General features: G+C 44.2%; 3 long non-coding RNA genes across 5 annotated transcripts; 2 read left to right on the top strand and 1 right to left on the bottom strand.

Moving 5' to 3' along the window:
• The first annotated feature begins 39524 nt into the window (after window positions 1-39524).
• On the top strand, window positions 39525-40510 carry LOC115089497. 2 transcript variants are annotated; one of them, XR_003856117.1, is made up of 3 exons: window positions 39525-39579; window positions 39693-39868; window positions 40327-40510. It is a non-coding gene; the product is annotated as an uncharacterized LOC115089497 (long non-coding RNA). The 2 variants fall into 2 exon arrangements; XR_003856118.1 differs by having other exon boundaries at window positions 39529-39579; window positions 39689-39868.
• A 28632-nt stretch (window positions 40511-69142) lies between these two features.
• LOC115090660 lies at window positions 69143-75398 on the bottom strand. The gene is made up of 3 exons (XR_003856460.1): window positions 75198-75398; window positions 74652-74820; window positions 69143-74465 (listed from the first exon to the last, which is right to left on the bottom strand). It is a non-coding gene; the product is annotated as an uncharacterized LOC115090660 (long non-coding RNA).
• On the top strand, window positions 75366-134324 carry LOC115090659. 2 transcript variants are annotated; one of them, XR_003856458.1, is made up of 5 exons: window positions 75366-75740; window positions 76270-76377; window positions 76710-76844; window positions 112731-112960; window positions 134266-134324. It is a non-coding gene; the product is annotated as an uncharacterized LOC115090659 (long non-coding RNA). The 2 variants fall into 2 exon arrangements; XR_003856459.1 differs by lacking the exon at window positions 134266-134324 and adding an exon at window positions 131202-131602.
• The last annotated feature ends 9855 nt before the right edge of the window (window positions 134325-144179 follow it).

The raw sequence follows: 144179 nt of genomic DNA, 5'->3' as shown, positions 1-144179 counted from the left end.
GCGCACAATTTATTTATAAGTCTTCTGTGCAGAACCATGTCAAAGGCCTTGCTGAAATCCAAGTACTAGCGCTCTTCCTTGATCCAACTTTCTGGTCACCCAATCAAAGAACTTGATCAGATTTATCTGAAAAGATTTACCTCTGGTAAAAGTAAAACCATGTTGCCTTGGATCTTGCAATCCCTTGGATTCCAAAATTGCATTATCATCTGGTTTTAATGATGCATGTTCCTTGAACCTTGTCCGGAGGAAAGCAAACAAGAGAACTAGGGGTCACAATATGAAACTTCAGGGGGACGACTCAGAACCAACGTCAGGAAAAATTTCTTCACAGAGAGGGTGTGGATGCCTGGAATACCCTTCCAGAAGAAGTGGTGAAGACAAAACCAGTAAGTGAAATAAAAAAGGCATGGGATAAACAAAATACTGTGGATCCCTACAGGCTAGAGTTGAAATTAAGAATAGAGTGCATGGGAGGTAACCAGAATGGAGTGGCAGCTACTACCCCTAACAGAAGGCATGGGGATTACCACCCTTACGCAATTAGCTTACATGATTTTGTCACAACTGCAGCAGCATCACTCTCTGTATCGACAGCAGGAGGGGAAAAAAGGGAAATTGGATTCAGATGACAACCAACACTAGGCCCCAACTTTTATGGTCCAGGGTACAGAGATATGCAGTCATTAGGGAAACAGTATAGGACTGCTTCTACTGCCAAGTCCAAAAGCAAAACTCATTCAGGCAGCTGCATTGTATGTGTTATCAGGAAGGTTGCTCACCCTATAAAATATTGCTAGCAATAATTTTGTTATGGGTTTGACAGTTTCTTGGTTTTGATTTTTAATATCACTACCTTAAGAAGCTTGCTAGGCAGACTGGATGGACTGTTTGGTCTTTTTTAGAGATGTGAATCGGTTTGGATTCCGGTTCCGATTCACATGTGGGTTTTTTTTCATCGAGCCCGATCGCAGTTTTGTTTATCGGCTGCGCCCGAGCCGATAAACAAAAAACCCACCCCGAGCCTTTAAAACTACTACCTTAGCTTCCCCCACCCTCCCGACCCCCCCCCCCCAAACTCTTTTTACAGTGGGGGTCCCTGGAGCGATCTCCCGCTCCCGGGCCGTCGGCTGCCACTAATCAAAATGGCGACAGGGTATCTGTGCCATTGGCCGGACCCTGTCACATGGTAGGAGCACTGGATGTCCCGCGCCATCTTGTGCTCCTACCATGTGACAGGGGCTGACCAATGGCACCGGTAGCCCCTGTGACATAGTAAGGGCAAAGGCTATCGGCACCATTTTGATTACTGGCAGCCGATGGCCCGAGTGCAGGAGATCACTCCCGGACCCCCACTGGACCACCAGGGGCTTTTGGCAAGTCTTGGGGGACCCTCCTGACCCCCACAAGACTTGCCAAAAGTCCAGCGGGGGTCCAGGAGAGACCTCCTGCACTCGGACCGTCGGCTGCCAGTATTCAAAATGGCGCCGATAGCCTTTGCCCTTACTATGTCACAGGGGCTACCTGTGCCATTGGTCAGCCCCTGTCACATGGTAGGAGCACAAGATGGCGCCAGCCATCCAGTGCTCCTTCCATGTGACAGGATCCGGCCAATGGCACAGATACCCTGTCACATGGTAAGGGCAAAGGGCCATCGGCGCCATTTTGATTAGTGGCAGCCGACGGCCCGGGAGCGGGAGATTGCTCCAGGGACCCCCCACTGGACCACCAGGTACCTGTAAAAAGTTTTTGGGGGGGGTCGGGAGGGTGGGGGAAGCTAAGGGATTAGTTTTAAAGGGTCAGGGTGGGTTTAGGGGTTATTTTTGTGTGCCTTTTTTCCCGCCCTCCCCCAAAACGATAAAAGAACCCCCATGATCAATATCGTGGGGTTTTCCTATCGTTTTGGGGGAGCCCTCGATTTCTGACGATTTTGAAAATATCGTCCGATATTTTCAATCGTCTGAATCCCGATTCACGTCCCTAGTCTTTTTATGCCATTATTACTATGCTATTATATGTTACTATATTCCTTAGGTCATGGTGCATTGTACTGCTTTGCATGTGGGTGTCTTCTTGCAACCTGGCCATACTCACATCTGGTTGATGTGTGCTATCTTGTGGAATGGGGAAGGACTTTCTGAAGCCAGTGGAGGCCCTGGTGGCATGCTGTATGCAGCATCAGCTGTTGCTGCATGTTCTCTTGATCCTCCTGTCCCTTACCCTGCCTGTGGTGGCTCTTGCTATGCACTGCATAGTGTGCTTATGGCTGAGGAATATCTGAATCCCATGTCATATCAGTTAGCAATGTTGTGAAGGTCAGGTCCTCAGCATCTGTCTCTTCAAGGATACTCTCCAGCTCTGCATCCTCTGCTTTCTGCTATTCATTTCCCTGTTACTCTTCCTGTGGCTCCCACTGCACTGTCTCCTTTGTGTCCTGGCAGATGCTAGATCCTGTGAAAGGAAGCAGAAGAGCTTGTAAGTCAAGTGGTCTACACAATTAGACTTCACATGTCATAAGATTCTCAGTTTTCTTTAACAAATAGTGAAAATCTTATTAGTAGTAATAAATGTCTGATCCCCTCCCCACCAGACCTCTCCCAAAGGCTTATCTGCCACTTCATCATCAGTCATTCTCTCAAAGATATCTGGTTCAAGTCTTTCTCTTAAACGCAGCTCCATCAGCATAAGGGTTATATAAGCAAGGTGTGTATCCTCTCTCCTTCTGATATTTGGAAAGATTGCACATCTTGTTCTTCAGGCCATCTGCTCACAGCTGTGTCTGGCTTCTCCCTGGCTGGCTATCTTCATCACTATTTATTGAATTGTTTGGCCTGCCAAGGGACAGTCCTGCGACCAGCAGCATTCAACCCGAATGCTGCCATCGCAACCACTACACCACCATGCTGCCTCTCTCTAGGCCCTTCTTTAGGCACATGCATGCACTGCATGCCAATTTTTGAGGACTCCTTTACGGGAAGCAGATGACAGATACCCAGCAATAATGTCATGTGGCTGGGGTATTTAAACCCCCAGCTACATTCCATACCTTGCCTCAGCAATAGATTTTCCTGTCGTGTTTTTCAGTGCGTATTGCTAGTTCCATATACCTTGCCTCTTTGTCCTATGGCCTGCCTTGCCCTGTTTCTGCCCTTGCTCTGTCTCTGTTGCCTTCTCTTGCCCTGATCACTAGAGTCCTGTCTTGCCTTATCTTGTCTGTTGTGTCCTGTCTTTTCCTCAGTATCTTATCTCTGCCTGTCTGTTTTGGCCTGATTCTCCGGTACTGACATCTGCTATGGACCCTGACCATTCTCTTGCCTGCCACCTAGTATTGATATCTGCTATGGACACTGACTTCTCCTTGAACGCTGCCTGCCCTGACCTTGGCTTGTACCTGGATCCTGTCTTCTTACTACCAGCACTGACTACTGCCCATACCTGGATTCTCTTTGACCACTCCATGAAGTTAGCAAGTAGCACATTTAAAACTAATTGGAGAAAATTATTTTTTACTCAATGCACAATCAAGCTCTGGAATTTGTTGCCAGAGAATGTAGTTGTGTAGCTGGGTTTAAAAAAGGTTTGGATAAGTTCTTGGAGGTCCATTAACTGCTATTAATCAAGCTGACTTAGGGAAAAGCCTCTGCTATTACTGGCATCAGTAGCATGAGTTCTACTTAGTGTTTGGGTACTTGCCAGGTACTTGTAGCCTGGTTTGGCCTCTGTTGAAAACAGGGCTTGATGGACCCTTGGTCTGACCTAGTATGGCATGTTCCTATGTAAGCCCTGCTAGTCTCTGGAACCCAAGGGTTCAAGCTGCAGGGAATGGGACTGGCATAGGTGAAGTTCCAGCTCCAGTCCCAGTAAGGGAATGTCCCCCAGCTGTCTGTGTAGGCTTAGTAGGTTCACCTACTAGGCTGATTCGACCAAACCACAGCCCAATACATTTGGCTATAGATCAGGATTTTCATGGTCTTTGAAGATGTGATTGCCTTCCACCCAAATTGTTGCTCATGAGTGCACAGAAAACGGGCACTCATGATTAAGCACCCACTCTCCTAACGCGCGCCGATGCACCTCTCCGGTAGGGATGTGCAGACAAAAAGTTTGCGTTGATGCATTGATAAGTTGAAGTTGAGGGTCGATTTCATTCAATATGGACATATGGAGAATTCCATAAGTTGAGGGTCTGTCCATACATTCACTGGTTCCCTAAATAAAAATTTAAACCCCTCACCCTCCTTAATCTCCCCCCAAGACTTACCAAAACTCCCTGGTGGTCCAGCGGGGAGTCAGGAAGCCATCCCAGTATTCCTTTGTGAGGAGCACGTGACGTCGGCATTCTCCCCTCCACGTCGGAGTGACGCCGACGTCACGTGCTCCTCGCAAAGGAATACAGGGATGGCTTCCTGACTCCCCGCTGGACCACCAGGGAGTTTTGGTAAGTCTTGGGGGGGTCAGGAGGGTGGGGGGTTTAAGTGTTTATTTAGGTTCAACGTATTCAACATAGCTATGTTGAATAAGTTGAAAATTGCGATGCGTTGCGCATCATCACTTTTTTAAGTTTAAAAAAAAAATAAGTTGCGTTTTACATATGCGTTCAAAACGAATGCACACCCCTACTCTCCTGGGGCACCCGATGTAATATTTAAATGGGCTGCCGCAGTAAAAAGGAGGCGCTAGGGGAAACTGTGTGCCCAATTTTACAAGCTCCATTTTCCTAACCTGTGCACAGCCACGGGTTAGGAAAATGGACACTCGATAATTGAGCATCCATTTTCATAACCTGACGACAGGCGACTTTGTTTTTTAATATATTTTTATTCCTTTCCCTTTTTTCTGTTCTTCCAATTTAATATTGCCATGATATTAAGTCAGAGGAACCGAAAAAAGGAACAGAAAAGCAATATTTTCTGCTTTTCTGTTAACTTTAGGGGCTCCTCAAGAATTAACACCTGCTCTGGGGCAGGAAATAATTTTCGAGCGTATAAATGTGCGCATCAGGAGCACATTTTTTTTTGCATTGGGGGTAATAGCTAATAGCCTCATCAATGTGATTTTACATATGATGAGTGCTATTAGCTATGCGCTGGTTAGTACGTGCATTTTGAACTGGTTAATCCCCTTATTATATAAGGGATTTTGGACGCGCGTTCAAAACGTGCGTCCAAGTGCTTCTTAAACAGTTCGCTCAGCCAAATGCACTATATTTTTCATCGGCCTGATAGTTAGCAAGGACTCCCTCAATGAGAAGTTTGTTTTCCTCATGGGAGAACTTGCGAGCAAGTAGCCACTGCTGCCTTCGATGCATCTGCCACCTGGTTGCATTACCACTTCCACGGTGGACAGTTCCCTTCTTTTTTCACTCTCATCCTCATTCTCATCATCACCACTCCTATCTCCCATCCTTTCCTCCCTCCCTTCTATTCCTCCTCTGAGCATTCTCCCCTCCATTTTCTCAGCTCTTTTGCCCTCTCCTGTCTTCCCTTCAACTCTTCCTTCCTCCCGCTAATACTCCCATGCTCTCTCACTCTACTCCTTTCCTGCTGCTCCCTGCTACTTCTGGGCCCACTATCACTCTGGCCCTCCTCCTCGCCAGGCCACTCCCAGCCACCCTCCTCTCCTCTCCTCCCTCTCCTTACTGATCCCATGCACATGCCTATCATACCTACTCACACCCCTGCCACTCGCCATCCTCACCTCCAGCATGCACACACAAACACACACACACACACATGCACGCACGCACACACTGCCCTTTCACACTCTAAACAAAAAAGACAAACAGACCAACAAGACAGATCAACAAAAGCACACACAGTTCTTCTTAAACAGATATAGACAACAAACAATGGGAAAGGTAAGCATAGATAGAAAACAGTTAAACACAAGACAAATCACTCAGGTAATTGATTCAAAACTCCCTCCTCTATCCTAGATCTCTTCACTCTCTCTTCTCTCACCTCCACCTGACCAATGAGCAGTTGCAGGAAGCAGGCTTTATGCTCTAAGAAAATACTCCAAGAAGCAAGAAAACATCACTTTGTAGAGATGTGCATTTGTTTTTTCCGAATTGGACAATTTCAAAGAAATTGTCCAATTCGGCATGCTTCGGGGGGGCCCGAAAAACGATCGGGATTTTCCCATTTTTCCACGAAAATTCATTTTTTGGATTAGTGCGCATTAACGGGGAGTTAGCGCGCACTAACTAAAAAAACAATTTTTCGTGAAAAAAAAACCCCGAACCGCAAAAAAAACATTTCCTGCGGCGGCCGAAAAACGAAGAACAACACGAACACAAAAATACAATTCACATCTCTAAACTTTGTGCGGTATTTTTTTGCTTCACGTGGAAGCAATAAAAATTACCATTCAAAGCAATATTTTTATAAACATGCTTCATATATTTAAGGAATGCCATGGTAAAGCACTTCTATTATCCTTTTTTTTTTTTTTTTTAGTCTCTCATCATAATAGCTCTCTTTTACCATGGCTTGGAAAATGAGCCCCCTAGCTGGATAGTACTAACCAGATAATTTTAAAAAAGGGCTGAACCCCAGGGGGTGGGGGAATTCAGAGCACCACATTTATTTATTTATTTTTTGTATGCAGTCAGGGATCGGGAGGAGGATTGGGAGGGGTGCACCTCAACCTTTTATGTGGTTTTTTGTTGTTTTTTACTTAACCAGCACTGATTTTCTGCACTAATCAGCTAAGTCTGCAGATATAACCAGTTAGCCAGATATTCAGTAGAACTCTTAAATGGATTAAGTGTTAAGGAATATCTGAATAAAGAAACATAGAAACATAGAAATGACGGCAGAAGAAGACCAAATGGCCCATCCAGTCTGCCCAGCAAGCTTCACACATTTTTTTCTCTCATACTTATCTGTTTCTCTTAGCTCTTGGTTCTATTTCCCTTCCACCCCCACCTTTAATGTAGAGAGCAGTGATGGAGCTGCATCCAAGTGAAATATCTAGCTTGATTAGTTAGGGTTAGTAGCCGCCGCAATAAGCAAAGTTATCCGGTTATCTTTAGCCACATAGCAGCTGCTGAATATTGACTTCAATGTACGCAGTTACCTTATGTTTGAAAATCAACTTCTTTTATGCAAGCTCTAAAGAACATATGTACCTGTGCACTTAGGCACCTGAATATTGAAGCACTGTTTAGGAAAATATTCTGCTTAACAGCAGAGGGTGCTGTTAGCTTTGAATACTATCTCTCCATGCAGCCTGAGAATGCTTGACTATACTGTATTCTGTATATCTTCTGTCTGTGAATACATCACATCCAGTTATTTATTTCTGCCTAGAGAAATTTAGCGATCTCATTTATTCAAATGTTGTAAAGGCAAATGCATAGTATTTACTGTGAGCATTCTAATGTGCTAGGATATTTACAAAATTGCTAACCTGATGTGCCGATACACTTATACAGGTAATGCTTGTTCGCATGTAAATTTACCCGGACTGAGCTGAGCGGAGGCATTCTAGAGGCAGAGGTTTAGACTTACGTGCACATTTGTACATTGTCAAAAGTATTCATGTAATTTTTCATGAAAATTTTCTATTCATATAATTGTAGGTGTAAATGTGTGTAACTAAATTTGGGGTGATAATTTCCAAGGCTGACATATGCATATAAGTCTGTTTTGAAAACTGGCGTAACTTACACGTGTTCAGGTGGGCTGTCATAAAATTAATTCCCCCTTAAAGGAAATTAATTCAAAGGCTATTATTGAAATACACATGCAAAGGAGGTCCAATAAACTGGATCAGGATTGACATTAGCAAACATACAACCCTGGACAATTTCCCACTATACCATAGTTTTATCTTAAGGTGCAATGTCACTAATGACTGAAATTTTTATTCCTCTCCCCTCTCAAACCTGCATGTTCCTCCTCTATCTCTTCATCCTTCTATTGATATTTCTTCCCTCCCAAAATTATTTCTCAGTGTTTATATCTCATCCTTCCACTGCCTTTGCTTCTCTTTCCCCACTATCCTTCCTAGTCTCCAATTTCTCATCCCTTAATTTCCCTTTCTGTCATTTTCTCATCTTAGCCTCTTTTTCTTTTACCACACCACCTCCATTGCCCCATCACTCCCATCCTTCAATTTCTCCCTCCTTGTGTCCCCTCTCATCACTCACTTTCTTCCCCCATGCATCTTGTTCTTTGCAGCTGGTGTAGCCCATTCTACTGGCTGCAGTAGAGTCACTCCTAAAAAAAAAAAAAAAAAAGAGCGATCAGGTAAGAAGGGTGAAAGGGAATAAAACATTACACTAAGCAATTCCTCCTACCATCAAAAACTAGAATACAATTTGCATTCAGTGAATTTTAGGAAGCCTACCAAAAGTAGAGCAGTTGCTAATTATTATATATATAAATTTAAATTATATAAAATTAGATATATAATATGAAGGCAATAATGAACCTCCCCACGGAGTTTGCAGTCCCATGGATACAAAGTTCTCCTTTCTAGAAATTCCACATGGAGATCTGAGTGTAATTTCATTCCCTCCAACCTATGTCCATGTTTTTTGTGTGCATAAAAGTACATGCTATGGGGAAAATTTTCAAAGAATTACATCTGTAAAAATTAGCATATACACGCATAAGTAGCCTGCACTGCATGCACTCTATTTAATAAATGTCATACATACACATGTATTTTTGCTTTCACATGCCGATCTACATGCTTTCTGGGGCAGGGCCATGAATTAGGCATGTAAGTTGCTATTTTATAAAAGATGTTCGAGAGTACATGTGGTGACTTAAGTGTGCAATTTTACACATGCTAATTATCTCAAACAATTAATATCATACAGGTCTATTTCAATTATTGGTTAGATGGGAGGACTGAGTGAACTGGGGGGAGCAGAGGCTGGAGAACTAGGAGGGTCTCAATGACCTGGAGAAAGATTGGGTAAACTGATGGAGGACTTGGGGAAAACTGGTAATTTAAAATAACTGGTTTTAATATAAGACATGCCATACAGGGTCAGACCAAAGGTCCATCAAGCCCAGTATCCATTTCCAACAGTGGCCGATCCAGGTCACAAGTACATGACAGGATCCCAAGGGGTAGATAGATTCTATGTTGCTTATCCATGCTGCAATTGATTTCTGCAACTCTACCTTAATAATGGTTAATGGACTTTTCCTCTAGGAACTTGTCCAAACCTTTTTTGAACACAGCTACACTAATAGCTTTCACCAAATCCTTATGTGCAACTTATGCATGTAAATCAGGGTTTTAGGCAAGTCGTATTTTTGTTTGCTCATAAAATATATTTGCACGTTTCTAAAATAGGTAGGAAAAGTATGCATGTTCAATATGTTGAAATACACGCTTTGGGGCAGATTTTAAAACCTACGCTTGTGGCCTACATTTGTACTGCTACCCAGCGCGCACAAATGTACGCCCGATTTTATAACATGCGCGCGCAGCCGCCTCTCTTTTCTAAACACGAAGACTACAGGGGGAGAAAGAAGAGCGACCATGAAAACTTTGAGCCTATACTCCAGGTCTTGAGTATGCCAGTACTATTCTTCAGCTCATCCCATCAAATGTGCTAGTTCCATCCCCTCTTCAGAAGTCAGTGGGGTGGTTTCTGCTGAGCTACAGTTATTCCTCCTCCTCCCTTTCTTCATGGCTCCCTACAAGTTGTACAACATAAGGCCCTTGAAGGTCTATAGGTGGCACATGCTCAAAGATATTTTTGGATTCGTTCATTAAGCAAATAGAGGAACTTAAAAGACAATTGCATTTGGTCATTACACATTAGAGACGGTTGTGTAAATGTTTAAATTCCTGTGAAGAGGTAGCCAGGCACACATGCCTGTATTGCCAGCAGTTAGAATCTCTCCCCATACTTGCTCCTTCCTACAACCTGGGCCCTGTTTCTCAAGCCTGTGTTTGTGTAATCCCACTTCATATGGGCATGCCTCTAAGAATGGTAAAGAGATGACTGCCCAGTCTCCTGGGTAAGATATGGAATTTGGAGTCTCTGTATCTTGGTAGAATGCACGGTGTCACTTAAATTCCGCCAGTAATTTGAAGTTGCTGGTGTCAAGTGATGCCTTTTCTCTATTGGTTCCTCCTCCACTAAAGTACATAGGTATGCTACCTGTGAAAAAAAAAATTAAATATACAATACATACCACTTTCTGGCATAAACATGAAGGTAAGAATTCCATATAAGCTGATGTAATAAGACTTGTGCTGAAATCTGTGCTATTTTTCTGCATGTATTTTTTAAGGCGCACAAGGCAAAAACTAGCAGTCCCATGGGATTTAATAAAAGAAGGGTATACAAATGAGATATGCGCAGAAACTCCTCACTGACCAAATACCTGCGCAAATACACGTGCATAAGGCCCTAGGTAGAAACCCATGCAGAAACCATCGGAAACTGATTCTCAGGGCAAAAGCCTTCCTCTTTCATACAGTAAAGAAGTTAGTCATCCAGGAAGGAGAATGAAGGTGGAATGAAGTGTCTATCCTTTTTATAATCTGACTCCGACTGTGTGGGAGCTTTAATAGTGGTGTAAGGATAGTGGACCCTTGTGCTGTGACGTGGTTGACCCAACTTAGTAGGTGACCCTTCTAGGCCCATGCCGGCAGCTGGCGAACACGCTCTAGGCTGGGACTACACTGGAGCTTCATCTATACTAGTCCTGTACCCCATGGGTTGAGCCTTTGGGTCCCAGAGGCCAGCAGGATTAGGCGAGGATCCCACAGAGTGTATAAAGAGAAAGAGTCCAGGGCAAGTCCAAGGTCTGGACAGGTTGCAGTGAGACAATTACCAGAAGCTCACTGGAACTCAAAGCAGGGTGGTAAGTGGGGTGTAGACAGAGTTTGTAGCGGATGTCAGAGGCAGGGTACAGACAAAATAGAGATCTGGGTCTAAAGCAGAAGTCAGTGCCGAATAGACTGAAGAAGGATTGGGATGATGGGACACCAAGGACAGAGCAGACTGGACTGGGCAAGTTAGGCTGAGCAAGGTGGTTCAGGCTGGGCAAGGAAAGGCAGGCTGGGCAAGGCAGACGGGAACCAAAGCAAGATCAGGAATCAAAGCAGAATCAGAAACCAAAGCAAGAGCAATACACACTGCATCCAAGCAGGGAGACCTATTGCTGAGACAATACCGTGATGCAGACAGGTTTCCTGCCATGGGGACTTTCTAAGGCACTGCAGAGCTCAAGCAGCGGTGTTGCAGACAGCATCATGGAGGTGTGCCTGCCTCTTTGGAAGTTTTCGGCATCCTGGGGCAAGTGCTGCTAGTTGTAGGATGACCCCGCAACCGGCAAACATAACACATACAACCACACTAAAGCCAGCAATGGAGTGAAATGGCCTCCAGACAGGCACTTTAACTTAACTCCTGCCCTGATCCAGGTGCTAAAAAACCCACTTAAAAAAAACAGCACTAAACATTGTCCCTGCTAGTGTGGCTCCCTGCATTGCCCGTTAATAGATAATTGCCTCCTTTACATGCGATTTGCATGCGCTTGTGCTAAACTTGTCGTGGGTTTTTGAGCAGCTTTGTGCACTTGTTTTTTTCTGTACCAAATGTGTCATTACATACACACATAAGATTAGAATGGAAATCCATGCATAATTATGCGCACAAAAACCCGTGGCAGGTTTAGCATGGCTTATTACATTGACCCCATTGTGAGGTTAGATGAGTGGTCCCAAAGAGTCCTCTGGCTGTTGCTGGCTCTTGGGCTCATTTTTCTCTTATCTGGAGCAAGACAAACCTATACATTTTAGACCAACAACTCAATTTAAAAAAACAGATCAACTCCATCCTCAAAGAAGGTTTTTTCAAGCTCAATGTTATAAAGAAACTTAGACCCCTCCTCCACTATCATGACTTCCGCACTGTTATCCAAGCTACTCTCTCCTTTAAGCTAGACTACTGCAATGCCCTTCTCCTCGGACTACCCGCTTCCACCACGAAACCCCTACAAATGTTCCAAAATGCTATCGCCAGGATTATTGCTAACTCACGGAAATCAGACCACATCACTCCCATACTCAAAGACCTCCACTGGCTCCCCATAACATCCCGCATCCTCTTTAAAACCTTAACCATAATACACAAATCCATCTACTCCTACAACTCTAAATGGCTAGATGAACCCTTTTGCCCCGCACACTCTGACCGACCCAGGCGGTCTATCAACAAAGGTACCCTAACAGTACCTCCTATCAAAAAAGCCCACCTCTCCACTACAAGGGATCGCGCTCTCTCCATTGCAGGCCCTAAACAATGGAACTCCCTCCCAACTACACTCAGACTTGAGCCATGCTACTCCAAATTCAGGAAAAAACTAAAGACATGGCTCTTCCGACAGGCCTTCCCAGAATAAATGTCTCCATTTACCTTTCTCTTCTCAACCTTCTCGAACATTCTTCTCACAAGCGTCTCTCAAATTATACACTGTTAATAGCCTCTTGTAAATACTGTATATAGTCTTTTGTAATTAATTGTCTGTTTACCTCTCAAAGTTGATGTTCCCTTTCCTTCTTACTTACTGCACTTTGTTTTTACTCCCTCCCATTCCCCTCCCTGTTATTTGTATTTTCAATCTTTCAGTTACAATGTAAACCGGTATGATGTTTGCATACTAATACCGGTATATAAAAGTTTTAAATAAATAAATAAATACATACCATGATGTTTATATATCTTTATCAACAAGATTTCACTAGGAGACAATATGGTTGGTCTCTCTCCCAGCAAGATACAGTTCCACCTTTTCTCTGCAAATAGTTATCTTTGCATCTTAGGTTCCCTTCTTATTTATCAATCAATCAGATATAAATAATGTGGCACTTTCCGTGAATTAATCACCAGTAAAATGACAGTATACAGACAATTAGGAATAAGTATTTGTTTTCATACTCAGGGCTATGAGATTGGATATTTTGATCACCTCAGGGCAAAAGGTCTTTTAGATCATTATGTTAGGTTTTCTTTTATAACAGGTTTGGTTTTGTAACTTGTTCTTATAACAGACGCTCACATGTGGATCTTGTTACAGACGCTCATATGTGCATCCCAAAAAAGCATGGGATAAATACAGGGGATTTCTAAGGAAGTAATGAGAATTATAATGCCAAATTAATTGGATGGATGGGCAGACTGGATGGGACATGTGGTGTTTTTCTGCCATCATGTTTCTAAGCTTCTATGACAATTTAGCAGCAGAGTACTGTTTCTGAGAACTGATTTGTAAAGCATTTGTAGCCTGTGGTATCCTGACATTATCCATATTTCCTTTTGTTTTTTGTGTAATGTGACAGGGACACTATGAAGATACATGTACACAGTTCAGTTATCTGAGGTAGAAAGGATGCATGAAATATGGCAGGCTGAAGAAAAGTAAAAATACCTCCAATGAAACATGATGATGCGTGCTACTGAAAGCATAATCCCTGTTCCTACAGAATGCACACTCTAGGATCATGGAAATAACAAAAGCCAGCCCATGGGTCCAACACTTATGCCGAAGTACTAGTGGGTAAGGCAATCAATAATCTTTTTTTCAATAAACTCATCAGAAAGAATTGAACAGTACATAAGGGATCTAGGAGAAAATAAAAAGAAGGATGGTTAAGATTATCAAAGTCTATAAAATCTATGCAGGAGGGAACAGTGATGTACAGGATATTTTCTAGTTACAATTTTGAAAAAAAGCGAGTTTCTTAGTGAAAAATTGGAAGAAAACCAATAGTGATAAATGTAGTAAATGTTTGTCAATGAAGGTGAAAAAAAAAAACTGAGCGGGTGGCAAGGGGAAACTAAAACTCTAGGGGTAATTGAAATGAAGGTGAATAAAATTAAAGATAATTGAATTAAAAGGTCTTTGTTAAAGGTCTTATGTGAGATAAAGACTATAGTATACAAACAGAGTAGGTGTGAAGGGGATTTGATTATCAATAGCAGGCAGGGATGATAGTGCAGTGAATCATGTTATCATATATATTGTTATGCTCCTGCCCACAAGAAGCATGGGCAGACTCTTACCTTGTTACAGCCACAGCCAGCCGGGCTGCTTCTTTCTCCCTGAATCAGCTGGGGCCGTTCCTACAGCTCTTGCCATGCGGTCTGCTCCTTGGCTGCTGTCTCTGCCTTTCCCCGACGTGCTGCTGCGATCCCGGGACCTTCAGCGAGCAGGCCGTCTCTCCCAGTGCCTGTTTCAGCCCAGGTCCTTGCCTGGCTGGGAAGCCGTCCCTGCCAGTGCCTGCACTCTTACCTCTGCTTCTGGGGCTGTCTTCACGGCATGGAGCCGTTCCTGCAGTCAGCCCTTCCCCCGCTTCCTCTGCAGCCTGCTACAGCTCCCTGCTCGTCATGCAGCCAGCACTTCTCTCTCTCTGCTTCAGTCCTGGTGGCTGGGAGCCGCTCCAGCGACCTGCATTCACCCAGCTCCAGTCCAGGGCTGCTCCGCGGCTTCCTTGGGCCCTCCACGTGGCTGAGGACGCCACCAGCTTCCAGCTCTTCTCTCCAGCCTCCTAGGGTGCGAGCGCGCGCCTCTTTGCTCCTCTTCAAGGGCCAGCCAGGTGTGGCCCCCTGCTGACCCCTCCCTGGGCGTTGTCCACCTCAGCTGTACTAAAGGGCTCAGCTTTCATTGTGTCTTTGCCTTTGCAAGGAGTTGGTCACTCCTGAGATCCTCGTTCCAGGAGATGCTTTGTATTCCAGCCTTCTGCAAGGTCCAGTGTTCCATGTTTCCTGTTGAAGCTTCTTGTCAAGTTGTTCCAGTCCTGATGTCTGCCTGCCATTCCAGTCCTGATGTCTTAAGTGGTCCAGTCCTGATGTTTGCCTGCCGTTCCAGTCTCAAGGTCTGTCTCTTGTTCCAGTCCTGATGTTCCTGATGTCCATGTTCCAGCCCAGAGGTGTGTCTCCTATTCCAGTATATGTGTTCCAGTCCTGATGTTCCTGCTGTTCCTGATGTCCATGCTCCAGCCCTGAGGTGTGTCTCCTATTCCAGTATATGTGTTCCAGTCCTGATGTTCCTGATATCCTTGTTCCTGATCCTGATGCCTAACCTGCCTTGTGCTGCCAGGAGTGCAGCGTATTCTCGCCTTGTGCTGCCAGGAGTGCAGCGAACCTGCTTCCTCTTTCCTGTGCTCTCCCGCTCTCTGCGTGGTCCGCGACCAGCCTTCCAGGGCTGAGTAGGGCGCGCATGGGACAGGGTGGTCCGCGACTCAGTCCCGCGGATGGCCTGAGTAGGGCGCCCTGAGGGTCAGTGCCCATGTCTACCTTCAGCCTTCGTTCCTGCATCCACGTCTATGCATCCTGCACCTCGTTCCTGAGTCCACGTATTTGCCTGAGTCCACGTCTAAGGATCCTGCATCTATGCCTGAGTCCACGTCTATGGATCCTGCACCTCGTCCTGAGTCCACGTCTATGCCTGAGTCTACGTCGTTCCTGAGTCTCGTCTGAATCCATGTTCCAGTCTTCACTGTCCTGGCCTCCATCTGGCCTGCCGCTTCGTGCCGTACCCTACGGCAGGTCCGAAAGGGCTGGGAACGGTCGGAGGACTGTTCACAAGACCAACATTGCGTTGTTGGGTCTTCCGAAGCGCGCAGGTCCAGAGGAGGGCCTGTCAGCCAGTCTTCACTCCAGCCCTGCTCCAGTCCAGCCCATGCTCGGGCATGCCACGCCTCCCGCGGCACCTCTCCAGACCCCTCTGGCGTCGAGCCGCGGCCCAAGGGCACACACATCTCCCAGGAGTGGGATCGCTCTCCTAGCGCTCCACAACATATATAGCATGAAAATAAAACAGCATATATGTAGAATAATAAAAAAAATAAATAGAGCAAAGAAAAAAGAAAAATATAGTAGACAGAGTAAAAACATAAAATGGTTGAGAAGAAAAGACAAGGTTCTGAAGATAGTTTGAGGCCAATGATATCCTGACACATTTATAGGAGAAAAATCTTCAGTCAGTGAAAAGGGTTAGCCTCAGTAACAGGGAGGACAATATTTAGTGCTACTTAGCCAGATAAATAGGGACTTACATAAATATAAATAAATAAATATATGAATATATAAATATCTAGCTATGTTCAACAGCTCCCACTTAACCAAATAAGTATTTACCTGGCTAAGAAGATAGCCAGATATCGGGGGGGGGGGGGGGCAGCCGAAATGGGTGGATTGAAGTAGGATAACTTATCCGGAAAAGTTAACCAGATAGGTTAGATGTGCCATAGAGCAGGTCTAACTTAGCCAGATTTAACTTATCTGGCTAAGTAGCAATTTGTACCCAGATATTCAGTGGCATAACTGGATAAGATATATCCAGATAACTTAGATAACCATATATCTTTTAATAATGGGTACCATCAAGTCTTTGTAGGTTGTGATCACTTTTAAAGGACCAATAAAAAAAAGATATTGCAATATATAAGCTTTCAAGACTTCACATTTCTGTTCATCAGAAGGTACTGTAAAGGTTGATAAGGAAACGTTTATATCTACAGTTGATATATTTACATAGAGGCCATTAAATGGTGTCTGCAAGAAACAGGATAAATAATTAGAGGAAATTAGCTGAATCTTAGTAACTGGAAGAGTTAGAATTCGAACAGATGACTTCAAAAATAATTATAAAATCATTAACTTTTAATCTTGCAAAAACACCAAGACCTCACTGCAGTCCTGAAGACCTCAAATCCCTAAAAGAACACAATTCATGTTCTCATGGAAAGAACACCACCAGTCAGTTCTGAAAATTCTCCGGAACAAGAAGGATAAAAGTGATATAATGACTTCATATGAACTCATAAAAGAGGTATCTGACCAGAAGAATAACTTCTTCAACAATTCCTTAATAACTGTTAAATCAGAGACCATCCCTATTAAACTGGCTGGTGCTTCATCCTGTTAAGGAGGCCCAGTCAATTGAGGCAGGCATACTACAGCTAGCCTGTGTGGAGGAGGGGGATCAGGTGGCCAACAGGGCTTCCAGCTGGTTTAAACTAAGCTTGAAGCCAATGAGAAGGGGCGAAGCTGTGAGGGCTCAGAGAAGGATTAAGGGTTAGGGGAAGGAGGTACAGCACATTCGCTGATGGAGGACAAAAGAGCAATACTCACCTTCCATGATTGGTGCAGCTTCTAAGAGCACTTTGGCAGAGGAGGCGGGTCAGCAGTAGAGCATCCGGTAAATGGCTGATGGTTGGAGAAACAGCGGTGCAACTCCATTTTCCTCCTGCCGGTTGCAGTTCCCCTGGAGCCTTTTCCCAGTCTTCCATCCAGGTAAACCCTCTCCTCTTTCTTTCCATCTCTCCAGCAGTTGAGCATGCTCCCCCTGGATTCATCTTGCTCATGCTTTCTTTTCCTTTACTTTCCCCGTCCTGATCCCCACCCCCCCCCCCCAAAGCATTTCAAGATTGGCTTGTTTCACCTTGTTCTCATTTTTCCCTTGAAAGAGAATCCATATTGCAAGTTTGTTTTAATCTATGATTATTGAAGATAGCTTTTTTTTCCCTTTTCCTCTTTGTTCACATTTAGTCTGCATCTTTCCTCCCTCCCCCCCGGGAACTCTTTCTCATTTACCCCTCCTCTCTCACCTCCCATGTGTTTTCTGTTGTGTCTTTGGATCATTGAGCCTAGGCAGGATTGGCATAACCTGTAGTGAGGATCCCTACAGGTTCCCACCATCAGCAGGTGGACCCAGGCAAACCAGAGACCCAGTGGGACCTTCACCTATACCAGCCCTTATTCCCCTTGAGTTCAGCCTCTGGGTGCTGGGTCAGGCAGATCTTAGGTGGTATCTCTGCTGATGGCAGATAGGTGGTCCTTGGATATTTTGGGTCATAGGCAAGTGGAGGTCAAACGGGTCCAATATCTGAGCGATGGTCAAAGGTAGGCAGCAGCCAGGCATATCTAAGAACAGGCATTGGTCAGAGGCAGGCAGTGGTCAGGCATATCCAAGATGAGGCCAATGTCAAGCCAGGAGTCCGTCTGAGAGGAGAAGTGGGACAGATAGACAGGGCAGGCTGCCTAGAAGAAGAATGACCGGGCAACATAGAAGGAGACGAAGACTGAAGACAAGACGAAGACCGAAGACAAGGCTGAAACTGAAGAATTGAAGACAAGGATGCTAGAAGCAGCACACTCTACTACTGGAGTAGGTGGACCTGTTGCTAAGGCATTGAAGGAGTGTCAGCAAGGGCCTTTTATAGGCCAGAGCAATTGAGGTCATGAGGAGGTGTCTTGAGGCTTTTTCTGCTGTGGGCCCTTTAAATAGGGTAACTTCAGGTGCACACATTCCTTTGAAGGAGTGGGGCCAGCTGGAGTTGGTGGCATCTTACTGCATGGAGCATTGGCGTTTCATCACATTGGAGCGCGACGATCTGTCTCATTGGGAGCCAGCAGGGAAGGCCCAGCGGGAGGGTGAGTGCGGCAGTTTCTGGGAACAGCCCATTGACTGCCAAAAGTAAAAGTACCCCCTCTTAAGCCTCTTCCCTGAGGCTTTGGGTTTCTTAGGGTATCGACAATGGAGGTTTCTCAAGAGGTTGAGATCCAAGAATTTGGAGTCTGGCTCCCAAGAATTTTCTTCCTGTCCAAAGTCTTTCCAAGAAATTAGATATTCAATTTTCTTGCCTTTATGACAGGAATCCAAAACCTCTTCAACTTTGTATACAGCATATCACATCCTGCAGTTCAAGTGGCACTCTAGAGGTCCACGAGAGCACAAGTGCCTTGAGTAGCGATACAATAAATACATTGTGAATCTTCAGTTTAGGTGGTAACTGTACTGAGAACGGGGTCAAACTCTGGGACTGGCAATAGAGTGGAAGGGGTTGAGCCTAGAGGTAGAGGGGAGAGATACTGACAGGTGGAGGAGTTGGGGCCTGAGAGGGAAAAGTGGCCAGGGGAGTAGGGAGAGCGAGTGGAAGGGACACTGTTACAGTGAATTTCTAGGGAAATTCTGCTCAAAATATTTAAAATTCTGCATCTTTAAGTAATAACTTTTTTCAGTATTAATTTAAAATGTAATTACTTAAAGACTGTCATGTAAATTGTGTTATTTTGACCAATATAAAGTTTGCAGAATTTTGCAGTTAAGTTTTTATGCACAGAACTTTTAATTTTTTTGTGCAGAATTCCCCCAGGAGTAATACTACTACATAATTGACTGTTTTGCAGAGTGAGTTTCATTGACATATTTTCCCCTGTTCCCTGATACTGTTACTTGTGGGTGTCCATTTCACAGAGTTAATTCAGTTTTCTATTTTGATTTGCTTCCTGTAAAAGTTAAAACTCTTTAGCCTATTGTCAAAATATTTAGGTCTTCTGAATTCAGAAGAAATATTACTACTAAGGCAATCTGTGTGGGGAGAACAAGGGTGTGATATTTGTGGGCTTTTGGGACACTGTCTTACCCCATTCCAGGCGAATGAACTGCCATAATTTATAATATTGGTTCTTATATGATAACTACCCCCTTCCTTGGCACTGGGTAAGCTAAAGTACCTTGGGGGAGGGGGACTATATATTATTGGCATCTCAGATACCTGGTGGAAGGTGGATAACCAATGGGACACTGACAGTGATACCAGGGCACAAATTATTAGAGATGTGAATCGTGTCCTCGATCGTCTTAACGATCGATTTCGGCTGGGAGGGGGAGGGAATCGTATTGTTGCCGTTTGTGTGTGTAAAGTATCGTCATAATCATTAAAATCGTGAGCCGGCACACTAAAACCCCCTAAAACCCACCCCCGACCCTTTAAATTAAACCCCCCCCCTCCCGAACCCCCCCCCCCCAAATGCCTTAAATTACCTGGTGGTCCAGCGGCACACTAAAACCCCCTAAAACCCACCCCCGACCCTTTAAATTAAATCCCCCACCCTCCCGAACCCCCCTCCCAAATGCATTAAATTACCTGGGAGTCCTCCGTAGCGGCGGTCCGTGGCTAAATCGGGGGAAGGGGGAGAGCACGAAAACCTGGCACACTAGATCGTGAGGTCTTCAGCCGGCGCCATTTTTCAAAATGGCCGCCGCAAAATGGCGGCGGCCATAGACGAAAACGATTCGACGCAAGAGGTCGTTCCGGACCCCCGCTGGACTTTTGGCAAGTCTTGTGGGGGTCAGGAGGCCCCCCCAAGCTGGCCAAAAGTTCCTGGGGGTCCAGCGGGGGTCAAGGAGCGATTTCCTGCCGCGAATCGTTTTCCGTACGGAAAATGGCGCCGGCAGGAGATCGACTGCAGGAGGTCGTTCAGTGAGGTCCGGAACCCTCGCGAGATTTCCGGACCTCGCTGAACGACCTCCTGCAGTCGATCTCCTGCCGGCGCCATTTTCCGTATGGACAATGGCGCCGGCCATACGCGTATGGCCGGCGCCATTGTCCGTACCCTCGCGAGATTTCCGGACCTCGCTGAACGACCTCCTGCAGTCGATCTCCTGCCGGCGCCATTTTCCGTACGGAAAACGATTCGCGGCAGGAAATCGCTCCTTGACCCCCGCTGGACCCCCAGGAACTTTTGGCCAGCTTGGGGGGGCCTCCTGACCCCCACAAGACTTGCCAAAAGTCCAGCGGGGGTCCAGAACGACCTCTTGCGTCGAATCGTTTTCATCTATGGCCGCCGCCATTTTGCGGCGGCCATTTTGAAAAATGGCACCGGCTGAAGACCTCGCGATCTAGTGTGCCGGTTTTTGTGCTCTCTCCCTTCCCCCAATTTAGCCACGGACCGCCGCTACGGAGGACTCCCAGGTAATTTAATGGATTTGGGGGGGGTGCGGGAGGGTGGGGGATTTAATTTAAAGGGTCGGGGGTGGGTTTTAGGGGGTTTTAGTGTGCCGGTTTTCCTGCCCTCCCCCTTCCCCCGATTTACGATTTTTTGACGATAAATCGGGGGAATTGGTATTGTATCGTGGCCCTAACGATTTTTGACGATTTAAAATATATCGGACGATATTTTAAATCGTCAAAAAACGATTCACATCCCTACAAATTATATCTCAGTAATATGATAGATCAAATTGGTGGAGGTGTGCTGCTAAATGTTAAAGAGGGCATAGAATTAAACCGGATGAAAGTTCTACACTAACAAAATGCACTGTAGAATCATTATGGATGGAAATTCAGTGTGACAAGAGGAATAGATACTGCCACCCACCTGGTCAGAATAAATAGACAGATGATGAAATGCTAACAGAAATTAGGAAAGCTAACAAAGGTCCTGATTTAATAAGTATTTTTCCCACAGACAGAATGGGAAAAAAAAGCCTTAGTAAATCAGGCCCAAAATTAGCAACACAGTAATAATGGGTGATTTCAATTAACCCAGTATTGACTGGATAAATGTCACATCACAACAAGCTAAGGAGGTAAAATTTCTAGATGAAATAAATGACTGATTCATGGAGCAGCTGGTACAAGAACCAACAAGAAGGGGGAACTATTTTAGACCTAAGACTTAGGTCTAAAATACAATCAAAGGAATGGATGCCGGCAATTCCTATCTCATCGCTATGCTTGATATTTCTGCCGCTTTCGACACCATCAATCACAACATCCTTTTCAACACTCTCATCAGTATTGGGATCTCCGGAACAGCCCTATCATGGATAAAATCATACCTCCAAAATCGATGTTACACAGTCATCACTGATAATAAAGAATCCCTCCCTGTAAACCTCGACTGTGGTGTCCCCCAAGGCTCTTCTCTTTCTTCTACCCTGTTTAACATTTATATGCTCCCTCTTACCAACCTTCTTTCTAATCTTGGTTTCACGCATTTCATCTATGCAGATGATGTGCAAATCCTCGTCCCTTTCACAAATTCCCTTCTCACCGCTCTCCAAAACTGGGAAACCTGTCTTGCCTCCATTAATCAGCTTCTCACTGACATGCATTTGTCTGTCAACCCCCAAAAAACTGAACTCCTTTTCATCTCCTCCAAACACTCATCAATACCTATACCTCCCACCCTCTCCTCCTCCACTTTCCCAACCTACACACGAAACCTGGGTGTCATACTTGATAACCAACTCACCTTCAAACCCTACATCAAATCCATCCTCAGCAACTGCTACTTCAACTGCAAACCCTTAAAAAACTCAAACCTCTACTATATTTCTCTGATTTCCGTACTGTACTCCAGTCCATCATCTTTTCTAAAATTGATTACTGCAACGCTCTCCTCCTTGGCCTCCCTGCTACCCACATCAAACCTTTGCAACTCCTTCAGAATGCTACTGCACGTATCCTCACAAACGCCAATAAGAAGGACCACATCACTCCCACTCTGATTGATCTTCACTGGCTTCCTATACAATCACGTATCCTCTACAAAACTCTTACCCTCATTCACAAAAGCATTGCCAATGAGCATTACCACTGGATAAACCCCCCCCCCCCCCGTTCCTTCCTCGCACTTCCACAAGACCAATTCGCTCCTCTCTCCGTGGAACCCTCTGCGCTCCCTCTATAAAATCAACTAGACTCATCTCTACAACAAACAGAGCCCTCTCACTTGCCGGCCCAATCCTCTGGAACTCCATGCCCCCAGACCTACGCACTGAAACCTCCACACCCAAATTAAAAAAAAAACTCAAAACGTGGCTCTTCCTACAAGCCTACCCCTCCTTATCCTCCCATGCTAACTCTTCTCCTTCTGTGACCTACCGCTAAAAAAAAAAAAAATCTCTTTACTTCATGTCAGGCCTTCCAAATTCCCCTGCTTTTCCCCCTAAAAAGAATCAGCAATTTCAATGAATGTATTTTTTGAACCCTGTACATAGCCTCTCTTCTTGTTATTTTGTTTATCCCCCTCTCCTAACTTATGCTACCCCCTGTTGAATTTATCAACTAAATTATTTGGTTTATTGTTGTATACTTGTTGATTGTTCTTTGTTCTTTGTAAAGGCCATGCCTATTTTATACTTATTGTTCTAAGGTACCTGTAAACCGATACGATGTGCAAACGGTTGTCGGTATATAAAATCTTTAAAATAAATAAATAAATAGATTTGGTGCAGGAGCCAATGGTGTTGGGGCCACTATTCAATAGTGATCATAACATGATCAAATGTGACTTGATTCTCCGAAGACAAGCAGGATGGAGGTCCTCACACATGGGTGACATCATCAGATAGAACCCTGACACAGAAAACTTATGTCAAAGTTTCTGGAATGCCCAGCATGCCCTATACCACGCATACATGCAGGGTTCCTCTTCAGTCTCTCTTTTTCCTCGGAGCTTCAGCATCGCAGTTTGTTAGCTCACTTTTGGCCTTTTTAGCCTCTTTTGAAAAACTTTCCATTGTTTTGCTTTAACGTGATTTTTTTCACCTGTATTCAACGCTTTGTCCTTCTCGGTCCTCTCCATAGTGTTCCTATGTACTTGCAGGACATCTGGAAGCAGCTGCAGGAGATAGCCAAGCAGTTGCCTCAGTAGTAGCAGGATACCCTCATGTTGCTGATGCATAAGGGCTTGGAGTGTGTAAAACATGAGGTCCAAGTGACCTATGATGATTTTGAGACAGCATCGAGGGTCTCTGCGGCAGGAATTGGCACTCGCAGAATGGTATGGCTGTGGTCCTCGGATCTCCGACCAGAGGTACAGGAAAGACTTGCTGTCATGCTGTATACTGGGAAGAATCTCTTCGAGATTTGATGAGGTCTGCAGGCTCTGGGACCACTTTGAAACCTTCCAATAACTCTCTGCCAGCACTGCGGACCCATCCTCCTCTGCTAGAAGATCAGCAAGATTGGAGCAGAAGTCTTTCTTTTATCAGAGAAAGTACTATCCTCCGCCCTCTCAATCCCATCAGCAGCAACAGGGCTCTCACAGCTGTTCCAGGCAGCAGAGAGCCCCCAAGGTCCAGCTGGTGCCTCAGTCAACTCCATTGCGTACCCTGCCAAATTGTCCTCTGAGCCCATTTTGGGCACCAGTAGCACATCAGGAGGTACTACTAATGGAGCTCTCCTCCCTCTTAATGGCCAGAGCGGTCGATATTGTTCTACCAGGAAAAGAGGGTGGGGATTTTACTCCAGGTACTTACTGATTCAAAAGAAAACAGGAGAACTCAATACCATCCTAGACCTAAGGGCCTTGAACAGATTTATGAAACAAGAAAAGTTCAAGAAGGTTTCCCTGGGCACCTTGATCCCCCCTTATGCAAAAAGGGGACTGGCTGTGCACCATAACATGCAAATTTTCTCTTATGCATATTCATTGTGGATATCCTGAAAACCTGACTGGCTAGGAGGTCCCCAGGACAGGGTTGGAAACCACTGTGCTATGGGCTTTCAGAGATCAGATGTCCAATAAAGTTGTCCTGATTCAAACCGTCAACCAGGTGGCAATGTGGTATGTCAACAAGCAGGGAGGTACAGGCTCTTCCTGTGTAAGGAAACGGTTCAGATCTGGTCATGCTCTCTGTCCCACGGGATGGTGCTCAGGGCCATGTACCTGGCTGGAATGAAGAATATGTTAGCGGAGAGACTGAGTCATGCCTTCAGATCCGAGTGGTACCTGGAACATGGGGATTCAAATTGGATATTCCACCTCTGGGGGAGCCCAGATGTGGATCTCTTTGTGTCCCCTTGTAGCAGAAAGGTGCCTCGATTGTGTTCCCTGTACAGGACAGATGGCAAACCAGCTTCAGACACCCTTGCCTGACATTTGGGCAAAGGTCTTCTGAACGCGAAGATTCTCTTGATGCTTCACGAGGACAAGGGGCTTATGATCCCCATAGCCCCTTGTTGGCTGAGACAGGTTTGGTTTCCACTTCTACAGGAGCTGTCCATCTGGAGATTGATCAGTCTGGGGACTTCCCCATATCTCATCAAGCAAAATCAAGGCAGGTTGAGACATCCCAACCTCCAGGCCCTGTTGGTCACAGCCTGGATGTTGAGAGGTTAGTTTTGCAACCACTCGATCCTGATGGCTTCTAGAATGCCTTGAAAGCCCTATGGACTAAAGTGGAGGAGGTTTTCCATGTGGTATGAGCAGATGGCCCTAGATCCATTCTCCTGCTCCACAAAAAAACTGCTTGTTTACCTTCTACATTTTATTATTATATTTTTATTTAGTGTTTTTTTATACCAGCATTCATGATAGGCATCACAAATTTGCCGGTTTACATTAAACAAGGGGTGAGTAAAATGAATGAATACAATAGAACTTTGACAAGTGCGAAACTGGAAATGTTGCAGTTACAATAAAACAGGGATGTACACAACTGGGAGCCGAAGAAGAAACAAAAAAAAGAAAAGAAAAAAGGCGATAGGAATTTTAACAGAAAGCAATTATTTACAATGGTATGTATTACAGTGTAATGTTAAGGTCTGATAGAGAATTGATGGTGAGTTAGGGTTCAGTTGGGGTCTGGAGAGGCTTTCTTAAATAACCATGTTTTGAGCCTTTTCCTGAAAGTTAGTAGGCAGGGTTCCTGTCGCAGGTCCAATGGGATGGAGTTCCAAAGAGGTGGTCCTGCTGTGGAGAAGGCTCGGTCTCTGAGGGATTTGAGTAGAAAGGTTTTAGAGTGTGGTACACGAAGTGATTCTCTGTAGGACTCTCTGATGGGTCTGGAGGAGGTATGTTTTTTAAAAGGGAATTGTAGGTTAAGTGGAGCGTGGTGATGGATGGTTTTGTAAATGGTAGTAATGGACTTGTAAATGATTTGGTAGTGGATTGGCAGCCAATGTAGGTCTTTGAGGATTGGAGAGATGTGGTCTCTTCTCCTGGAGTTAGTCAGGATTCTGGCTGCAGTGTTCTGCACCATCTGCAGAGGTTTGGTATGAGATGCAGGTTGACCTAATAAGATAGAGTTACAATAATCTATCTTAGAGAAGATTATGGCTTGTAGAACTGTTCTGAAATCATGAAAGTGGAAGAGTGGTTTTATTCTTTTGAGGACATGTAATTTGTGAAAGCAATCCTTAGTTGTATGGTTGATAAATGATTTTAGGTTTAGACGATTATCAATGATTACTCCTAAGTCTCTTACTTGGGAAATTTGCAGGTTGGTTGGTGGATTCATGGTGATGTTATTGTTTTCCAGAGATATGAGAGAGAGTTCGCTTTTTGAAGAATTAAGAATTAAGTTTAGACTGGTGAGGAGGCTATTGATTTCTAGTAGGCAGTTTTCCCAAGATTCTAGAGTTTTTTTTAATGGATTCTTTAATAGGGATCACGATCTGTACATCGTCAGCATATAAGAAGTGTTTCAGGTTCAGTTTGGTTAGCAGCTGACAGAGTGGGAGAAGGTAGATGTTAAAGGGTGAGAGGGAGGAGCCCTGAGGAACCCCTAGTAAGGAAGGATAACAGTGAGATTCTTTATTGTGTATTTTGACTTTGTAGCCTCTGTTCCCCAGAAATGTTTTGAACCAAGCCAGTGCTGTTCCTGTTATGCCGATATTCATCAGCTGATTTAGTAGGATGGAGTGGTTAACAGTATCGAATGCAGCCGAGAGGTCCAGTAGGATCAGTAAGTAGGCATTACCTTTATCGAGGCCGGTGAGGAGGTAGTCTGTAAGGGAGATGAGTAGAGATTCGGTACTTAATGCTTTACGGAATCCATATTGGTTAGGGAACAGAATTTGATGATCTTCAATGTAGTCCGATAATTGTGTGTTAACTAGTTTTTCCATGACTTTGGCTATGAATGGGAGGTTGAAGATTGGATGGAAACTGTTTGGATCGTTGGGATTCAAGTTCGGTTTCCTTAGGAGAGGTTTGATGGAGGCCATTTTAAGGTCATCTGGGTAGATTCCCTAGGATAAGGAACAATTTATAATGTCCGCCAGTGCTTTGGAGATTGTATCAGGGATTTGCAGAAGCAGTTTGGTCGGGATTTGGTCAAATGGATTGTTGCATCTACGTCAAGGGTCCCGTTCCCTAACAGACTTTGTCATTGAATTTTGCACCCTGGCATCTGAACTTTACTGGGATGAGGATTGTTTACACTCCATCTTTTTGATGGCTTGGCTGGCCGGATCAAGGACGAGTTGGCAGCCCGAGAGCTGCCCCCCTCATTGGATGGCCTCATAGACCTGGCCAGACGGATAAATCGCCGACTTCAGGAGCGATCCCGGGAGTTACATACTCCCAAGAGACTTCCTCTGTCTACCTGAGTTCCTCAGTGCTCATTCTCTCTCAAACAGACTACAAGTCCAGCCAAGGTTGCCTCCGAAGAACCCATGCAACTGGCCCATGGCCGATTGACTACCAAGGAGCGCCTCCGACGTCATTGTTCAGGACTATGCTTATACTGCGGTGAAGCAGTGCACCTCCTGGCTCAATGCCCAGTCCACCCGGAAAGTGCATGGGCCTAGGTCATGTTGGGGGACTACTCATGGGCCTGACATCTCCCAATCCCCCCTCACACTCCTAGTCTCACTCAAGGTGGACAGTCAAGAATTCCACACTCTGGCCTTGGTGGACTCCGGGTCAGGATGGCAATTTCATACTCAAACAGCTGGTACAACACATCCGGATTCCCACTCGCCTCGCCCCAGTGCCTCTCGTACTCTCCTCCATCTCCCGGGAGCCTCTACTGGGCAAAGTTTCCCATACCACCGTCCTGCTTGTTCTCTGCACGGGTACTCTGCACGAAGAGACCATAACCTTCCATGTCATCGAGTGCTCCATCCATCTGGTGGTACTCAGCCTGCCCTCATTAAGGAAACATTCTCCACAATTTGAATGGGCATCCTTGCAACTCTCGCAGTGGGGTTCCGCCTGTTTGGACTCGTGTCTAAAGTCATCTACCACCCATCGTTATCTCTCCACGGCGCTCCTCCCTGCTGGACTACCACCCTGCTATGCCCCCTAAGCGGAGGTCTTTTCCAAGCAAGGCGCAGATACCTTGCCTCCGCATCGCTCATTTGACTGTGCCATTAACCTCCTGCCTAATGCCGATCCGCCCCGGAATTGGGCCTACCTGCTATCCCTTGCTGAGATCAGAGCCATGTCTGACTAAGTACAGGAAAATTTAGCCAAGGGATTCATCCGCAAATCCACGTTTCCTGCCGGGGCGACCTTCTTTTGTGGCCAAAAAGGACAGTTCACTCCGTCCCTGTATTGACTACAGGGATCTCAATGCCATCACTGAAAGACCGGTATCCCCTGCCTCTCATTGCTGAGTTATTTGATCACCTGCAAGGAGCCCGGATCTTCTCCAAACTTGACCTGTGGGGAGCTTATGACCTTATTTGCATTCGGGAGGGCGATGAGTAGAAAACGGCCTTTAATACTCTTTATGGGCACTATTATTTAGTTATGCCATTCGGACTCTGCAATGTCCCAGCCATTTTTCCGAATATGATGAATGAGATCTTCCGCGACCTGTTGTACAAGTGTGTCTTCATCTATTTGGATGACATTTTAGTCTTCTCCAGGGATATCCGAACCCATTGCCAGAACGTTGCCCGAGTGCTTCATGTCTTCGAGACCACCAGCTCTTCACCAAACTCGAAAAGTGCTCTTTCGAGAAGGAAAGCCTACCCTTTCTAGGATACATTGTCTCCTGGCACGGATTTTGCATGGATCCGGAAAAGCTTAAGAGCATCTAGGAGTGGCCACAACCAACAGGTTTACAGGCTATTCAGCGATGTTTTGGGTTCGTTAATTATTATCGGGCATTTATCCACAATTACTCCAAACCTGTAGCCCTGATTACTGCCCTGACCTGCAAAGGCATGATGCCTAAATTGTGGCCTCCGGAAGCCGTAACTGCCTTTCTTCGGCTAAAGACCACTTTCCTACAAGAACCTTGCCTCCAGCATTCCAATCTGCTGTGCCTCTTTGTACTCGAGGTTGACGCCTCTTCCGAGGGAGTAGGGGCAGTATTAAGCCAACATTATCCTACCGGCATGCTCCATCCATGCTCCTTCTTTTCTAGACAATTCACGCCAGCGGAATGGAACTATGGGATCGGCAACAAAGAGCTTCTGGCGATCAAGCTCGCCTTAGAGGAATGGCATCCCTGGTTGGAAGGATCCCAACACCCCATCATGGTATACACAGACCATAAGAATTTACAGTACCTCCATCATGCCCAGCAGGTGAACCCTCGCCAGGCCCAGTGGGCACTCTTTTTTACCCACTTCAATTTCACCCTGCATTACCGCCCAGTGTCTAAGAATGACAAAGTGGACGCTCTCTCCCACACTTTCTCTCCTGAAGACGTCACCGAACCTCCTCGCCATATCACAGACCCAGCGCGAGTCCTTCTGTCTGCTACCAACTCCGTGCCTCTAGGAAAAACTGTGGTTCCTCCCAGACTTTGCAGCAAAATCCTGCACTGGACCATGACTCCTGCACCGCGGGCACCCTGGACGAGCCCGCACCCTTGCCACAGTTCTACGATTCTACTAGTGGCCCACAATCAGGATGGATGTTCGTGACTACGTAGACTCCTGTCAAGTTTGCACTCAGCAAAAACTCTTGTCGGGTCCAACATGGGGTCTGTTACAACCCTTACCAGCTCCAGCGGAAACGTGATCGCATAATGCCACGGACTTCATCATAGACTTACCACCGTCCAAAGGCAAGACAGTCATCTGGATTATGGTGGACTGCCTATCTAAAATGGCGCACTTCGTCACTTTGCCTGGTCTAACCTCCGCTCCACAACTGGCGCAGCTCTTTGTACAACATGTCTTTCGGCTTCACGGCTTCCCTAAACATATAATCTCCGACCGAGGAACCCAATTTACAGGCTGCTACTGGAAGGCTCTCTGCAAGAAATTCGATATCTCCTTGGATTTTACGACTGCATACCACCCACAAGCCAACAGTCAAGCAGAGAGGACTAACAAGACCCTGAAGCAGTTCCTCCGCAGTTATATCAACCTACAACATAATGACTGGCCCTCCCTGCTCCCTTGAGCGGAATTCGCTTTGAACTCCCATTTTTCCTCCGCCACCAAATCCTCGCCTTTCCTGCTAGCCTAAGGGCGGCAACCTCTCCCGCCACTGTCTTTACCTTTAACAGTGCCCTCTCCTGCTGCCCAGTTAATGGCACGTGAATTACACCAACTTTGGGAATCCACTCAGCTTCTTCTACAGAAGGCCAGTCAAAGAGCCAAGAAAACTGCTGATGCCCACCGAAGACCTGCTCCACACTTCAGAACCAGTGAAAGGGTCTGGCTTAGCACCAAATATATCCACTTGAAACTTCTGTCCATGCGCCTAGCACCTTGCTATATCAGCCCCTTTCCCGTACTCCATTAGCTGGGACCCCGGGGAGAGGTCCTCCCAGCTGCTCGGCCCCCATATCTCCTGCACCGGGCTTCCCTCAGCACGCAGGATGCCGCCAACTTCCTAGCCTACCTGGCCCTTCCCCTATGTGCACGCGGCTATGGCCACAAATTAAAGGGCCAACGGTGGGAAATTCCCTGGCTCCGCTGGATGTCCCCAATTTGGCAACGAGTCTCCTGCCTCTCAAAGTGGTAGTGCCAGCATTCCTTCAGCACAGTTCCTGCCTTTGGTTCCACTTCCTGCTCCCGTTCTCGTTCCTGCCTTCTGTTTCAATCCTCGCCTTCCGCACCTGCTCCTGCTCCTGGCTTCCCGCTTCTTGTTCCTTCTCCCTTCAGATGGACCTCCCTGGATTTTGACTTCGGATCGAACTTCACGCTGCTTGAATGCCGCCTGCCCAGGACTTTGGATCGGACTTCATGCTGCTTGTACGTCGCCTGCCCAGGACTTCAGATTGGACTTCTTCCTGCCAGGCCATAGCTGTCCTTTGGATCTCGCTCCCAATACCTCGTCAGAGCTGCTACACAGGGGCCCACCTAAATCCAGCCAGCACCCAAGGGCTCAACCTGTGGGGTACGGGGTTGGTGGTGGTGAATCTCCAGCCAGCCCCTGTATTTTCCGAGCCTCACCTTCTGACATTGGGGACCTGCGGTGGGTCTTCCTCCCAGGTTGTGTCAATCCCAACTCAGGCCAGGGGTCCACATTCCTCATCAAGGTCCCAATGCCTGGGCATGCCCAGTGTGGCAAATCAAAGTTCTAGAAACTTTGTCATAAGATTTCTATGTCGGGGCGCCATCTGATAATGTCACCCATGTGTGAGGATTAATATCCTGCTGTCCTTGGAGAACACCTGTTACAGGTAAGCAACTCTGCTTAACTGGAGTGAGAACATTAAGGAAATCAAATGGGAGTCTATAATAAATGAGGAAAATATTGAAGATGTGCCCTGCAGAATACACCTGCAAAAGGTACAACCCTGAGCAGCAAAGTGCAGAGAAGCAGTATAAAGGCAAGTCACAGTATAAGTCATTATTTTTAAATAGTGTATTGCATATTTGCTAAGTATTAACGGGTGGATTTTCAAAGCCCTGCTCGCGTAAATCCGCCCGGATTTACGCGAGCAAGGCCTTGCGCGCCGGCGTGCCTATTTTCCATAGGCCGCCGGCGCGCGCAGAACCCCAGGACGCGCGTAAGTCCCGGGGTTTTCGGAAGGGGGCGTGTTGGGGGCGTGTCAGGGGCGGGGCTGAACGACGCAGCGTTTTGGGGGCGGGGTGCGGCATTTCGGGGGCGGGCCCAGGGGCGTGGTTTCAGGCCGGGGCGTTCCGGGGGCGTGGCCGCACCCTCCGGAACCGCCCCCGGGTCCGGTCTCGGCGTGCCAGCAGCCCGCTGGCGCGCATGGATTTACGTCTCCCTCCGGCAGCCTTGTGCGCGCCGATCCAGGATTTTAGAAGATACACGCGGCTACGCGTGTACCTTATAAAATCCAGCGTACTTTTGTTTGCGCCTGCTGCGCAAACAAAAGCACGCGATCGCGCAGTTTTTCAAAACTTTGCAAGACAAAGGCAGCATGAAACTTTGCAAGACAAAGGCAGCATGAAACAGAAGTTTCTAGAAGCAGCTAGTAAGAAGCTTGCTAGTACTCACTGTACTGAAAGGAATGCAGAAGTAGAACAAAGTTCAGAGATGCAGGGGTGCCTGCAGCCCAGTTCTGCTCTAGTTTCATTGAACATATTTGCATATTAAAGATAAGAAATTTGCATCACCTACTTAGTTTAGCTTTTACTAGCCATGTGAAAACATGTTTTTGATAACTATATAGCTAGTTCACTGGTGTATGGGTGTATGGATTAGAGAACTATTTAACCCTTTGTATCAGCACACAATCTCTGAGAGACTGCTCCTGTTCATCTTACACAGTAAACCTAAAGCACCTCTCCATAAGATCTTACTTGCTTTTCTGAATAAAAATACTTTTCTCTTCTAGCTGTCCAGTAATAAGAGTTTCTTTCATAGCCCATATCAATGGTTAGGGAAAAACTGAAAGGCGTGTTGAACAGAATCGGAGGCCATCTTGTCTCTAACAGTGTTATCCTTCTAGCCTAGCAATAGAATGTTGTGCACCACTAAGGATTAACTCAGAAACGGGTTATAATAAAAATATGTTACAAAATATCCTTATGATGGTCAGTGTCTTAGGCAGAGGCACAGTTACTGACACAAATATGATATAGATAAAACATTTTTAAGCCTGTGTCACACTGAAGCGTCCCTGGCTTGCCTAGGAACACCAGAATGGTCAGAATTGTGAAAAGAGATCTGTGAAGATGCCTCTGCCGTCATGGACAAGAGATGGAAATTCTCTCCCCAGGAGTTCTTAGAAGAGCACCTGGGTCTATGGTTATGAGACCTTCCCACTTCTTGTCTAAGGCAAAACCTGCGGGCTTATGTGGGCTAGAGGTTGGTCCTACACCTGCACAAGCAGGGGAAATTCCTGCACTTTGGGCTCCTCTCTGGTTTCTTCTTTGCTCAGAACTTAGGGCTGACCCTGTGTCATGAGATCAGCACTTTTGAGTCTAGGCACAAACACCTGGAAAGTCCCTAATAACCATGTGATTTCCATATTCCACAATTGTATGGCATGGACAGTACAGACTAGCTACATTCCACACATTAGAAAATGTGGAAGGTAGGCCAAACAGCTGCTGGCATGATTAAAAGGTGGAGAGGGAGAGACTATTTTAGCCAAAAGAACATCTTTCAAAAAATAGAAAAGGGATCAGAATGAAAAAAACAGGAAACAGCATAAGCACTGGCAAGTTAGAAGAAAAGCATTAATAAGGAAGGCAAAGACAGAATTTGAAAAGAAACTTTCTGTGGAAGCAAAAACTCAAATAAAATCTTTTCAAGTACATTTGAAGCAAAAAGCCTATGCGGGAGTCAAGTTGGACCATCAGATGATCAAGGGGTAAAATGGGCAAAAGGGAAGACAAGGCCATAACACATCCTTAACACCAGGCTTTCTGATACTCTGTCTTCCGTTTTTACATATATAGATAAAATTATTTTGAGTTAAAAATGTTTTCAAGTAGATTTTGTTAATTTTGAATATTTTTCATTTCCCTCTCTTTTTGTATTATTTTAGGGAGGTGTTGCTCTTTTTTCTGATTGGATGTGTAGAGATTTAGGTTATTTGTTAATTGCTGCTTTAAGAAAAATCTACCTCTTGTTGACTAGTGATTGGAATAACAAGGCCTGAAGGGAAAATATTCTGCCCAGAGACAGAACAACTGAGGCTGAGAATGGAATGTGAGTGCAGAAATGAATGAGATAAGAAAGGCACCGAGAAAAGTTAAACAAGAAACAAAGTACTAACCTAAGCAGAATGTGTGATGTTTTACCAGCTGACGTAAGAGATGACCAAGGGAAGGGGTGGGGGGCTGGGGGAGAGAGAATATGAGAGCTATGTTTAACAAGTATCTATAAAAAGGTAATTCAAAAAGGAGATAGAGCAGCTTTTAAACTAGAACAAGGGGAAAGCCGACAGTCACTCAGCAGTGCATGGTTCGGAGAAATGTATCCTTGAAGAATACTAATGAAACAGGAGAGTTAGGGCATCCCAACAGAGAGGTTCCATTAAAAGCAAACATATTCCATGTGCCTATATGTAAAAAATCACTGAAGCTAATGATTTCCGAATTATCCCTAACAACTGAAAAGCAGGTTGTTAATACAAACAAAAAACACACTTTGAAATGTCTGTATGCCAATGCCAGAAGTCTAAGAAATAAGATGGGAGAGCTGGAGTGTATAGCAGCAAATGATGAGATTGACATAATTGGCATCACGGAGACTTGGTGGAAGGAGGATAACCAATGGAACAGTGCTATATCAGGGTACAAATTATATCGCAAAGATAGGGAGGATCAACTTGGTGGGGGTGTGGCACTTTATGTCCGGGCGGGTATAGAGTCCAACAGGATAAACATCATACAAGAGACTAAATGCTCAGTAGAATCTATATGGGTAGAAATCCCATGTATGTTGGGTAAGAGTATAATGATAGGAGTATACTACCATCCACCTGGACAAAATGGTCAGACAGATGATGAAATGCTTAGAGAAATCAGGGAAGCTAACCAATTTGGCAGTGCAATAATAATGGGAGATTTCAATTACCCCAATATTGACTGGGTAAATGTAACATCAGGACTTGCTAGAGACATAAAGTTCCTGGATATAATAAATGACTGCTTCATGGAGCAATTGGTTCAGGAACCAACAAGAGAGGGAGCTATTTTAGATTTAATTCTTAGTGGAACACAGGATTTGGTGAGAGAGGTAATGGTGGTGGGGCCACTTGGCAACAGTTATCATAACATAATCAAATTTAAACTAATAACTGGAAAGGGGACAATACGTAAATCTGCAGCTCTAACACTAAACTTTCAAAAGGGAAACTGATAAAATGAGGAAAATAGTTAGAAAAAAACTGAAAGGTGCAGCTGCAAAGGTTAAAAGTGTTCAACAGGCTTGGACATTGTTTAAAAATACAATCTTAGAGGCGCAGTCCATATGTATTCCACACATTAAGCAAGGTGGAAGGAAGGCAAAACGATTACCGTCATGGTTAAAAGATGAGGTGAAAGAGGCTATTTTATCCAAAAAAAATCCTTCAAAAATTGGAAGAAGGATCCATCTGAAGAAAATAGGATAAACCATAAGCATTGTCAAGTTAAGTGTAAAATATTGATAAGACAGGTGAAGAGAGAATTTGAATTGAAGTTGGCCATAGAGGCAAAAACTCATAATAAAAACTTTTTAAATATATCCAAAGCGAGAAACCTGTGAGGAAGTTGTTGGACCATTAGATGATTGAGGGGGTTAAAGGGGCTCTTAGGGAAGATAAGGCCATTGCAGAAAGATTAAATTAATTCTTTGCTTCTGTGTTTACTAATGAGGATGTTGGGGAGATACCAGTTCCGGAGATGGTTTTCAGGGGTGATGAGTCAGATGAACTGAACGAAATCACTGTGAACCTGGAAGATATAGTAGGCCAGATCGACAAACTAAAGAGTACCAAATCACCTGGACTGAATGGTATGCATCCTAGGGTACTGAAGGAACTCAAAAATGAAATTTCTGATCTATTAGTTAAAATTTGTAACCTATCATTAAAATCATCCATTGTACCTGAAGACTGGAGGGTGGCCAATGTAACCCCAATATTTAAAAAAGGCTCCAGGGGTGATCTGGGTAACTATAGACCAGTGAGCCTGACTTCAGTGCCGGGAAAAATAGTGGAAACTATTCTCAAGATCAAAATCGTAGAGCATATAGAAAGACATGGTTTAATAGAACACAGTCAACATGGATTTACCCAAGGGAAGTCTTGCCTAACAAATCTGCTTCATTTTTTTGAAGGGGTTAATAAACATGTGGATAAAGGTGAACCAGTAGATATAGTGTATTTGGATTTTCAGAAGGCGTTTGACAAAGTCCCTCATGAGAGGCTTCTAAGAAAACTAAAAAGTCAAGGGATAGGAGGCGATGTCCTTTCGTGGATTACAAACTGGTTAAAAAACAGGAAACAGAGAGTAGGATTAAATGGTCTATTTTCTCAGTGGAAAAGGGTTAACAGTGGAGAGTCTCAGGGATCTGTACTTGGACCGGTGCTTTTCAATATATATATATATATATATATATATATATATATATAAATGATCTGGAAAGGAATACGATGAGTGAGGTTATCAAATTTGCGGATGATATAAAATTATTCAGAGTAGTTAAAACACAAGCAGATTGTGATACAATGCAGGAGGACCTAGCAAGACTGGAATATTGGGCATCCAAATGGCAGATGAAATTTAATGTAGACAAGTGCATGAATATTGTAAAAGTCAAAAAATATTTTAAATACACTACAAAAAAGTTAATGTCTATTGGTCTCAATTAAAACTAAACACATAATATGAGTCTTATGAAATGTATAAAATAAGGGGTAGATTTTAAAAATGTGCGCGATCGCGTACTTTTGTTCACGCACCAGGCGCAAACAAAAGTACGCTGGATTTTATAAGATACGTGCTTAGCCGCGCGTATCTTATAAAATCCGGGGTCGGCACGTGCAACCTGCGCGCTCCGAGCCCAGCGCGCGCCGAGCCCAGCACACGCTGCCTGTTCCCTCCGAGGCCGCTCCGATTTCGGAGTGGCCTTGGAGGGAACTTTCCTTCGCCCTCCCCCTACCTTACCCTCCCTTCCCCTTCCTAACCCACTCCCTGGCCCTATCTAAACCCCCCCTTACCTTTGTTGGCAGATTTACTCCTGCTAAAAGCAGATGTAAATCTGCGCGTGCCAGCGGGCTGCTGGCACGCCATCACCCGACCCGGGGGGCTGGTCCGGAGGCCTTGACCACACCCCTGGGCTGGCGCTACGCCCCCGGGCCCACCCCCGAAACTCTGCGTCACGCCCCCGAAACGCCACGTCATTTCGGGAATGCCCCCGACACGCCCCCTCCCCGCCCCTTTTATGAAGCCCCAGGACTTACGCGCATCCCAGGGCTCTGCGCGCGCCGGCGGCCTATGCAAAATAGGCGCACCAGCACGTGAGGGCCCTGCGCGCGTAAATCCGGCCGGATTTACGCGCGCAAGGCATTTAAAATCCGCCCCTAATTGCATTAGCCTTTAGATACATCTCCTTCACTCCAAAGGTAAATTTACTAATCCTTCTATGGTTTCAGATAAATAAGAACCATAAGATTTTATGAGTGGGATCATTTTCATGTATAAATATTGCTTTTTTATACTCTTTATATTGATAGAATTTTTGTGTTTTTTATATAAAAGGGATTATGATTTGGGATTATTGCAAGCCAATCTAAAGGCTAATGCAATTATTTTATACATTTCATAAGACTCATATTATGCGTTTAGTTTTAATTGAGACCAATAGACATGAACTTTTTTGTAGTGTATTTAAAATATTTTTTGACTTTTACAATGTTCATGATTTTAAATTTTATTTTTAATTAAATAGATACTAGCTGGAAAAAGACAATGAGCCTTGAATCTATAAGTAAATAACAGAAAGGTAATGTGAAATACATCTTCCCTGTTCTTTAGCTTATCTGTTCTCCTACAATACTTCTAAATTTTTGGGTTGTTTTATTAATTGTAATTGTATAAAATTTGATATTTTATTCTAGAGCCCCTGATGCAGTCATAAGGCGAAACTTTGGCCAGAGTCGGGCACTTTCATTATTTAATAAAATATTTCCAAGGCATCGGTCTAGCTTTTGATTTCTTCACAAGTGCAAGGTGCTGCATATAGGGAAAAATAACCCTTGCTGTAGTTACACAATGTTAGGTTCCATATTAGGAGCTACCACCCAGGAAAAAGATCTAGGCATCATAGTGGATAATACTTTAAAATCATCAGCTCAGTGTGCTGCAGCAGTCAAAAAAGCAAACAGAATGTTAGGAATTATTAGGAAGGGAATGGTTAATAAAACAGAAAATGTCATAATGCCTCTATAATCACTCCATGGTGAGACTGCACCTGGAATACTATGTACAATTCTGGTCGCCGCATGTCAAAAAAGATATAGTTGCAATGAAGAAGGTACAAAGAAGGGCAACCAAAATGATAAAGGGGATGGAACAGTTCCCCAATGAGGAAAGGCTGAAGAGGTTAGGGGTGTTCAGCTTGGAGAAGAGACGGCTGAGGGGGGATATGATAGAGGTCTTTAAGATCATGAGAGGTCTTGAACGAGTAGATGTGAATCGGTTATTTACACTTTCGAATAATAGAAGGACTAGGGAGCATTCCATGAAGTTAGCAAGTAGCACATTTAAGACTAATCGGAGAAAATTCTTTTTCACTCAACGCACAATAAAGCTCTGGAATTTGTTGCCAGAGGATGTGGTTAGTTTAGTTAGTGTAGCTGGGTTTAAAAAAGGTTTGGATAAGTTCTTGGAGGAGAAGTCCATTAACGGCTATTAATCAAATTTACTTAGGGAATAGCCACTGCTATTAATTGCATCAATGGCATGGGATCTTCTTAGTGTTTGGGTAATTGCCAGGTTCTTGTGGCCTGGTTTGGCCTCTGTTAGAAACAGGCTGCTGGGCTTGATGGACAGCATGGCAATTTCTTATGTTCTTATTTTAAAACATTGAGTAATTGGCATTGCTCCTAGAACAGTATATTCTGTAAAATGGGGCTCCTTTTACTTCTGTATGGAAACACAATCTTGATTTTCCTTATTGTTCCGCTATCTTGATTTGTGTATGCTTGCAATGAAATGAACAAAGCCTGCCAGCTTTTATAAGATCTCTAAGCTACTTAATAAATGCTATGCTTTTAAAACTGAAAGTCTGTCTCATCACTGTCTATCTCTGGGGAGTAAACAAGTAGGGTACATTCAAGGTTATTTTTTTAATGATCCCGTTCAACAGATGTTTCAGGCAGATGCCCATGCCAGATAAAATCTTTAAAGGTGAGGATTCAGAGGAACTGAAACAAATCTGAAATGAACCTGAAAGATGTACTAGGGCAATTTGACAAACTAAGGAGTAGCAAATCACCTGGAACAGATGGCATAAATCTGCTGAAAGAACTGAAAAATGAAACTGCAGACCCAGTTAGTAATCTATAAACTATCATTAAAATCAGCTAAAATATCTGAAGATCAGAGGGTGGCCAATGTAATATCAGTTTTTTAAAAAGGGTTCCAGGGTGATCCAGGAAACTACAGACTGATGAGCCTGATGTCAGTGATGGGAAACATGGTTGAAACTATTATAAAGAACAAAATTACTGAACATATAGTCAGTTTAATGGGATAAAATCAATATAGGTTTAGCCAAGGGAAGTCTTGCCTCGCCAATCTGCTACATTTTTTTGAATGAATGAATGAATAAACATATGGATAAAGGTGAGCCAGCTGATATAGTGTGGCTGAATTTTCAGAAAGCATTTGAAAAAGTACCACTTGAGAGACTCTTCAGGAAATTAAAAAGTCATGGGATAGAAGGCAATTTTCTATTGTGGAGTGAGAACTGGTTAAAAAATAGAAAATAGGGGGACCTGTACCTGAAGGAGAGAGAGAAAACAGCAAGCCATCCTGATTCGGAGCACTGGTGAGAGATAAAAACAAACTAGCTATTCCCCTGCCACGTGAGTGGAGAGAGTGGAGGGTGAATAATTACAGCCAGCTGATCTCCTGCTACTGACGTCATCACCAGGGCCCAGGAACTTTAAAACCCGAGGCACGCCAGCATTTGGAGGGGACCTGAAGGAGAGAGAGAACAGCAAGCCATCCTGATTCGGAGCACTGGTGAGAGAAAAAAACAAACTAGCTGTTCCCCTGCCGCGTGAGTGGAGAGAGCAGAGGCCCTGGTGATTTAATGATAAATTTCATCCAGCATTTTTTGATTTTCATTAAGCCAGATGATCTCCTACTACCGATGTCAACACCAGGGCCCAGGAACTTTAAAACCCGAGGCACGCCGGCGAACAGACGCCGCCAGTGTGGAGCCTAAGCCGCACAAGCCGAAGGGGCACGCGGCTTAGACCAGCTTTGACCAGGAAGTTGGAATATTAGTCTAGTCTTGTTGTTTTAACTGGTATGTATGGATTGTGTGTGTGTGCTAGTATAGCTTTTTAGATTGTTGGGATAGGTGAGCATGTAAATATGCTGAATAAATACTACACACATTGTTAATATGTGGTCTCTCTATATGTGTGGTTGATTTATAAACAGATTGATAGGGAGTCATTTTTAAAAAACATACCCTCTGTATTGTTACACCTTCCATATTATGCACATCTCTCTTTGTTATCACATAATCAACATTTAAATGTAATATTTTTTAAGGGTAAATACATTGCTTGTAGTAATTCAACTATTAACAGTAGTTTTCACATTTTTAAATCCTAACAACTTGTACTATTATATATGCAAAATAATGATGAAACTCCATTACAAGGCTCTGGAATAATCATAGCTAACTCCAGCACAATTCACATGAATGCAGATACGAATGGTTTGTTTCTCAACTTAATTAAAACAGAATTTCTTTAGTTTCAGGGCAGAGCAAATCAGAGAACTCCCTCTGTCTTGCTGAGGAAAGGGTGATCTGGCTACACCTGCCACTTTCTGACTACAATCTCCAGTATGTTTACAGCCCTTAAAGAGACTGCACCCAATTGGAAGTCCTTCGGTGTCACAAGTGACAACTTTTCAATTGTGTCATTGTCTTCTTACTAAAGGTGGGTTACACATATCAAATACATTCAGAGGAAAGGTGTTAGAAAAGTTAGATGAGATGGAAGAAGAAAGAGTAATTAAACCAAAAACATAGAGAGAGCGGGTCGCAAATTTGGTCTGTGTGCCATAGCCAGATGGTTCAGTAAAGTTATGCACAAACTATAAAATGACAGATATACATACCACTCGTAGAAATGGAAGCATACCCTCTTTCTCATCTTCTCAATTTGTTTGCACAATTAGAGGAAGAATTGATGTACTTGAAAATAAAGCCGAAGCAGACCTATCAGTACATAAGAACATAAGAAACTGCCATGCTGGGACAGACCAAGGGTCCATCAAGCCCAGCATCCCGTTTCCAACAGAAGCCAAAAACCAGGCCACAAGAAACTGGCAACCACCCAAACACCAAGAAGAACCCATGCCACCGATGCAATTAATAGCAGTGGCCACTCCCCAAGTATAATTGATTAACAGCCATTAATGGACTTCTCCTCCAAGAACTTATCCAAACCTTTTTTGAACCCAGCTACACTAACTGCACTAACTACCTTCTCTGGCAACAAATTCAAGAGCTTTATTGTGCGTTGAGTGAAAAAGAATTTTCTCCGATTAGTCTTAAATGTGTTACTTGCTAACTTCATGGAATGCCCCCTAGTCCTTCTATTATTCGAAAGTGTAAATAACCGAGTCACATCTACTCGTTCAAGACCTCTCATGATCTTAAAGACCTCTATCATATCCCCCCTCAGCTGTCTCTTCTCCAAGCTGAACAGCCCTAACCTCTTCAGCCTTTCCTCATAGGGGAACTGTTCCATCCCCTTTATCATTTTGGTTGCCCTTCTCTGTACCTTCTCCATCGCAACTATATCTTTTTTGAGATGCGGTGACCAGAATTGTACACAGTATTCAAGGTGCGGTCTCACCATGGAGCGATACAGAGGCATTATGACATTTTCCGTTCTATTAACCATTCCCTTCCTAATAATTCCTAACATTCTATTTGCTTTTTTGACTGCTGCAGCACACTGAGCCAACGATTTTAAAGTATTATCCACTATGATGCCTAGATCTTTTTCCTGGGTGGTAGCTCCTAACATGGAACCTAACATCGTGTAACTACAGTAAGGGTTATTTTTCCATATGTGCATCACCTTGCACTTGTCCACATTAAATTTCATCTGCCATTTGGATGCCCAATCTTCCAGTCTTGCAAGGTCCTCCTGTAATGTATCACAGTCTGCCTGTGATTTAACTACTCTGAATAATTTTGTATCATCCGCAAATTTGATAACCTCACTCGTCGTATTCCTTTCCAGATCATTTATATATATATTGAAAAGCACCGGTCCCAATACAGATCCCTGAGGTACTCCACTGTTTACCCTTTTCCACTGAGAATATTGACCATTTAATCCTACTCTCTGTTTCCTGTCTTTTAACCAGTTTGTAATCCACGAAAGGACATCGCCTCCTATCCCATGACTTTTTAGTTTTCGTAGAAGCCTCTCATGAGGGACTTTGTCAAACGCCTTCTGAAAATCCAAATACACTACATCTATCGGTTCACCTTTATCCACATGTTTATTAACCCCTTCAAAAAATGAAGCAGATTTGTTAGGCAAGACTTCCCTTGGGTAAATCCATGTTGACTGTGTCCCATTAAATCATGTCTTTCTATATGCTCTACAATTTTGATCTTGAGAATAGTTTCCACTATTTTTCCCGGCACTGAAGTCAGGCTCACTGGTCTATAATTACCCGGATCGCCCCTGGAGCCTTTTTTAAATATTGGGGTTACATTGGCCACCCTCCAGTCTTCAGGTACAATGGATGATTTTAATGATAGGTTACAAATTTTAACTAATAGATCAGAAATTTCATTTTGGAGTTCCTTCAGAACCCTAGGATGCATACCATCCAGTCCAGGTGATTTGCTACTCTTTAGTTTGTCAATCTGGCCTACTACATCTTCCAGGTTCACAGTGATTTCGTTCAGTTCGTCTGAGTCATCACCCCTGAAAACCATCTCCGGAACTGGTATCTCCCCAACATCCTCATTAGTAAACACGAAGGCAAAGAATTAATTTAGTTTTTCTGCAATGGCCTTATCTTCCCTAAGAGCCCCTTTAACCCCTCTGTCATCTAATGGTCCAACCGACTCCCTCACAGGTTTCTTGTTTTGGAGTGGTGTCATCCCCATCAGTCTTCCAGCAACTCTTCATCCAATTATAGGGACTGGAGGGAATGGTTTGCTATCTTGATGGTATTTTAATGATGGGTCATTCCCACCAGAAATATTTTCATTTATGAGGCCAATATGGAACACATTTCCAAAAGAAATGAGAAAAGAAATAATTATTTATGTTTTAGAAAAAATGAAGCTTTTCTGTTCAAGTAGGCATTTGGCTAATTAATTTATCAGTCCGAAATTGTTAATGCTGTCAGTATTCAAAAGCATTTACCTGAATAACTTATAAGTTATCCAGCTAAATGCCAACTTTTTGAATATGGGGCACTTATCTTGCTAAAATCTAGCCAGATAAAGAAGCGGCATTCCAGGGGCATTATGTAGCGGGGGAATGTTATCTGGCTAATTTATCCGATTTTAAGTTGTATCCAGCTATGATGGACCAGGGGGTTCACACACACTGAAGCAACTAGGAGAGGATAAAATTAGATGGATCAGGAAACACAAAGCTGTTAGGAGTTGACTAGGGAATGATAAAACCTGGTGGACCAAGGAACACAAGCCTACTGGGAAAAGTAGTCCTGAGATCCTGAGCAGAGGATCCAAAAGGAGTCAGCCCATAGCCAGGCAAACAGGTGGGACTGATAGGGGAGAGACACAGCTGAGTCTGCAAGATAATCACTGCGAGTCTTAAGCTCTGCCTGCACTCAGAGACGAGAGAGAAGAACCGAACCTAGATACTTGTTCAGAGAATTGTCAGCAGGTGGCAGAGGACCCAGGCAGCAAGCTTGTGTTTCATGGTCCACCAGGTTTTAATCACTCCCTAGCCAACTCCTAGCAGTTGTATTTCCTGGTCCATCAGGCTTTATCCTCCCCTAGCTGCTTCAGTGCATGTGAACCCCCTCGTTCATTACACTGACAAGTTAGCCAGATAACTTTAGGTCTGATTCAGAGCAGGCCTAAAGATATCCAGCTGCTGGATGATATCATGAGGCCTAACCAGCTATATTCAAAGGAGATTAGCCAGGTAAATGCCTTTAGTATAAAAAAAAAAAAAAAGTGCAGCATGGACTTAGCGGCCCACATCCCCAACCCCCACCAAATATATCAAAAGGGATCCTGCTGGGATGCAGGACAGTACAAGAGTATTTGGCACCCTAGGTGAACCTTTGGTAATGCACCCTCTCCCTTATTAACCTGTTGGTGGCAGTTTCAGCACAGCGCACCCTCCAGCCGGCACCAGTGGATCCAGCACAGCACTCCCTTCTTTGGCAGTATGGGCTCTGGCACAGCACCTCTCTGGGAAGCTGGAAGGATTTTGTGCCCCCAAAATGTTGGTGCTCTGGGCAACTGCCTAGTTTGACTAATGGAAGACTGGCCCTGCAGGATGGGGCCCCCAACTCTGCCAAATTCCCCTTCCCCCAAGGAAATTTTAGCATGTAAAAACCTCTCCTTTGGGTGGTCACCCTTCAAGTTAGAGAAAATCAAATTGGAAAGCCCCCTCCTCTTTCTATTTCTCCCTCTCTCCCTCTCCCCCAACCCCCACCCGAGTTCTAATCCTATCACGCACCTGATGTCTCTGAAAACCCCTTTTAGCTGCCAGGATCCTGGTATTTACGACCACACCTGACAGCTTCCAGCATTGCTTTGAGAGTGGGGGAGGGAGAGGACTTCCAATTTGATTTTCACCAGACAGAGAGGGTGGGGTTATACTTAGCAACCACCGGAGAGTTTTTCACAAGGTAAACTTTATTTGGGAATGTTTTAGGGTGGTAGGGGGCTTAGCCCATCAGGGCCCCTTTTTGATATATTGAGTGGGAGTCAAGAATTCAGGCTGCCAGACCCATGCTGCAATTTTATTTTTTTTTAACACTAAAGCCACTTAACTGGATATATTCCTTTCAATAAAGCCAGTCAAGACTCCAATTATGTGGGCACTCTTACCTGGATAACTTTTAACCTAAGCAGCAAATATAGCCTGTTATGTTAAAATTTATCTGACTAAAGGTATCCAGTCACGTGCACGTGCGTCCATGTCCACGTGGTTCCCGACACATGCACATGGATGCAGCTATTTTATAACATGTGCATGAATGTTACAAAATTGTTGTGTATATGGACCCTTGAGCCGAGACGAGGTTGATACTACCACCAAGGGAAGGTCCCCAGTGGTCCTTGTCATCAGGAGGCACTGCAGGTGGTGAAGACCCAACTGGAGCTTCACCTTTACCAGCCCTCGTTCCCTGCAGGTTGAGCACTTGGGTGCTAGAGCGGCAGACAGGCGATACCAGGAACAGACCAGAGGTCAGGACAGGCAGCAAACAGGCAGGACGAAGAGACAAGGTCAGGGCAGGTGGAGGTCAAGCATAGATGAAGTACCAGGCAGGATTCAAAAACTGGGAAGTTAGTCCTAGGGCAGGAGCAGGAACGGAGCCGGGGTAGGAGCACAGGAACAGGAGATTGGACCGGAATGCAGGATCAGGAAGACGAGGTTGAAATGCAGGATCAGAAGGCAAAGCTGGAACACAGGATCAGGAAGGTAAGCTGGAACGCAGGATCAGGAACAAACAGACGACACACTTAAAATTTGAGCTAGAACTGTTGTTGAGCAGAGTGCTGGAGTCAGGGCCGGGTATATATATCCGCCCTGGCTGATGTCATCTCTACGGGCCATAGGGAACTTTCCCACTGTGGGCCCTTTAAATTAGGTGCAACAGCGTGCATGCCTAGGAGAGAAAGTGTAGAGGCCGGGACAGCGGCATACCACACTGCGAGGGCAGGCCACATTGGCAGCGGTCTGCGGTGGCTGTGGCTGCCGGCGACGGGGGAGAGCCGGACCTGGGATCCTAACAGCAGAGGTAAGGGGGCCCGGCCATGGGCGGCTGTGGCTGGGGTTCCTAACAGTACCCCCTCCTTTACACCCCCTCCTAGAAGGACCAGGCTTACTGGGGTGAGCTGTGTGAATTTGTTGGAGGGGCGCCTTGTCAAGAATGTTTGAGGCGAGTTCCCAGGTATTCTCCTCGGGTCCAAATCCTTCCCAGGCAATCAGGTATTCCCAGCATCTGTGATAGCGTCTCACGTCCAGCACCTCCTTCACCTGGTATATCTGGTCTTCTTCAGATACGACGACCGGTGGCTCTGGTTGCTTGTGACAGGGCCAGGATAGTATTAGTGGTTTCAGAAGGGAGACATGAAACGTGTTGTGGATCTTCAAGGTTGAGAGTAGGCGTAGGTGGTAGGCAACTGGACCTAGACATTCAGTAACCACGAAGGGGCCAATGTACTTGGGAGCCAACCTCATCGAGGGTACTCTGAGGCGGATGTGGAGGGTACTTAGCCATACACAATCTCCAACCTTAAAGAGAGGAGTATGGCGGCATTGGCTCCCTTCTTGGCTGCTTCAGCTGCCCGCTGGAGGTTGTCTTGAGTACTGTTCCAGAGGGAACGGAGTTGTTGTGCGGGAGAGGGCACTGAGAGCGGCATAGGTAGTGGTGGGACCGGTTGTCGCCCATAGACCAGTTGGAAGGGAGAGGCACCAGTTGCTGAATGAGTGTGCAATTTGTGGGAGAACTCCACCCAGGATAGCAGGGCGGACCAGTCGTCCTGTCTATCACTGACAAACGAGCGGAGGAAGGTCTTCAGGATCCAGTTGGTGCGTTCGGCTTGCCCATTTCCCTGGGAGTGGTATGCTGAAGTGAAATCAAGTTGTACCCCAAACGTCTTGCACAATGAGCGCCAGTACCTGGCCGTGAACTGAATCCCTCAGTCGGAGGCTATATGTTGGAGCAGCCCGTGGAGGCAGAAGATATGCTGCATGAACATAGAAGTCATAGAAGACTTTTCAGGACCTATGAGATTTAGCAGGTGAATGGTTGGAGTTGCGTTTGTACATGGAAGGGGACAAGGTTTATGACCATTGGATATGGTTGCAGTATGAATAAAGACAAGATACCCCGAGCATGAAATAACAACCCGTTAAAATAAAGTGCCGTGTATATGAGCTTGTTACGGATTAAGAAGACATCAGACTGATGCCAGTTCTATGAATTGTACCACACACAGCATAAATATATATCAATGAAAATTTAATTTTGAACTATGATTAACATGAAGAAATGCAGCTGACAATAAGAACATACCTACACATGAATGTCTATTTATGGGTGATCCAGAACTGACACGCAGTATTATATATATTTCTGAAAGGTTAACTTAAGAACTAGAATTCCCTGAAGAAGTCCTTTTTGTGCGGGCGAAACGAGGCTCTCGTTGGATTATTTGCATTGTAACCAGCTGAATTGTATTAACTGAATAGTTACAAATATACATGAATTGGATTAACTGAATAGTCATAAATGTATGTGAATTGACACGTTTTTGAATTGACTTATTGAATAGCCATAGATGTATTAGATCATGTATTTGTATTAGAGATGTATTGTAATTTATCTGTATTATATACGATATGATTAGCTGTGTAATCAAAGAGAGTTCATTTAGAGGTTAAGGTATATGTGATTAGATTTTAGAGGGATGATAGATATGGATGGTATGAGTGGTATGAGTGAAGGGTAATGTATGTATGGTGTTGGTTTTAGACACAAGAAATTGTTGTGGTTGCATAGTGTTGATGATGTAATATGTTTGTTAAAAAGTATTTAAAAAACATGTGAATAATAAAATGGGGGCATAATATATTGCCGAGTCCCTCTGAGTTGATTGTATAGTCTATATAGAGATCAGAGGGGGTGCATGTGTGTTTTCTTTACCACGTGAACAATTGAGCCAGCTCGGGAGCTGAAGGAAGCTTGGGAAGTGTGATGAAGTGTGCTATCTTGGAAAATCTGTCGATGACCACCCAGATGACATGGTTGCTGCAAGGGTTTCTGCTGGGCATAAGTCAGGCAGGAGTCGACGTAGGCCCGGGCGTCCGCTCCATCTGCGGGCACCAGTAATAACGCCATAGTAGCTCCAATGTACTTGCCCTTCCAGGTTGCCCAGCAGTGAGGGAGTCGTGGGCCCATGCCAGAATTTTGAAGATGGAGGGGTACCACTGTCTTCCCCTGGGGCACCATCTGTGTAGCGCTCAGGAGGATCTTTGCAGGGTCTAGAATGTATTGAGGTGTGGTAGGGATGTCGTCCGTCTCATAGGCCCTGGACAGGGCATTGGCCCTGGCGTTCTTGGAGGCTGGTCGGTATTGAAGGATGAAATTAAAGCAGCTGAAGAACAGCAACCAGTGGACCTGGCGAGGGTTCAGGCGTTGGGCTCAACTGAGGTATTCTAGGTTCTTATAGTCAGTAAAAACCATGATGGGATGCTGCGACCCCTCAAGCCACTGTCACCATTCCTCAAAGGCCATCTTGATGGCCAATAGTTCCTTGTCCCTGATGCCATAGTTCTCTGCCAGTGTGAACTTGCGAAAGAAGTAGGAGCAGGGCAACAAGGTACCTTTACTGGAGGGTTGACTGAGAACAGCCCCCACAGCTATATTGGAGGCATCCACCTCCACCACAAATGGATGTGAGGGGTCTGATATCTGAGGCAGGTCTCTTAGAGGAAGGCCTGCTTTAACTCCTTAAAGGCCGTGAGTGCCTCAGGTAGCCAATGTCTTGCGTTGGCTCCCTTCTTAGTAAGAACACTGAGGGGCGCCACCAGGCTCGAGTACTGGGGAATAAAATGTCTATAGAAATTGGCGAAGCCAAGGAAGTGTTGCAGGTCGCAGAGCCCCGAGCACTGGGGCCATTCCCAGATACTGGAAACCTTCTCCGGGTCCATGTGAAAGCCTGCAGTGGAAACAATGAACCGCAGGAAAGGGAGTGACTCCCATTCAAAAAGACATTTCTCCAATTTGACGAAGAGCTGGTGCTTGCACAGGCATTGCAGGATGCGTCAAACCTCCAGGCAGTGCGTGGGCAGGTCCTTGGAGTAAATGAGAACGACATCCAGGTAGAAGATGACGCTGGTGTGTAGCATATCATGAACGACCTCGTTCATGAGGTTTTGGAAAACCGCCGGGGCGTTGCATAGGCCGAAGGGCATTACTAAGTATTCGTAGTGGCCATCTCGCGTATTGAAAGCGGTTTTCCACTCATCCCAGAGTTTGATGCACACAAGGTATAGGCCCTGTGGAGGTCCAGTTTAGTGAATATCTTCACCCCTTGGAGGTGGTACAGCAGCTCAGGAATGAGAGGAAGTGGTATGGGTGATGGCATTTAACCCCCGGTAGTCAATGCAAGCTCAGAGTGCCATCATTTTTTGCCATGAAGAAGAATCCGGCACCCGCGGGCGAGGTGGAAAGGTGGATGAAGCCCCTGTTGAGGTTTTCCCGAATGTACTGAGACATAGCCTGGGTCTCAGGGAGCAACAGCGGATATACTCGGTCCCAGAGGGGCGTGGACTCTGGAAGAAGGTCTATGGCGCAGTAGAACGGACAGTGTTTGGGGAGTGTCTCCACCTTCTCCTTGGAGAATACATCCACGAAGTCTGCCTATTGTGCTGGCAGGACCGAAGACGTTGTGGCAAGTAGAAGCCTGGGTCTGGGCAAGTCACGGAGACAGGTTGTGTGGCAATTGGGGCCCCAGGAGGCCAGCTGTAACATCTCCCAATCAATGCAGAGAGAGTGTCTCTGTACCACTGGGTGTATCGCCTTCTCCAAGACAAAGAATGAAAGCTCCTCCTCGTGGAAGATTCCAGTGTGAAGCTTCACTGGGCCAGTGACGTGGGTAACCCGATCCAGTAACGGGCCCCTCGGATGGAGGAGATCACTAGCAGTGGTGTCCTGGGGATTACTGGAAGATTCAGTTGCTTGACTAATTCCGAAAGGATAAAGTTCCCTCCAGCTCTGGAGTCGATGAAGACCTGCGTGGAAAATGAGCCCTCGTGATGGATAAAAATTACAGGAGGGGTGCATTGGGGAGCAGGGTTAACATAGCCTAAGGTCATCTCCTCTGTGACACTTAGGTACTGGAGTTTCCTGGCCTCTCGGAACACTGGGCCAGCATGTGACCCTTGCCAGCACAGTAGAAGCATAAGCCCAAGGTCCGGCATTGCTGTTTTTCCTCTGGGGTGAGGTGACTGCGACTGACCTGCATGGATTCCTCTCCCTGAGTCTGGGCTGGCTCAGATGGAAGAGGTGGAGCCAGAGGCTGGGAGAAGGATGGCACCAGAGGGATGACCTTATGGTCTGGTTTCAGTTCCCGCAGGCATTGATGGAGGCGGCGGTCGATTCGCCCGGTAAGGTTGATGAGGGCCTCTAAGTCTTCCAGAAGCTCCCAGGCGGCCAGTTCATCCTCGATTCTCGAGGCCAGAACCTCCAGAAAAATGCAACCAAGACTGTCCTCGCGCCACCCTTGTACCGAAGCTACGATGCGGAGCTCCACGGCATACTCCACCAAGGGGCGTGACTCCTGGCAGAGGTGAAGAATATCAGAGGTGGCTGTGGAGTGTGGACTGCCGTCTGGGTTCATCAAAGACCTACTTAAAGGTCTGTATGAAGCTGTATGGCCTTGCCGTCGAGAAGTGACAGAATAAAGGTGGTCTTGATCTGGTCACTGGTAAATTGGGCTGGTTACAAGGAGAAATGCATGAAGCAATGGTTCAAGAAGCCATGGCACTGTTTCGGGTCTCCAGCATAGTGAGGAGGTGCCGGGAGGTGGAGGGCTGCAGCGTGAACCGGTGCTGCCATGGGCACTGGGCATCGGTGCTTAGTCCAGGCGATTCACTAGATGTTCCACCATGGCTGCTAGGACATCCAGGCACTGTTGCTGGAGTTGCTGAACCAATCCAGGGATGGCTTGAAGACCACTCAGATTCGCAGGGTCCATGGCCTCAGCAACCTGTTGCGTATGTGGACCTTTGAGCCGAGACTAGGTTGATACCACCACCAAGGGAAGGCCCCAAGTGGTCCTCATCATTGGGAGCAGTGCAGGTGGAGAAGACCCAACTGGAGCTTCTCCTTTACCAGCCCATGTTCCCTGCAGGTTGACACCTTGGGTGCAGAGGCCAGCAGGACTTAGGTGTGGGTCTCTCACGTTGAGGAGTCCAAGGAGAAGACAACATGGCATTGGGCAGGCAAGGACGAGGCAGGTGGCGGACAGGCAATACCAAGAACAGGCCAGAGGTCAGGGCAGGCAGCAAACAGGCAGGATGAAGAGGCAAGCTGGAGGTCAGGGCAGGCAGAGGTCAAGCGTAGACGAAGTACCAGGCAGAAGTCAAAAACCAGTGAGTCAGTCCGAGGGCAGGAGCAGGAATGGAGCTGGGGCAGAAGCACAGGAACAGGAGGCTGGACCGGAATGCAGGATCAGGAAGACTAGGTTGGATCGCAGGATCAGAAGGCAAGGCTGGAACACAGGATCAGGATCAAGCAGACGACCCACTCAAAATCTGAGCAAGAATCGTTGCTGAGGCAGAGTGCTGGAGTCAGGGACAGCAATTCACCACCAGGGCTTTTCAGGGAGGCTGTCCTTTCGCCAGGGGCATCCCTTTAGTCAGGGGCAGTGGTTTGCGCAACCTGCGAGATTTAGGAAAGCTGTGGCCATCTGCCGGCTGTACAATGCCGGCTATTGCAGATATGCAGGAGCTTGCAAATTCAGACATACATGCATAGTGTGTGTGGGGCAGGCCACCCTCAATCCAGGTGAATGGTGGGCAGTGGCAGCCATCAAAACTGCTGGTCTTACAATGCTCTGAATGCCCCATTATCTCATGTACTGTTTGTGTTTTACTGTCCGTTAACTTATGACTTTTGGCAGGAAGTTTGGGGCAAAATGATTGCTATTCTGGATTCCTCTTGCCCTCTTTCCCATAAGATTGTTATTTTTCCACACTCAGAATTGGTTATGTGATTTTTTTTTATGGCTATAGCCCTTAAATTAATATTGTCCAACAGGAAAAATAGGATCTCCTTGCTTGTTTATATTATAAATATGAGAAGTGGAGCTGTTTTACGCCCTTCTCATTTCAAAACCAAAAGGCACCAAAGGAGATAACCAGATGGAAACCCAAATTGCCTCAAATAGGAAGAAATGAAGTACAGTGAATTGAAAGCTTCAACTGTTTCATAAGTGATCCCCAAGCTCAGCACAATGGGATTACTAAGAGATGGGATGACAAGTCAGGTCTTTGGAGCATGTAATATAAATCTCACATCGAGATTGTCTAAAAGGGTTGCATCTGCCTCTGGAGAGGCAAAGGTGGACCCGTCATACAGCCTATCCCATATAACCGTAGTAGACTAGCCAAGTTGTACGTTTCCATGTTTAGCAGTCCTAGTCCACCCTGCCCCCAATGTTGTTTCAGCCGAGCTAATGCTATTTGGGGTTTTCTCCCCGCCCAAAGAAAGCAGAGGAGCACTTTGTCTAAGGCCTGGAGATCTCGGTGCTGCAACCAAATAGGCAGAACTTGCAGCACATATAGCCATTTGAAAAATATTACCATTTTAAAAAGATTGGTTCTTCCTCCCAAAGGAAGGTTCTGTCATAATATAAGTTTTGGTGTATTGGTTGTGAGCAATGGTGAAATATTAAGACTATAAAGACGCCTCAATCCAAAGGTATAATAACACCTAGATATTTAAAGAAGCACTCTGCCCACTTTAGTAGGAAAGTTCCATCCCAGATTGTCTTAAGGGCCTCTGGATAAATCAATGCTTTTGATTTGTCTTTATTTAGTTTAAATCCAGAGAATCCCCCATACTCCTGGAACATCTTTAGTACCTGTGTTAATGATGCCAAAGGTCAAGCAAGAAGACTAATAAATTATCGGCAAAGGCCGCATATTTAAAAGTAAGGGATCTCATGGGGATACCCTGTATCAAGGAAGATTGTTGTGTTGCTCACAACAAAGATTCTAAGGGTAACAGGAATATTAATGGAGATAGTGGGCAACCTTGCCCCATTCCCCTGAGAATTGAAAAATCTTTTGAAAATTCCCCATTGACCATTACTACAGCTATTGGATTATTGTGTATAGCAAATGAATCCCTTTTTAAAACAAGCCTTGTAATCCCATATGGTAAAAAAGTGTGAATAAGAACTACCATTCTACCCTGTCAGATGCCTTTTCAGCATCGAAGCTAACCACCATAAAGGGTATGAGTTTCTGTGAACAGGATGAAATGGCAGTCAATAGGCGGCATATATTTACCATCACATATCGGCCTCACACAAACTCACCTTGACTCTCCCCCACTTAATCAGGTAGAATAAGAGCCAGTGTATCGGCCATGATTTTTGCTAATAGTTTTTGATCAAAATTCAGTAACGATATAGGTCTATAAGACGTGACCAACTTGGGATCTTTCCCTGGCTTGGGGAGTACAGTAATAATGGCTTTGTTAGCATCAAGTGGGTAATGGCCCAGTTCTAAAAGCACGTCAAAGGTCTTGAGAAGCAAGGGAGAAACTTGTTCAATGAGTATTTTATAAAACTCTGCACTAAATCCATCCAGTCCAGTTGACTTTAGTGGTTTAGCAGACTGGATGCCCAGAAGAATCTCTCCCATCGTAATAAGCTTTTCATTTACTGCAAATGCCTGTCAGACATGTGAGGGAGATTGAGCCTGGACAGGAATTTCTGACATTTGTTAGGGTCAAATCCTTCTGAGGAGTATAATTGAGAATAGTAGTCAGCAAAAGCCTGTAGGATCTCCCTGGTAAAGGAGATCATTCTTCATTCTAACCCCCCCCCCCCCAGATGTGATACAAACTTAGCACCCGCATCTGCCTTTATTAGGTGGGCTAGGACTCTCCTCGTTTTATTAGCTTGATGGTACAAAAGAAATGTGTAGTATAGAATACTTTTTTTAGCTCGCTGGTATAAGAGTGTGTTCAATGCAACTTGAGCTGCTATAATCACTTCTCTATTACTTGCTGTATTAGAATGTAGCAGTTTCGCCATATATCGAGTTAACTGATCGCCCAAAACTATTATCTGTTTATCCAGTGATTTTCTCCTCCAAGCCAAAAAGGAGATATCTCCTCTCAAGACCTCTTTGACTGTGTACCAAGAGTTAATTGGGGAATCCTCAAAATGTTGCCCATTATGCTCTTCATAGTCTGCCCATCGCTTTCTTTATTTATTGAGTTTTATATACCGTCATTCGGTTTCGTCATCATAACGGTTTACAAAAATACGCTGTTTACAAGGTTAAGGAGGTTAACAAGGTTTTCAAAAAGGTTCAAATGATTGTTAACATAGAGATGTCATATACAAGTTATTTGCTGTTCAGTTTTTTGTGTTTCAATTCTTTGTTATAATATATACTTGTGTTGAGTTTCAGTTTTCTTAAGGTTAGGCCGGAGGGGGTTGGCTTTGTTTTGTTCATTGGGTGAGTTGGTATGCTTTGGTGAACATCCATGTTTTTAGATCTTTTTTGAAAGTTTTTAGGTTTTCTTGATTTCTGAGTTCTGTTGGGAGGGAGTTCCAGAGTTTCGGGCTTCCTAGAGAGATTGCTCTCTTTTGGGTTGAGGTGAGTTGTTTGGAACGAGTAGGTGGTGTCTTTAGAAGTCCTTTATTTGCTGATCTGAGGTTTCTGTTTGGGGTATGTAGTTTTATGGAGGAACTTAGCCAGTTTTCTTGTTTTTCATATATGTTTTTATGAAGTATGGATAGTATTTTATATTCAATCCTGAATTTTATTGGTAGCCAGTGTAGTGAGATAAGTGTTGGAGTGATGTGGTCATGTTTTTTAGATTCAGTGAGGATTCTTGCGGCTGCGTTTTGTAGGATTTGGAGTGGACGGATAGTGTTTAGAGGACGTCTCCGACCTCTTCTCTTTTACCAGGATTTTTGAACTATTCTACAATCGCTAATCTTTTCTGGCCTAGACTACTGTAACGCTCTTTATTTAGGACTTTCCGATTCTATAATTCATCCTTTGCAAATCGTTCAAAACAGTGCTGCTCGTATTCTATCAGGTACTCCCATTCGAAAACATATTACACCTATTCTTCAATCCTTACCCTGGTTACCAATAAAATACAGAATAAAATACAAAGTTCTTACCATTATTCACGGCCTACTACATAACTCATCTTCCACATGGCTGTGCTCATTACTCCACATTTACAAACCCACCCGTCATTTAAGATCACTAACTCAAAACTTATTAGACATCCCCTCTCCACGACAGGCTAGACTTGATATCACCAGAAGAAGAGCATTTTCAGTAGCAGGACCCACCATTTGGAACTCTATACCCAATTTACTTCGTTCAGTATCCAATACCCAACAATTTAAGAAGTCATTAAAAACATATTTATTTCAATTAGCATTTAACATCCATCCACAACACACTACTTCAAATAATCAACACTCAGTAACCTAACAACCCCTTCCCTACTCCCAATGCTTAACATCATTCATGTTTCCACCTTTTGCGTCCCCTCCTCCCTATTCATTTCTTCCCACCTTTTCCCTTCCATAAAATGTATTATGGCCCAGCTCCAGTTCTGTTTATTTAATTAGATTTTTTGTTACCATGAGGTATATATCAGTTTTTGTATTTTAATTTTATTTTTTATCTTTAATTTTTAACTCTATCTTATTTTTATTTTTATTTTCATTTTACTATGTAAACCGTTTTGACAAAAAAAACCTTGTTTTGAAAAACGGTATATAAATACTTTTAAATAAATAAATAAATAAATAAATAAATAAGTTGAAAAGGAGTGAGTTACAATAGTCCAGGTTAGAGAAAATGAGTAATTGAAGGACTGATCTGGTCATTGGTGGAAAGGAAAGGTTTTAATTGACAGAGTGTTAGTAGTTTATGATATCCATCTTTGATTTTTGTTGAGATGTGGTTTTTGAAAGAAAGTTCCTTATCAATTATTACTCCAAGATTGCGGGCATGATTGACCAGAGATATAATCGTATTTTGGTTCATTAGGTTGAGTGGTGGAAGTTGAGGGGTGTTGTTCTTTCTGTCTAATATGATTATTTCAGTCTTGTTGAAGTTAAGGATGAGTTTTAAGTTGGTTAGTATTTCCTTTATTCTGCTTAAGTAAGTGGCTGTTAATTTGTATGTTTCTTCGAGTGATTTTTGTATTGGAATTAATATTTGAATGTCATCAGCATAGATGAAGTGGGTCAGATTAAGATTTGATAGGAACTGGCATATTGGAAGCAGATAGATGTTGAAGAGCATCACTGATAGAGCGGATCCTTGGGGAACTCCAGTGTTTAGATTAATTTTCTTTGAGAGGGTATCATTGAGCAACACTTGGTAGGTTCTTTGTGATAGGTATGAAGAGAACCATTGTAGGGTTGTTTCCTTTGCCCCAATTTCAGATAGACGGTCAATCATGATAGAGTGGTTTACTGTATCAAAGGCTCCTGATAGGTCAAGTAGGACTAGAAGGTAGCTGTGGCCATTTTCAAAACCTTGGAGTAAGAAGTCCTGAAAGGCCATGTAATTGTGCAAATAATAAGGGAATTTCCAACGAAAGTTAGAAATGTCCCCCCCTAAAATGGACAGAGTTAACCAAATTGGGGCATGATCTGATATTGTGATATGCCCAATACCTGAATCCTCTACCCGAGGCAAGCTTGATTCTGAGAGTAGAAAATAATCTAATCTGGAATATGTTGCATGTGCTCTAGACAGGTGAGTGAAGTCCTTCTCCAAGGGGTGAAAGATGCGCCAAGGAGCCACAAGGTTCAACTCTGAAATAAAAAAGGCCATGTCCTTCCCAGGCCAGGGGTTCAAGGTTTTTGGGGCATGAGACTTGTCTAATTCTGGGTCAAAGATAAGACTGAAATCTCCCCCCACCAATATCGTCTCTTCAGCATTAGACAAAAGCTGTTGAATTATCTGATGAAAAAAACATGGTCATATTTGTTGGGAGTGTAAAGATTGCAGAGGGTCACCCTTTTCCCCCCTAAGTCCCTATTTAGGATAATATAACGCCCTTGTGGATCCTTCAATCCTGGACCACTTGCAGTGTCATGATTGGGTTTTTTGTTTTAAAACTTACTTCAACTTCTGAGTTGAAGTAACTTCTGCCCACTGGCCAGCTGCCGGCGCACGCTTCCCCGGGAAAATGTCTAATGGCACTGTCCTGGCCCCCCCCCCCTCCCTGTCCAGACCACACACACCCACTGCCCTCCCCTTTCCGATGGCCCAGCACTTCTGCATATACTGGGGGTTACGCTCATGGTGCGTGCAGGGCCCGGCCATGTGCATAACCCCTAATATTTGCAAGCGCAGGCCATCAGAAATTCGGCCGATAGGGAGAAATGTGTTTTGGGCATCAAGGAAGTGAAGTACATAGTGCATTTGATTTCAGTTTAGGATTTCAAACCTTTAGCAGAGAAAGTGGAAACAGCTTTGAGTACTAGGCCTCCAAGAAATATGACTGATATGTGGGCATTTCTGGCCTACTTTTTTATTATGGTTATTTTATCCTTCAATTCTCTACCAGTAATAAAACCCCTTATGTGACTGTTGCAGACCCATTGAGAATGGTCCTCAGCATGTCAAGAAAAAAACCTGGTGCAGGCACCAGTACTGCTGAATTTCTCTTCCTCTTAGCCTTTAGTTTTTGCCTATGACACTTCCCTGGTGGGGGTAGACACATTACCAGCTCACATTTGCCCTGGAATTGAAGAACGACCAATAGCCTATACTTCCTGGACTCTTTTAGCAGCATTTGCAACAGGAAAAAGGAATGCTGATTGCCTTTGCAGTTCTTTTCATCAATATGTGTATCCAACATGGAGGCCCAAATGTTTGCTGCAGCTCAAATCCAGCAATTGGCCTTTTTGTTAAAAGTTTGTGAACCTCAAGTACAATATTTGATAATTACAAATTCTTACCATGATACCCTTGTTTAATTGAAACCAGTCTTTTCTTATGAAATAAAAATAGTATAAGTTAAACAATTCCGTGTTTCTTCAGTGTGTGTGAAATAGTAAGCAAACCCCTAGTTTCTGTAGCACAATTAATTGGCTAACTAGAATTAGGTACTTAAATAATTTGGAAACAAGTAAACCACTCTGCAGAGTAAATCTGCACACTGAATTTGGGCATCCTGTCCTATATAAAAGGTCCAAAATGTCTTGAGTTTGTTTTTTTACCATAAAAGTTAATGGGAATTCATCATGCCACAATCAAAACAAATTTCAGAGAACCTATTTTTTATAGACCACTAGATCTCCAGTATCCAGTTGTTCCCTAGCTCAGTCCCCAGGCTAGGATTTTGTAGTTTGCAGACCATCCCTGCAGGCACTTTCATTGAGGCTTCTCTGGATTTGTCAGAAGTGCACTATAATAGAAGGCTATGCACATGAAGCAGTGTAATTTATATTATGAAAAAGTCCCCTCCGATATTTGCATATTCTAGAGGGACCAATATCAAACAACATGTAGTTAGAGCAGCTCCAGCTGATCGACCAGTCTCTAATCTGTCAGGACAAATTATGTGTGATAATTGCAGTTTTTGCACTCAAGCAATCACAGGTTCTGATTGGACGGACCCTAACACCGGCACAATCATACATAGGAAACTACCGGTAGACTGTAACACTGAGTTTGTCATATATGGAATTATCTGTCCTTGCCCGCTAATATATGTGGGACGCACAAAATGGAAAATCAGAACACGACTCACTGAACATAAAAGTCGTCTCAAAAATAAAGACATGAAAGCACCCATAGTTTCACATTGTGTTGATCATTCACATGTTTTTGAGGATCTTAAATGGCTGATCATAGAGCATGTTCCACCATCGTGGAGAGGAGGTGACAGAGTATCGATTTTAAACTATAAGGAGAATCAGTGGATTTTTCGTCTTCAATCTGTTGAACCCACCGGTCTGAATGAGAAGATTGAATGGTATACTCTAATTTAGGTTATATTTTTGAGCTTTTTCAGTTTTTCATTTTGTACCCCACTAGCTGACATCAAAGTTCCTCCTTTTTGAGGACTCGAGTATACAGTGTATAAAAAACCCCGACAATACTAGTTTCCAATATGGCCGATGGATGACGTATATATCCTTGTTTGGATAGTTTTAAGTTCATTTCACATTCAAGATGGCCGACAGATGACGTTTAACTCCATTTTTGGATAGTTTTGAGGTGGATCCCGATTCAAAATGGCCGACTGATGACGTTTAACTCCATTTTTGGATAGTTTTGAGGTGGATCCCGATTCAAAATGGCCGACTGATGACGTTTAACTCCATTTTTGGATAGTTTTGAGGGGTATCCCGATTCAAAATGGCCGACTGATGACGTTTAACTCCATTTTTGGATAGTTTTGAGGTGTATCCTGATTCAAAATGGCCGACTGATGACGTACTTATCCTATTTTGGACAGATTAAAATCATACCTGCATTCAAAATGGCCGACAGATGACGTCTAATCCATTATTTGGATAGATCAACGGTATATTCCCATCCAAAATGGCGCCCGATAACATTTTAATAAATTATAGGTTTAATTAGTTTCCTAAGCAATTAAAGATGGTAGTTAGATGACGTAGATGACCATAATTGGTCTTTACGTCATTTCCTTTTTCAATTTGGCGGGAATTTTTCTACCTTATAGCCCGGCGTTTCGGCCGCCGTCTGTCAATGCCACAGCAGCGATAAGAATACAGCATACATCGCGCATGTAAGTACGTTACTTGCAACTGCCTTATACATTGTTTGATTACCAGGTCTATTCGAGAGTTTTATTATGGACAATACTTTTCATTTTCATTTATATATCGCATTAGTCTGAGTGAAGAAGAACCTCTTTGACCCAGAAAAATAGCATTGCCACATTTTCAGGGTAAGCACATGTTGTGTTTGTGGACCCTTGGGCTGGTTGGAACAGAAGATGGAGTGCCGTGGAGGATCACAGCGAATGTCCCAACCAGGAGGCGGTTGGGAAACTCGATGCTGGCTGATGCTCTGGCCTATGGAGACTTCCTCTGGACGGATGGACGGTGTAGGACCGAAGAAGATTCTTCGCCCTAGAGACCGGCACTCCCCCGGGAGGAGCCCTTAGGAGTCCAGTCGCTGGGACTTTTAGAAGATTCACCCTGGAAGCCGAAGTCCCCCCAGGAGGGGCCCGTAGGAACTCGGCCGCTGGGACTTAGGCGACTTCCTGATGTTGTGGGTAGTCCGGATGCAGGCGCCTCCTGCAGGTCGTGGTTCCGGACGGCTGGCGCCTCCAGCAGGTCGTAGGAAATCCAGGAGTCAGAGTCCAAGAGTGATCCACAGCCGGTCCAGAGTCGGAGCCAGAGAGCGAACCGAAGCCAGTCCAGGAGTCAGAGCCAGAAGAATCCGAAGCAAGGGAAGCAGGCAGAAGCGGGACGAAGACAATCAGGAACACAGCAATCACAGGACAAGTCCAGGAACCTTGTTGCAAGGCACAAATGAAGGCTTGATGCAGGGTACTTGTACCCTGAGGCGTCTGACGACATCCTCAGAGCAGCTGAGGCTTTTCCCGCACTGGCCCCTTTAAATGGGGCTCCTCCCCACGCGCGCGCGTCAGGGGGCGGGGCCAGCAGCGTCTGGACGTCGGCGTCTCTCCCGAGGAGGGAGAGATGCGCTGGAAGGCCTGCAGGCCTGGAGGTTGCCGCGGCTGCCCCGGGGAAGCCCCGAAACGGCCCGGGCCGCCCCCGAGGTAAGTGGAGGACCCGGGGCACGGCCCGGGACCGCAACAGTACCCCCTCTCCTACGCCCCTTTCCAGGAGGACTGGGTTTGCTTGGGTGATCCAAATGAAATCGATGGAGGAGGTTTTTGTCTAGAATATTGACGGCGGGTTCCCAAGAATTCTCTTCGGGACCATAACCCTCCCAGGAAAGAAGGTACTCCCAACGCCTGTGATGATGCCGTACATCCAGCACATCTTTCACTTGATAGATGGCATCCTCCTGCGCCATAGGCGTTGTCGATGTGGGCGCCTTCTTATGATACGGAGAAAGAACCAAGGGTTTTATCAAGGAAACGTGGAAATCGTTGTGAATCCGGAGCGTGCGTGGAAGTTGAAGGCGATAAGAGACAGCCCCAATCCTGTCCTTAACTGTGAAGGGTCCAATGTACTTAGGGGCCAATCTCATTGAAGGAAGTCGTAGACGAAGGTATTTAGAACTCAACCATACCTTCTCGCCGGGAAGGAACACAGGGGCTGGCCGGCGCAACCGATCGGCTACTTTCTTCATGATGACTGCCGCACGCTGGAGTCTCTTCCGGGTGGACTGCCAGATCTGGCGTAACTGTCTGGCAGTGGTTTGCATGGTGGGAGAAGGCACATACACGGGCATCGGTAAGGGAGGCCGCAGGCGTCTGCCATAGACTGTGTAGAAGGGGGATTTACCAGTGGAAGAGTGCTTGTGATGATTAAAGGAAAATTCTGCCCACGGGAGCAAGGCCACCCAGTCATCTTGCAGGTCTCCCACAAAGGCACGAAGAAACGTCTTCAAAGACCGGTTTACCCGTTCCACTTGTCCATTAGCTTGTGGATGGAAAGCAGTAGTGAAGTCAAGCTGAACCCCGAACTTAGCACACAGTGCTCGCCAATATCGTGCCGTAAACTGGGAACCCCTGTCCGATGCAATGTGGAGAGGAAGCCCATGGAGGCGAAAGATATGGTGCGTAAACAAATTCGCCAATTCAGGTGCGGAAGGTAGTTTTTAGCGAGGGGCACAAAATGGGCCATCTTGGAGAATCTATCCACGACAACCCAAATCACTGTCTTCCCTTCTGAGGCAGGCAGATCTACGATAAAGTCTGTGGATAAGTGAGTCCACGGTTCCGTGGGAATTGGCAGAGGCTGAAGAAGACCCCAGTGACGACTGACGGGAGTCTTCTGTCGGGCACAGGTTGGGCAAGAGTTAACGTAGAGGCGAACATCCTTCTTGAATTGGGGCCACCAGTAATATTCGGAGAGTAGTTCCTGGGTCCTGGCTATTCCCGGGTGACCAGCTGTCAGTGAATCGTGTGCCCAGGAAAGAACTTTTTTTCGTAGTCTGAGAGGTACCACAGTCTTTCCGGTCGGGACAGTGTTGGTAGCGGCGAGGAGAACTTTGGCTGGATCCAGAATGTACCACAAATCTTCCAGTTCCGCGGTACGGGAGAGAGCGTCTGCTCGAACATTCTTATTGGCCGGTCAGTAGCGGAGACGAAAGTCAAAGCGACTAAAGAATAGAGACCACCTGGCCTGACGAGGGTTGAGACGCTGGGCACGGCATAAGTATTCCAAGTTTTTGTGGTCCGTATAAACAATCCCCGGCTGTTGGGCCCCCTCCAACCACTGGCGCCATTCCTCGAATGCAAATTTGATGGCCAGTAGTTCTTTATCCCCTATTCCGTAGTTCTTTTCAGTCAATGAAAATTTCCGAGAGAAGTAGGAACAGGGTAGGAGTTTCCCTTTAGGAGATATCTGACTTAAAACAGCCCCGACGGCCACGTCGGAGGCATCTACTTCCACAATAAATTGTCGTTGGGGATCAGGGTGTCGTAGGCATGGATCCTGGAGAAACGCCTCTTTTAATGTCTGGAAGGCTTGTAGGGCAGCTGTAGTCCAATTCTTAGCATCTGATCCCTTCTTGGTAAGTGCCGTCAGGGGTGCCACCAGCTGAGAATAATGTGGGATAAATTGCCGGTAAAAATTAGCAAAACCAAGAAACCTCTGTAGCGCCTTCACCCCCACTGGTTGGGGCCAATCCTTAATGGCCGAGACCTTCTCAGGATCCATGTGAAATCCTGTAGAGGATACAATATACCCTAAGAAGGGTAACGATTCTCGTTCGAAGAAACACTTTTCAAGTTTTGCGTAAAGCTGATTATCACGTAACTTCTGTAAAACTCGGCGAACGTCCTGACGGTATGTCTGTAGATCCTTGGAGTAGATGAGTACGTCATCTAGGTAAACAATGACAGACATGTGTAACATTTCTCGTAGGACCTCGTTCATGAGGTTTTGGAATACAGCTGGGGCATTGCAGAGGCCGAAGGGCATGACCCGGTATTCATAATGTCCGTCTCTTGTGTTGAATGCGGTTTTCCACTCATCTCCAGGACGAATTCTAACCAAGTTATAAGCCCCGCAAAGGTCTAGTTTAGTAAATATCTTAGCCCCTTGTAGTCGGTCCAACAGTTCGGGGATCAAGGGCAGAGGATACCTATCTCGTCGAGTAATACTGTTCAAGCCTCGGTAGTCTATGCAGGGTCGGAGGGACCCGTCCTTCTTTGCTACAAAAAAGAAACCTGCCCCAGCTGGAGATGTCAAAGGTCTTATGAACCCCCGATCCAGGTTCTCCTGAATATATGCCGTCATGGCTTGAGTCTCCGGGAGGGACAATGGATAAACCCGTCTTCGCGGTGGTATGGCCCCCGGGTGAAGATTAATAGCACAGTCAAAGGGGCGATGCTCCGGAAGGATCTCTGCTTTTTCTTTGGAGAACACATCAAGATAATCCTGATAGTGAGGGGGTAAACCCAGCGTAGTAGTCCAGAGAGGGATTGGTGGCCGAGTAACTGTGGCTAGGCAGGAATTAGGACACTCAGGCCCCCAGGATGCTAGTTGAAGAGAATCCCATGCGATTACGGGTGAGTGCTTCCGAAGCCAGGGTAGGCCCAGGATGACTGGGTGCATAGATCTCTCTAAGATGAAGAAGGAGATCTCCTCCTGATGCAGGATGCCAGTGCGGAGGGTGAGAGGTTCTGTGCGGGTGGTGATGACTCCGGGAAGTATTTTCCCCTAGATGGAGGACACACGGAGCGGGGGTCTTTGGGGTTGTACCTTGATCCGGAGTTGTTGAACCAGTTCCTGAAGAATAAAATTACCCCCTGCTCCTGAGTCGATCAGAGCTTGTGTGTCGAACTCCTCCTCCGGGAGGATTAAGGTCACTGGTACGAGACATGGGGAGTCAGGTGCGGTATGACCTAGGGTTAGCTCCCCGGCTGTCCCTAGGTCCGAGAGTTTCCCGGACGCTCACTACACTGCGCCAGAAAATGTCCCTTGCCGCCACAGTACAGGCATAGGCCGAGCGTCCGGCGTCTCTTTCTTTCTTCCTGGGAGAGACGCCCCCAACCCACCTGCATGGGTTCGATATCCTGGGTCTCTAGGGAACCAGGCTGGGAACTCTTGCTACGGGGCGGAGTAGATTCGGCAAGTCCCGGCCTAAAAGTTGGTTTCTTGTCTCGAAACCAGCGCTGGATGCGGCGGTCTATCCGACCCGCGAGATCAATCAGGGCATCCAGGTCATCCGGTAGGTCCCGGGCTGCCAATTCGTCTTGGAGTTTTGGTGAGAGACTCTCCAGAAAAATGCCGTGTAGGCTGTCGCTCCCCCAGTTTAATTCTGTGGCAAGGGTTTGGAAGTCTACAGCGTATTCTGCCAGCGGACGGTTCCCCTGGTGTAACTGGAGTAACTCTGAGGCAGCCGTGGATTTGCGGGAGGCTTCGTCAAAAATCCGTCTGAAAGCGGAAACGAAGTGTTGCAAATTATCCAAGCGGGAATCTTGCCATTCCAACAGATTGGAGGCCCATGCCAATGGCTTCCCGTCTAGTAGAGAGATAATGAAGCTTGTCTTGACACGGTCTGTCGGAAATTGAAGCGGAAGCAGATTAAAGCGAATGTAGCACTGGTTTAAAAACCCTCAGCAAAGCTTCGCATCTCCTGAATAACGTAGAGGTACTGGCAGCTGGATGGGAGCGGTAGTTGCAGCAGAAGCCCCTGTTCCAGGTACCGCGGAACTGGCGGCTGTGGCTCCTTCTACTCGATCAGCTAACCTCTGAACTGTTGTGGTCAGGGCATCAAGGCATGACTGTTGTTGTTGCAGCCTTTGGGCTACACCCGGAATGGCTCTCAAGCTGGCTAGGTCCGCCGGGTCCATGGCCTTGCAAACTGTTGTGTTTGTGGACCCTTGGGCTGGTTGGAACAGAAGATGGAGTGCCGTGGAGGATCACAGCGAATGTCCCAACCAGGAGGCGGTTCGGAAACTCGATGCTGGCTGACACTCTGGCCTATGGAGACTTCCTCTGGACGGATGGACGGTGTAGGACCGAAGAAGATTCTTCGCCCTGGAGACCGGCACTCCCCCGGGAGGAGCCCTTAGGAGTCCAGTTGCTGGGACTTTTAGAAGATTCACCCTGGAAGCCGAAGTCCCCCCAGGAGGGGCCCGTAGGGACTCGGCCGCTGGGACTTAGGCGACTTCCTGATGTTGTGGGTAGTCCGGATGCAGGCGCCTCCTGCAGGTCGTGGTTCCGGACGGCTGGCGCCTCCAGCAGGTCGTAGGAAATCCAGGAGTCAGAGTCCAAAAGTGATCCGCAGCCGGTCCAGAGTCGGAGCCAGAGAGCGAACCGAAGCCAGTCCAGGGGTCAGAGCCAGAAGAATCCGAAGCCAGTCCAGGAGTCAGAGCCAGAAGAATCCGAAGCAAGGGAAGCAGGCAGAAGCGGGACGAAGACAATCAGGAACGCAGCAATCACACGACAAGTCCAGGAACCTTGTTGCAAGGCACAGATGAAGGCTTGATGCAGGGTACTTGTACCCTGAGGCGTCTGATGACATCCTCAGAGCAGCTGAGGCTTTTCCCGCGCTGGCCCCTTTAAATGGGGCTCCTTCCCGCGCGCGCGCTTCAGGGGGCAGGGCCAGCCGCGTCTGGACGTCGGCGTCTCTCCCAGTGGCATAGCCAGAATTGATTTTTTGGGTGGGCACAAGGGTAACATGGGTGGGCTGTAGGCATGCAGGTCTACTAGTTGTTTTTTTACTGATAAATAATGCAAAATTATGCAGCATAGCATTCACATCTACGCCTAAGTATGAGGTTTACTTAATGGTACAAACATAATTCACGGTGATTTGTGGTACTTTAGCCTTCTTATTATTACGATTTTATACACGGCTCCTACCTGTCCATAAATTTTGAGAGAGCGGTTGTGTTGCTTATATTTAAATTGCTAACATCTCAAAATATAGATATATATTTTTACCTTTGTTGTCTGATCTTTGTATTTTTCTAATCAGTTGGTCCTGGTCTTTTTCCCATTTTCCCTTATAGCTCATTTCCTAATTCCTTTTCAGTGTCTTTCTTCTATTACTGTCTTCTTCCCTTCCACACACACACACACACACACACACACACACACACACACTCGCTTTCTCTCACAGACTCCCTCTCACACACTCAAGCTGTCACTCTCATATGCTCTCCCCCCCCCCCCCCACAAGCTCACATTCAAGTTCTCACTTTCTCACCCCTCCCCAGGCTTATATTCTTATGCACACACAGACGCACATCCAGGCACCCATTCTCACCCACACACATAAACCCAGACTCCTATTCTCACCCACAAACCCATGCTCCCAGTCTCACCCACACATATTCAAGCTCCCATTCTCATCCATACATATACACATTTAAGGTACTATTCTCACCCACACATACACACATTCAACCACCCATTCTTATCCACATATTCAAGCTTCCATTCTCACCCACCCACACAAACCCAGGCTCTCATTCTCACCCATATATACACACATTCAAGCTCCCATTCTCACCCACCCACAAACCCAGGCTCCCATTCTCAACCACACATACACACATTCGAGCTCCCATTCACCCACATATTCAAGCTTCCATTCTCACCCACATACACACCCAGGCTCCAGTTTTCACCCACACACACTCCCATTCTCATCCACACATACACATTCAAGCACGTGCACAGCTTCCGCTTTCTCCCCCAGAGCAGGAAGATCAGCTGCCTCTCCTGCTGCCACCGGCCTCCTGCTATCTTCGGGCGTCGGGCCGTACTGCCCGCCGAACTTCCTGTTGGGGGGGGGAGCGGAAGCGCAGCGCACAACGTCCGCTTCCTCCCTCCCCCCCCCCAAAGCAGGAAGATCGGCGGGCAGTACGGCCCGACGCCCGAAGATAGCAGGAGGCCGGTGGCAGCAGGAGAGGCAGCTGATCTTCCTGCTTTGGGGGAGAAAGCGGAAGCTGTGCGCGGCGCTTCCGCTCCCCCAAACAGGAAGTTCGGCGGGCCGTTTGGTCCGAAGATAGCAGGAGAACGGGTGGCAGCAGGAGAGGCAGCTGATCTTCCTGCATTGGGGGGAGGAAGCAGAAGCTGCGCGCGGCGCTTCCGCTCCCCCCCGAACAGGAAGACCGGTTGGCCATACGGCCGCAGCAGCGCTTCCCCATGTGTGCCGTGATGGCGCGCGAGGCGTGGGTTCTCTTGTTCGCTGTCGCGGGGATGGGATCCCGCGACAGCCTTGCAGTTCCGGTGCCAGTTGGGTGGGCCTGGGTCTAAGTTGGGTGGGCAACTGCCCACCCAGGCCCACCCGTGGCTACGCCACTGGTCTCTCCCAAGGAGACAGTTTTGTTCTTATGTTTTTTGGAAGGAATTCTTTTGCCACCAGTTAGTGCCGAAATAGTAGGAGGGGAGATTTTTTCTTTTGAACATTTTGGGACTTTCTTATTTATTTATTTTACTTATTTAAAATTATTTATATCCCACATCCTCCAAAATGTTCAGGTGGGTTACAAGACCATATACACAATAAATACCATTAAAACAATAAAAATTATAAAAGCAACATGTTGATTTAATTGGGGGAAAAAAACTGTACATCATCCGCATAAAGCTTATAATGTACCTCAAATTAGATAATAAATGGCAAATGGGGGTGAGGTAAATGTTGAACAAAGCAGAAGAAAGGGTCGAGCCCTGAGGAATATCAGTCATAATAGGAAACCATGCAGATGTTTCCTTGTTTATATGCACCTGTTGGGAACACTGAGAGAGGTAGGACCTGAACCAGGCCATAACAGATCCAATTATTCCAAGAGATGCTAGTCTACTGAGTAAGATATCATGGTTTACTGAATCAAAAGCAACAGCAATGTCAAGAGTAATCAACATATATGGTGCCCATGTTGAAGCCCCTGCAGACAATGCCACTAGAGGAAAACAATAATATTTTGGTATTATGGTGCTATCTGAAACCAAATTGATACTGATCAAGAATGTCATGAGTAGTATTAGAAAACTGAGTGAGCTGATGTAACACTACTGAATCAATAACTTTGAACAAAAAAGGAAGCAAAGAGATGGGAAGGAAATTTGAAAATAATAAAGGATCTGCAGATGTTTTTTGTTTTTAAAGCGGGTTTAATGGAAGCCTTTTTTAAGGTCTCCGGGATCACCAGACAAGTCAGGAAAGGAGCAATTTCTTTACATAATACTTTCAATATTACAATAGAACACAGATCTAATAGGCACATTGACATTCATCTTGGTTATAATTTGAGAGATATTGGATTGAGACACTGGTGAAAAGGTGTCCCATTTTGTCTCACCTGTATATAATTGTCCACAGGAAGGACAACTTGATCAGGAAATTGAGCACAAAGAGATGAGACCTTATTAGCGAAGAAGGAGGCAAATGATTGTAGTAGAATAGAATTAAAAAAAGGCTGAAAGTATATTTGTGAGGAGGTAGAGGAGTCTGTTAAATACCAAATAGTAAAAATCAGTTTGCAAGGGTTGGAAACAAGGAAATATGTTGGTAGTAGTATGCCTTTTTTGCAGAATTGATGGCCAATTGATTTTTATAACCAGAATGATTCTCGGGGGAAGGTGACTTACACCACTGAGTTTCCAATTTATGTAGGGTCTGCTTCATATTTCCCAGACTGTGAGAATACCAAGGAGCATAATTGGAGCAACTCACGGTTTTCTTTTAGATAGATGCCAACTCATCAAGTACTGATGTAATAGACAAATTCAAATGGTCTACTAATGAGGAAACAGAAGTATCTGTAACAGGGGAAGAAAGTTTTCCTTAAGCTTATCCTGGACAATATGACCTTGTTTTAAAATTATTATGAGCTGATTAATACTAGTTGGAAAAGGTAGACTGGGAAAAAAGACGGCAATGTATGAGATAATGGTCTGACCAGGGAACTTTATGAGCAAGTATATCCCCAATATTATATGAAAAAGGCTAAGGTATTAACAAAAATGAGATCAAGGGAGTATACAGCTCGATGAGTGCGAAGGGTAATCAATTGCTGCCAGCCACAGGCAGACATCATCTGAAGGAAGGAGTCAGCAGAGGGAGGTAATGGCATCTGATCAATGTGTAAATTAAAAACACCCAAAATGATAGTGTTCATGAGATTAATATTAGAATTTATTAAAAATTCAATAATGGGAGAGAAATTGTGATGAAGGAGACCTAGCGGACAAATTATACATACAAGTTTTACTTGCAACCAAGAAAATATTGAAGGGTGGAGCTAATAGATGGATTCTTACAAAGTCAAAGGAACTTTTACTGACAAGTATGACACCTCCTCTTTGAATGTCTCATGGTTGAAAAAGGTAAGAGTAATTTGGTGGGTAACACTGATTAAGCATGAGTCCTTGATTGGAAAGCCATGTTTCGGTGACATCAAAACAGTCTGGGTTTTTTTTTTTTTATTTATACTTTATTAATTTTCTTCAATGATTACATCATGAAACTTTTTAAGAAATATGTATCACAATAATTAAAGCAACATCTAGTCATCACAGTTTACTCCAATATAATTATCATTGTTCTACACATAACATAACTGGGGGAGAACAACAAAGAAAAACATATGTATTACCTAAATAAAATATACTATCTCATATAAACCCAATCAAACATCTTGGGTTTTAATTAGATACAAATAATAAGAGGAAGGAGTAATTTTTTATTTTAATGACCTTTTATCTCTAAATTCTCAGCTTGGGTCTTATCCAACAAGAATGTTTCTAGATGAACTGGATCTACAAAACCACATTTTTTCCCCTGATAATTTATATGGCAAACACAAGGAAATTTAAGAAAAAAGGTCACCCCCAGAGCTCGATTTTTTAATGACAAGAAGCATTTTCTCCTTGCCTGGGTTGTTCGGGAGATGTCTGGGAAAACTTGTATTTTGTATCCACAAAAAGATACATCCTTGATCCTTGCGGGTGCCATGTGTGTGTTAAGAAAGCGGGCACTGAAAAGTCAGTGCCCACTTTCCGCGAAGATTATTGCATCGGCCCCTAAGTTAGCTAAATAACTTTAAACCTGCTTCAGAGCAGATCTAATGTTATGCGGCCTTGTGTGGCCAGATAACTTCCTACTTTACCAGATAACTTTAGGCAAGTATATTCAGGGATCCTGAGATCAAAAGGGGAGTGACTACACTTGATCAGGGATTTGTGGCAGCTGTCTATAAGTGCTGAGTACAGTTTAGAGCTCCACACTAAGGACCTTTCTGACAATCTAGTGAGGCCTATTAACATATTCCTTCCTGGGAAGAACAACAGGGCAGATAAGGTAGAGCAATAAAGAAGGCAGGAGGAGAAAAGTGGGAGAGAGTTCCCTAAGAATCATATAATAGGGGGACTAGAGTTTGCAAAAGAGATCATACAGTGAAGAAAGAAGAAAAACATACAGTGGAAAGAGACATACAGGACAAAAAAAAGAAAGCAGAGCGAGAAAAGAGGAAAAAGGAGGAGGTAATGGAGGCACACAAGTAGTATAAAGTAGGGGTAATATCTTAGAAAGGATCTGCATAAAAGGGAAGGCAATGAAACAAGGGCAAATAGGAGGGGGCGGGGCATAAATAAAAAGAGAAGAAAAAAGAAGATATGATCAGAAAAGGGTCAGATCCCATTGGGAAATGCCCAAAGCAGGAAAGCCTATAATTACAGGGAAGCTGAGAACATTCTAAAGGCAGTCATTCACAGTAGGGCAAGAGATGTATAAAACATTGATAAATAGTGGATAAGTTTTGAAAATCAGGGCAACAAATTATCAAACATAATAAGGAGCTATGTAGCCGCAATTATCAGCTGAGCCCAATTTTCTCTGAGGCAGGAGTATTCCGACTCGGAGGCTGTTCCAAGGTGTACAAATGATGCCTGGAAGTTTGGCAAAATCACTTGAAAATTCCTGTATGGGGAATAGAGTTGAGGTACAAATATATTTTTCCACATCTATTCTAATGAATTTTTGGAAAATTCAGTCCAAAATATACTTCAATTTTTTAAAATAGATATTGGACAGCTTGGAATATTGCGATGTACTCATCTCCATCAGGCCCTCACAAATGTGACAGATTTGAGATGAAAATGTCTGTAATGTATTGATGAATACCAGACACAGCGTTATAACTGTGGTACACTGATGGCTTTATCATATTTTAATGACAAGCATTTAGATAAGCTCATCCTCCATTTTTACAGGGCTGAGTTAAACTTCAGGTATAATGTACTTCAGGAACCCAATGATCTTAATTTTGCATTCTTTAATGGGGATGCATATTTGTTTAAAACAGATAAGGAGTCTGAACTGAATCAGGTGGATTAGTTTTGTATTTTTGAAAATTAATATGAAGGGTCAGTGGCCCTAAAAAAATCCTGAAAATTTTCAGGTTCATTTGTTTTGCAAAAAGTGCACATTATTTTCAGAAATGAATAAAACATTTTAAAAAAACAAACAAAAAAACCCCCCACAAAATGAAAAAAAGAATAAAAATGATCCAAAAACGAACGAATGAACCAAAATTAAAAAAAAAATGTCTATGCACATCTCTATTATTTAATGGTTTTGGACAGTCAAATTTCAACCAAATATATATAGAAAATTAACTTCTTACCAGTTCTGTTTATAGAAACAAATGATCATCTGAAAATCTAATTTCAAGGATGTTGTGAAGCATTTCTTAAGAGCAGAGTTTTAGTCCTGGAGAAAGCTGTATCTGCAAGTTGTGATAACTTTTTTGAACCAACATAACAAACATCTGAAGTGTTTCACAGGAATTTTTAATCCATATAGGCCCCTTCTTCTTCAAATCAAGAAAGAATCTATGCAACCTTGAAAGCCCATGTGGAACATCATATTTAGGTAATTCTTAAGCTGGATCAAAGAAAGCTAGCATGACCTGCAAAGAATCTAACAAGAGTGAGATGAAATTGGGAGCCTGGTACTGGGGCCATTGCCACTGGTAAGAGGGAGCACTGTTCTGGAACTGCTGCCAACAGTTATGATGGAAGGGGCTGAATGACCAAAGGTTCACGTATGGTGCCAAATATTCTTACACCGGCCCTGTTCCTACTACAAAAACAATAAAAGTCCCCTAGGTCCATGATAAATAGAACAAGGAAAAGAGTTGAAAATATTGACAGGAAGGATTTACTGATAGCATAAGTTAAGCAAAACTACAGAAACACCACTGGCTAACTATAAACCTAAAAAGTTTATTTTTAACAGTTTCTGTGGTCTGTCTGTTAACATTTTTTTCAAATGCAAAGGCCAGCCAAGTAATTTACAAAGAGAAACACTTTAAAACTTTTCCCAAAGACTGTTTTTAAAAAAGGTAAGTCCTATTGTTGATAACTGCCTTTGCCCTCATTAGCTACCACTGTTTTTAGCTCAGAATTATTTTACTTAGGTAATGGGCAAATGTATTTGTAAGGAAAGCATTCTGAAATCCACCACTTGTATCAAGGCAGAAGGATGCACTCTCTTATAGGAGCTGTGGCAGTGGTTTATATGTAAATGTGATTACGGCAAATATTTTTAAGTGCACCAAAAATATTTGTCTCAGTTTAACAGACAAAATATTGGTCAATACACTATAGCTGGAAAAACTGTACAGTTTGCAAAATTCAATCAAATTAAATATTTCCCCCCAAAATATTTACAAACAGTTCAATGAAATATCACACTATATGTAAGAACAATTTGGAAACATAGACATAATGCTCTTAACACAGTCCCAGCACTTAGTATGTGTCAGAAAAATATAATTATAATTGCCTCTCATATTGAACACTGTGGGATACTCACTAAAACATATAAACATCTTAAGAAAATCTCTGCATTATTTTGCATCTAGAACAGGCAAAAATACACAAATACCAGTTATCCTAGAAATATTTTCTTACTGTAATAAAACTCACAAATTCCCTATTTTACAGTACCACAGTATGGTAATCCTTGTGAAAAAAAAATACCTATCAGAAGGTTATTTTATATTGTGTCTTCCTACTGAATTGAAATTCTTTTGTTGGGTTGTCATGAGGACAGAGACAAAAAAGCTTTATTAAGCCAGGACTGTGCCTGTGATAGAAGGGTGGAATGCAATTTTAAAGCGTCAACAAAAATCAACCAAGGATATTTCTATGATAAAATGGCACTATGTGGTGATGTAGATGAGAAATATATGTGTAGAAAACTATGAATTTTGAACAGGATGATGTTCTGAAAATTAAGTGTGTATGTGTCTATGTGGGCTTGCTGAAAGGGTGATACTAAGTAGAGAGTGAGGGTGTGAAACGCTTGCTGAAAGGAAAATGCAGAGAGATAAACTGTGTGAGTATGTAAGCTTTTAGACAGAAGTGTATGTGAGATTTTAGACAAGATGATGTAGGGTGACAGTGAAAGAGAGCAAGAGCTTTCTGATGATGTGGCAAAAGAAAGTCATGTTTATAAGGCTTTCTGCTAGAATGAGGTGGAGAGAGAGTGTGCATGATTTTGGAAAGGATGATAGAGCGAAAGAAACAGAGTCTGTGCTTTCTGGCAGGGAGATATGGAGAGTGTGTATAAGCTTTCTAACAGAATGATGCTCAGAAGTATATGCATGCTTTCTGCTATGATGTTAATATGGAGTGTGCACATGTATTTACAGACAGGTTGCTGTGGAGTGCTTTCCAACAGGATGGTGTGTAGCAGGTGTTTGTGTACAGATTGTTTTCTGACATGGTGTTGTGCTTGTGTGTGTGTGAATTTACAAGCCCCCCACGTTCAAAAAAATGCTAATATTTGCAGCTTTTCTCAGGAGATGTGGTCTGTGAATTTATTTCTACAATATTGTCAGTATGGAGTGAATTTTCAAAGGAGTTATATGCTTAAAAGTAGCATGTACTGTAGCAATTTTCAAAAGCCCATTTACACATGTAAAACCTTTTGAAAATTCAGTGATATTTCAAAGGAGCTAGGTGTGTTTCAAAAGCCCATTTATGTGTGTGTGTGTTGGGGGGGGGGGGGGTTGAAAATCATCTCAAGTGCACCAATATTTGTTGTTTTGTTTTGTTTTTAATACAGAGACCTCATGTGTGTGCTGTTTTAGGAGAATGTTGTTGTATACTGTGAGCTTGTATGTGCAAGCCCCAATCTCCTCTAGGAAGATGGGGTGCGTGTGAGTTTTCCGAAAGAACGACATGGAATCGTATGTCCAGGATGATGCATGCTGTGAGCATGCATTTAGATACACAATGATGAACATGTTTTTTTTAATTTAAAACATTCTCCTATTCATTTGCACTCTGTCGAATGTGGAAAACATCCGTATTTTTTTTTCCACTCTTGTGCGCAGCGTTTCTTTCAGGGTGATGCCCGCAGACCTGTGTTTGCGATTAAGTTTGCCCGCAGGCTGATACCACTGCAGCCGGTGCGTGTCGGGCCGTTTGTTTTTCCGACAGGATGCTACAGAGCAAAGCGCCTAAGTGTGCTCTCCAAAGGGACGATGGTGTGTGCACAGAGAGCCTGCGAGTTTGTGTACAGGCCCGGCTCTTTGGCGGGCAGAGGCTGTGGAAAGAAAGAAAGAAAGCCGGAGGGGCGCGGGACTCGGCCTCCTCGCAGCGCCTCTTCCTCCCTCCCCTCCCCCCCGTTCCGGGCGCGCGCTCTTCCGCCGCCATCTTGGGCTGCAGAAAGTTCAAGTTCAAGAGCGGATTCTCCAGACAGGACGACCCGGGGTGCAGAAACTCGCTGCCTGTTCCCCTGCTTTCTCCCCTAAAACAAAAAAAAACATGTATAAATAAACATACGCTGTCAACCGTTTGATGTTGTATTAATCACCAGTTTTAAAAACAGACGGTAGTTTACTAGGTCCGTTTTACAATTTCTTTTTTCATCCCGTGGTTGTCGGGACGCGGTAACTTTTTTTTTTTTTTTTTTTTTTAAGTGATGACAAAATACCGGACGTTGGAGCCGAGGAAGCCACAAATGCATCGGTTCTTCTTATTCTCTTCATCTCTCCTTTATCCCGCAAACATCGTTTCCCCTTTAGATGTACCATCTTTTCTTTGATTATGTTAATTCATAGAGGAAAGGATCTACCAGTTTAAAAGTTCGGCCAGCGGAACAACTGGATAAAAGAAAGAAAACCGGTGCTATTAAAAATAAATGATGCACAACTTCAGGACGTGAGAGAAATAAACCAGGCTCACTCCCCCATTCTTTTCTGTATTGTTATAATTTATTTTATTTTATTTTTTTGCTCTCCCTTCTCTAGTTCATTCCCGCTGCAGAAGTAGCCTCCTCTGCCCGGGAACAAATCCGCTCGGAGCTAAAACCTGGACATAATGTCCTACACTTTTTTTTATTTTAGCAAGCAATACTCAAAACACCTTTATTATTATTATTATTTGTATACCCCTTTCTTTTCTTTTACTTAAACACACTACAGACGCTCTCACTGCCTCTCCCCCCTCTTTTTACCCCCTTGTGAAGGAAAATACAAACCCAGCAGTGACTTAGGGATGAGAGTCGCAGTCATAGGTATCAACAAGCAGGTTAATTAAAGCTGTCACGTTACATCGCTAAGAGTTTTAAATTGTGCGGGTTTAAAAATAAATCTGAGCCAATAAAACCGGACGGGGAAAACAGTCTCTACGGACTCTTACACAGCGTAATCGCACCCGTGTGAGACAAATATATCCGGGTCAGGAGTTTCATTGCACTTTCCCCCCCCCACTCCATCGTTGGACAAATTAACTTTGGAAAACACAGATTTTCGGCCTTCCGGGCTTATGTTTCGGAGAGAAAAAGCCAGAAAACCGGGCCTGGTCGTCCCATACCAGGTCACATCTAACTTTGCTGCACTTACACACTGGGGAAGGGGGGGAACAATACGGGATCTTTTCTACTTTGTTTCATAAAGTTTGCAAGCCGGATTTTTTGTTGTTGTTGTTGTTGCTGCTGCTGCTGTTTTTGTTCTCAAATCTTCGCTTTTTAGACTCTTAGAATGTTTACTATTTAAAGAAAGAGCTACATTACAACCTAAAGGTAAGTTTTAATTTGGTGTGGGTTCGTTGTTGTACCAATAGGATAAACATTCCAGCGTCTGTCTGCAGCTCTCCTTCGTGCAAATGTACAAACATGAGCGTACTTGCTTTCTTTTTCTAGGCGAGAGTAAAGAGATCATGTGAGCCTATAATAAATGCAAGGATGTAGTTTGTCAGTCTGTTCACTATTGACACCCTCTTTCTTTTGACTAAGCCCCAAGGAAAAGTATTGTAACACATAACATGACAAATCTCTATATTATGGTGGACGGTAGGTTTTTCGTCATTTTTATTTAACACAAATTAAAGCACTTTAGGAGTTAGGTTTAAACTGATTTAGAAATCCTAGGTTAATATTGCCACAAGATCACTGCCGTGCCTAGGAGTTTTACCATAGAAAAGTCTCTAAACAGCTGCTAAGCTGTTGCATAATATGTCCAAGAATATTCAGATATGATTGGTTTTATAACTGAAAGAGCTGAGCAGTTCTTTTGTTCAATTGTAACTTTATATTTTATATCTTTTAAAAGATTGCCCTGCCCATGAATTGACAATGATTGCAATAGGGATACTGAAGTGACTTGAAGTAGAACATTCCCACTCGTATCAAAACAGAGCATTCATTTCAACAACCGTCGGTAAAGTGCACCCCAGCATTTATTTATTTGATTTGATTTATATTCCGCTTTTCAGACACTTTCAAAGCGGGTTGCATTCGGATGCTATTAACTTTTATTATGTATTGTATTTTTCGGCTCCCATCCTTATACAGCACAGCCCATTATGGAACTGTTGCTGTTTCATTGCAACAAGTTACTTTTCCCCTCAGAAGCCAAGAATTTTAAAACATAATGACAAAAATAGATTGTATATAGCGTATTGATGCTAATTGTCCTCGGTAGTAAACACCCTTAAAAAAAATGTTAGCTTTAGTTTTCTCCTGTTTTTTTTTTTTTTTTCCTGTCTGTAGGTAACATCTCTGATCAGGGTCATTTATTTGAAATGTTTATGGGCCGTTTATTGATGTTTGCAGTTATATGTACCACAGGCACAAAACCGGGGACAATTCTTTGTAATAAGGCCTTAAGCCTCAATTTGAACCAAGGTGAGAAAAGCTGAAAGGTAATCTTCTTTACATCTTTCTCATTGCTTATGTATCACATGCTTTTTCAGACCACCTGACTTGAAAAAATACAAACAAAAGAAAAAAAGGGGAATACAAATAAACTTGAAAATCTAAAGAATCTAAGATGTAATATAGATCGAGATAAAGTCATAGAGGATTCACAGAACTAAGTTAATTTCCTTAGGGAAGCAGAGATTTTATAGCCACTTTTTCTGATTAGACCCCCTTGATGCATGTGATTTAATATAAACATATTTTAATATTTGTGTTTTTTTTAATGCCTAAACAGGGATGGCAAGAGATTAGTTTTTCTAACTGTAACTTCATTATTAATATGATTGGAGAGTCGGGCATTAAAAACCACCCATAGCCTACTTTTTATAAATTTATTTCATTCTGATAAAGTGAAATATGAGTAATTAAGGATCTTTTTTAGATGTCATACCTTTTTATCTGAGTGGCGCTGACAAAAGATGAAATAGATGCTTCCTTCCGGATTTCTAAGGCTACTTATATTTATTTACAATTTGTAGACCTAATTCTGTCAGATAAATATCTTTTGTTGCAAACCCTAAACGGCTGTTAATGATTCACAAATTCGCAGCTATTCATGTGCAGTTGTCAAACGGTTTGTGTTCACAGTCTTTGCCTCTTTGTTTCTTTGTCACTGATTCCACACGATAGAGAATGCATTTTATTAATTATAGGGAACATTCATGCTACATTTGACTCACATACTAAATAAATAATAGTCCAGCGCAATCTATTAGTGCAATCCCAAAATGTTCATACATTTAAACAAGTTTAAAATCACTGTCCTCTTTATGTGCCAGAATATAACATGCTGCTTATTTCTTGGGTATTATTAATGTTTTCTGTTTAGCGACAATTTGTGTTCACTAGATTAAGACACCACACCCCTAGGTTGGTAAGACGTTTCCCCCAAGGGCACAAAATCTGGTCTTACGTTTCTTAACTCAGCATAAATTAGCAATAACAATTCATAATTTTGAAGATTGTCTAAGATTTTTCCTATTTTTTTCACAGTAGCAAATTCTACGGAGAGTTATACTTTATTGTGGAGAATTAATTTTAACAGGACAGACGCTGCTCGGAGAAACCTGGTACATAGTTTGGTTGGTATCCAGGAAAGTCGTTATATTATCTTGGGAGGCTAATGATTGTTAGTCTTTAAACTTGCAGTACAAAAGCGTGTAAAAATAATAACACGTTTTCATAAACATATATTTAAGAGGGGAAAATAAAGGACTCTATCCAAGATGAAAAATTATGACTGCTTAATGCCCATATACTTTAATTTAGCTGAATAGTGAGCTAATTCTAAATGATGAAAGGAAGGAAATGTAAAAATGTAAAAGTTATGACCATAGATAAAAAAAAAGAATGACAGGAAATACGTCAAACACCTGTGTTTGAGACAGAACTTTTTTTATTTTTAAATTATATACAAAAGTGAACGGGACTCTGAAGTAAAACATGTTTCAAAAGAAGCATAAAAAATCTACCTAAAGCTTTTGATAGCTATTTTCTACTCTCTCTCTCTCTGTGTGTGTGTGTGTGTGTGTGTGCTGCGCGCGCCGTAATATACTTTATATTATCATACTGTAGCTGTATAAGAATTCGGGCAGCCTCCCTCACATATCTGCAACTATTTTACTTTGTAGTCTGCATTCATTTCTTTTTTTTAAAAATGCAAAATCAGATATACCATTTTACTATTCCAGCTAGTTATATTCCTTTGGACATATTTGCATATAATTTGAACATATTTAATAGAATATACAGTTTTATTCAAACCTACTTTACATTTTTCTGTGACATTTTTGGATTTTAGTAAGTAGCTTCCCCTGTTATCTTGGTCCTTCATTGTTGTGTTTTTATATTAATAGTTTGTAATTTTATTATATGACTTTAAGCATACATGTATTTCATTTCATTCTGCCCTTTGCATTTGTTGTAGCTATGCAAAGTTAGATATTAAATAGAAATATAAAAAAATACTCGTTCTGCTCAAGAAAATTAAAACAATGACCATTAGTTAGGGTTAATGACACTTATTACCAGCTACTGCTTACTCCTGGCTTCTATGGCGAAACTGAAATGAGGTAAAAATTTAGAGATTTGGAAATTAAATAATCATATGTTTGCAACTGGATCTTACTAAAGAAGAAACATGCCTTTAAGCTCCTATGGAAATATCAAATGAATAGTATTTTAAAAAGCTGGAAAAAACCCAGTGTGTTTTGAGTCTGCCCTTAATAAATACTACAAATCTTAGCTAGGTGTTTTAAATGCTTAATTTGCATGCATTTTAAAAGTTTCAATATCTGGAAACTTTTAACCATTTAATCACTCACAATAGAGCTAGCGTTTTACAGTACTTAAATGTGATTTTTACATGGAAATCTAGCATCTGTTTTTCTGCAGTAAAATTGACATTTTAATGAAAAAACCGTGTTTCACAGCCTGATAAATCCGTTTCACATGTAAAGTATTTAAGCATTTTGGAAAATAAATTTCTGCTTTGCTAAGATACATCTGACCACCAGAGGACGCAAGGCGTTCCTGTTAAACATACCGGTTGCACCGAAATGAAGAGCATCCTTACAGCAAATTAACTCCTTGATGCTGTAAAATGGTTTTCCAGACTGCGATTGCATCTAAAATAGTTCGCTTAATCCTATCATTGTATTTTTTTTTTAAATGGCCTAAACTAAAGGAATGAGGGATGTTATAAGACTTTGAATCTCTGTTTCGCAAGTTATCGGTTAAAATTCAAAGCGATCACGCTGTTTTTCAAGATACCTTTTCACTACAATGTAGTTAAGTTTTTCCGTTTTAATGTCTAATATTTTATTTTTAAACATTACGATGAAATAACTAACAAGAATTCTATTACAAGAAGAGTGTCATCTGTAATTCACTTTCTTATTACTTACCTTTAGTTGTTTTTGCAGTTTTAGTCAGCAAGTATTTCTTTATTCTATGCTTTCACAGTACCCTTCTTAATTTAATTCTCTTGAAAAATAGAGAGCATCTGTATTATGTAGAAAAATAATCAAAAAAAATGTTCTTAAGAAATAACACAATTTTTATCCATGCATATTGGTCTAGCAGCCTTTAGTCTTAATGGTTAGGGTGTTTTATAGACTCAAAGTATGAGAATACTAATACCGATCACCACATAAATCTTTTATTTAAACATTTAGGAATTTAAAACGTGTATATATACTAGGAGAAAAAAATATGAAATCTGGATTTTAAAGCTAAACATATAAGATAGTATACCACTTTGGAAAATTATATGATTTGTTGGCTAAGTACTGACCATTGTATAAGAACATTTTAGAGACTTGTTATGTAACAGAAACAGAATTCTAGGAACCTTTGGCTACTTAACAACTAACATTTTAATTAATATTTCCAGGTACTAAATATCACTTATGGCATAGACACACATCTGTTACTATAGAATAAATGCTGTACTTTATATGGCATTCACTTCTATTATTTTCTGAAAACTCTTCTGGCTTCTTTTATCATTTAAGATTGAGCATAAAATAACTGTTGTAATTCTTAATTTGCTTGATACTACATACTATTGGCTTTATTGCTCCCTCTATTCTTTTAGTTCTTATCCTTCCGCCTTTCACATACATTCATCATTCTGTTAAGGGAAAAACAAGTTTCTCCTTTACATAATGATTTGGAACCTTACATTCAGGAGTATATGTTTCAACAGGACCCTCAATATGATTCTTTTGAACACCAGATTTTTTTTAAGTGCAAAATAAAGAAGGGTGACTGTAGAAATTCAAATTTCAGGTGTAAAAAAACTTATAAATGTGTCTCTATCAGACTTCTAGCCATTGACGTGACTCATTAAGTAAAAATCATTGAGAGTCATGCATCAAAAATAGTCTCTACCATGAATTAGCTGTTTCTTGCCCCTCTTTTGAATCTCAAACCTTATTTCTAAATTATGGGACAAATTTGCATAGCTGATGGCATTGTAGTTTGGATAAAAACCAATAGGAAAAAAAAACCAGTCAGTAGTGTTAGCTTTACAATGAATATTTTGAAACCGGGGCTTGGTGATTTGGTTTTGCAATTTTCAGAACTAAAATATGATTTAACAATAAATATATTTAAACATATCTATAATTTTATTTAAACAAATTGTAAAGGTCATCAGTATAATCAGGTTTTGCTCTAGTGTTTTATACCATGAAGTAAAAAGTAAAGAATTGCATATGTACTCTCTGTATATACCGGAAAATGAATTAACTGTCTACCAACTATTGCAGAACTAATGCAAATTGTATGTAGAAAATATCTGAAAATGTTTTATTTTTAGGTTTTCATTGTACATAGTTATAAGGGTACTCAAAGGTCCCTTATTATTTAAATATGTCTCCATAAGGGAGCTCATATAAATAAGATCAAAGGAAGAGGGAAGTGTAGTAAAGACACACCCCAGTGGGTGGTGCCTAAGGGTCTGGTTGGAGTAATAAAATCAGCAGCTTAGAAAGTTCTAGGGCTCTCTTTGAAGTAGATCCTGGTGTCAAGGAGGGAGTCATTGGGTCTCAAGGAGAGATTTCTTGGAGCAGCCCATTAGGGCTTCAGGAAGGAATCTGCAGATGATTGGGAAGAGGGGACACATCAAGCTCCTTGCTCTGTTGAGATTAATCCTTTCCAGAGTTCTGAAGTCATTGGAAAGACATAAAGGAACACTGCAACTTCCAGTGTCTACATCTGTGGAGGTTTTACTGCTAAAGGAAAAGTGTGGCAGCGTTTGTAATCAAGGCCTGGATTTATCAAAATGCACTAAATATTGCATGTGATAGAAAAAGGGGTGTGTTTATGGTAACAGGCAGTTTATCGCAATTTGCGCTAATACCTATGTGAAGCACTAGGCTACCGCAAATTGCGATAACTTTTTTGCACTTTGAGATAAGTGCCAGAATTGTGGTATTTCCTACATACAACCACTGGGGGGACCATATTGAGAGAGAGACTAGCCATAATGCCCTAACACTAGATAGGCATGTATATCTCTATGGGAGGCCCACCTAGTAACTCGAGGTGAGGTTTAGGTATTAATGTAGGGGTTAGGGGCCACTTTGACATTCAAAGTGCAATGTTCTCTCAACCTAGCTTGATGGACTCTCTACCTGGGTAACATCAAGCTAGGTTGAGAGAACATTGCACAAATCTCATCTTTGAGTGAGTTTCTTCCCTCCGAAGGTCATCAAATCTTCACAAGAGAGCACTGTTCTGTTTGTACATCTCACTTTGAATGTCAAAGTGGCCCCTAACCCCTACACTAATACCTAAACCTCGCCTCGTCTCGGGTTCCTAGGTGGGTCTCCCATAGAGTTATACATACCTATCCAATGTTAGGACATTATGGTTAGTCAGTCTCTCACTCTCCATCTCTCTCTCTCTCTCTCTCCTCCTTCAAAACTACTAAAACCAGCATTTGAGAACCCATCACAAAATGCAATAAAGCATTAACACAACCTATCGCACAGCTTAACACTACTGAAAAAGGTGTAGTTAAAGCCATGCAATAGGGCTTCGTAAAACGGTAAATCCAGCCCACTCTTCCTCTTTTTCTGATTTGCATCGCACCATACGTTATGGTGCTATTGCATGCATTAAAGGGGTTTTCGCATGTATTCTTTTCGCATGCAATAAAACCCTTAACGCGTGCAAAAACACCTTAGAGCATTTTGATAAATGACCCTACAAGAAGGGGAAAAAAGATCCTAAAGATTGAAGGCATATTCATCTTGATTAGAGTGTTCTGCAGTGTTCATGTCATGGCCGCCGGTTGCAGTAGACTGTGACCGGGGCAAAAGCCTACCCATGGGGTCAGACGGTCCACCAGACTCTGGTGATTGCAGGCAGCCCTCTCCTGCATTTCTCTGGGTCGTTGCTGCTGACGGCGTTCGGCCACATGGCTTATTCCTTGCCGGGTTGACTCCGCCCCCCTCTGAGCCTGACTAGGGCTGTGCGCGCGGCTGCAGGCTGATATTAAAGGAACCATGACAGGAAGTTGTCGTGGTTCCCCCTTGGACTTCTTCCTATAAATTGGGTATTTAAGGCAAGGTCTGAGGAGCAGACCTTGCCTTGGTATTGAGGCTTCCTGTTGGTCTAGTCCTGAGTTCCTTGGGTCCTCTGATCAGCCTGTTCCTGTTGGTCTGTTCCGCTCCTGCTCTCTCTCTCCTCGGATTGATTCCTGTGGCTTTGACTCTGGACTGGCTTCCGACCTCTCTCCTGGTGTTGACTCTGGACTGGCTTCTGACCTCTCTCCTGGCATTTGATTCTGGACCGGCTGCCGGCCACTCTCTTGGCATTGACTCTGGACCAGCTTCCGACCTTTCACCTACTTGGACTATGGGACCTGCTGTCGACCATTCTTCGGCTTTCACTACTGGATGGATCTACGACCTGCTGGAGGCGTCAGCGGTCTGGAAACCACGACCTGCAGGAGGCACCTGCATCCAGACCAATTCTCCGTCTTCGGTGACTCTCCTAAGTCCAAGCGGTCCTGGTTCCTATGGGCTCCTCCTGGGGGGACCAAGGATTTCCAGTGATGAAGCATCTCTTCAACTTCTGCAGTAACAGGCCTCGTCTTTCGACTAGAGGGGTCTACGAGGGTTCTCTCTCTCTCTGTAGTAACTCTATCCCTCCTCGGACTAAGGGTGCACTTCCAGGTGCATAACAGTTCATTCTCAGCAACTGAAGAGAGGAGGAGACACCTAGAGAGGAGTCAAAGAGAAACAGGTACACAAAGGGGAGTCCAAGAGAATCATAGAGTAGCCTAAAGAAGTTCTTAGTTCGGATCTGCATTCATTTGAAACAAATGGGTAAAACATGATAAATGAGGCTATTTTTGTTTCATTTGTGATCCTTTGAAATGAATGGAGGGTGCCCACAAAAACAACAATTTTAACCCCCAATCAGTTTTATTTCCCATTTTAGTCTATATGTAAAGTAAAACTGCAGGTGGTGGCCCAGCATGATTTTTTTCAGTTAGCATGGCAACCAAGCTGGTAACTGACCCTATGGTCACATTACCATTAAGCCCTGGGTATTTCCTTATTTAGCTAGAGCAGTACAGGTTAGTGAAAAGAGGAGGCACCTTTCTGTACAGCCCCTCCCTGCTGGAATGGTCATCTCCTTTGAAAGTTTTTTCTTATGAAGCTCTTTCCTGAGAGCACTGGGGGTATTGAGAATTGTTTTTAAAGTTATAGGTGTGTAAGAGCCTTGCCTATTTTGGATTTTTCGCCTACTCTTGGGACTCCAGCAAACTCTGCTGGAAGTATCTGAGAGGTTGGGGATTTGTCCTGACTATCCACTCCCTGGTGGGTAGGATATGCATTCTGGGATATTTTGGGCTTTGAAAAAGACTTTAACTTGTAGGAAACCTGGTGAGACTCTGTGTACCACTTGGATTCAGGGCATGGGGAGCTCTGGGTTTGGGGCTGCCCAGGTTAGGGAAGACCTAGCCCTCTATACCCTCACTGAGAAGAGGGTGGTGACCCAATGTCAGGACCTTCTGGTGTTTACATCAGTTTTGGGAAAATAAATTGTTTCAGGAATATGTAGGAGGAAGTTTTGGTTGCCCTTCTTCCTGCCCATTGCAAAGAATATCTGAAGCTGCTTTTTCCTGTGTGAATCCTTCCTATCAGGGATTTGTGTGAAAGAGAAAAAAGATTAAAGAAAGCTCTACTAACTGTGACTAAGAGACCATTTGAAATCATTGAGGACACCAAGCAAGAGTCTTCACCCACTGGGGAGAGAGAGGTTTGGACTCTTTGTGCATAGACTGTGATTTATTCTTTTTTGTTGGAAGGTATTCTTCCTGCCCATCTAAAGGATACCCTGCCCACCTGGGGACTCCATTTATTCAAGACCTGTGTGTATGTATGTGTGTGTGTGTGGGAGGGGGAGGGGGAATGTTTCCCATGCTCTGGTGAAGGAAAAAAATGATTTGTGGTGCTGAGGATTAAGTTTATGGTTCCATACTTCATTAGAGTTTTCAACAGTAAAGACTTTAATTTTGGACACTAACCCAGTGACTCCAGTGTTTTATTTGGTACATACAGTACTCAGAATAAAAGAAAGGTACCCCTTTCCTAGGGACAAGAACAAAGGGACACCCCTAGAACTACGGACCTTGAAAGTAAATCTTCCCCTGTCTCTCAATAAAGGATCCCGACATCTGGAGGGAATAATATTAGAACTAGCTAGGAGTGTTTCCTGCCCCGAAAAGACTATAGCTTCTAGGGGTGTGCATTCGTTTTCAATGCATGGGCAATCCGCAATGCATAAGTCACTATTCGTTGTATTCGTGGGTTTGTGAAATGCATCGCAATCCCCCATGAATAAAACATATCATATTAGTTTCATTCTTTTGGTTCGCAGTGATTTTTTCTTAGTGGCCGTTTGAAATAGGAGAAGGTCATGTGGGAGTATCCATAGCAAAAAACAGCCATTTTCCATTGAAAAAGATATTTGTTCGATTTTGCTGCAGTACCAGCTAGGCATGCTTATTTTGACCGCACTATTTTTTATTAATCTGAGACGGTCTCTCTGTCTGAGCCACTGAGAAAAGCTGCTAGCAGTGGCATTTTGCTGCATATTTTACCCCCTGGGGTAGGTTGCAAGCAGGATTTCGGTGTTGTGGGTGGGAGATATATTCAATTTCTAGCTAGTTTGATAGAATTGCCATTGAAAAATATTTCATCGTTTTTGCTGCTGTGCAAGCCAAGCTTTTTATTTAACTGCAGTTTTTTTATTGTGCTCTTTTAAGCCAAGAAGGCAGTGCAGTGGGGGTCTGTGGGCAGTTTTCCAGACTCACATATATTGGGAGAGCAGTGCTCTCTGAAGCCAAATCCCCAATGGGCCTCTTTTGTAGGTACAAGCTTGGTATGTGCACATATAGCAGTCCCAGTAGAAGTGTACATCTAGGCACTGCCTCGTGGACCTGTGGGTGGTTAGCAGACTCGCATATATTGGGGCAGCGGTGCTCTCTGAAGCCAAATCCCCAGTGGGCCTCTTTTGTAGTTACAAGCCTGGGAATGTACACGCTGGGGTAGATTTTATAATTTTGCGCGAGCGCGTACATTTGTTCGCGCACCAGGCGTGAACAAAACTACGCTGGATTTTTATAAGATACGCGAGTATCTTATAAAATCCGGGGTCGGCGCGCGCAAGGGGGTGCACATTTGTGCAACCTGCGCGGGCCGAGCCCGGCACGCGTTGCCTGTTTCCTCTGAGGCCGCTACGAAATCGGAGCGGCCTTGGAGGGAACTTTCCTTCGCCCTCCCCCCCACCTTCCCCTCCCTTCCCCTACCTAACCCACCCCCCCGGCCCTATCTAAAACCCCCCCTGCCTTTGTTGCCAGATTTACGCCTGCTGAAAGCAGGTGTAAATCTGCGCGCGCCAGCGGGCTGCTGGCGTGCCATCACCCAACCTGGGGGCTGGTCCGGAGGCCTTGACCACGCCCCCGGGCCTTGACCACGCCCCCGGTCCCGCCTGAACCGCCCCCTGACCCTGGTCCCGCCCCCGGACATGCCCCCTTCCCGCCCGTTTTACAAAGCCTCAGGACTTACGCGAGTCCCGGGGCTGTGTGCGCGCGCCGGTGACATATGCAAAATAGGTGCACTGTCGCGCGAGGGCCCTGCATGCAGGGCATGTAAAATCCAGCCCATACAGCGGTCCCAGTAGAAGTGTACATCCAGGCACTGCTTCATGGGCCTGTGGGTGGTTTGCAGACTCACATATATTGGGACAGTGGTGCTCTCTGAAGCCAAATCCCTAGTGGGCCTCTTTTGGAAATAATTATTTTAATTGTAATCCCTAGTAGGCAGTGACATTAAATCCATAATGTCAGGGAAAGCTAAATGTGGTCGAGTGACTGGGACTGGCAGAGGAGGCACTTCAAAAGGCAGTGCTAGTCCCCCCATTAAAGTTGAAAAGGGACCTGTTCCAATCTAAAATCTCTGGAGGGGCAGGCAGTTCCATCCGGAAAAAACTGAAATGTAAAGATGATGCATCGCCACCAACTGTTTCTGACACTGTAGTTTTGGAGGTGAGGGAAGGGGAGGCTGAGTAATGCAAGACAAAAGGGGGACAGCAGACTCGACTTAGCCTTGAAAATGTAGTGCAGGCACTGTTTGCTTCTGATTCTGATGAAGAATCATCTTGTGTGGGATTCTCACCATCAGAAATGGAAGAAGTAATAGCTGAAGAAGGTTTAGGAGGATTAGTTAGTCCCGTCTTAGCCTCCACTTCAGTGCTGCAGGGGAGAGATGAAACTGATGATGAGGAGGAGGAAGAGCAGTCAGTGCAGGCACAGAGTGTGACTGATGCTCCTGGCATTGCTTCTCAGGGTTCATGCACTACTTCAGCTCCAGTGCAGCATCCACCCCGAAGGCTATAGAGGAGGGATCACGGAAGAAATCTGTGATCTGGAGCCACTTTAAAGTGACGGAGGACCTGCGTTTTGCTCAGTGTAATTACTGTGCCAGGGCTATTAGCAGAGGCAAGCAAATGGGACATCTAACTAATTTTGGCATGATGCATCATATGAAGAAGAGGCAACACCCAATAACAGTATTGCCATCTGAGGATGGTGGCAGTACCAGTCGGGGGACCCCTTTTTCCAGGCAGTGTAAAGTGATTGAAAATGAGCAGAGTCACCGCACGCCCTCAGCCCCTTCTAGCAGTCAGGTTCCAGGCCAACAGCCCCCTGCCATGTGGCAGAAGTGACAACCCACCATGGAGGAAATGGGGTGGTGTGCAGTAACGCTATCCCGGGGTAGGAGGCAGGCATCCTCAAAAGTTGTAACCAGGAGCATTGGGGAAATGATTACCCTTGATGACCAGCCCTTGCAGATAGTGGAGAATGTGGGTTTCAAGCATTTGCTGAAGGTCTTAGGTCCAAATTACAAAGTCCCCTCCAGAACCACATTTAGCAGAAAGGTCATCCCCAGCCTCTACAACCAGTGCCTCAGTTGCATCCAAGCACTGCTAGCTAAGGCACAGGGGAGTGTGCATTTCACCTGTGATATCTGGACCACACTGAATGCTGAACACTCTTACCTCTCCCTGACAGCACACTGGGAGGACCTGGCTGAGGCAGGGGCAGGCAGCAGCTCTATTAGTGAACAAGTATCAGGGTGGAGGTGGGCTTTACTGCACACCCACCTGATGGATGAGGCCCATACCTCAGCCAATATTCTAGCATGCATAAGATGCTGGCGGGCTGGCAACTACACCTGCGAGATAGGAATCTTCAGGCAGGGTTCTTTATCACAGACAATGGTGCAAACATGGTAAAGGCAATAACCGATGGGCGCTTTCAGAACATCCAATGTTTTGCACACACTCTGCACCTGGTAGTGAAGTCAGCTCTGGGATTGGAGTCCAATCACCAAGAGAATGAATACCTGCATAAGTTAATACACAAGTGCAGGAACGTAGCAGCGCACTTCCACAGAAGTGTGAAGACTGAGCAGGTTCTCCAACAAAAGCAGACTGATTTGGAGATGCCTCACAAGCGTCTCATTCAAGACATTGTCACCCGGTGGAATTCCACCTATATGATGCTGCAGAGGTTAGTGGAGCTACAGACACCCCTACATGAACTTTCTGCGGCAATGGACATAGGTGTGCAGAATCCCCTAGGGCATCATGATTGGTTAGTCATGAGTCAGCTGGTAAAAATCCTGCAGCCCTTCAAGAATGTCATGGAGGAGCTGAGTTCCAGAAATGCCACCTTGGCTGACATCATCCCTATAGTTAATTTCCTGGAGCAAAATTTGGAGGAATTTAAACAGAAAGAGAGAATGATAGCTGAGGTGCTGCATTGTCTGGACTTTTTGCAGAAGCAGGTGCAAGAGAGATTAAGGCCTTTAACAGAAGACCAGGCATACATGCTCGCATAGTCTGTGATCCCCATGTGAAAGGGAAACTCGCCCTACAGTCCAATTGTCTCTCATTTGTGAAGGACCTGCTGTTACTAAAAGTCCGTGAACAGGAGCACCAGAGGCAGAGACAGATTAGGCATGACACAGAGGAGGAAACAGCGTGCACTTCAGAGAGTTGTGCTAGCCCAAGCAGGAGCAGCACTCTATCAGCGACAGCTAGTATCTCCTCCTCCTCCTCCTCAACTTCAGTACGCCAAAGCATGTTGCCCATAAAGAATCATCTGTTTTTCTACAGGCAAGAGAGAAAGCAGCTGGCATGAGTGGCTCTCAACCCACCCAAGCAAAGGAGACACCAGCACAAATGTCACTGACATGGTATCTCTCAGAGCCCACAGAGGACATGCAGACAGATCCGCTGGCATATTGGGCATACAAGTCCACTGTCTGGCCACACCTAGCCAAAGTGGCTCAGTGATATCTGTCATGTCCACCAACCAGTGTGGCCAGTGAATGTGTATTTTCAATGACAGGGGACATCATGAGCCCTCACCACTCAAGGCTCTATTTTTGAAAATAAACATGCCTTTGCTTGGGTTTCCAAATTTTCCCTATGAATGGCAAGATGAATAAAAGCAATTGAAAGCCTTGCAGCAGCTCCAACTGCCTCCAATGTGCCAGATAATATCAGCACATGTACCTGACATCAAACGCTGTGCCAGTCTCTCCACTGTCCAGGCCATACATCCCTATAAGGGCTTGACCTCTAACACTGTGCCTGTCCATCCAGGCCTTATGTCCCTACGAGGGCTTGACCTCTAATGCTGTGCCTTTTCATCTAGGCCTTACGTCCCTATGAGGACTTGACCTCTATCTTCGAATGCTGTTCCTGTCCAGCCAGGCTTTACATCCCTATGAGGGCCTGACCTCTAATGCTGTGCCTGTCTGTCCAGGCCTTATGTCCATATGAGGGCTTGACCTCTATCCTCGAATGCTGTTCCTGTCCGTCCAGGCCTTATGTCCCCGTAAGGGCCTGACCTCTAATGCTGTGCCTGTCCGTCCAGGCCTTATGTCCCTCCAAGGGCTTGACCTCTATCCTCGAATGCTGTGCCTGTTCGTCCAGCTTGGAGCTTGGATATTTCATATGCTCAATAATTTTCATGACCTTTCATAATATGGGCCATTTTCCCTAAATCTTTCTTAGGTGCCAGCATTAATGTTTCTAATACTATAGAAAACTGGTTGTAGATGTACTCTATTTCATCCTCTGTGTTCCCATAGTTTACAGAGGCACTGTGTAAACTACAAAGTCAACAGAGGTTGATATTGTAGATTTGGACTTGAGTAGCAGTTTTCTTTTCTGAGAGCTCCTCACATTCCTTTGTCATCAGCTGAAGTGCATAAGTACAGTTAATAGCTTCTGGGTATTCACTAGACGACAACAGAATCACCCCACTCTAGGGGCGAACCCATTATAGGGAGCCCATTCCTGCGCAAAGGAAAGGGAACTCTACCCGGGTGTAGCCAGCCTATGTCTACCCTCTGACTAATGTTGAGCCGCTGTTGACATTGAAACCTCCTCCACATCTAGTCACCACGCTTTGAAGGCTCGTGCCCCACTCTAGGGGCCAACCCATTTCAGGGAGCCCATTCCTGTGCAAAGGAAAGGGAACTCTCCTCGGGTGTAGCCAGCCTGTGTCTACCCTCTGACCCATGTTGAACTGCTGTTCACATGGAAACCTCCTCTGCTTCGGTGTTGAAAATTCTCCTTTGTGAATCTGCTCGCTCACCAGATTTTAAAAGACCAGCAAGAGCTCACTAGACGCCAATGGAAACACCCCACTCTAGGGGCAAACCCATTCTAGGGAGCCCTTTCCTGCACAAAGGAAAGGGAACTCTCCCCAGGGCCAGCCTGTCTTGCCCCTGTCAAAACCACAGGGACCTGACTACCTCAGCTCTGCCAACCTAAGAACATAAGAAAATGCCATACTGGGTCAGACCAAGAGTCCATCAAGCCCAGCATCCTGTTTCCAACAGTGGCCAATCCAGGCCATAAGAAACTGGCAAGTACCCAAAAACTAATTCTATTCCATGTTACCATTGCTAATGGCAGTGGCTATTCTCTAAGTCAGTGGTTCTCAACCCTGTCCTGGGGACCCCCCCAGCCAGTCAGGTTTTCATGATATCCACAATGAATATGCATGAGAGAAAATTTGCATGTTATGGAGGCAGTGTATTCAAATTTTCTCTCATGCATATTCATTGTGGATATCATGAAAACCCGACTGGCTGGGGGGGTCCCCAGGACAGGGTTGAGAACCACTGCTCTAAGTGAACTTAATAGCAGGTATTGGACTTCTCCTCCAAGAACTTATCCAATCCTTTTTTAAACACAGCTATACTAACTGCACTAGCCACATCCTCTGGCAACAAATTCCAGAGTTTAATTGTGCGTTGAGTAAAAAACAACTTTCTCCGATTAGTTTTAAATGTGCCCCATGCTAACTTCATGGAGTGCCCCCTAGTCTTTCTATTATCCGAAAGAGTAAATAACCGATTCACATCTACCCGTTCTAGACCTCTCATAATTTTAAACATCTCTATCATATCCCCCCTCAACCTCCATGCTCCATTCCCCTTATCATTTTGGTAGCCCATCTCTCTACCTTCTCCATCACAATTATATCTTTTTTGAGATGCGGCCCCTATCAAAACCACAGGGACTTGACTACCTCAGCTCTGCCAGCCTGTCTTGCCCCTATCAAAACCACAGGGACCTGACTACGTCAACTCTGCCAGCCTGTCTTGCCCCTATCAAAACCACAGGGACCTGACTACCTCAGCTCTGCCAGCCTGTATTTCCCCTATCAACGTTTTGCCTTGCTGCCATACACCAGATGACTTACTCAGCTCCTTGTGGTGTTCTTGCCACTATCATGGTTCCTCACTGTGTTAGTGCTAGTCCTTCTGCTGCTTTGTCCCTTTATCGGCACCTTGTGGTTTTTTCTGACAGTCTTTCTGCTTGATATGTTCCCCCTTCATTGTGCTGTAGGATGTTGATGCCACTTGTCTTGCCACTTTGCCTGTCGTGCTGCCTTCGAGGGTTCATGCAGCTGTTATTGGTGCTCTCTTTTGAAGCCATGGTGTGTTTTTTTGACAATCTTGCTGCTGCTTTGCACCTCTGTTAAAGCACTCTTGCCACTCCTGGTATCCCTTTGCCCCTTTAAAGTGCTTTAGGCTATTCATGCCACTTTGGTGCCTCTTTGCCACAGTCTAAGTACCTTGAAGTTCTTTTCTCATTCTGATGATTGCTCCCTAGAAGTTTCATCAGAATTGATAAGAAAACCCCAATTCTGCAGCCAATAATAGGCTGCAAATACTTCCCCCATTGAATCTAATGGGAAAACGAAAACGAATAAAACTAATCAACGGATTGGTTTTCCCCCTATGAAACTAATGCAACAAATTTGGGTCCCGGTGCAACAAAAACCGAATTGAAACTAATTTTTTCCTTCTGTATATCCCTAATAGCCTCTTTTATGGCCCCATTGATGTGCAGTCTACACCGGGGATGGAGTTACATTTGCAAATCAGTAAAGCCAGAGTTCAAATCCTTCTTCTACTACTTTTAACCTTGGGTAAGTCACTTCGCCCTACATTCCCTCAGGTACAAACTGAGATTATGAACCCTCTGCAGACAGAGAAATATTCACAGTACCTGAACATAATCCACTTTGAAGTGTCTGAAATGGGGAATATAACAAGAAAGTAAATACATTTTGCAGTTTCCCAGCCTCCTTGGAGCCATGGCGAGATGATGCAGGACTATCCTTTCGAGGTCAGCAAACCAAGGTGTTTGGCCCTTGCACCTACAACAGGAAATGGCCACTATTATGTCATTAATCCCAAGCATGTTTGCTCTGTCAAGGAGGGTGGAGATGTCTGCTGCCAATGTCATTGGGTGCATCTGCTGGCTGCCTCATCCTTCTGTCAGTCCTGTGTTAGGGAGGAAAAGCTCCATTGTGTGGCACCAGGGTGGATGCAAATGTGATCCAGAAGTGTGCTTGTGAACCTGTGGTGACGCAGGTCACAGGAGTCTTCAATCCTGCTGTGCAGTTACTTGGGAGGTTTAGAAGCTGACTGGGGACTAGGAATAATGCTGGCTGCAGTCTTATGAGGAGGAGGGATGGGGGGATCATGTCAGCTGGTGCCTAGGGGGTGAAGAGTACTACCTGTGAAGGGGATGAGTGCTGGCTCGGTGCTGATGCTTGGGGGAAAGGAAGGAAGATCATGCTGGCTGGGGTCTGCAGAGGAAGGGTGCTGGCTGGGGGTGTGGAGTATGCTGGGGCCTGTGGTCAGGCCTGGCGAAGAGAGTGGAGGGAGAGAGTGGTGGTTAGGCTTGGGGGGGTGGGGATGAAAACATTTTCACACTTCTCCATTTAAAGGTGAATTTTAAAAGCGTAACGTGCACCAAAATTAGGGGTTGCATGAACATGTTGGGCCAGCGCTCACCAAGCAGATTTTAAAAGCCAGCCGGATATGCATGTACTTGCCGCTGCATGCACAAATTAAAAGTTTTAAAATGGTGTTCCAGGATTTAACCATGAAACTTGCACTTAAACACTTAAACACACTGGCGCGTGCTGGGATTCCCTGCTGCGTAACTTTACTTTTGCTATGGATGATGTGTAAGTAGTAATACAAAAAAATATAGGCAGATCAGAAGGGTTTTAAAGATTGGGGCCTTCAGGGGGAAGGGAGGCTATTAAACTAAGGGGGTTTGGAAGTCCTATCCCTTCTGGGCAAACTGGGAGCAAACTGGGAAAACATCCAATGTCAGCACGCGTGGCTTTTAAAATTCCTTCACTTACACGATAGAAGTGGCATTTGAGCACACATGTGCACGCAGTCAGGCTATTTTAAAACACATGTGCATATGTTATGAAATGACGGTATCCCTAGGCACGGGCTGGTGAATGTGTGCACATGTGCACCTGCATGCCACATTGAAAGTTACCTTCCATGTTTTGGGGAGGAGTGAAAGTGAGACATAAAGAAGATGACCCTGCTAGGTTGGGGGTAGGAGGGGAGATGACAAAGAGAAAAGGCGATGCTGGGTAGGGGGAAGAGAGGAATATGCTAGAGTCACCACTGCCATGGGATAGAGCGCTTTGCTGGTGTGTGTATGGCAGGGAAATTAGAAAGGTACAAATATCATAATCATGCTTTTCTCTGATTCCCAGTTTTCAATCTTGGCAGCTGATGTGTACTTTGTACCCATGGGTCTGCAAGCCAATTTTTTAAGTGAAACTCACCATGGAGTTTCCCTTTAAAAATCTGGCCAGTAAAGGGAACGTGTGACGTCACCGTGCTGAATGCACGCCTGAACTGTGAGCTCCAATCCATCTGAGTGTTAATTCAACCCTTCCAGCTCCAGGATGCTCCATGAACCCCTACGGATGGCCACTAAAAGGAAAACAGCCAATCTGAAACAGTATTCATATACTGAATTGGCCCCAGACACCGACAATGACAGAGAAGAGTAGGCCACAATGGCGGCGGGAGACCACGCAGATGATGCCGAACCAGCCACAAGCATTTCAGATATTCCGACGCACTCAGAGCTGAGACATTGGTTCATGGATATGAGAGTAGATATGAAACAGCTCAAATTAGTCTTACTGGCCTTAATCACCGAGATGAAGGAGGACTTGGTAGCAATTGGCTCTCCCGTAGATGACCTGGACCTCAGACTCGATGGGCAGGAAGACGCGCTGCGAAAAATGGCGGACCAGCAGAATTTGGTATAATCGGAACAGGAACGGCTATCCAAAAAGATAGAAGACCTAGAAAACATATGAATCAGAGGTGTTCTGGAGGCGCCTGAATATACTGACTGTAAGTCTGTATCATAAAAAATAGTCCAAACTTTACTAACAGCAGCTGCACTTACCACAGAAACAGATGGACAACAGGAGGCTGCAATATATATAGATCGCGCGCACAGATCGCTGGGTCCCAAAGAAGGAAACCATCCCCGTGATATTGTTGTATGTCTCCGGGATTTCACCGTTAAGGAGCAGATAGCAGCTGTGGCACAGCTAAATGGAAACTGGACTTGGGAAGGCCATATTCTAGCCATTTACCAGGACCTGGTTCCCATTACATTAAAGAAGCAATTTGAACTACGCTCAGTCACTGAAGTACTGTGCAGTGAAAATGTACGCTACAAATGGACCTTTCCATTCGGTCTGTTATTCACAGCTCAGGACAAGTCATACTGAATTAAATCTTTGAAAGAGGCCAAGCAGGCCTTTCAGCAACTGAACTTGCCTGTGAATTTTTCAACAAAAAAGACAGGGGAAGAGCGCCCACAAATACCCTCTACACCTAGGTGGCAAAGAGTTGGCAATCGTCGCCGACTTGAATGACAAGCTACACAGTCCAAGCTGGCTACTTGAACTTTACAGCATAATTGGCTAATGGCTAATGTCTCACTGTTTTGTTTTTTTTAGGAAGGGTTGAAACTTCTTTATTTTCAACTGTGTTTCACTGGTATTTACAGCTAAGTGTTTGGCTGAGGGATGGAACTGGGAGGACAGGAAGGGGCTCCCAGATGGGGTCTTTCCCCCACTTAGATTCTATGCTCTACTACTGGGGAGGAGTGGGAGGGGATATATACGTGTATGTCAGTGGTCAAAATTATCTAAGTTATCTCGGTTAACCCATCAGCTGTTTTATTTCAAAGATCCTGGGAGAATGGGTATTTTTTTACTGGAGTGAATCCAGATGGCTGGAATGACAGTACACTGCCTTCCTTAAATGTGAAGGGCCTAAATACATATACATATAGAAATACATATAGAAAAACAAACCTTCTGTTTAGAGACCTAGTGCGAACCAAAGTGACTATAGCTCTCATACAGAGACTCACATTAAACGGAGGTATGAGTCATTGCTAAACTCTGTGGACTACCCATATAAATTTCTATCCGCAAGTTCCCAAAAGTTTAAATATACAGGAGTGACAATCTTTTTATCTCGAGACCTTGTGTTTGATTACACTGGTAAACAAATTTCTGGGAACATTTTGTTTCCTCCACAACCTTCGGTGAAACAAGTACATTTTAAGAAGCTGATCACAAATATGTATTTATTATTTCTGTATCACATACTGTTTGCCAGAAAAGTGTGATTTCCATTAATCATTGTTATGTGTCTGTAGCCACATAAGCTATAATGGCAATGTTGGCACCAGAAAACAAAACTAAAAATGTTTTGCCTCAGATTTTCATTTGTATTCACTGTCCGACGCTTCGTGGATGAGAGTCCAACAATAGTCACCCAAAATGGAGGGGTTCCACTTGCCTTGATACAGTTTCTCCTTTTTGACAATGTCTTGATGAAACCTTTCATCATGTTCATCACTCACAGCGCCAAGGTTGTCTGGGAAGAAGTCCAAGGGCCTCATTTTCTAAAGTATCGCAGGCCTGCAATACTTTAGGGAATGAGGGGCGGGCCTGTGCTAGCCGGCAGCGATCGCACCGTCGCGGTGCGATTGCTGCCGGTTTCACACCCAATAGCGCCACCATAGAAGGTGTAGCTATTGGGCGCGAACACGGACGCGAAAAGGGCCTTACCTTTTTGTCATCTGTGGCATCTTCGTGGAGTCGGCCCCGGTGACGCCCTGACTCCTCCTCTTCCGGGGCTGACTCTGCCCCCATTTTGTATCGCACGCGATAAGGGACATTTCGCGTGCGAAATGACCTTTATCGCGTGCGATCTGGGTGGTAAATGAGGCCCCAAGTGGGATTGAAGAAAATGCATCTTCAATGACGGAGAAGGTTTTCATGGATAATGATTCAGATGGACTGAACCAAATCACGGTAAACCTAGAAGATGTGTTAGGGCCTGATTGACAAACTGAAGAGTAGTAAATCACCTGGACTGGATGGTATACACTCTGGTTCTGAAGGAACTAAAAAATGAAATTTCAGACCTATTAGTAAAAATTTGTAACCTATCATTAAAATCATCCATTGTACCTGAAGACTGGAGGCTGGCTAATGTAATCCCAATATTTAAAAAGGGCTCCAGGGGCGATCTGGGAAACTACAGACCAGATAGCCTGACTTCAGTGCCAGGAAAAATAGTGGAAAGTGTTCTAAATATCAAAATCACAGAACATATAGAAAGACATGGTTTAATGGAACAAGTCAGCATGGTTTTACCCAAGGCAAGTCTTGCCTCACAAATCTGCTTCACATTTTTGAAGGAGTTAATAAACATGTGGATAAAGGTGAACCAGTAGATGTGGTATATTTGGATTTTCAGAAGGCGTTTGACAGTGTTCCTCATGAGAGGCATCTAGGAAAAGTAAAAAGTCATGGGATAGATGGCAATGTCCTTTCGTGGATTACAAACTGGCTAAAAGACAGGAAACAGAGAGTAGGATTAAATGGACAATTTTCTCAGTGGGGAGTGGACGGTGGAGTGCCTCAGGGATCTGTATTGGGACCCATACTTTTCAATATATTTATAAATGATCTGGAAAGAAATACGACGAGTGAGGAAATCAAATTTGCAGATGATACAAAATTGTTCAGAGTAGTTAAATCACAAGCAGATTGTGATAAGTTGCAGGAAGTTCTTCTGAGACTGGAAAATTGGACATCCAAATAGCAGATGAAATTTAATGTGGATAAGTGCAAGGTGATGCATATAAGGAAAAATAACCCATGCTATAATTACCCCATTGTCCCACCGTAAAAGGTGGTGTTATTTCTGGCACTACTGCCAGCGATAATGTCTAAAACATTATCACCCACAGTGGTACAGGAAAAAACATTTCCCTGACCCCACCCTAACCCCTCCCCTTTCTCTCATTTAAATTTTACCACTGCGATGCGGTAGTTATTGCATGTGGTAGCAATTTATCGCTTGCAATAATGCTCGAACGCACTTGATAACCCCACATCACGTTTTAATAAATGACCCTATGAGCTGGATAAGTCATCCAGCTATCTTTGAATATCGGAGTTAGCTAGTTAACTTAGCTGGCTAACTCAACTCCTCCAGAATTCCCCTAACATATATCTAGCTAAATTCTAGCTGCCTAACTCTAATGAGCTCAGTATTGGTGGGCCGTTAGTGCTGTGGCCTGGTTGGCACAGCCTAGTGGGTAAGCCCACTAGGCTCATGCTAACAACTGGCGGTTGTGCCCAGCAAAACACTGTAGTAGGGATGTGAATCGTTTTAGGACGATTAAAATTATCGTCCGATAATTTTAATATCGTCTTAAACCGTTATGGAACACAATACAATACAGATTCTAACGATTTATCGTTATAAATCGTTAGAATCGTGAGCCGGCACACTAAAACCCCCTAAAACCCACCCCCGACCCTTTAAATTAAATCCCCCCACCCTCCCGAACCCCCCCCCCAAATAACTTAAATAACCTGCGGGTCCAGCGGCGGTCCGGAACGGCAGCGGTCCGGAACGGGCTCCTGCTCTGAATCTTGTCGTCTTCAGCCGGCGCCATTTTCCAAAATGGCGCCGAAAATGGCGGCGGCCATAGACGAAAAAGATTGGACGGCAGGAGGTCCTTCCGGACCCCCGCTGGACTTTTGGCAAGTCTCGTGGGGGTCAGGAGGCCCCCCACAAGCTGGCCAAAAGTTCCTGGAGGTCCAGCGGGGGTCAGGGAGCGATTTCCCGCCGCGAATCGTTTTCGTACGGAAAATGGCGCCGGCAGATCGACTGCAGGAGGTCGTTCAGCGAGGGTTCCGGCGCCTCGCTGAACGACCTCCTGCAGTCGATCTCCTGCCGGCGCCATTTTCCGTACGAAAACGATTCGCGGCGGGAAATCGCTCCCTGACCCCTGCTGGACCTCCAGGAACTTTTGGCCAGCTTGTGGGGGGCCTCCTGACCCCCACGAGACTTGCCAAAAGTCCAGCGGGGGTCCGGAAGGACCTCCTGCCGTCCAATCTTTTTCGTCTATGGCCGCCGCCATTTTCGGCGCCATTTTGGAAAATGGCGCCGGCTGAAGACGACAAGATTCAGAGCAGGAGCCCGTTCCGGACCGCTGCCGTTCCGGACCGCCGCTGGACCCGCAGGTTATTTAAGTTATTTGGTGGGGGATTTAATTTAAAGGGTCGGGGGTGGGTTTTAGGGGGTTTTAATGTGCCGGTTTTTTTCGATTTTTCGATTTTTAACGATTTTTAACGATTTTTCACGATATTTTACCCCCCCCAAACGGCAACAATACGATTCCCTCCCCCTCCCAGCCGAAATCGATCGTTAAGACGATCGAGGACACGATTCACATCCCTACACTGTAGCTTCACGTATACCCAGCCGCCCCCCCCCCCCCCCCCCCCCCCCCCCCCCCCACACACACACACTGGTTAGGACCTTGGTTTCTGGTGGCTGGCAAATTTAGATGGGTCCCTAGGGCATTCATGCAGACGAGTCCAATGACAGACCGTGGACAAGGCTGGTGGCAGGCAGGAGATACCAGACAGGCGAGAGGACAGGCAGAAGGTGTACCCAGATACAAGGCAAAAGGTCAGGTCCAGGTTGTTATCAGAGAAGGACGAGATCCAAAGCAGAGGTCAGAATCTGGGAGATCAAGCCAAGGACAGACAGAGAGAGGTGGGGCAAGGACAAGACAAAGACAAGGGCATGGCAGGACAAGAAAGACACAGATGAAGCAAGGGCAAGGAAGGGCAGGCAGGAACAAAGAAATAAGAATGGAAGACAGAAACACTGGAACACGGATTCAGGAATGCAGGAACAAGGCAACACGCACTGATAGCTCAAGGCATGGCAGGAGACTTGTTGTTGAGGTGTCTGTTGCCAGTGACATCATCATTGTGCGCTGTGGCTGCCTTCCCACCTTGGGCCCTATAGGAGCAAAAGTGTTGGGCACACACATGCCTAGGAGAAGCCGGGGGGAGGGTGTGGGGGCGGTGGCAAGGTGGAGAGTGCCAGCTGTGCTGAGCAGCGTTTGTTGGCTGAGGCGATAGTCCAGCCACAAGAAGCATCCAGCAATATTTGGGGTGAGTGAGGCTGGCTTCTCAGCCAGCTAAATGCTTTTGAATTTGGACCTCATGGTCTCTTTCATAGATGGGGTTTACAATAATCAATCTAAAAATGATAATATAATCAAATTTATAGTTTATGCAGCATGGATATTTACAGTTTAAAGTCCAAAAACCCCTCAAGAATGTACACTCTGAAATCTGCATTAATGTTTAAAAGCCTGCTTTAATCACTTTCCTACATTTTAAAAAGTTGGATACCCTCATAACTTTTGTATATGGGCATTCCAGAGCAATGGTCCTGCTGGCTGCTGATCTCCATGTACTTTCCAATCTAATCTCTAACAGAGTTGGAGACCTTAATGAATCTTGTTGTGTCAGAGGGTCCTAATTGGATTATATGGAACCAAAAGACAGTCAAATATATAGCGCTTAGAATACTCCTAAATCTGGTCTTGCAGAGACTGGGCAACTAATATTGATTTTCTAAACCAGGATCACATAGTTAACCTGATTGTTTGGATTAAAGAAGTATTTCTGCAGTTTTCTGAATTAGTTGCCACCTTTTTAAAGATGCAGTCAGCAGACCCTGCAGCAATCTGTTGCAATAGTATAGTCAAGTTAAAATACATGAATGTATAATAGTTTGCAAATCCTTTTTTCCCTGTAGCAACAGCACATACCGCAAATAATAATAATAAAAAAAAGTATGGATTAATGCCACAGCTGAAATCACATAATCAAGTCTGCATCCAGTTTAACTCCAAGTATTTTTACAGCAACCTTCAAAGGAATATCTATACTTGCCTTTGAGGGAGATTTCTCTGACAAGTTGTTTTTCCTATTAATCTTTGCAGAGAGGGGAGGGAACTTTTTTAAAGAGGGTTTGCCATGGGTAAACACCAATTTACCCATGCAAATCCCTTTGAAAAATAGCCTCCTTACCCTACAGTAATTAGTGCACATGAATTTTATTGCAAAAACCAATAGCAATTAAGTGCAAAACAACCCGTTGTCTATTAGCATATACAAAAAATTATGCACACCAAAAAGTGCAAAGTGACCACAGAGATGTAAGATTAACATGCTAACCTGAACACTCATTTGCACGTAATTAACATGGGTTGTTAACATAAGCTAGTTAATATGTGTTAATGGCTGCTATTAATCCACTTTAATACATTGGCCTCTTTGTATGGTAAATCTGAATCTTATTATTATTGCTTTGGAATTTATAGTGATTATGAAACTGTAAAACAGCAGCATCTCAATGCATTGAAATTAATGTTTTATGTTGATTGTAACAATCCCAATCTCTATAGTAACAATCTCTATAGTATTGTTTTAATTCAGCTCAGTTAAGTTACAACTAAATGATAGTTCTGTTTTGCTTTTTTTTTTTAAAAGATTCTACTTGTTTTATGTTCAAATATTTATATACTTGCCTTTTTTAATTGTATAACGCTTATATAACTCTGTTAAATGTAAAACGCTCCGGCGTAAGTTCCTGTTCACTGTACACCGACGTGATATCTTTGATGAGCGGCGGTATATAAAAATTTATAAATAAATAAATAAATAAATAAATCCCAAAAATGTTCAAATTGTAGAGGTGTTTTTCAAATAAACTTTTGAAGCTAAAACAGAATTTACCTGCAGAGGTGGCCTTTTATAAAATTGCCACCCTATTGCAGGTAAAGTTATGTGCACCCTCTCAGAATCTATACTTAAAGCCATGGACAACGGACAATCCCACATACTTGCACTATTAGATATCTCTGCGGCATTTGATACCGTAAACCACCTCACACTCATCAAACGCCTCATGGAAATTGGCATTGCTGGCACAGCCCTACTATGGTTCCAATCATACCTTAGTGACAGAAGCTACAGTGTAAAAATTGGTTGTAACAAATCTAACCCTGTCAAACTATCTCAAGGAGTACCACAGGGTTCATCCCTCTCTTCTACACTATTTAATATATACCTCCTCCCCCTCTGCCAACTCCTTTCGAAACTGGGTATCCAGCACTTTATATATGCTGACGACGTGCAGATACTCATCCCTATTAATGATTCCATTGCAAACGCAATGAAGATCTGGAACTCTGCACTATCTGAGATAAATAAACTGCTCTCCGATAATTTCCTTGCACTCAATACTAACAAAACAGAGCTACTCATTCTCTCCCCTCCCAACACCCCACACCCTCACTACCCAGTTGCCCTCCTACTCTACTAGTCCGCAACCTTGGCATTATGATAGACGATCAATTTAATCTCAAAAAATTCATTTCAGCCACCATAAAAAGTGGATTTTTCAAACTCCACACCTTGAAGAGAATCAAACCTCTTCTTTATACCTCTGACTTCCGCACAGTTCTGCAAGCTATGATCCTGTCCAAACTTGATTATTGCAACGCTATCCTTCTAGGCATACCAAAAAGTACCCTACAACCTCTACAGTTATTACAAAATGCTGCAGCACGCATCCTTACCAACACTCACCGTCATGACCACATTACTCCCGTCCTTCAATCATTACATTGGCTCCCCGTAGCCTCCAGGATAGTATATAAAGTACTCACGCTCATACACAAAGCCATTCATAACCATGACATGCAATGGTTCCCTGAACATCTCCTGCTTCACGCTCCCACAAGACCCACAAGAACGCATCACCTGGCCAAACTCCAGATACCCTCTCCAAAGTTCATGAAGCATACCACCTTTAGAGAGCGATCTTTCATCATCGCAGGAACCGCCCACTGGAATAAAATGCCTTCCCAATTACGCCAGGAACCTTGCCACAAAAAATTCAAGCACAATCTTAAAACATGGCTGTTCAAACTAGCATACCCTGACTAACGATTTGTCTCTCACCTAAGATATGACTTGACCGCCTAACCGACTGCCCACCTGACCCTCGCCCTTTCTTTTTTCTCTCCCTACCCAATTGACCCTCACCCTCGCTATCTTCTCTCCCCCCCTCCCAACCTCTTGAGGTCTTCTCCTCATCTTCCCCTTCCATCGTTCACTTCACCCTGCTGATTTTCCTGATTGCTTTATATAACTTTATTGTTGAAACTAACATGTACATTTGTATATATATCTCGTATTATCATCCCCTGCCCTATTAACCGCTACCTGTTAATGTTATTATGTAAAGCTTGTTCCTAAGTTATTATTATTATTATTATTATTATTATTGTAAAGCTTGTTGCTAAGTTATGTTACATTGTGAACCGAGGTGATGTTTTGCAAACGTGCCTCGGTATATAAGAAACCATTAAATAAATAAATAAATAAATAATAAATAAAGTTAGCACTAACATATACTAGGACAGAGTAGAAGCATTCCTGGGGAGACAGTTGGAGTGGGGATTCAGACTTACATGCATGCTTTGACTGTATATACATACATTTTCTAGAATTTTCTGCATACCAATTAGTAGGTGTAGTTTTGTATGGGGCAGATTTCGTGAAATAATTTTAAACCCAGCCATGTGTATGTATGTATGTGTATATATATATATATATATATATATATATCAGCTGTGAAAATTGGTGTAACTTATCTGCATATTTGCAGCATAGGTTATATGAGGTATTTCAAAATTATCCTCTTTGGAGATAATTTTCAAAGCCATTTATATGCCTGAAACATGGGTGTATATGCATAAATAGCTTATTCTAAAATTGCCAAGGATTTGTGCACATAGGTGTACACGTGTAATCCAATTTCACGCAAGATAGGTATCCTCAGGGATGGAGATGGGACACAGTTTAGGTTTGCATGCAAACTTTTTTGATTTAAAAAAAAAAAATGTGGGTGCATTCATTTACATGCATAAGGTATGCCCACCGAAGATCAGATGAAACTTTGTGTTGGATGAATCTGTGCACTAAAAGCAGATTTATGGCATATAAGTCCACTGAAAAATGATGTAACTTGTCCATGTTTTGGCTGACTTTTTTATGCAGATTTTTTAAAAAATTACTCTCCTATGTACATTTTCTAACATTTTTTTTTAAGGGTTGTTTTTCTAAAAGATAAGTACATTATTCTGAAAACAAAGTGAATCCCCCATCAGTGATGAGATACTGATGGGTGATGATAGCCAATAGTGCCAACATTTCCAGAGTTTTCCAGGAAAAACTTGAAGACCCCTCTGTGCATGCATGGAAGTTCTTGCATCTCCACAGCCATCTAGTATGCCTCAGTTCATCATTTTCTGCTGAGAGCAACAGACTTTTTTTTTCTATTACCCACTGCTGTATTTTGTGCTGTATTAATCAGACCAATATTTTCTTATTAGGAAAAGCAATGTCTTAATGTTTTTAATTCTCTTTTAGCATTCTATGAGCCCAATGTACTATAGTGTGCTAAATTTTGCAAAGTCCACTTCATGCATAACAACCATGACTTGTGCACATAAGCTGGGCTTAGACACATAATCTTGCCTTTGTATTTGTTTTTTCTTTTTAGATTTAGCTCAAATCTTTTTATTGGTAACCCAGTGAGTTATATTCAGGTATAGTAGGTATTTCTCTGTTCCCAGAGGATTTATAATCTGGGACTGTAACTTTCAAATGGGCACATGGACACTCATATAGGCATGTGCGTAAGAGTACGCCCAAAGATGTGGCAATTTTATAACATGCATGCACTTACACGTGCATGTTATAAAATAGCCTAGGCACGCATATATGTGTGCCTAATTTTAAGTTTGTGCACACCCTGCACATAAATTGGGACTGAGCCATGTAAGTGTTGCGTCTGTCTCTGCTCAATGCCCTCACTCCGCCCTCTTTACCTCTGTGGTGACTCTCTCCGGGTCTGATGGACGATTAGCTGTCGCAGCGTCTTCTTGCCGTCTCCCTCCGGTGTCCCCGGACCAGCACGACACTGCGGATCCACCATGTTGCCTGATGACATACGAGGAGAGATTGAAGAATCTAAATATGTACTCCCTGGAGGAAAGGAGGAGCAGGGGTGATACGATTCAGACTTTCAGATACTTGAAAAACTTTAATGATCCAAAGACAACGACAAACCTTTTCCATCAGAAAAAAATCAGCAGAACCAGAGGTCACAAGCTGAGGCTCCAGGGAGGAAGACTAAGAACCAATGTCAGGAAGTATTTCTTCACGGAAAGGGTGGTGGATGCCTGGAATGCCCTTCCGGAGGAAGTGGTGAAGTCTAAAACTGTGAAGGACTTCAAAGGGGTGTGGGATAAACACTGTGGATCCATCATGTCTAGAGGATGTGAATAAAGAGGAGGCAGCAAAACACTGCACGGAGCGGCAGTAGCCACAGAGGCATTCACGGAGCGGGATGCCAGTGGTTGGTGTTCCACCTTCACGGAGCGGAAGGATGGAGAGCTGCCATCTCCAAAAAAACCCCCCAAAAAACCAGGGGTGGGTAAGAGTATGGGGCAGGGGTGTGGCCTGCTTGTTGCAGCGGTTGCTACCCCTAATTGAGCTGGATGTTCTCTTGGATGCAGATCCGGCGCTGTTCTCTACATTGGTGGTGGGGTAGAGGGGAATTAGGGCTGGAGGGTACTGGAAGCCAATAGTAACAGGTGGGAGAGAGAAAAAGATTTAAAAAAAAAAAAAGGATAAAGTGCGTAGCTTGCTGGGCAGATTGGATGGGCCGTTCGGTCTTCTTCTGCCGTCATTTCTATGTTTCTATGATGACGTAGGGTGCGCGTGTGTGCGCGCTCCGATTGATGTACCAGCAAGGGCGCGAAACTCCGGGGCGTTCCCCTGGGATGACGTCATCCGCTTCCAATATAAAAGGTCTCAGTATTCGCTAACGAATCAAGTTAGCAAGGAGATTGCTGGGGATTGCTTTGGCTTTTCTCCCAAGCTACTCTGCCTCCTCGGATTTACCAGAGGTACCCGCTCCTCGGGGGCCTTGCTCTCTTTTCTTTATTTCAGATTGCAGATAGGAACCGGTACTCGCTCCTCGAGGGCCCATGTTCCTGAACACTCTGAAGATTCTCTACTGCCTGGAAGCTATCGCAGATACAGACATTTGTGAGTTACCATCGCTCTCTCAGAGCTTTCCCTGGAACTAGGTACTCGCTCCTCGAGGGCCTAACCCTTTCCAGCTACCCTTTCTTTGTGAATATTTGGTACACTTTAGTGCATCTGCCTCTTAGATTTTCTTTAAATCATTAAACTATATTTTATTAGCCTCTGTTTATGTTAGAGAGGCTTATTAGATTGTACAGAATATCTGTGTGTGATGCAGTGTTTGTGCTAGTGTGTCTCCATCTATCTTCACAATTTCTTCTGCTTTTGGTTTTATATCATCTATATTTCTGATGATAGGAGAGAAAAAGGCCAGCAGTTTCAAGAAATGCCCAGACTGTGCACAAAAGATGTTTATAACAGATTATCACAAGACCTCAGAAAGGATCATGATGTGTCCCATTGCAGCATCTGTTCTAGGATGTTGCCAAAGGCAGTCAGATCTGCAAAATGAGACTATTCTTTTATCTTCAAGGAATCTAGAAAAAGACTGTCTACCGAAGAGCAAGGACCATGGAGCAACACTGACCACAGGAGATTTAGAAGTGTCAAACAAGTGAAGTTATTGACTCTTTCAGTTGCAAAGCCTAAGGACAGGCCTACGGAGTGAGAGAGATTTGAGTGCTCAAGCACAAAACGAAGAATAGTGATGATGGGCTGTCACAATCCTGACTGCAGAAAGGGAAGTACCTCATCTGGACAGGGACATTCCTTAGAGAGACCAGCCACTCTAAAGCAGGCATTCTTCTGCCTGAAGTAGCCGCTGTTCTCCATGGGTTGGGCCCTTGGATACAGATATCTGCCAGGACTTACCAAGCGAAGGCAGGAAACAGACAGGAGGCAGAGATGCACAAAGGAGCAGGACCAAGGAGCAGAGCTAGAGACCAGGCATGGAGCAGGAAACAGGACCAGGAATTGAGCAGAATACACAGGAACAAGGAACAAGTAGGAAACAGGCCAGGGAAACAGTGGTATCAAAGAGTGAACTCTGAGGGCTGTTGGACCAGCAAAGGTATGTCAGGCTAGGACTCCATATAGCCAGCTCTCAGTTTGAGACACATCTAATACTGGTCCAATAGGGAGCTTCCAGAGGCAGGCATTCTTAACTCTGCTTAGCTTGTTAGTTTCTACAAGATTGTTGATGAGCCAGAATTCCTGTAGCTCCACTGTAGGATCCCATGGTGTGGAACCCTCAGGGCTGCTGCTTGCGTGTATTTCACTGCTTGCTGCTCAGATTGGATTTATTTTTTCAGGGCTGTGCTTATTTCATTGCTTCTGCTTCCCTTCACCTCTCATCTCTGCACCTCAGCAATTGCCCTTCCACCTCATGATGTGGTCACTATCATACCTGCCTTCTCTTTGGAACTGTCCCAACACCAGAGCAGTGCATGCCTTGTTGCACACCAGAGGAGCATGCTCCTTAGTTGTACTCCTTTGTGTGGACTTTGTAGACTTTGCGCTTTTTTGTAAGCTACTCTAAGTTGATTATGTTACCTTTTTTTCTATCTCAATTTAGTCTTTGGCTCTTAGGTCTTTTATTTCTGGTTGTTTCTTTTTCCATGTCTCAATTTATATAAGTCCATGTGGGAAATGGCTGGTACTCCGCCCATTTCCATCACATAAGCCACTCCTTATCCTTTAGAACCTGTACCTTACAGCCCATTTTGCCTACCTTCTCTCTTCAGATGCCTTCTGTCCATTATAATGACCATCCTTTACAGCTGAATTGTGAATGATTAATGCATGCTCTGTTGTAAATAAGATGCCTTTAATTTCTAATCTTTTTGTGACTCATGGTCATCTTTTATTTATAACATAAACTTGGCTTAAGCCCGGAGATGTTTCTGTTGCACTGGGAGTGGACCCTTGGCCTGGTATGGCCCTCCAGTCAGACCCGGAGAGCGCCTGCCACCAGGAGGCGGAGCACAAGAGGAGACAGAGGTTAGCTGGAGCTTCGCCAATAGCAACCCGGGGTTCCCTCAGGTTGAGCCCTTGGTTACCCAGGCTGCCTGGTCTTAGGTGGGCCTTGCAGGGTCTCCTTGAAAGAAAGTTCAAGGGAGTGCCCACCATGAACAAGGGTGCGTGGTCGGTGTCCAAACAGGGAAGACCAGAGGTCGCAGGAGGCCAGAAAAGAGTGTCCAAGTGTATAGCGAGGATCAAGGCCAGAGTATCAGTCCAGAGTAGTCAGCCAAAGCAGGGTCAGTAACAGTGGTCAAACTGGGTGTGGTCAGGTCAGGCAAAGGTCAAGTTTCAGGCAGCAATCAAGAGTAGTCAGAGTTCAGGCAGAGGTCAGGGCAGGCAGCAAACAAAGAGTAGTCAGAGAACAGGCAGAGGTCAGTACCGTGAGATCAGTCCGAAGGGTACTACCAGGTATGGAGAGACGAAGGAACAGGAGACGCTGGAACAGGAGATGCTGGAACAGGAGACACAGGAGCAAAACACTGGAACGCAGAAGGCAAACTCCAAGATTGTTGATGAGCCCGCTCGCGCCCCCCCCCCCCCCCACCCGAGCCGTGAGCCGCCCAGAGAAACCGAGAGAGGGTACAAAGAAAAACAGAAGGAACACGTGGTGAGTCAAGCCGCTCCCCCCTGAGTCAGCCGGCCTATCAGAAGGCGGCAGGGGCCCTTTAAAATAGCGACGCTTCCTGGCGGCGGCGTGCGCCCGAAGGTGCGTGACCTAAGGGGCCTGCCCCTTAGTGCGTCCCTTTGTGAGCCCCAGGACCCATGGCAGGAGCCTCCCTCTACCTGCATCCATTTCCCAGCACTACAACACTTGATCCTCTCCAGCACTCATCCAGCATTCATCTAGCATTCATCCAGCCACCTCCAGCATTCATTCAGCCTCTTCCAGCATTCATTCAGCCTCTTCCAGCATTCTTCCAGCCTCCTCCAGCATTCATCCAGCCTCCTCCAGCATTCATCCTCCTCCTTTTCTTCACAACAAGAACAACATGACACCAGGATTCCCAATCCCCATTCTACACCACAGTCTCCTCACCACTGGAAAAGAACCCATGCAACCACGGTCCCTTACCACTAGGACTCTCATTCCAATCATGATCTCACCTATCACTCAACTCCTAGGCCTCGCATTATTCTCCTTAACACTCTTCAATGCACAATCCCTCACTAAGAAATCACATATCCTCAACGATTATTTCCTAGACTCAAAGCCTGACATCTGCGCTATAACCGAAACCTGGCTTAAACCAGTAGATATAGCCCTAACAGGGATAGAGCTGTCTAACCACAGCTAGCAAAACTGCACCATCACTTTTGTGAGGCTGCTTGGTCCATTTTTTCACTTCTGCATCTGATATTGTATTCTCATATTCCCTGATGCAGGCGTTGCCAAAATATAATAAAGTTGGGATTTTTTATTTGGATTTTTATTCTTAATGTTTGAATGTTATTTATATATTTTATATAATTTTATTAAAAAAATCAAAAAGTTCAGAATCATTCAAAAGATAACCATTCAGGAAGGAGAGTTCTACAACATGAAGACAACCTAAACTGAGCAATATCAATGAGATGACACAGGGAAGCAGCATAACTAGGAAACATATACATATATTTAAATATACTGTGAAGGTAGAATACTGACAGCAGGGCTGGAAGGGGTAGGATAATAACATTCGGGCAGATACAGTAAAATCGCGGGAAAGCGGGCGAGCGCCCGCTCTCTCGGCACGCGCACAGGCCACTCTCCTGTGCGCGCAATACAATATTTTAATTTATTAAAATTAGGGCCAGTGGTAAAAAGAGGCACTAGGGACACTAGCGCGTCCCTAGCGCCTCTTTTTTGACAGGAGCGGCGGCTGTCATCGGGTTTGACAGCCGACGCTCAATTTTGCCGGCGTCGGTTCTCGAGCCCGCTGACAGCCACGGGTTCAGAAACCGGATGCCGGCAAAATTGAGCGTCCGGTTTTCAACCTGCGAGCCATGGGCCTATTTCAAATTTTTTTTTTCTATTTTTTTTTTACTTTTTTTTAACCTCCGACTTAATATCGCCATGATATTAAGTCGGCGGGTGCACAGAAAAGCAGTTTTTACTGCTTTTCTGGGCACTTTCCCTGTGCAGGCAGAAACTAGCGCCTACCTTTGGGTAGGCGCTAATTTCTGAAAGCAAAATGTGCGGCTTGGCTGCACATTTTGCTTTCTGAATCGCGCGGGAATACCTAATAGGGCCATCAACATGCATTTGCATGTTGCAGGCCCTATTAGGTTCGGGGGGGGGGGGGGGGGGGTTGGATGCTTGATAAGGGGTAAAGCTAGCGCGTCCAATCACGGGTTAACAGTGGACTGTATCGGCCTCCATGGAAGAAATAAAAGGCTTCACTCTGTGCCTAAGTCTGTATTTAGGTATAAGCAGGCCAAAGAGGAGCCAGCAGTGAACTTCAAAGGAGCACTTCTATAGCACTCTGGGACTTTAGGGGATGGGGGGGGGGGGAAGGAATATCCCTCACTTTCCCATCTCCAGGATCTCCCACCATCCACTCTCCAACCCTGCCTATGGGAGCCACACTCTAAAATCTGGCTTTGTCTATGCCATGGAGGCACTGCAAGCTCAGGAGGGAGGGAGCTGCCAGAACATAGTGACATCATTGTAAGCCATGCATCTCTTTCAGTGGGCCATGGAGAGGACCTGGTTCTGCTGAGATGGCCTGGGGGTGTGTGTGGAGAGGGGGTGGGAGCCACCTACTCTGTGGCAGAGCTGGACATGAGAGGAGATACTGCAGTGTTCTGCAACCCAGGAAGACCTGCCACTCTCAGGCCTCTGCCAGGGATGAGTTCCTGCTGCCACCGGGTCCATACCCAGGGAGAGGTAACACAGCTGTTGCTCGCTCGGGGGGAAAAGAAGTGCTGAGGTAAGAGAGTGGAGGGCAGTGGGCATAGAGGTCATGGAGAATGAGAGAGTAAGGCGGGAGGAGAGAGTGGGGAGAGGAGAATAAAGGCAAAAACGTGTAAAAATAAGTTAAAGAAGCAAATCAAAGCATGAGAAATAAGCAAATTAAGAAAAATACAAAATTAGAGAAAAATAAGAAAAATAGGAGAAATTAGGGATAACCGTATAGTAAATAAAACAAATTAAAAAGTTGGGCAGAGTGGGATGGATTTTTTTCTCAGCTCCTAAAATATGTGGTTGGCACTTAAGTTTTTAAAACATTTTCCAGCCTTTTTCATTGTGGTATGTGGTATGCGGATGTGTTGAGAGTGGCCTGTGTGACTACATATGTGGAGTGTGTGTCTCTGTGTTTATCTGGTGTGCTTTGGTCTACATGTGTGGTCTCTGACTGTGTATGATATGGTCTGTCTGCTTGCGTCTCTCCCTGGGTCTGTGTGTTTCTGTCTATTTGTGGTATGTCTTGTATCTCTGTATCTGTCTGGGTGTTGGGTTTCTGTTTTCTCTGTAGGGTGTTTGTGCCTGGGTTTGGATTTGGGGTGTCTCTGTCTCTCTCACTATTTGTCTGTGTGTCTGTCTATGTCTGTTTCACTCTCTTTCGGTCTGGGTGTGGGTGTCTCTCCATATCTATCTGGGTGCATGGTGTCTGCCCATTTGTGCTCATGTGTGTATGTGTGAGCTCACTCCTTTGAGCCACTGGTTGGTAGTGTGACTGCCTGACCAATGCCCTTTAAAATATATAATTAAACCATCTTGGGGGGCCCCCAACCAATTGCAGTGAATGGAAGTGGGACCACAGCTTAAAAGGTTTGCTCACTCCTGGTCTAGAGCCTTGGCATTGGCAGAAAAATGGCACTTACATTAACTGGTTTTCTAGCCATGGCAGTGTCCATCCTCCCTTAAAGAAAACCTGCCATGCTGGCCAAATACTGGTCATTTAGCAAACTTATGGGGACCTAATAGGCTGGATATTCAGGTTAAAGGAATTAAAAGTGAAATTTCTTCTTCCATGATAATTTTCTTTCCTTGAATACAGTCAGATCAGTCCAGATGAACAGGTTATGTATGCCAATCATCAGATGGTCACAGAGATCAACTGATGACTCTCCTTATATACATCTGTGCTGATACCAGCCTGCCAGTATTTCTGTAACAAGCTAAGAGTAGTAGAAACAAAGAGAATCGGTTGTTGGAAAAGCCCTTTATTAAATAATGCCCGACTCTGGCCGAGTTTCACTCTCTTACATAGAGCTGCCTCAGGGGCAATCGATTAAAGCAGGACTGAGGATGTACCTGCAGGGCCAATGTCACAGTGCCATATATAAGCTGACCTAGTGCCTGTCACGTTTTGAAACGCTGCTTTCTTTTATGTTGTTAGTTCACAGAGCAGCTTTTATTAAAGGCAACCTCAACTGAGAAATACTGATTTAGTTCATTGAGCGTGGCTGCGAAAACTGCCAATTATAGTTCATCTAAAACCAATTGTGTTCGCCGTCATCAATAGTAGTCCAAGCGAGATCTGTAGTCAACGCCGTCAACCAACAAACATTCATGTGATTTCACATAAAAGCTGCTCAGTGAACTAACAACATAAAAGAAAGCAGCGTTTCAAAACGTGACAGGCACTAGGTCAGCTTATATATGGCACTGTGACATTCGCCCTGCAGGTACATCCTCAGTCCTGCTTTAATCGATTGCCCCTGAGGCAGCTCTATGTAAGAGAGTGAAACTCGGCCAGAGTCGGGCATTATTTAATATAGGGCTTTTCCAACAACCGATTCTCTTTGTTTCTACTGCTACACAGTCAACTGGATTGGCTTCCGCTTTGCTTCTTGGGTACAAGCTAAGAGTAGACAGCTTTAACATGCTCAGTAATATAATCACAATACCAGGTTTTCATCTTTTTTTTAACCAGTGGCCTTCTGGAAGAAGCAGGAAGCAGGAAACAGGAAACAGAAACAAAAGAAGAGTATCCAAATAGTAGATCAAAAAAACACTCACCTGCAGCAAAACACAGACATTCACTGTGCTATCCAACTATGCTTACTTACCTACACGGACATCTTCTGGAATGCAGACAATGAAGTAAGACACAGAAGAGATCAGCAGCATGGAAAGGGTCCTGGACTGAAAGAAAATTATCAGGTAAGAAGTAATTTCACCTTCATCCCGTCAGATCAGTGCAATCGAATAGGATATACCCTTATAGGGTGGGATGCTGCCCAAGACCCTCGCAAAACTGCCAAGATGAAGAAAGCATTAGGGATGTGAATCGTTTATCTGACGATTGAAAATACCGTCCGATATTTTCAATATCGTCAGATATCAGGGGGTCCCCAATAGCGATAGGAAACCCCACGATTAATTTAGTGGGTTTTCTTATCATTATGGGCCGGGGGGGGGGGGGGGGCGGGAAGAAAGGACACAACCTAAAAATACAACCTGACCCTTTAAAAATAGTTTGTTAGTATCCCCCCCACCCTCCGGACCCCCCCCCCAAATTTTTAAATACATGGTGGTCCAGCGGGGGTCCCGGGAGCATTCTCCCGCACTCAGGTTGTCAGCTGCCACTAATCAAAATGGCGTCAATGGCCCTTTGCTCTTACCATGTGACAGGGGCTATCGGTGCCATTGGTCGGCCCCTGTCACATGGTAGGTGCACTGGATGGCCCGCGCCATTTTTAAAGATGGCGCCAGCCGTTCATTGCTCCTACCATGTGACAGGGACCGGCCAATGGCACGGATACCCTGTCACATGCTAAGGGCAAAGGGCCATCGGCGCCATTTTGTTTACTGGCAGCCGACGGCCCGAGCGTGGGAGAATGCTCCTGGGACCCCCGCTGGACCACCAGGTATTTAAAAACTTTTTGGGGGGGGGTCCGGAGGGTGGGGGGATACTAACAAACTCATTTTAAAGAGTCGGCTGTATTTTTTGGTTATCGGCTCGTGCGCAGCCGATAAAAAAAACCCGATTGGACTGCAAGATAAAAATTTCTCGATGTGAATCGGAACCGGAATCCGAACCAATACCGGTTCCGATTCACATCTCTAGAAAGCATCCTTTCTAGCCCTGACATCCAAGTGGCAATACTTAGTAAACAAAAAATGCAAATAAGACCAAGTTGCTGCTTTACAGAACTCCAAAGGAGAGACTAATCTCAACTCTGCCCACGAAGTCATTTGCACCCTCATGTAGCAAATCCACACCTGCTTTGGAAATGGAACACCCGAGGTCACATAAGCTGCTAAATCACCTCCTTAATCCATTATGCTGTTCTAGAGGCCACTTCTTCCATGCAAACGCCACTGCCCAGGCCAAATAGATGATCTGACCTGCTAAACACATTTATGAGCTGGAGATAGTGAAAAAGATATCTTCTTACAACTGAGGGATGAAGAAAAGTGTAGCCCTTGCCATTCATCTATTTACTGACCAAAGAAAGGAAATTGAGTGCGGTAGATGACAAGAAAACTGTATGACTTTGGACTCTGTTCTTTGTAACCAGTAGCCAAGGTTTTCTACAAGCAAGTGCCTGTAACTCCAATACCCTCTGAGTTAAGCAAATGGCGACTAAAAAAACTGTCTTCAAGGTAAGCAATCATAGAGAGAGACTGCCTTCAGAGAAGCAAACTAAAATCAGTGCGGGACTGGAATTTGAAGTGACATACACTTCTCGACCCTCAAGAAACAAGGCACATCTGGAAGAAAAATCAGTGGTCTACCTTGAATACATCCCCTACAGCAAGAGGGAGAGCTGCTCCGTGCACCTTCAATGTGTTCAGAGCCAAACCCCTTGAGAGACCTTCCTCCAAAACAAAAATATAAAATCAATGGAAACAAAATTATCCTAGGAGCACACTGACACCCTTTGTATGTGGTTGACTAATTCCTTATATGGCTGGAAAATGGGCCCAAATGCCTGAGAACAACAGGCCAATCTGGAGAAGCTAGCACCACTAGGCACAGATGACAAACAAACTTCTGAAGCATCCTGCCTATCAAGGGCCAAGGGGGAAACACGTATAGCAATGCCTCTGTTGGACAATCCTGTACTAGAACATCAAACCCAAACAAAAACGCATTCCTCTTTCGGGAAAAATAACTTGCATGTCTTTGCATTTTTACTGGCTGCCATCAGATCCAGGTCTACAGATCTCATCTGGTAACAATTAGATTGAAGGCTCTTTGATGGAGAGACCATTCCCTCGGGTCTACTACATGGAAATTCCACATTGTCCCTACCTGTTATATGTGTGATGCCGACAAGGCCTCAAATTAATTTCCATCAAATGAAGAAGCAGGTCTATCTTCAATGATACTTGAGGGTTTCAAATTTGTCCTTGATGACTTATATAAACTACTGCTATAGTGTTGTCGGACATCATCCACCTGCTCCACTATTGGAGACAGAAAATACATGAGAGCCAATCAAATTACCCTGGCTACTATCTAATTGAAAGACAAGCCCACAACCTCTGGGATCCACTGTCCTTCAGCAAACAGCAACAAGGAAGCTCCTGACAGTTCACCCCCCAACCAGACAGACTGGTGTCCGACATTATAATGATCCAAACTAGGTTCACCAAGTCAATGCCCCATTCTAATTGATTGTATTCTATCCAGTATTGCCAGCTTAGTCTTGCTGACTTTGTCAATGGCAGATGCTTAGAACAGTCCCAAGACAAGGGATTCCACCTGGAAAGCAAGACCCTATGAAGAAGTTGATTATACTCCCTTGTCTATGTCACTAGAGCCAATGCCTCTGAGATCCTGCAGGGTGGACCATGCCATTGGAGTCCTCAATGCACCAAATGCCCTGTTATGAATACAACTTTTGCCTGTTAGAAAACCCATCCCATCTTTGTATTGAACTGAGCTCCCAGGTACTACAGTTCCTGAGTTGGTTGTAAATTGAACTTTGGGAAAATTATAATCCACCCCCACTCCTGTAATAATTGTATCATCTGCTGCATGGTTGATACACTCTCTTGAAAAATATTTTGCTCCTATCAACACATCATAAAGATATAGGTGAAACAAAATACCTTCCTTGTGCAACATCGCTGCCACCAGCACCATTACCTTTGAAAAGGTTCTTTGGACAGATGATAGCTTAATATGCAGTGCCTAAAACTGAAAAGCTAACCCAACACTGCAAACTGGAGGAAGAGTTGATGCTCCATCTGGATTGGCATATAAAGATAAATCTCCATGAAGCATGGGGATGGCAGAAATTCAGTTTTCTGCACCGTCTTAATCCCTGGTTGGCCATATAAAAGACCTGATAGCCATCAAAAAAGATCCACGGAGCCCCTTGTGAACAATACCTGGAAATCTTCTGTCAGGGGCAGGGGTTGAATCTGCAGTACTGGGAATTTAAGGCCAGGGGATATTGCAGTGGAGGCATAGGGACTCCTACCAAAAAGGGGACAAGATCCCTGAGCATGCAAAGATCAATCCTGCCTGCATTTCCAGAAGTCTGAAATGCACTACCGGTCTGAGAGGAAGCAAATTTGGAAGGGGGACAGTAAGCAAATCCACGGCTCTTGTGCTAAACTTTCAAAAGGGAAACTTTGATAAAATGAGAAAATTGTTAGAAAAAACTAAAAGGAGCAGCTACAAAGGTAAAAAGTGTGCAAAGGCATGGTCATTGTTAAAAGATACCATCCTAGAAGCACAGTCCAGATGTATTCCACACATTAATAAAGGTGGAAAGAAGGCAAAACGATTACCAGCATGGTTAAAAGGGAAGGTAAAAGAAGCTATTTTAGCCCAAAGATCTTCATTCAAAAATTGGAAGAAGGATCCAACAGAAGAAAATAGGATAATGCATAAGCGTTGACTAGTTAAATGTAAGACATCGATAAGACAGGCTAAGAGAGAATTTGAAAAGAAGTTGGCCATAGAGGCAAAAACTCACAGTAAAAACTTTTAAATATATCTGAAGCAGAAAGCCTGTGAGGGAGTCAGTTGGACCGTTAGATGATCGAGGGATTAAAGGGGCACTTAGAGAAGATAAGGCCATCACGGAAAGATTAAATGATTTCTTTGCTTCGGTGTTTACTGAAGAGGATGTTGGGGAGGTACCCGTACTGGAGAAGGTTTTCATGGGTAATGATTCAGATGGACTGAACCAAATCATGGTGAACCTAGAAGATGTGGTAGGCCTGATTGAGAAACTGAAGAGTAGTAAATCACCTGGACCGGATGGTATACACCCCAGAGCTCTGAAGGAACTAAAAAATGAAATTTCAGACTTTTTAGTAAAAATTTGTAACCTATCATTAAAATCATCCATTGTATCTGAAGACTGGAGGATAGCTAATGTAACCCCCATATTTAAAAAGGGATCCAGGGGTGATCCGGGAAACTACAGACCAGTTAGCCTGACTTCGGTGCCAGGAAAAATAGTGGAAAGTCTTCTAAACATCAAAATCACAGAACATATAGAAAGACATGGTTTAATGGAACAAAGTCAGCATGGCTTTACCCAAGGCAAGTCTTGCCTCACAAATCTGCTTCACTTTTTTGAAGGAGTTAATAAACATGTGGATAAAGGTGAACCAGTAGATGTGTAGTGTACTTAGATTTTCAGAAGGCATTTGACAAAGTTCCTCATGAGAGGCTTCTAGGAAAAGTAAAAGTCATGGGATAGGTGGCGATTTCCTTTCGTGGATTACAAACTGGCTAAAAGACAGGAAACAGAGAGTAGGATTAAATGGACAACTTTCTCAGTGGAAGGGAGTGGGCAGTGGAGTGCCTCAGGGATCTGTATTGGGACCCTTACTTTTCAATATATTTATAAATGATCTGGAAAGAAATATGACGAGTGAGGTAATCAAATTTGCAGATGATACAAAATTGTTCAGAGTAGTTAAATCACAAGCAGATTGTGATAAATTGCAGGAAGTCCTTGTAAGACTGGAAAATTGGGCATCAAAATGGCAGATAAAATTTAATGTGGATAAGTGCAAGGTGATGCATAAAAGGAAAAATAACCCATGGCATAGTTACACAATGTTAGGTTCCATATTAGGTGCTACCACCCAAGAAAGAGATCTAGGCATCATAGTGGATAACACATTGAAAATGATAAGGGGAATGGAACAGCCCCCCTATTTATTTATTTGTTTGTTTTGTATACCGACATTCAACAATAGTCATCACATCGGTTAACATATAATACAATGGAAATAGATTGTACAGGATAAGAGAGAAAATTAACAGATATAGAAGGAAAATAGAGAAAGAGAAATAATTAAATTGAATTTAGGAAATAACTCTTGTTAACATGTTGCAAAAGCTTTTAAAAAGAGAAAAGTTTTAAATTCTTTTTTAAAAGTTTGTAAAGAAGATTCAAGTCTTAAGTCAATTGGAAAAGAGTTCCATAAAAATGGGCCAGCTATTAAAAAAGCAAGTTGTTTTGTTGAAGTGAGACGAGATAATTCAGGAGATGGGGTTTCAAGATGTCCAGTGTTTGTGGATCGCAAGGTTCTTCTTGATTTTTGAAAATGAAGTGTAGAAGTCATCCAGTCGGTCTTATTGTTATATAGCACTTTATGAATTAGAAAGACTATGGGGAAAGACTAAAGAGGTTAGGACTTTTCAGCTTGGAGAAGAGACGGCTGAGGGGTGATATGATAGAGGTGTTTAAAATCATGAGAGGTCTAGAGCTGGTAGATGTGAATCGGTTGTTTACTCTTTCAAATAATATAAAAACTAGGGGGCACTCCATGAAGTTAGCATGTGGCACATTTAAAACTAATCGGAGAAAGTTCTTTTTCACTCAATGCACAATTAAACTCTGGAATTTGTTGCCAGAGAATGTGGTTAGTGCAGTTAGTGTAGCTGTGTTTAAAAATGGATTGGATAAGTTCTTGGAGGAGAAGTCCATTACATGCTATTAATTAAGTTGACTTAGAAAATAGTCACTGCTATTACTAGCAACAGTAACATGGAATAGATTTAGTTTTTGGGTACTTTCCACGTTCTTATGGCCTGCATTGGCCACTGTTGGAAACAGGATGCTGGGCTTGATGGACCCTTGGTCTGACCCAGTATGGCATGTTGTTATATTCTTAGCTCATTGCTAGATAAGTCTCCCAGAAGCCTTAGACCCATTTGATCCTGATTGGATTGGCCTCCATTGAAGAGGATAGTGGACTAATTAGATCTTGGCCCAAGAAAAGGACCTGGACCTCTGTTTAGACAAGATCCATCCCTGTCAGCTAGTGTGTGTTATAAAATACGATATCCATGCGCAGGGGGAGGAAATTTTAAAAGGCAAAATGCGGCAATGGGAGTAGGGCTTCCCACTTTCACTCCCAGTCCACTCCAATTAAGGAGCAGACTTGGAGGGAACTTCTCTATACCCCTACCTAACCTTCCTACCCTTTACCCTCTCCTTCCCAACCCCTAACCCCTTCCTAGCTACTTATGTTTTTTTTCTTCAATTATTTACTGCTTCTCGGGAGCAGAAGTAACCTCTGTACGCAGGTCGGCTGCTGGAGCGCGCTTCCCCAGGACAGGGTCGAATGGCGCTGTCCCAGCCTGCCTCCTGTCCCGTCCCTCCCTGCTGAGACCGCACCCCTGGCCCTCCCCTTTTCAAAGACCTGGCACTTCGGCACATAATGGGGGTTATGCACATGGCCGGGCCCTTCCGAAAATGCACACATTCTATGTAGGCCCAGCCACGCACATAACCCCCATTATTCATGCCCACAGAGCTTTTAAAATTTACTCATATAGAGGCAGTGCATGCAGATTTAACTCATGCATATTCATTGTAAATATCCTGAAAACCAATTGGCTGGAATCCTCCAGGACAAGTTTGGGACCCTCTGCACTAGAATCATGATATCTGCTACAGGATGATATACTATGAGTCAAAAACGCCACCTCATCCTCTGGAAACTTGGGACTCCTGAGCTTCCCCAAGCTGAAGCCATCTTTTTCAGCTGCTTGCCAAACAAAGGACTCCCTCTGGAGGGAAATTTTTTCAAGTTGATGCTAGAAAAGGCATCTGCCAAACAACGCTACATTCAAAGGAACTTCCAAGCCTCTACTATAAATGCCACATCCCAGCCAAAGAGCACACTGAGGCAAAGCATGCATCTGTAAAGAATCTTCCAAGCAGACCTTCTTCCACACCACAGCATGCTGAGATGTGCAGTGCCATGCTGCCCATCTCAAGGACCATTGAAACATAGCTAGAGGTCCTCTTGGTCACTGTGCAGAACACATCATCCACCCATCTACGTCCAAATGCGGACTCTATTAAGAAATATCCTTTTGTCCATACCCAGTGGAGAGGTAAACCCCGGAAGATTTCTGGACAGATGGCAACACAGACAGTAAGCCAAGTGCATGCACATAACAACTTCACCAACATAAAGGGGTAACCAGGTTCTGTCCCGGTGATGCAAAGGAGCTCCTCCATGTGTCTGAACACACATATTGGCCAGTTTTCATACTTGCCCACAAGTAGAAAGTCTGCTGCCAAACATTGTTATTTTTTCTTTTTTTGCTTGGGGTAGAGTAAATTAACTCATAGCCCAGGATGTTCTGGGCTAAGTGATACTGCAGACTATCCACAGGGTCTCTCAGTAGGTCCATAGAAGAAGAAAAGGGGCCCTGGTTTAATTATCTGTTTCCCTTGGCCGCAAGATCACCACTGGCTTCACCAGGGAACTCTTCTCAGAAGTGGGAAGTAGTGCATCAAGGTAATTTTGCAGCCTTGCCCGAGTCAGACGCCCTTGAAAAGCTGCCAAAGAAACAGGAGTTAAAGAAGACTCCCCACCCCCAGTGCTCCAGGGCTGGTGGCTGGACAGTTTTGCAGTACCAGGAATCTCCCCAATATGCTCCATGGGACTGATAAGGAGGGCATGCTCCTTCACTTTCTTGCTTGACCAATATGGCATCCGATCCCATTCCCTGAAGGAACAGGAACTCAGAATACTGATGACTTGGACAGCTTCACTGATCAGGAACCTCATGATCATCAAATCACCTGATCATGGCTACGATCCCTCCCTTCAATAAAATCCTGTAGAACTCTCCACTCACTACATCCAAAGGCCTTGCCAAACTACTTTGCACTGCCACTGTCCTGCACTCCAACTAAATAGTCAGGCCTACTCTCATTGTGCCGGTATCTAAATACATTTCCCCCACTTGCTTGGTCTCCACTGCCTGTGCTCTATTTAACATTAAATAGACAAGCACAAACATAGGAGGGAGAAACAAAAATCAACACTTTTTTTAAATTAACCTTTTATTGTGGAAGTAGAAATTCTACAACACATATTTGGAGACTGCACCTTCAAAAGGATATAAACAGGATGGAGTCAGTCCAGTGGGTGGCTACTAAAATGGTCAGAGGTCTTCATTCTAAAGCATATAGGGATAGACTTAAAGATCTAAACATGTACACCCTAGAGGAAAGAAGAGATAGGGGAGATATGATAGAGACTTTCAAATATCTCAAAGGTTTCCATGCCCAGGTGAGCCTTTTTCAATGGAAAGGAGGCTCTAGAACAAGGGGTCATGAAATGAGGTTGAAAGAGGTACTCTCAGGAGTAATCTTAGGAAATATTTCTTTACAGAGAGGGTGGTGGGTTTGTGGAATAGCCTCCTAGCGAAAGTGGTGAGACAAAAAACAGTAGCTGAATTTAAGAAAGCATTGAATAAATACATGGTATCTCTAGGGAAGTAATGGGAATGTAATACTAAATTAATTGGATGGATAGGCAGACTGGATATGCCATACAGTCTTTTTCTGCCATCAAGTTTCTATGTTTTCTATATCCATCATAATCCATTTGTTGTGTCCGTTGGTTCCCGATGCCCTCTCTCCACCCTCCTTACCTCTTTGGCGCCTCCCTCTTCGCCCGCGAGAAGATTGGCTGCCGCGGCGTCCTTCTGCCGAAGTCCTCCGGCATCCCCGGACTGGCTAGATGCTGCAACCCGCCATGTTCCTGGAGGCCTAGAGGCGCATGCGTGGCGCGGCCCCGACTGAAGTACCGGCGATGGCGCGAACCTCAGGGCGTCCCCCTGAGATGACGTCACCCACGACGGATATATAAGGTCTTAGAATTTGCTAACAGATTGAGTTAGCAAGGGTTACTCTACCTAAGCTACTCTGCCTCCTCGGACTTACCAGGGGCACCAGCTCCTCGGGTGCCTCGCTCTCTCCTTTGTTTTTGAGGTGACAGTCTGGAACCGGTACTTGCTCCTCGAGGGCCCTCGTTCCCAGACTTGCTCCGTATTCCCTTCTGCCTGGAAGTCATCACTGCCAACTACATCAGTGAGTTACTATCGCTCTCTCAGAGCTTTCCCTGGAACCAGGTACTCGCTCCTCGAGGGCCTATACATTCCAGCTCCTGGGCTTCCATGAGACATTGTGTGAGTGTTACCATCAGGTTTCGGTACATGAACTCTGCATACCCTGCCTACTCACTATATTTCAGTTTCTCTACAGCTCAGCCTCCAGGGATCGCTGTTCCAGTATCTGAGGGACTGCAGCCCATCCTCCCCCCGGGGGCATGGTCATCTGCCACTGGTCCAAGGATCCACCCACAACTCTCCTAAATAACAACAGATTGCTAACTCCCTAGCAGACTGCTAACTACTAACACAACACAATTTGGCATAAATCAACAGCTAATGCAATTTTCTCCAACCCTTGGTTTATCCCCCCATAACAGTATTTCCATTTCTCATAGGGCTTTCATATATTTGTGAAAGCATCCAGTCTATTTTTCCTTATTGCCATAAAATGTTCCATCCCATGGCTCTCATCCAATCGATTGTACATCTGTAACATTGCTGTAGCAGCTGATTTCTTTTAGTTAACCACAATAGAGCAACTTGTAGCATTGAAAACCTGAAATATTAACTTGTTTACCTGTCGAGGAGCCTCCTTGATTGACACGTTAAAAAGAAAAAACTTAGATTCCCATAGTAAACTATAGCTTGTCAGAGTTTGTATAAATTGTTGAATATCTTTCCAGATGGGAGAGATCCCTGCACAATCCACCATATGTGTCGTATAGTGCCTTCATCCCCACACCCTCTCCTGCATTTATTAGACACAGAACCATACATTGTATGCAATCTAGCAGGTATAAGATATCTGTAGTACACCTTAAGGGAGTTTTCTGTTAAATGCACTGATAAAGACAATTTAGCTGCAAGCATAGATATATCTTCCCAGCAGGTTGGGGGGGGGGGGATAAAAGGGGAATGAGGAGTCCAGCCCATGTGACCCCCCCCAAGCTATGCCATGCCCAAGCTTTCACTTCTAGAAAAGCCTGTCTGATAAAACTAGAGGTCTGAGATATGCTCACTCAGGAGAAGGAGCCTAGGCTTTCACTACAGGAGCCTAACTGTTCCAGAGCTCTGTTCAACTTGAGAACATAAGAACATAAGACTTGCCATACTGGGTCAGACCAAAGGACTATCAAGCCCAGTATCCTGGGCCCAACATTGGCCAATCCAAGTCACAAGTACCTGGCAGGATTCCAAGGGGTAGATAGTTTCCAAGCTGTTTATCCCAAGAATAAGCAGTGGATTTCTGCAATTCTACCTTAAAAATGGTTAATGGACTTTTCCTCCAGGAACTTGCTTAGGCTTTCACCTCAGGAGCTGTGTAAAAGAACATAAACTAAGGTAGGGCCATGCTCTTCTGAGGAAGGAACCAGCCATTCACCCCAGCAGCAGCCCACTAACCATACTTTCCTGTTCATCCAGCCACACTAGGCCATAGTCCACAGCATGGTATACTTGTCTACCATCTGCTGGAGACAGAATACTGGCAGTTGGTGTCAGCACAGATGTATATAAGGAGTGACATCAGTGAGCCTGATGATCTATGTCTCCATCTGCTGGTTGGTGTGCATAACTTGTTCATCAGGACTGATCAGACTAGATGACAAGGAACCAGCAACTGGGCCATTTGTATTGTAATTACAGTAATAACTGGAAGTTCTAGTGTAAACACAAATGCTCATGTACAATAGCAAGAAATGTTTAGAAGGCTATGTAAGGGACAAAGGAGGCCAGCTATTCTACCAAGAGCCATGCTAGCACTGGTAGGTATTTAGACTGTTGTAAAGCTTTTTGGTTAGACACGAGAAAGAAGGGATGAGCTAAAAGAAGGATTTTGTATGCTCATCTTCCTAAAATAGAAGACAACAAAACTGTCCTGGATGAAGATAGATTACAAGTAATTATACTCTACAGCTAGCAACTGGGATGTATCCTTAGCAATTTGGACTGGAATAACTGGGCAGACTGGATGGGTGGGGGGATCTTTGTCTGCTGTAATCTACCATGTTACTATTTCCTGACCTTTCATTAATGATCATCTTTCAAAATGTGGTTCTCATTAACCTTAGTGATATATATGTAACCTTTCCACAACTGAACTGCTATTATGGAGACCCCTTGCAGAGTGTTCCAGAGTAAATCTATCCAGGCAAGCTCTAGCTGTTCAGAAAGGAATCTGTAGGAGATACTAAGTGAGGAAGGATCTGCTAAAATAAAGGGAAAATCTAGAGCCAGAGTTCAGCATGGATGCCTAGCTGGGCATTGCATTGCTCCTAGGGAGGTTCATGCAGAACACATTCAAGAAATCTCCCTCCAAGAGGATTTTTTCCTGGATCAAGTCCCAGAAATGTGAGTAAATGACTGTTTTCCTTATAAGAGGTATAAATGGGATCAACAGTTTAACCCCAGTCAGGGAGTTGAAAAGAAACATTTCTTGTGTTTAAATGGAAGTGTAAGCACACCAAGATAGAAACTCAGCCAAATGCTGAAATTTCCCTTATGTTGCTGTTGAAGAAATGGGAGGTTAGTTTAGCCTATGCCAAGGAGTGTCCTATTGCACTTGGAGGCTACTAATCCAATTGCTTTATATATTTTGTTAAAAATGTGTATTCATTAACTGTTCCTTATAGAATGCAGCTTAAAAATAAACCTTTCTTGTAAATAAATTCACTCAGTTGGGAATCATTTTGGAAGTTAGTATGAAGTAATTTTTTTCTTACAATGGTGATTATATCCTATCACCGATAGCTTTATTTATTTATTTCAGTTATTTATATTCCACCAATTACTAGAATCTGTACTAGACAGGTTCCAATAAACACCAACTATATATAACACAAACAATATAAAACAAATTCAAATCATAAAAAACAAAAATAAAATCTAACAGGCAAAGCTAAGACAAGTCAAACATAAGAGGCAAAAGCCTTCCTAAACAAATAGGGGGTAGATAGTCAAAAGTCTAAATGGCTTAGCCACATATTTAAAAATCTTATCCAGCTAAAGTCCAGGGGGCGTCCTCCTAGAATGTCTATCTGCTGCCCCAGGAAGCAGAGTTGGCCCGTTAAGTTAACTGAATATCCCATTTAAATCAGCTGAAGGTTTGAAAATAGATGAAAAACAAAGAAGGAATTGGAGTTCTCTTGATAATAGGATATCAATATTCAAAGCTGGCTGTTTAAGTAACTTGGCTGGATATATCTATCCGGCTAACTTAATTAGCCTCTCAGAGGCTGAATATTGACCTTTAAATTTTTAGCAACTTCCTGTATGCTTTATAGTCTCTTTCCTGGCACACTGACAAAGGCAGTTCATCCCTTTACAGTTAGTATTGTTTCACTCACTATTCATTATACCAGTTGACTGATGACAGATCAAAAAGAGCCCTAAGACCATTCAGGACAGTTCCCTGACTATACAGTTACATATAATCATGCAAATATGTGGAAAGTGAACTATGTGCTCTAAAGTTAATATACTTCTGAAAGTATGCTTAAACCATGATCAATTATCTTTAAAATGTAGTCTAGTATACATCCCTTCTTGATTTACTGTAGTTTAAATGCTAGCTTTAATAAATCAAAATTTCTAGTCAAAATAATTTGCAATCAAAATCAGTTTTCCCAGTGATGATGAAAAAATCTCAGAGATGATGTACTTTTCTTCCTAGAATTATGAACATTAGTTCAAATGAACTATTCGTAAAAAAAGAGACTTAAACAGAGGAGAAGATAACTTCCTAAACTGTTGGTTCAGAATAATTTAATTATTGCTATACACCAGTATAATTTACGACAAGATAATTCTTGCTCCAGGAAATCTGAAATCTTTAAGCTGCAAAGTGTTAAAATTCAAATATAGGATGAGTACATTTTAACTAGATATTTATTTATAGATGTATTAAGTAGTGCTCTATCTTAGGGTACCTTACAAGGGACAAACAAGCAGACTAAAAAAAAAATACAAAAAAGAAAAGTGAATCAAAGACCAAATGATAAAGAGAGGATTTAGGTATTAAGATACACCAAATGGAAAAGGTGAGGTTTGAAAATAGATGAAAAACAAAGAAGGATGTGGAACTCTCTGGATAACAGGAGATCAATATTGAAAGCTGGTTGTTTAAGTAACTTGGCCGGATATACCTTATCTGGCAAAGTTACAACATATAATGAGCAGCACGGCTATGTCGCTGAATATATACATATTAGGGATGTGCAGCAGGGACGGATTCGTCCTATTCGGATTCGTCGGGACCCAAATCCGTTGCATCCGTTCTCGGGGGACCCCGATCCGTTCATTATTTACATATGTATTTGTTTCCCAAAAAACCCCCCATCCCAACCCTTTACATTTAATTTACTACAACCTCCCACCCTCCTGACCCCCCAAGATTTGCCAAAAGTCCCTGGTGGTCTAGCGGGGTTCCTGGAGCGATCTCCTTCACTCGGGCCGTCGCCATTGGTCGGCCTCTGTGACATAGTAAGGGCAAAGGCTATTGGCGCCATTTTGAATACCGGCAGCCAACAGCCCGATTGCAGGAGATCGCTCTAGGACCCCTGCTGGACCCCCAGGGACTTTTGGCAAGTCTTGGAGGGGTCATGAGGGTGCGAGTTTATTCATAAGTGATATGTTGTATTCGTGGGGGTTCGCCATACGTTTCGTGACCCCCATGAATACACGAATCTGGCATATACGTTGCGGATTGCCAATATGTTGCAAACAAATGCACACCCTTAATACGTATAAATTCACACTTAGCCAAACAAGTAATAACCAGCTAAATTTAGATCTGTTCTGTGGCTCGTTTAACTTAGCCAGTTAACGTATGCGACTAAGACTGAATGTAGCTAGTTAGCAACATAAGTTATGCAAGTAATTTGCTCCACCCTTATCTGCTCACTACATGCCCACAACTTAAGTGGCTAAATTTTTACCCATATAATTGATTAATATGGCTAAGTGGTGACAACTGAACAAAGGCATATATTCAGTGGTGCATATTCATAGACGCATATTCAGTGGTCACATAAGCTATACTTATACGGATAAATAGCAGTGAACGCACTTTGAATATTCTCCTCCAGATGTCAACTTGTAACAGAGGGACAATGCCAGTAATGAGAAAGCACAGAAGAGAGATTTCTTGTTTCCTATAAGGGGTACAGAGAAGACTATGAGATTTAGAGCAGAGAGACCAAGACAGCACAAAAAGAACCAGGGCAGAGAGGTAACAACTAATCAGACTATTTATTTATTTATTTATTTATTTATTTATTTATTTAAAGAGTCTTCTATACCGATGTTAGTCGAAACATCACCTCGGTTTACATGGAACAAAAGCAACGGAAATTACAAGTAACAGGGGAAGGGTAGGGGGTACAAAAAACCAATAGGAGAGCAGAGAAGCATAAGAACAATTAACAAGTGAACTATAATGTCATAAGAACAAGTTCATAGTCAAATTCAGGTCATGATCCATCACAATTCAATATTCATCAAGGGTGTTGGGGAAAGGCTTGTTTGAATAGCCAGGTTTTGATGATTTGGTGATGCAAGGTTCAAGTCTGAGATGGGTTGGGAGTGAGTTCCAGTGCATAGGTCCAGCAATGGAGAGCGCCCGATCCCTTGTAACTGTGAGGTGTGCTTTCTTTAGGGATGGCACATGGAGGGACCCTTTGTTAGTGGTCCTTGTCGGTCGATTCGAGCAGGCAAATTGGAGGGGATCTACCAGCCAGTTGGAGTGATGGGAATATAAGGCTTTATGGATAATGGTCAGGGATTTAAAGAGCATGCGGGAGGGAATAGGGAGCCAGTGTAGGTCCTTCAGTATAGGGGAAATATGGTCGTATTTATGAGCGTTGGAGAGGGTTCTGGCTACAGTGTTCTGTAGCATTTGGAGGGGCTTTAAGGAGGAGTAGGGTAGGCCAAGAAAGAGGGAGTTACAGTAATCCATCTTGGATGCCAGTGTAGCCTGGACGACAGTGCGGAAGTCACTAGCGTGATTACAAAGTGAAACTCATGATTTTGAATTGCGCACAGAATTTAACCAATAGAGAGGAACAGAACAGGATAGTGAATATTTGGGAAAAAAAATAAGATGACAATATTATTTTTCATGTCCTTTGGAGGACTATTTTTGAAATATGTTACCAGGGTAACTAACCAGATATCCAGGTAAAATCAGGAGCTTAAAACTGCCCTCCCCCTCTCCGGGTAAAAGTAGCCACCCTATTTCACAGCACTGGTGCTTTTACCTGTGCTGGAAAGGGCAGGTTGGAGGTGGTGGTGGTGGTGGTGGTGGTGGAGAACAGCAGAGCCAGCAGTCAGTGCTTTGAGGATTTCATTTTGAAATCCTCACACATGATTTATGATGTGAAGCAGGTACAAAGTCCACAGGTACTGAAGTACCACAGTGCAGGTCGGTCCCACATTTTCAAAGGGAAACTCCACGGGCAGCTTCTCTTTGAAAAATGTGCTTTCAGGTATGCAAGTCCTACATGTTTTCTAAATGTTAAACCCTGCTTGGGGGTGGGGGTGGGGGGTACATAAAAGAAAAACCATTGCTGAAAAGTTCTAATCCTACCTGCTTCTTGTTTTCCAAACTTTCCAGGGGGTGTACCCTATTGCAGATTTTAGAGACATTCACAAAAAGGCAAACCTTTCCTTTCTGCAGTATCACTTATAAAAATGTTAAACAGAATTGGTTCAGCGATCAATCCCTAAAGGGTACCACAGGTATGCACCTATGATAACCCCCTTTTCCTATGAGTGAACTCAGGTACCACTCCCTTTGTCAGCTACCACTCAACCACTTTCTAACCCAGTTATTCCCTTTATGGTCCATACCTAGGGCATTCATATATAACATATAGAAACATGACAGCAGAAAAAGACCGTGTGGCCCATCCAATCTGCCCATCCATCCAATTAATTTAGCATTATAATTCTCATCACTTCCTTAGAAATCCCCTGTATTTATCTCATACTTTCTTCAATTCAAATACTGTTTTTGTCTCCATCACTTCCACTGGAAGGCTATTCCATGCATCCATCACCCTATCTGTAAATTATTCCTGATTCTATCCATTTTTCCTGATTCTATCCATTATTCCTGATTCTATCCATTTTCAACCTCATCGCATGAACCTTCATTCTAGATCCTCCTTTCCATTGAAAAAGGCTCACCTCCTGTGCATAGAAACTTTTGAGATATTTGAATGTCTCTATCAAATCTCCCTTATCTCGCCTTTCCTCTAGAGTATACATGTCTACATCTTTAAGTCTATTCTCATATGCTTTAGAACAAACACTCAGTTTATTTGTAAATCATCTATGCGGAACAGTGTCAAAGGCCTTGCTGAAATCTAAATATGTGATGACTGGTGTGGGTGTAAGCACTTTATGCTGTGGCATAGTTGATGCAGCCTCATAGACGAACCTATGAGGCCTATGCCAACAGCTGGCAAACGCGTCCTGAAACGGTACAGGCTGAAGCATCGCCTATATTAGGCACTGCCTCCACAGGTTTACCCCTTGGGTTCTGGCAGCTGGCAGTGTGTCCCAAGGATGGTATAGAGAGCAAGGGTCCGAGGGTATGCCAAGGTCAGACAAGCAGCAGGCTGGAGATACCAGGACAGGCCAAGAATTGGGGCAGGCAGCAAGCAAGTGTATGCAGGTGAAAGGCAAGAGGTTGGGACCAGGTGGCAGGCAACATGGTCAGGTCCAAAGTAAGAGATCAGGTCCAGGTGGCAGGTAATTGTGGAAAGGTCAAAATCAAGAGGTCAGTTCCAGGCAGCAGGCAGCTGTGGTCTTGTCCAAAAAAAGAGGTCAGTATCAGGAAGTCAGGCCAAGGATGGATGAAGACATACAAGAGACATTGGACGAGACAGGCAGTGCAGGACAAGGCCAGACGAGATAGGTTGGGCAAGGTAAGGCTGGACGAGGCAAGCTGGACAAGGCAAGGCAGGATGACAGGATGCAGGAGCTGAAGGGGTCATTCAGCCGGGGTCCGGAACCCCCGCTGAATGACCTCCTGCAGTCGATCTCCTGCCGGCGCCATTTTCCGTACGGAAAACGATTCGCGGCAGGAGATCGCTCCCGGACCCCCGCTGGACCCCCAGGGACTTTTGGCCAGCTTGGGGGGGCCTCCTGACCCCCACAAGTCTTGCCAAAAGTCCAGTGGGGGTCCGGAACGACCTCCTGCAGTCGAATCGTGTTGGTCTATGGCTGCCGCCATTTTGCGCCGCCATTTTGCAAAATGGCGGCACAGAATGGCGCCGGCTGAAGACAACATGATTCAATTGCAGGAGACCGTTCCGGACCGCCGCTGGACCCCCAAGTAATTTAAGGCATTTGGGGGGGGGGTTCGGGAGGGTGGGGGATTTAATTTAAAGGGTCGGGGGTGGGTTTTAGGGTGTTTTAGTGTGCCGGTTTTCCTGCCCTCCCCCTTCCCCCGATTTACGATTTTTTGACGATAAATCGGGGGAATTGGTATTGTATCATGACCGTAACGATTTTTGACGATTTAAAATATATCGGACGATATTTTAAATCGTCAAAAAACGATTCACATCCCTACTTGCAGCCCTCGAGGACCGGACTTGCCCACCCCTGCTCTAGAGGAAACAAATATATGATCACAGTGATCTGCTTGTTTACTAAGTGGGTAGAGTGCATATCTGCCTCTAACACTACTGAGAACACAGCCACCCTACTCTTGAATCACTTGTTCAGTCACTGGGGTCTGCCTATAAAAGTAGACTTGGACCAAGGACCACATTTTAATGGACAGGTAATTAAGCATATGTGGAAACTGTTGGGTATAAAAAGTAAGCTCCACATATCATATCACCCCCAGTTGTCACTACAAGTAGAGAGAACACAGAAAACCATAATCAGCATTCTAAAGAAGTATGTGTCCACATCACATAAGGACTGGGATATCAAATTACCCCTAGTGTTACTGGCTATTTGAGCTATGCCACACTGTACTATGGGGTTCTCCCCATTTGAGATGACAGGAAGAGAAATGACCTTACCTATGCATTTATTTTATAGGATGCAGGATGCTGATTTGAATAGTGCTACAACTGCACATGAATATGTTGCCCATCTGCAGGAACATTTACAAAACGCTTGCCTTTGCCTAAAATAATTTGTAAATGAATGTCAGAGGTAGAAAAGCTTATTATGATTTAAAAGCTGTTTCTAAAGGGGCAGATTTTCATAGGCTACAAGCTTAACCCGAGAAAATCTGCCCCATGTGTGCGCCGAGCCTATTTTGCATAGACTTGGCAGGGGGCGCAAGCCCCAGGATGCTTGCAAAAAGGGGCATTCCAGGTGTGGGGCCATGGGCGGGATGCTGGCCTGGGGGCGTGCCGGGGTGGGACCGAAGCCCCTGGCACAGCCGCTGTGCTGGGGGATGGCGCACTGGCAGCCAACCGTTGCACGCAAGTTATGCCTGCCCAGAGGCAGGCGTAACTTTCCAGATAAAGGTCAGCAGGGGGTTTTAGTTAGGGCTGGGTGGGGGCGGGTTAGATAGGGGAAGGGAGGGGAAGGTGGGGGGGTGGAATGGAGGAAGGCTGCGCGGCTCAGCGTACGCAAGTTGCACAATTGTGCAACCCCTTGCGTGTGCTGACCCTGGATTTTATAACATGCGCACGTTAGCACACGCATGTTATAAAATCGGGCGTAGATTTGTTTGCGCCAGGTTGCGCGAACAAATCTACGCCATGCGCAGGTTTGAAAATCTGCCCCAAAGAGTATAAAATTGGAGACAAGGTCTTTTACTATAATTACAGTAAAAAAGCCAAAGAAAGCAAATTTTTGACCAGTTGGAAAGGGCCAGTTGTGGCTAAAGTCTCACCAGTCACATATCGTATTTGAATTAAGACAAATCCTGATGGTGAAGATGTCCTTAAATGGGTTCACATTAATCTGCTCAGACCTTGTCTCCCTCATAAATTTATGGATCAAAATGCTGAGCCCAGTGACACTGACATTAACAATAAAGCAGGAGAGTAGTTCTCTACTGTTTTTCAGATGAAGAGCCAAATCCCTGAGGGTAATTGTCCTAATGCTACTGATGAGAGGAGTAGAAGCTGCCAAACTGGTTGAACCTGGTCCCTACTCCGACATTGTGATGCAAAAAACCCCTAGCTTCCTCATCACGCAATCCCAGATTGTCATCCAGAAAGTCTTTGTGTCGCAGGACCCACAACATGTGATCCAGAAACATTTTATCCTCACTAACGTGCATTTGCCTGCAACTAAAGCTTGGTTTACAGATCATCTGAAATATGCTACCCAGAACATTCAGAACACTCTTAGCCAATTTGACAAAATTATTATCCACCCGTTAGAAAAGACTTAGACTGACCCAAAAGGTTTATTGGACTAATTGCTGGATCCATTATCTTTTCTGCCCTGGGTTCCCTCTTTGGTGCATCCATGTCCATTGCAAATGCAGTTTCCATAAAAAATTTGCAAGACACTGTTAAAGAGTTGCAGGACGATATGAAAGTATCTGTAATCAGATATGACACCAACAAGAACAGTTAACTTCTCAAGGTAAAATACTAAGTAACACTGTTACCTTGGTTAACCTACATTCACAAGTAATTGAGCATAATTGAGAGGACATTACAACCGTTAAAACTGTGCTAAGCGAGGACCACACTTTTATCCAGCCCATTCAAGCATTCACCAATGACTTGTTTAGAGAGCTAGACAACAACATGAATAACTTAATGAAAGGACACATTCCAACCTATTTAGTCTCTTCAGATGTCATTACAGATGTTTTCGCTAAAATTACACAAAGTAACATCAAGCCTGTCCAGGTCCAGATTCCTTATCATATGGGTAATGCTATACCTCTGTATGTGGACATTGAGAATATATGTAATCAGATATATCACCAACAAGAACAGTTAACTTCTCAAGGTAAAATACTAAGTAACACTGTTATCTTGGTTAATTTACATTCACAAGTAATTGAGCATAATTGAGAGGACATTACAACTGTTTTAAATTTGCCTTTCATTTTACCTGAGAATGTTTACCAATTGAAACAAGTAATTAATATAGGTACCTGGAAAACAATGTATACTTGCATATAGATACCCCTGCCCTTCTAGCCTATCAGAGCAACAATCCACAGCAACATTTAGTCCCTAATTTAAGCCTATGCCAACAAAGGACATACATTGGTTATGTCCCAGTAAGCCTTTCCTAAAAGATACTACAGAAGTAAGGTTGTTGTTGTTGTAAATAATGTTTGGTTAGTTAGCACCCCTCTGAAAGAGCTTGCTATTTCTAAAAGCATGATGTTACCAGTAAAGGTCCCTTACTCAGTAATGTTTCTTTAGTCACAGTACCTAAGAACTCAATAGTTACTATAGGGGGGTGTCCTTATAGAACCTAGAACCAGACCTGGTTTCCAAAGAGGTAGTAATCCTGGAATTGTTTCAGGGCCATGAAATCAACTTTGATGAAAACCTGGTATATCTTTTAGGCTATATAGACTCTCACACTGTGGAACAGTCTGTAGACCAAGACACAGCAGAAAGGAAAAGAAATTGTATTTAGGGTGTAATTGCAAAACTCTGCCACCCAACTGGTTACAATGGGATCATGTTACTCCCTTTTTGTGGCAACATTGGTTCCCTCCCTGACAATGTATCTGATTTAAAATTTTAGTGTTAATTTTTAAATTGGTTAAGATAGAAGGTCCCTCTTGTTACGCGCCCTACCCGCGGAAGTCCCACACACGGGACTGCTCACCTCCGGGCCCCCGGGCCAAGTTCCAGCACTGCCTCCCTTGTGGCCCTAGCTAGCCTAGTAAGGCTGCAGTGTCCCGCGGTAACGACCGCCAGGCCTCCTGCGAAGCGTCAGGCCGAGCACCGAGCACCGGCACCATCAGCCTGCCTAACCACGCCCCCAGGCACATGCGTGCGGACCATCCGCGCTGAAGTAGGAACTAGGGCAGGGCCTAGCTCTGCGGCGCGCCCTGATTGAACCCCCAATATAAGGAAGTGATTGCCTTCATTTCCTTGACTTGGCAATTGGGTCGTCTTGTTTCTGAGATTGTCACTGCGTGTTCCTGCTTGCTTGTTCCTAGTCTGTTCCAGGATCCTTCGTTCCAGTCCTGTTCCTGTTGTTCCGGATTCCTAGTACTGCTTGTTCCTGCTTGTTCATCTGTTCGTCTCCCTGGTCTTACCTTGGACTGCCTTCTGGTAAAGACCTCAGCTTGTTCCTGACCTGCCTGCCGCCTGCCAAAGACCTCAGCTTGTTCCTGACCTGCCTGCCTGCCTGCCGCCTGCCAAAGACCTCAGCTTGTTCCTGACCTGCCTACCTGCATGCCGCCTGCCAAAGATCTCAGCTTGTTCCTGATCTGCCTGCCACCTGCCAAAGACCTCAGCTTGTTCCTGACCTGCCTGCCTGCCACCTACCCAAGACCTCTGCTTGTTCTAGACCATTGGACCTCTGGCTCTTGACCCTTGCTTCGTTGACCTCTTCCTGGACTGATACCTGGGCTTGACCTTGCTTGCCTGACCACATCTTAGTTCCTGGTTCTATTCCTTGCCTTGTCTTCACCATCCCTGTTCTGGTTCTCTCTGCTGCATCCTGTCTTCAGTCTTGAACCCTACAGCGCGCCTCTCAGTTCCTGTGGGCACATTGGACTTCCATTCTATTGGAGACCCTGCGAGGTCCACCTAAGTCCAAGTGGCCCGGGTCCCTTCGGGCTCCTCCCGGGGGGACCTTGGGCTTCCAGTGGTGAAGCTCGACATTGCCTCTGTCTCCCTCAGTGCTCCGCCTCCTGGGACAATCCCTGCATTGTTCCAGGTCAAGGGTTCCACCCCCAAGTGCAACACCTCTTATCTGTCAAAGCTATTAGAACCTTATTCTCCAGCAAGGACTCTTCATTTCCCAAGAAAAGGGTTATTTAGCGGTCCCTTCAATTAAGAAAGAACACTTAAAGGAGACCAAATTCAGGCATTCTCTATAGTGAGGCCCACTATATGGAACTACTTGCCACTGCTTTTGTTAGTGACATAAAATTATTACAGAAGCAAGTGAAGGCTTTCCTGTTTCAATAGGTTTTTGGGGAGTCTTAACAAGGAATGCAGTGTAATTAGAATTTTTTTTTATTAGGATGATTTTCTATGTATAAATGTATGCAATTGTATTGTGTATGAATTTTTATGTATTGTAACCCACCTAGCAAGACTGGTTTCATTATAAATGGGCTATACAATTTTTAAAATAAATAAGTAAAAAACAAATAGATAAATAAATACATACATAAATAAGCAATGGGGCTCCTAGATCAAACTGAACCATCTCAATACACAAATGTAAAGCTAAGGTGGAGGTCATTCTTGAATTGCAGGATCAACAATGATGAATTTTAGGTTTCAATTGATCTCCTAGACAATCAAGACATATATACTACACTAAAGAGACTGATTAAAGTGGTCGCTTATATGACAGAATGTTCTGTGTTATTAACACTTTCTCCCTAATCTAGAGATCATGGTGCTCAAAGTTGAGATCTAGGTGTATGGAATTAAAATAAACCTGAGTTCCAAGAGGTCCAGATTTCTCAGGGCAAAATTAAAGTACTTTTGGTTGTCTTCAGTGAGCTCAAATAAAAATAATTTCCAATTGATTTCAGTTGCTTGTCTTATCATACTGGGAAAAGAGTACACCCTGAGCTCAGACCCAGATTTAGACAAAAGTAACTGCCTCTGGCACCATATTTTTATAGGCACTGGAGAGTTGTCACTGCTGCATACCTTTATCCAGGCCTGCTTCCAAACTGCTATCTACAATGGTGCCATCCATTAGGGGTGTGCATTCGGATTGACCGCATTAGTAAAACGCAACTCATATTTTTTTTTTACTTAAAAAATTGATTCGACATAAACGATCGGATTTCCCACATATCGAACATAGATATGTTCGATATGTGGGAAATCGCGATTGTTGAGCCAAAATAAAAATATAAACCCCCTCACCCTCCTTAATCCCCCCCCCCGACTTACCACAACTCCCTGGTGATGGAGCGAGGAGTGAGGACGCCATTTCTGCTAGGGATGTGAATCGTTTTTCAACGATTAAAATTATCGTCCGATAATGTTTATATCGTCTTAAATCGTTATAGAACACGATACAATAGAAATTCTAACGATTTATCGTTAAAAATCGTTAAATCGTGTTAGTGCGCACTAACTCGAGTTAGTGCGCACTAACTCCCCGTTAGTGCGCACTAACTCGATTTAGTGCGCACTAACTGAAAATGATACAAATAAACACTTTCCAGGTCACTGAAGGTCAGTTAGGAATGAATATGTGTTCCTATTGGCTGGCTGCCCTCTTATCTATTGATATTACCAAGGTTACCACTGAGGTGATGGTTGGGGGGATGGGAAATGGAACTGGAAACTAACGAACACCAACAGAAAATGAAACAAAGTGTTCACACTTCCCAGGTCAGTAAAGGTCACTTAGGAATGAATATGTATGTATGTATTCCTATTGGCTGGCTGTGCTCTTATCTATTGATGTTACCAATATGGTTGGGGGGATGTGAAATGGAAACAGTTGGAAGCTTGACAAAAAAAGTAATGTAATGATCAGCACTCACGTGACTAGAACTTGTTTGTTTATTATTTTTGTTAGCAGGCACCTGAAATGCTAGTGCATGTTGAATTTGCCAATCACTGTGCATTTTAGAAAGGTGGTCCTGGCTGGAACTGTACACAGTTCAAATATATGTAATTGATTGTTGGTAAGTGTATTTTTTAAGTAGCCACACTGGCACCAGTATGTTTACTTTTCCTCCTACTTAACTCACTAGCTCAGCTTTGTAAGAAGGGCTTCTCTGCTTGTGTGTTGTTTTTGTTTGGTGTGAGGAGAGCAGAAACATCAGATCTTTATTCAATCTACTACAGTCATCTCTTACAGTGCCCTATCCCTATTAATACCAGGAGTGTTGTGATCTTCCTGCACACAGTGCCCTAACCCTGATACCAGTCTGAGACAGCTCCCTCCCTGCATTACTAGTGAGAGGCTGGCTTCACAGACAGGGGGGAGCTGCCTGACCCTCACTCCTGACTTCCCCCATGTCCCAGCTAGTGAATGGTGTGTGGGTGAGGGGGGGGGGGGAGGATGGTGAAGTCTGAGACAGCTCCCTCCCTGCATTACTAGTGAGAGGCTGGCTTCACAGACAGGGGGGAGCTGCCTGACCCTCACTCCTGACTTCCCCCATGTCCCAGCTAGTGAATGGTGTGTGGGTGAGGGGAGGGGGGGGAGGATGGTGAAGTCTGAGACAGCTCCCTCCCTGCATTACTAGTGAGAGGCTGGCTTCACAGACAGGGGGGAGCTGCCTGACCCTCACTCCTGACTTCCCCCATGTCCCAGCTAGTGAATGGTGTGTGGGTGAGGGGGGGGGGGGGAGGATGGTGAAGTCTGAGACAGCTCCCTCCCTGCATTACTAGTGAGAGGCTGGCTTCGCAGACAGGGGGGAGCTGCCTGACCCTCACTCCTGACTTCCCCCATGTCCCAGCTAGTGAATGGTGTGTGGGTGAGGGGGGGGGGGGAGGATGGTGAAGTCTGAGGCAGCTCCCTCCCTGCATTACTAGTGAGAGGCTGGCTTCACAGACAGGGGGGAGCTGCCTGACCCTCACTCCTGACTTCCCCCATGTCCCAGCTAGTGAATGGTGTGTGGGTGAGGGGGGGGGGGGAGGATGGTGAAGTCTGAGACAGCTCCCTCCCTGCATTACTAGTGAGAGGCTGGCTTCACAGACAGGGGGGAGCTGCCTGACCCTCACTCCTGACTTCCCCCATGTCCCAGCTAGTGAATGGTGTGTGGGTGAGGGGGGGGGGGGGAGGATGGTGAAGTCTGAGACAGCTCCCTCCCTGCATTACTAGTGAGAGGCTGGCTTCGCAGACAGGGGGGAGCTGCCTGACCCTCACTCCTGACTTCCCCCGTGTCCCAGCTAGTGAATGGTGTGTGGGTGAGGGGGGGGGGGGGAGGATGGTGAAGTCTGAGACAGCTCCCTCCCTGCATTACTAGTGAGAGGCTGGCTTCACAGACAGGGGGGAGCTGCCTGACCCTCACTCCTGACTTCCCCCATGTCCCAGCTAGTGAATGGTGTGTGGGTGAGGGGGGGGGAGGATGGTGAAGTCTGAGACAGCTCCCTCCCTGCATTACTAGTGAGAGGCTGGCTTCGCAGACAGGGGGGAGCTGCCTGACCCTCACTCCTGACTTCCCCCATGTCCCAGCTAGTGAATGGTGTGTGGGTGAGGGGGGGGGGAGGATGGTGAAGTCTGAGACAGCTCCCTCCCTGCATTACTAGTGAGAGGCTGGCTTCGCAGACAGGGGGGAGCTGCCTGACCCTCACTCCTGACTTCCCCCATGTCCCAGCTAGTGAATGGTGTGTGGGTGGGGGGGGGGGGGGGGAGGATGGTGAAGTCTGAGACAGCTCCCTCCCTGCATTACTAGTGAGAGGCTGGCTTCACAGACAGGGGGGAGCTGCCTGACCCTCACTCCTGACTTCCCCCATGTCCCAGCTAGTGAATGGTGTGTGGGTGGGGGGGGGGGGGGAGGATGGTGAAGTCTGAGACAGCTCCCTCCCTGCATTACTAGTGAGAGGCTGGCTTCGCAGACAAGGGGGAGCTGCCTGACCCTCACTCCTGACTTCCCCCATGTCCCAGCTAGTGAATGGTGTTTGGGTGAGGGGGGGGGGGAGGATGGTGAAGTCTGAGACAGCTCCCTCCCTGCATTACTAGTGAGAGGCTGGCTTCACAGACAGGGGGGAGCTGCCTGACCCTCACTCCTGACTTCCCCCATGTCCCAGCTAGTGAATGGTGTGTGGGTGGGGGGGGGGGGGGTGGATGGTGAAGTCTGAGACAGCTCCCTCCCTGCATTACTAGTGAGAGGCTGGCTTCACAGACAGGGGGGAGCTGCCTGTCCCTCACTCCTGACTTCCCCCATGTCCCAGCTAGTGAATGGTGTGTGGGTGAGGGGGGGGGGGGTGGATGGTGAAGTCTGAGACAGCTCCCTCCCTGCATTACTAGTGAGAGGCTGGCTTCACAGACAGGGGGGAGCTGCCTGACCCTCACTCCTGACTTCCCCCATGTCCCAGCTAGTGAATGGTGTGTGGGTGAGGGGGGGGGGAGGATGGTGAAGTCTGAGACAGCTCCCTCCCTGCATTACTAGTGAGAGGCTGGCTTCACAGACAGGGGGGAGCTGCCTGACCCTCACTCCTCCGGGGTATTGTGATCTTCCTGCACACAGTGCCCTATCCCTGATACCAGGGGTGTTGTGATCTTCCTGCATGCAGTGCCCTATCCCTATTAATACCAGGAGTGTTGTGATCTTCCTGCATGCAGTGCCCTATCCCTGATATCGGGATGTGTGCAAGAAGATCACAACACCCCCGGTATCAGGAATAGGGCACTGTGTGCAGGAAGATCACAACACCCCTGGTATTAGGGATAGGGCACTGTGTGCAGGAAGATCACAACACTCCTGGTATTAATAGGGATAGGGCACTGTGTGCAGGAAGATCACAATACCCCTGGTATCAGGGTTAGGGCACAAGTTCTAGTCACATTGACTGATCACATTACTTATTTTGTCAAGCTACCAACTGTTTCCATTTCCCATCCCCCATATACTGTCAGTAGGAAACTTGGTAACATGAATAAATAAGAGGGCAGCCAATAGGAATACATATTCATTCCTAAACTGACCTTAACTGACCTGAAAAGTGTCAAATTGTATCATTTTCAGTTAGTGCGCACTAACTCCCAGTTAGTGCGCACTAACTCCCGTTAGTGCGCTCTAACTCGAGTTAGTGCGCACTAATCGGAAAAAACGATTTTTAACGATTTTTTAACTAAAAAATCGTGCCTAAGACGATTTTCTTGCCCTGCCACACGATTTCTATCGTTAAGACGATATGGAAAACGATTCACATCCCTAATTTCTGCAATCCTTGGCGAGAAGCATGTGACGTCGGCGGCACGTGATTCCCGGCTCGTTCGCGCCGGACGGCTCGTTCGGCCCAAAAAGAACTTTTGGCCAGCTTGGGGGGGCCTCCTGACCCCCCCAAGCTGGCCAAAAGGTCAGGAGGCCCCCCCCAAGCTGGCCAAAAGGTCAGGAGGCCCCCCCAAGCTGGCCAAAAGTTCTTTTTGGGCCAAACGAGCCGTCCGGCGCGAACGAGCCGGGAATCACGTGACGCCGCGTCACTCGACGTGCCACCGACGTCACATGCTTCTCGCCAAGGATTGCAGAAATGACGTCCTCACTCCTCGCTCGATCACCAGGGAGTTGTGGTAAGTCTGGGGGAGGGATTAAGGAGGGTGAGGGGGTTTAAATTTTTTTTTTGCACATATGTACATATACCCAACTCATTGGATTTTTTTTATGTCCATATTGGCCGCAAGTGGGACCCCCTTTCGGACATAAAAAATATGAACATAAAATTTTGCTCTGCACATCCCTACCATCCATTCCTGAAGTGGTGGCAGCAGCAGCCTAAAAGATGAAATTCAATACAGGCATGTAGTCAACCACTGCATACTCAATACCCTGCTTCTCACACAGAGTAACAGGGAGTCCATGTGGGAGGAGAGGACAGGGATCAGAAAGGCGCCACTGTAGGTAAGTGGCTGGGTGTGGATGTCCCCTCTGTATCCTAGGAGGTGGGGGGCACCCACCACCTCCTCTCTCTGTGTTATCTATGGGCACTAGAAATGCAAATTCAGCCCTGCCTGAGCTTGGAACTCTCTTTTTATTATGTTTGTCAAAAAAAAAAAAGATTTTAGCTGGTGAAATAACTCTGCAGCTATGAGTTTAATGACATAAAAAAAATCAAATGCAGGCAACTTGAATATTTAACTTTTACATAATGATGTTTACCATTGCAGAAAATTCAAAATAAAATAGTCAAGAATTGCTTTCTCTTCTAAAGAGGCAGTGCATTTAAAAAAAAAAAGAAAGTAAATTTGTTTTTCCAAAATGTCCCTGATTATTAAGAATAATGGCTTACCCAACACAGGTTCAGTAACTTTAAAACAAGTGCATGTGCACCCACATACAATATTCATCATAAATTTATAAGAAGAGTATACATATCCTTAGATCACCATCTGAGAAGAGGTGGACTTTCATAGTTAATTAGGGAGAAAAAGAAACAAAAAACATATAAAGAAAAGGTAATAATGTTGTAAGGTTATATTACAGTTATGAAAGCCACTTATTAAGCAGCCAAATTATTGGAGACATTTATTGGTCAAAAAAAAAAAACGTAATTGGTCAGAAGAAAAAAGTTTATATCTAATTCCAACAAATGTAACTATACACTTGCAGGGATATCTAAGCAAAAATGTAGCCCACAAAGCCAAAACATCATGACACATTAGAAGAAACAACTTTCTTCTCTCCTGAGCAGATTTTACAACATCTGGGTATATTCAAATCCTCTTCCCATAGAACAGGGACTAAGCTTTATGAAAATAAAGCTTCAAAATCATATTTAAAACCTTTCTAATCACAAAAGTAACCAGAAGAATCTCACTTTCTTCTACCTTTATAGTGGAACTTTCTAGCATGGTGGAGACATTGAAGGGACCATCTGGAATGAAAGACCCTGATGAGGGTGCAGTAGACGTTCTAGTTCTTCTGCAAGATTTTAAAAATAAACATTACCATTAGTAGGATAGCCTTCAGCTGGTAGACCCAGAATTTCAATGAAATATTTATTTAAAGTGTCCCTAACAGAAATTACAAGAATTTTTGGGAAAGACAAAAATTGCAGCTTCAAATACCTGGCATAGTTCTCAAGCTGTTCAATTTTTGTATGAATCAGATTTTTATCTTGAATAAAGGTGGCGTTGACATTCTGATTCTAGATATATTGCACTTTATTTTCCATTAATCCACTTTATTCTCCAGTTCTTGGAATTTCTGAGATTGAACCTCACATCAGTCCAAGACAGTTTTGACTAAGAGATGTATATCAAATTTGATATAGCACTGTCTACTCACACCAGTTCCCACCAGAGAGACTTCTGCAGGTCTAATCAAAGGATCCAGAGGCTTGCTTAGGAGTCCAAAGATATTGTCTCCAAGCTGGCTGGCTTGCAATATGCTGCCTGTTGGCAGCGATTCTTTCATTCCTCTGGAACTGATGGAAACAATCCGCGACATTTCTTCCCTGTCCCTACCTGCAGGAAGAACAGTCGACTCATCTACTTGCGACTGCACTGCATCAAGCTGATGGAGATTTCCAGCTGCCTCAGAGGCAGGCGTTTGGGGAGACTCAAGGAAACAACCAGCAGGTCTGGTGCTCCCGTCGCTGAGCTCACAATGGAACTCTCACCCCCCCTGCTTCAGATGATTGGCTCATGATGGATCAGAGGGGAATTGCCTTGGTCTTCCTTTCCTTTTAGCCAGCATAACCACATTAGGAAACCAAAAATGAGAATACAAGAAAGCCAGGGCAGCACCTCAAAAGCTCAACATGCCACCATTTTAACTCCTCCCCCCTCCCACTGCGAGCAACTCTTTTCACCCCATAGGAGGGAATTTTCAAAAGGATTTGCATGCATAAAACTGGGTTTTATGCACATAAATTGATTTTAAGCATGTAAATGGGCTTTTGAAAATTGTTATGATATATGCTACTTTTAAATGCGTAACTCCCTTGAAAATTCACTTCAAAGTAAACTATTGTACTAAATCTAACCCTTACCAGAAGGGTCAATATATATATATATTTTTTTTTTTTTTTTTTAATAAATAAATAAATAAATAAATTAATTAATTAAGAAAGCATTTCAGTATTCCTGGTAACCAATAAGACAGTTTAAAGTTAAATAAATGGTTGAAAAGAGTAAAATTAGGAGTAATCTAAGGAAACATTTCTCTGTGGAGAGGGTGGTGGATTCATGGAATAGCTTCCCAGTGTAGGTAATGGAGATGGGAACAGTATCAGAGTTCCAGAAACCATGGGACAAGCACCGAGTGAGAGGAAGAGATTATAAAGCTAAGCAGGGATAGGCAGACTGAATGGGCCTTTTGTTCATCATCTCCCATTGTGTAGTATTGTTTTACTTTTATAAAAGTATAACAAAGTAGCAAGTATATTTGCAGGCATGCAAAATGTCTAACTGTTATTTTTCATACATGTTTTTTTCAAGTGCATTAAATGTATTTTGCTTTAATGTGTAAATGCAGTTATAAGTTAAACATCTGTAGGACTATTTTAGCTGTAAAGAAGCTAACATAACACAAGAATTACTATCCTATTGTGCTTTGTTTGCTTGCTAGAGTGGATATTGTGCTTCAATTGTTTCTAAAGCTAACTTTCAGCTACAAGCTGTTCCCCTTTTAAGGAACACTGTACAACTGATGTTTCTCAGGACATCTGTATATCCTTAATGGCTTATTTAGAGTCAGTTTGGTATTCAAGGAAAAGATTTAGTCCAGATCACTGGAGATTAAGTTAAAATAGGAAATACAATTAGAGCCCAGCACACAAATAATATTAGTAACACTGAATCGAAGACTATTACTGAGTGTTAAATGGATAATATATTAGTGTATGAAAAAGATTAGATTCTAATCTTTTTCATACAGTTGAAATGGGAAGAAATTGTCAGTTCTAATCTGTTTAGTATGATAAATCTGAAATAGGTAAAGACGCAGAAAAATATGAGCCAGTTGTTGCAAAGACAAAGCTTACTTATATTTAATGTGACAAATTTACAATGGCATCACCTGCTAGTTAACGATAAGGTTTTACAAGTAATGTCAGATGACTAGAATATAAATATACATTAGCTTTCAGGAGTCTTAAAAGTACATTATATAGATACTTGTTAAGAGAAGTAGAGAACTGCACATGAAATAATGTGGAGTTTCTCTATTATCAGAGATACTGTGTTGTCATGAACTTAAATGGGTGAATTCCATTTTCGAGATGTGAAACTCTGGGCTGTGTCAATGATCCTGAGTCT

Source organism: Rhinatrema bivittatum, chromosome 4 (assembly GCF_901001135.1).
Source record: "Rhinatrema bivittatum chromosome 4, aRhiBiv1.1, whole genome shotgun sequence".
Taxonomy (NCBI): Eukaryota; Metazoa; Chordata; class Amphibia; order Gymnophiona; family Rhinatrematidae; genus Rhinatrema; species Rhinatrema bivittatum.
The sequence above is the reverse complement of the archived record's forward strand: the minus strand, read 5'-3'. Positions and strand labels throughout refer to the sequence as shown.